The sequence below is a fragment of the Somniosus microcephalus genome, chromosome 3 (genome assembly GCF_052327205.1).
Source record: "Somniosus microcephalus isolate GS21.2 chromosome 3, FLI_Smic_1.0, whole genome shotgun sequence".
Taxonomy (NCBI): Eukaryota; Metazoa; Chordata; class Chondrichthyes; order Squaliformes; family Somniosidae; genus Somniosus; species Somniosus microcephalus.
Window position 1 is genome coordinate 45,628,170 of NC_140989.1, and position 144,179 is coordinate 45,772,348.

At 46.5% G+C, this 144,179-nt stretch overlaps 2 protein-coding genes and 1 non-coding gene across 4 annotated transcripts; all 3 read left to right on the forward strand.

Moving 5' to 3' along the window:
- Positions 1-68,712: 68,712 nt before the first annotated feature.
- LOC147121017 (NLR family CARD domain-containing protein 4-like) lies at positions 68,713-99,405 on the forward strand. 2 transcript variants are annotated; one of them, XM_085980314.1, is made up of 9 exons: positions 68,713-68,816; positions 78,279-78,342; positions 84,370-84,630; positions 87,209-89,221; positions 89,751-89,843; positions 94,500-94,670; positions 95,088-95,180; positions 95,640-95,807; positions 98,952-99,405. In XM_085980314.1, coding segments are annotated over exons 2-9 (3,144 nt in total). In that variant the 5' UTR covers positions 68,713-68,816; positions 78,279-78,341; the 3' UTR covers positions 99,296-99,405. The 2 variants fall into 2 exon arrangements, with proteins under 2 accessions (XP_085836440.1, XP_085836439.1); XM_085980313.1 differs by lacking the exon at positions 68,713-68,816 and adding an exon at positions 68,883-69,069.
- A 3,239-nt stretch (positions 99,406-102,644) lies between these two features.
- Positions 102,645-107,501, forward strand: LOC147121018 (ankyrin repeat domain-containing protein 9). The gene has a single exon (XM_085980316.1). It carries the CDS (start codon positions 103,599-103,601, stop codon positions 104,475-104,477), a length of 879 nt encoding a protein of 292 aa, XP_085836442.1. The 5' UTR covers positions 102,645-103,598; the 3' UTR covers positions 104,478-107,501.
- trnal-cag (transfer RNA leucine (anticodon CAG)) lies at positions 105,400-105,482 on the forward strand. The gene has a single exon. It is a non-coding gene; the product is annotated as a tRNA-Leu (tRNA).
- Positions 107,502-144,179: the final 36,678 nt, after the last annotated feature.

Consider the following 144,179-nt stretch of genomic DNA (forward strand, 5'->3'; position numbering starts at 1 on the left):
AAAGACAACACACGATCAGAACCAATGCTGGTTTAAAAACCAGGGATGTAGAAAATGTGGCAAGCTTGGTCACATAGCTAAAGTATGCCGGTCAGGAAAGAAGACCAGCAACAAAAAGTCACCGCAGGAAAAGTGCAGAAAGGTACATAAGGTGGCTGAGAAGAGTTCGGATGAACAGAATTCGGATTCAGACTCCAACAGCAAGGAACTGGGTAGTCTGAGAATTCACAATGTGAGTAAGGAAGCTGACCGACAAACTATCTGGGTCACACTGCAGATAGCAGGAGTCCAAGTGAAGATGGAATTGGACACCGGATCGGCGTTGACGGTCATGAATAAGCAAGATTACAAAAGGTTATTCACACATATTCCCCTACGGGATACGGAGATAGTATTGCAGACATACACGGGGCAAAAAGTATACCCCATCGGAAAGATAAAAGTCAAGGTGATACACAAGGGCAAAGAACACCAAGGAATGGACTTATATGTACTACCTGAGGGAGGTCCACCACTTCTGGGACGGGAGTGGATCAGGAAAATAAATATGGACTGGCACTCCCTAAAAGCAATGACGGTAGATTCCGGAAATAAAATGTCAAACCTGAACGATTGTCCAGAATATTGGATGAGGCTAAAGAGGTGTTCCAACAGGGACTGGGAACACTAAGAGGAATTAAGGCAAAAATCAAGATTGCAGAACATGCAAACCCAAAATTTTTCAAAGCCAGACCGATACCTTATGCGATACGACCTGCTGTGGAAGCTGAGCTGGAAGGGCTAGAACGTTCAGGAGTACTGTCTAAGGTGGACTGGAGTGAGTGGGCCACGCCCATTGTTCCCGTCATGAAGCGTTCATCGAGTAACAAGCCAGAGGAACCGGGGAAGGTCCGCATCTGTGGAGACTTCAAGATCACAGTTAATCCGGTGCTTCACACGGTGCAATATCCGCTTCCACGGATTGAGGATATCTTTGCTTCATTGTCTGGCGGGAAACACTTCACCAAGATAGACCTGGCGCAAGCGTACTTACAGATGGAAGTTGAGGAAGAGTCGCGCCAGTATCTCACAATCAACACGCACAGAGGCTTGTATCGATATAATAGACTGGTTTTTGGAGTGGCTTCGGCTCCAGAGGGCCATGGAGCAGGTATTACAGGGAATTCCAAACACTCAATGTTACTTGGACGATATCCTGATTACAGGAGATGACGATGAGGAACACCTTGCAAATTTGAAACTGGTGCTCACCAGATTGAAGGAATATGGACTTCGAGTTAATCGCCAGAAATGTGAGTTCTTTCAGAAACAGATCTCGTACTGTGGTCATGTCATTGACCAGGAGGGGCTGCACAAGTCACCTGACAAGATCGAAGCTGTTGTGAAGGCTCCCGCTCCAGAAAATGTATCCCAGTTGAGGTCGTTCCTAGGGTTGATTAACTATTACCATAAGTTTCTGCCAAATCTATCCACGGTGCTGCACCCGCTGAATGCTCTTTTGCAGAAAGAAGTACCATGGAAGTGGAGCGAGGACTGTAAGAAGGCCTTTCACAAAAGCAAGGCATTGATCACCTCAGAGGAAGTGTTGGCTCATTTCAACCCAACGCTACCTATTCGTTTAGCTTGTGATGCTTCTCCTTATGGTATTGGAGCAGTACTCTCACACAGGTTGCCAAATGGCTTGGAAAGGCCAGTCGCATTTGCATCCAGATCATTGACCTCCGCTGAGCGCAACTATGCTCAGATAGATCGGGAGGCTCTCAGCCTGGTGTGGGGAGTAAAGAAGTTTAATCATTACCTGCAGGGCCAGAAGTTTACACTGCTGACAGACCACCAGCCGTTGGTATCCATATTCAACCCTAAAAAGGGCGTTTCCATTATGACAGCGCAAAGGCTACAGAGGTGGTCCCTTTTCCTAGGGGCACACCAATATGACATAGAATACAAAGGATCAAAACAGCATGGGAATGCTGACGGTTTATCGCGCCTACCGTTGCCAACGGTAGAAGAGGCGCCTACAGCGGACCCAGTGGAGATGTTCCACTCAACCATAGTGGAGTGTCTACCAGTAACAAATTCTACCATCGAAAAGGAAACGAGAAATGACCCGACTCTCTCACGAGTCTACGATTTAACGGTGAAGGGATGGCCAGCACATGGCGAACCACTGTTGCCAGCATTCTCGCAAAGAAGAGAGCAGCTGTCAGTGTGCCGAGGAACTTTGATGTGTGGATCCAGAGTGGTGATTCCACCCAAACTCCAGCATAAAGTGCTAAAGGAGCTTCACGAGGGGCATCTGGGTGGAGTGAAAATGAAGAACCTAGCCAGAGCGTTTGTGTGGTGGCCAGGTATCGATGGAGACATCGAAGAAATGACTAAGAGCTGTCTAGGATGCCAGAAGGTCCAAAACGCCCCACCACAACCCCTCTACATCCATGGGAGTGGCCCTCATCTCCATGGCAAAGGGTACATATCGACTTTGCTGGTCCATTTATGGACTCAATGTTCTTAATCGCGGTGGATGCACACTCCAAGTGGCCGGAGGTAATAAAGATGTCCTCCACCACCACGGAAAAAACCATCACAGTATTAAGGACCATATTTGCCAGGAATGGGCTGCCGGAACAGATCTGTTCTGATAATGGACCGCAATTTGTGTCCGAAGAACTCAGGAAGTTCTTAAAAAACAATGGGGTTGAGCACTACACGTCCGCCCCATACCATTCCCGCCACCAATGGATTAGCTGAAAGGTTTGTCCAGACCTTCAAGAAGGCCATAAAGGCCATGGGTAATGAAGACATAAATCTACAACATAAGGTAGATAACTTCTTGTTGGCGTACAGGAATGCAACACATGTGGTTACAAACCAAACTCCCGCCATGATGTTTTTCAATAGAAGACTAAGATGCCGGCTGGATTTGATCAAGCCAAACATCAGAAGGGACGTAGAGAACCAGCAATTCCAAGGCATGAATGAAAGGCCAACTAGAACCTTCCAGATAGGTCAACAAGTTTTGGCCCGGGACTACCGTACCGAGAAATGGCAGCCTGGAACTATTTGCACACGACTAGGACCGCTGATGTATACCGTGGACATTGGTGAAAGCATAATAAGGCGCCATGTTGACCAGATCATAGAGTCATCCGAAAAGGGACAACCTACTCCACGACTCTATACGCCTAATGATGAAGCAGAGATACCCATAGTATCTACCTCCGATCCGGTGATACTGGAATCAGATGAACCCGACACTGGCATTCAAGCCGAATCGACCTTGCCAAAAGAACCTACTACACCACCGAAAACTACTACACTACCGAGGCGTTATCCGGACCGAGTCAGGAAGCCTCCAGAGAGACTGAATCTGTGAACTGTTTTTACATGAAGTTGTGTATATATGTTATTAGGTTATGTTAATGGGGAATATATACTGTTAAGCTAAAAAAGGAGGATTGTGGTGTATGTAACCGTTCCACCTTTAAGAGAACTATTTTAAGAGTTGCACTACTTTATCTTGGCTGCTGTATACTGTAATACCGGTGGTGACCACACTGGTATATAAGTGCTGTGTAATGATTTATTGGGCAGTTCAGCCCGGACCTTCGATTAGTAAAGACCTGTTAAAATTTACTCTTGTGGTCTGTGTAGTAATTCTCACTATAACACACAGACTTAACAGTTGCTGCTGCATCCTGTTATGGGCCAGCTTGCCCTGCAAGAGAAAGGACGGGTTCTGAGTACAGTGTGAAGCCCTGATCTTGGCTGCACTGCCTCCCATGGTGGAATAGCCCTTACAGTGTGAAGCCCTGATCTTGGCTGCACTGCCTCCCATGGCCGATTAGCCCTTACAGTGTGAAGCCCTGATCTTGGCTGCACTGCCTTCCATGGTCGATTAGCCCTTACAGTGTGTAAAGTGCTGAATGTGCATGGGAGTTTTATGAAAGGCCCATAGGTGTTGGATGAGGGCTGGGCATTGGGGCTTTCAGGACCCTTTTGCCATAAAGTGAGGTCGACATGCAGGGATGAAGAGGATACTGAAAAGGGTACTCACCCTGACGACCCGAGTGAGGTCATTGAACTTCTTCCTGCATTGCACAGGAGTCCTAGGCACTATGCTGCTGGAGGTCACTCTGTGAGCCACCTCCCTCCAAGCTTTGCGATAGTCATTGGGCAGCGGCCTCCTGCCACTGTCCAGAAACAGGATAGATCGCCTGCGCTCCACTGCGCGAACCAGAACCTGCAGGGCCCCCTCACTGAACCGCTGCGCTCGCTCCCTGGCCCTCTCCATGGTCCTAGGTGTTAGAATGTGGCAGCAGGTCTGTCCAGGCCGAGAATCAGGGCTCCGATGCGCAGGGTGTGGCTGCAATCCAAGATCGAACCTCCCCTTTAATAGCTGACCGGCGCCAGCATGTCTGCGTGCAATCGCTAACTGGCCGCACCTGCGCTGCGCCCGCCCTCGGTGGTAGCGCCTCGCTTCTCCGGCTTAGCACCTTAAGACAGTCGTACAGCGCCTGTTTTAGCGCTCCAAGCACCTCCTGGGGCGAAGCAGGTCAATTTAGCAGTAGGTGGCTAACTTTCGCACCCGCTCGAGTATAACGCCCCAAATGTGGCGATACTGAATTTCTCCCCCCAATACTCCAACCAACGCTATTGCTGTAAGTTCTGCTATTTAACTGTAAGTAATAATATAAAACCAAAATATATAAAACTAAGGACAGAATGTATGACTTTAAAATGGGGTCTAAATTATATCTGCATTCTCTGGTTCAACTATCCTTCATCCTTCATCCTTTAACCCTGCTTCACCTGAGGACTGGACTTAGTCTTCAATCCCCACGTGCAACTCCTTGGGAGATCAACTAGTTATATATTAAAAGGCTTGCATCATACCATTTCAACAACAACAACAACTTGTATTTATATAGCGCCTTTAACGTAGTAAAACGTCCCAAGGCGCTTCACAGGAGTATTATAAAACAAAAAATTTGACACCGAGCCACATAAGGAGAAATTAGGGAAGGTGACCAAAAGCTTGGTCAAAGAAGTAGGTTTTAAGGAGTGTCTTAAAGGAGCAAAGAGAGGTAGCGAGGCGGAGAGGTTTAGGTAGGGAATTCCAGAGCTCAGGGCCTAGGCAACAGAAGGCACGGCCACCAATGGTTGAGCGATTATTATCAGGGATGCTCAAGACGGCAGAATTAGAGGAGCGCAGATATCTCGGGGGTGGGGTGGGGGGTGCGGTGGGTTGTGGGGCTGAAGAAGATTACAGAGATAGGGAGGGGCGAGGCCACGGAGAGATTTGTAAACAAGGATGAGAAATTGAAATCGAGGCGTTGTTTATCCAGGAGCCATTGTAGGTGAGCGAGCATATCACACTGCTTCTGCCACACCTGTCTGTCATGCTTAAAAAATCCCTATTTATTATACTTATCTCTAACTAAGTCCTCCTAGCTCAGCATCCAGCTTTCCCTGGGGACTTGCACTATTGTAATGATGCATCTACGTTGTAGCGACACTTGAAAGGCACAAAAGAAAGAGGAAATTATGGAGTAAGTGACTTACATTATATGTGTTCAGTGCCATTCGCAACTCCTCAGAACATGAAGCAGTTCATGCCCGCATGCAGCAAGCCCTGGACGACACTCAGACTTGGGCTGATAAGTGGCAGATTTCATTCGCGCCACAAATGTGCCAGGCAATGAGTATCTACAACAAGCGAGGATCTAACCACTGCCCCTTGACATTCAATGGCATTACCATCGCCGAATCCCCCACCATCAATATCCTGGGGGTCACCATTGACCAGAAACTTAATTGGACCAACCATATAAATACTGTGGCTACAAGAGCAGGTCAAAGGCTGGGTATTCTGCAGCGAGTGACTCACCTGTTCACTCCCCAAAATCTTTTCACCATCTACAAGGCACAAGTCAGGAGTGTGATGGAATACTCTCCACTTGCCTGGATGAGTGCAGCTCCAACAACAGTCCAGAAGCTCGACACCATCCAGGACAAAGCAGCCCACTTGATTGGCACCCCATCCACCACCTTAAACATTCACTCCCTCCACCACCGGTGTACCGTGGCTGCAGTGTGTACCATCTACAAAATGCACTGCAGCAACTCGCCAAGGCTTCTTCGGCAACACCTCCCAAACCCGCTGTGATGAAATATGCCATTCATCACTCTGTATTCTCTGTGTGATTGTGCCTGCGACTGTGACAAGCAGGGGAGTCTAGTTTCAGTTTCATTTCCTTACCTGTGTTGTATTGTGTGTAGGGCTCCGCCCATACCTGGCCCCTACTTAAGCAGGCCCCAGCGTGTCTCACAGGCAGTACTGCAGATCTCTGGATGAGAGACACTTCTCCACTGTGTATTACTTTCTGAGTTAATAAAAGCCTTGCTTTGCTCCACTAACGTTGAGTCTCGGATTCATTGAGGCACATCAATTTTATTAACTCAATTTTCAACGCAATGGATCAACTCTTGAAACCCGAACGTTTGGATTTGGACCCGCATGCTTCGGACGCATCGGCACGATTCGGACACTTGTTTAAGTGTATGGAATTCTTCCTGGACAATTCCGCAGCCATCACAGGCGCTACGGACGCCGAAAGTATGAAACTCGGAATCCTGCGTAATTGGGTAAGCCACCGGGTTTACCCCCTCATCCAAGACGCCGACACGTACCCGGCCGCCTGCGACATCCTAAAGGCGCATTACCAGCAGCCTACGAACGAGGTGTACGCTAGGCATCTGCTCGCTACTCGCACACAGCGACCTGGGGAATCGCTGGATGAGTTCCTAGTCACCCTGAAAACGCTTGGCAAAGACTGCAAGTGCCAAGATGTAAAAGCCGCAGTGTACACTGACGAGCTTGTTCGTGATGCCTTTATCACGGGCCTCAGCTCCACTTACATCCGGCAGAGACTACTGGAAAAAACGGGATTGGACCTGAAACAGGCTGTGGACACAGCGCGATCCCTGGATGTGGCACAGAGAAGCTCGGACGCCTACTCTTCAGCCCGCGCCACCCACGCCGCCACGTGTGCACCAAGGGCACCGCCATCTTGGAAGGCATCATCCCCGCCCGGCAGCCCGACACCGTCGGGGCCCCGCTCTCCCCCCAGAAGCCCTACGACAGCCGCGACGTGCCGGGGCCCCAACTGCTACTTCTGCGGGCAGCCGAAGCACACCAGAAACCTGTGCCCGGCGAAAGGCACCACCTGCTTTAAGTGCGGTAAGAAGGGGCACTTCGGGAAGGTGTGCAGAGGGAACCCCGCTGGAAAACCCGCCACCGCCGCGTGTGCGCCGTGGGAGCGGCCATCTTGGACGCCATCTTGCCCGACCTCGTGGGGTCCGCCATCTTGTGAGCAGACAGCGTGGACGCCATCTTGTCTCGATCAGGGCCCTACAGTGGCATCGGTCACAGTGGACCAGACCAGACCACACCCGCTATCCAAATCAATGGTGGACATCGAGGTAAACGGGTGCGAGGTTAAATGTTTAATTGACAGTGGAAGCACGGAGAGTTTTATCCACCCTGGACTAGCACAACAACTCTCTCTAACGGTGGTCCCGGCTCGGGGCACCATCTCTATGGCTGATAAAACCCAGACATCGACCATTATGGGTTACTGCGCGGTACAATTGTCCGTTAACGGAACTGTATACGATAATTTTAAATGACTAATCATGGAGAATCTATGTGCGGGCGTGATCTTGGGCCTGGATTTCCAGTGCCACCGCCAAAGCATCACGCTCAATTACGGTGGGTCCCAGCCGCCCCTCACAGTGTGCGGTCTGGCTACCCTGAAGGTAAAGCCGCCTTCGCTATTCGCGAACCTTACCCCCAACTGCTGGCCAATAGCGACCAAAAGCAGGAGGTACAGCTGGGAGGACAGGCGGTTTATCGCGACCGAGGTAGACAGGCTGCTGAGGGAGCGCGTTATTGAACGCAGCAACAGCCCGTGGCGCGCCGAAGTGGTGGTGGTGAGGGGTAGCGAGAAGAAACGGATGGTGATCGACTACAGCCAAACGATCAACAGGTACACCCAACTAGACGCCTACCCGCTACCCCGCATACCAGAAATGGTGAACCAAATTGCCCAATACCGGGTGTTCTCCACCATCGACCTCAAGTCAGCGTACCACCAGCTCCCTATCAGACCAGAGGACCGCCCGTACACCGCCTTCGAGGCGAACGGACGCCTCTACCAATTCCTCAGAGTCCCCTTTGGGGTGACGAATGGGGTCTCGGTCTTCCAGAGGGAGATGGACTGCATGGTCGATGACCACCACTTGCAGGCAACCTTCCCCTACCTCGACAACGTCACCATCTGCGGTCACAACCAGCAGGATCACGACTCGAACCTCGAGAGGTTCCTGGAAACCGCACAAAAACTCAACCTCACTTACAACGAGGACAAGTGCGTTTACAACACCACGCGCCTCTGCATACTAGGCAGCGTGGTGGAGAATGGGGAAATCGGACCAGACCCCGACCGATTGCGCCCCCTACGGGAGCTGCCCCTGCCCAACACTCCCAAAGCCCTGAAAAGGTGCCTGGGGTTATTTTCTTATTATTCCCAATGGGTCCCCAACTACTCCGACAAAGCCCGCCCCCTCTTGAAAGCATCCTCTTTTCCGCTCTCTGCTGAGGCCCACGCCGCCTTCAAAAGCATTAAGCTGGATATTGAGCGGGCCACGCTACAGGCAGTGGACGAGAACACTCCCTTTCAAGTGGAAAGTGAAGCGTCTGACTTTGCCTTGGCGGCCACCCTCAACCAGGCGGGGCGGCCCGTAGCTTTCTTCTCGAGGACCCTCCAAGGGCCCGAGATCAGACACTCCTCCGTGGAAAAGGAGGCCCAAGCCATCGTGGAGGCAGTGCGCCACTGGCACCACTACCTAGCCGGCAAACGCTTCACCCTACTTACCGACCAGCGGTCGGTAGCGTTTATGTTTAATAATAAACAGAAGGGGAAGATTAAAAATGATAAGATTCTCAGGTGGCGGATCGAGCTCTCCACCTTCGAGTATGACATCATTTATCGGCCAGGGGCCCTTAACGAATCCCCCAACGCCCTCTCACGAGGGATGTGTGCCAGCGCCACCGGGGAGCGGCTACAGACCCTCCACAACGACCTCTGCCACCCAGGGGTCACACGGCTGTTCCACTTCATAAAGTCCCGCAACTTACCCTACTCGATTGAGGAAGTTCGGTCTCTGACCAGGAACTGCCGCACTTGCGCTGAGTGCAAGCCTCGGTTCTACCGCCCAGATAGAGCCCACTTAATCAAAGCTACACGGCCCTTTGAGCGGCTCAGCTTAGATTTCAAGGGCCCCCTCCCGTCAGTCGACCGCAATGTTTACTTCCTGAACATTGTGGACGAATACTCCCGGTTCCCATTCGCCTTCCCCTGCCCAGACATGACCAGCGCCACGGTCATTAAATGCCTCAACAGCCTGTTCTGCCTGTTCGGTATGCCGAGCTACATCCATACGGATAGGGGGGCATCCTTCATGAGTGAAGAGCTACGCCAGTACATGCTGTCCAGGGGGATCGCCACGAGCCATACCACCAGTTACAACCCCCAGGGGAACGGCCAGGTGGAGCGAGAGAACGGGACAGTATGGAAAGCAGTCACTCTAGCTCTAAGGACCAAGGGCCTCCCTATCTCCCGCTGGCAGGAAGTCCTCCCAGATGTGCTCCATTCGATACGGTCGCTATTGTGTACTGCCACTAATGCCACGCCTCATGAACGAATGCTTGTCTTTCCCCGGAAATCCACCTCAGGCATATCCATGCCGTCATGGCTCTCCACCCCAGGTCCGGTATTTGTACGAAGGCATGTGAGGGGCAACAAGACAGACCCTCTCGTGGAGTCAGTGCACCTACTCCACGCCAACCCCCAATACGCGTATGTCCGGCACGCCGACGGAAGGGAGGACACCGTGTCCATAAAAGACGTCGCCCCAGCCGGTAACGACAACAACCATGACAACAACAGCAACAACGATCACAGCAACTTGTACCCACCCACTATCCTTTCACCACCCCCGGAAGAACATCGACCAACGGTGCCCCCACCAACTACCCCTTCAACAACCCCGGCAGCGCCCCCGGCAGAGACCCAGGAGGCCACTGGGGACACCCAGCCGACACCCGCGGCACCACAACAGCTACGTCGGTCACAGAGGACTACCAAACCCCCGAACAGACTAAATCTGTAGAAGGGGTGAATGTGATGAAATATGCCATTCATCACTCTGTATTCTCTGTGTGATTGTGCCTGCTACTGTGACAAGCAGGGGAGTCTAGTTTCAGTTTCATTTCCTTACCTGTGTTGTATTGTGTGTAGGGCTCCGCCCATACCTGGCCCCTACTTAAGCAGGCCCCAGCGTGTCTCACAGGCAGTACTGCAGATCTCTGGATGAGAGACACTTCTCCACTGTGTATTACTTTCTGAGTTAATAAAAGCCTTGCTTTGCTCCACTAACGTTGAGTCTCGGATTCATTGAGGCACATCAATTTTATTAACTCAATTTTCAACGCAATGGATCAACTCTTGAAACCCGAACGTTTGGATTTGGACCCGCATGCTTCGGACGCATCGGCATGATTCGGACACTGGTTTAAGTGTATGGAATTCTTCCTGGACAATTCCGCAGCCATCACAGGCCATCACAGGTGATTGGCCCCGTTGCATCTGGAGATGCCGACCCTGTTCTGGGCACCAATGGTAAGGACAGCACCTTTTGGACCTCTCTCGTCCCACTTGCGCTTCAGATCTACATCCTTTGCCACTGTCCGACCAATGCGCTGAATGCCACCACTCATGCCAACCTCGCTGATGCCCTCTCCTCACTCTAAAGCTACTCTTTTGCCTTCCTGCTTTCAGATGGTGAGGAGGAGGTCCCTGAAGCTGCCAGTGACAGCCCCTCGGAAGAGGAGGAGGAGGAGGAGGAAGAGGAAGAGCAAGGCGGCCCATCAGGGGAACCCTCAGCCGCGCCAGGGGATGCCAATGGAGGGGACACGTCTTCCCTGGAGAACAGCCAGGGGGAAGTGTCGCAGGGGAGTGTAGCTCCTGTGCCCAGTGGCGTGCAGCAACGCGGGAAGGGTCGGCCAGCTCGGCGGCCTTCTTCCCAGAGGGGGGAAGGGTCGCAGGGGAGTGTAGTTGCTGGGCCCAGTGGCATCCAGCAACGCGGGAAGGGTCGGCCAGCTCGGCGGCCTTCTCCCCAGAGGGAGAGTCCGGCCTCCAGTCCGGAGACGGTCCTCGCCAAGGAGGTGCGCCTCCTCGATCAAATGTCCATGGACTCGGATCGCCGGCACACCGAGTTCATGGGGGTTGTGGCACGGATGCCTGAGGCCATCGAGTCCCTGGCTCATAGTGTGGCCGATTTCGGCGCCTCACAGGCCAGGAGGTTTGAGCAATTCGAAGCAGCACAGGCCGCGAGTCGGGCCGAATTCGGGGCAGAACAGTCCGCGAGTCGGGCAGAATTCGGGGCAGAACAGTCCGCGAGTCGGTCCGATTTCGGGGCAGAGCAGTCCGCGAGTCGCCAGGTGATCAGTGGTGCCGTGCAGTCACTGGCTGGTCTGATGCGGGCACAGACCAGGGCAGTACGGGCACTCACTGCTGCCACACTCGCTGTGTCAGCCAGGCATCGCCAGGGCACCCGCCGCGCTGCAGCAGCACAGCGGTCTGTCCTTCAGCAGATTGCTGCGCATGCTGCAGTGCTGGCCCGGGCGAGTGCCAGTGTCTCAGGCGAGCAGCGAGCACCTGCCATCAGCCAGCTTGCCCCCATTCCTGCAGCCGCCACTGCCACTCCCCCAGTGGAGCTGCAACGAGCTGCTGGAGAGACTGCTGCTGCCCAGCCACAGCTGCAGCAGTCACCAGCCGGCCCTTCGAGGGCCAGAGCTCGTCTAGGCCGACCCACAAGGGCATCTCCCGTCACGCCATGTGCCCCTCAGGAGCCTTCCCCCAGCCTTGCAGCAGCCACTGGGCACACTTTGAGGAGGAGCAGCAGGGTGGCCAGGGGCTGCAAAAGGCTGGTCAAGGAATCGCCCTCGCGGGCCACAAAGTAGAGGGTGTGGGCAAATGTGTTTTTATATGGGGATGGTTGTTTTGTTTATGGGGATGGTTGTTTTTGTAAGGCCGAGGATGAAGGCCATTTTTGTGGAAATGTTTTGTTATTCCTCCCCAGGTTGTGGGAGTGAGTCATGTGTCTGACAGTTTTTTGGGTGTGTTGTCTGTTTTTGGGTTTCATGTGGGAAGGGCCCTGAGTTTGGTCAATAAAGCATTTTATTTATTCAGCTTGTCCATGTTTGATGTTTGAAGTGGTTGTTGCCTTAACCGGCTGAGGGCTTGCGGAGCGGCTGCATTCAGGTCCCTTCATTGCCACAAGCCATTCCCTGACAGGGGGCCTAGAAGTGACGTTCAATAAGCCACCGACGGGCGGCCCTTGGACCTTGTGCCTCCCTCCTGGGCTGGTACTCCTCCTCCTCCTCCTCCTCATGCTCCTCCTGCTCCTCCTCCTGAGGTGGTGCTCCAGCGTGAGGTGGCAGTGCCTGAGTCCTGCGGATAGCCAGGTTGTGCAGCATGCAGCAGATGACCACGACCTAGGAGACTCTCTCCGGCGAATACTGCAGAGATCCTCCGGAACGATCCAGGCAGCGGAACCATTGCTTGAGGACGCCAATCGTTTGTTCTATGATGTTCCTAGTGGCTTGATGGCTTTCGTTATATGCCTCCTCAGCAGGGGTCCTGGGCGCGCGGAGCGGGGTCATGAGCCAGGTACACAAAGGTTAGCCTTTGTCCCCGATAAGCCATCCTCTTGGGGGAGGCTGTGCCTGGAACATGTCAGCCACAGTAGTCTGTCGCAGGATAAATGCATCGTGGCTGCTGCCTGGAAAGCGGGCATTGACAGCTAGGATGCGCTGCCTGTGGTCACACACCAGCTGTACATTGAGGGAATGGTAGCCCTTCCGGTTGCGGTAATCCTCGGCATTGTGGATAGGTGCCCGCAAAGCCACATGCGTGCAGTCAATGGCGCCCTGCACCATGGGGAAGCCCGCTGTTCTCGCAAATCCCACTGCACACTGCTGCTGCTTCTCCAGGGTCATGGGGAAGGAGATGAATTGGTGTCTCCTTCTGAAAAGGGCATTGGTCACCTGGCGGATGCAGCAATGCACGGCGAACTGGGATATGTTAGCAATGTCCCCAACAGCGGCTTGGAAGGAGCCGCTTGCATAGAAGTTGAGAGCCACCGTGACCTTCACTTCCACCGACAGAGACGTCCTGCACCTCAGCTGTGGACGCAGATCTCTGTGAAGCAGCTGGCAGATCTCTGCAACCACCTCCCTTCTGAAGCGCAGCCTCCTAACACACTGCGCGACAGGCATGGTGAGATAGGACACCTGCTGGCGGTATTTCCTGAGTGGGTAAGGCCTAGGTTGCCGACGCCTGTTGCCCCCTCTGCGTCTAGCCAGGGCTGCCCCCCTCACACAGCGTCTGCGAGCCCTTCGCACATAATGCTGAAACTGAGGGTTGGCACCCCATGCAGCCCCCATAATATACTGGCAAACAATGACCTCACAATGAAGGCGAATTGCCAAGCTCTGGCCTGAAGCCAAAAATACCTCTCCTATGTTGGGCCAAAGCAGTAAGCGCTCTTCCTTGGTCCCTGTCCAGAAATCCGTTGCACAAGAGTGATTGCTGCAAAATGGCTGGCCTTTATAGTTCAGGGTAAGTGCCCTTTAATTAGCGCTCCCCGAGGCCCGCATGGCCTCTGCTGCGTTCCAGTTCACAGTTCTTAGGAGCGCCGCGCCCACATTGGGCGGGCGCGACTGAAGTTCCGGATTGGGGCGCACAAAGGGCGTTGCACGAGGAAATGACGTCATAATCTGCGCGCGCAGCTGAGCGCGCGCAAACACTTTGCGCCAGCGCTAAATGTCGACTGAAGTTGGGCATAGGCGCAGATCGCCCTGCGCCCGGCCGCTAAGTGCCTAGCGCTCGAGATCTACTCCTCCTAAGGCGCTAACGGCTGGCGCACGCAACTGAATTTCTAGGCCAATATGTTTTAAATAGTGAGAAAATATTAAATGTTGGTGTCTTCATACAGGAAACACAGAAAGTTAGCATACAGGTACAGCAAGCAATTAGGAAGGCAAATGGCATGTTGGAATACAAGAGTAAAGAAGTCTTACTACAATTGTACAGGGCTTTGGTGAGACCACACCTGGAGTACTGTGCACAGTTTTGGTCTCCTTATCTGAGAAAGGACATAGTTGCCTTAGAGGCGGTGCAATAAAGGTTCACTAGATTGATCCCTGGGATGAGGAGAGATTGAGTAGATTGGGCCTATACTCTCTGGAGTTTAGAAGAATGAGAGGTGATCTCATTGAAACGTGTAGGGGGAAAATTTGGTTGTTTTGCGCCTCCGGGCACTAACGGGGCGCAAAGCAGCTAGCGCCCGGGCGCGGCGATGTTAGCGCCGCTCGCGAAATTGACCAGTCGCTTTGCGGCAGCGCTAAACACTACTGCCACAATCTCCTGCGCCCGCAGATCATGACATTAGTCAAGCGTGCAACGCCCCGGTAGCGCCCCAGACCAGATATTGAGTCACGCCACCTGCCGCTTGGAACGACAGGTAGAGGGGAACGTTTTCAAGTCAGGAAGGGGCTGGGGGAGCATTATTTAAAGGCGGCGCTTCTTGCCTTTTCTTGTCGGCAAGATTTCTGGTTTTAATGCTGTCCTAAGTAGTTTTGGCCCTCAGCACCACTTTTGAGGTTCCTAAGTACTGAGCTCTTTCCGTGGGTCTATCCATTAATGCTTCCAACACAATTGCTTTTGAGGTCTCTCCAGGCTGAGATTCAAGGCTGCGGTGAGCAGGGAGTGGCTGGCCAGCAAGATTGCCCCTCCCCTTTAAGAACTGGATGGCGCCAGTCTGTCTGGCTTCCATGGTAATTGGCATCGCCTGAGCTTCGGTAGCGTTCTGAGGTAGCGCCTCGCTCCCTGACGTTTGCGCCTTAAGAGAGGTGTGTAGCGCCTGATTTAATGCTCAAATCACCTCCAAGGGCGATAGAGGCGAATTTTGCAGTCAGAGGCGATAATTAACGCCGGGCGCTAAACTTTGCGCCCGGCCGATATTAGCGCCCCAAAATGGGTGATACCGAATTTTTCCCCCTATAAGATTCTGAGGGGGATTGACAGGGTAAATGCTGAGAGGGTGTTTCTCCTGGCTGTAGAGTCTAGAACTAGGGGTCATAGTCTCAGGATTAGATGTCAGCCATTTAAGACTTCAATGAGGAGGAATTTCTTCACTCAGAGGGTTGTGAATCTTTGGAATTCTCTACCCCAAAGGGCTGTGGCTGCTCAGTCGTTGAATATATTCAAGGCTGAGACAGATAGATTTTTGGAATCAAGGGATATAGGGATCAGGCGGGAAAATGGAGTTGAGGCCAAAGATCAGCCATGATCTTTTTGAATGACGGAGCAGGCTTGAAGGGCCAAATGGCCTACTCCTGCTCCCAATTCTTATGTTCTTATGTTCTCAGATTATGGTTTGTTCGGCTTCAGTGGCAGAAGTGTTTGAAGATGCAATTTAGCTTTCACCTTGCATTACTTTGCAATAAGTAGTCATGGATATTACCTCAAAATAGTGTAGATGTAGTTATCAACTTGTTTAATGTGGACATTTTACTAATTTATTGAAAATCTGTTGAAATTCTTGATTTCATTTCAATTTCACATCTAAGAGATTTATTTTGGTTACATGGCATTCTATTTAATATATCAAATATGGGATAATTTAAAAATGCATAATATAGGCTATAATTTCTGGTTACAGAATTATTTGAAAAAAGGTCAAAAGGTACAAAAATGATTTACTGAGTTTAAATAATTTACTCAATATTTTGCAATGACAATGAACATGGAAACGGTGTAACATAGGTTCACTTGGATGACATCAGGGAAGAGAATATAGTTATGATGAGACTTGGAAAAACTAGGACTGTATTCACTCTAGCATGGAAGGCTAAGGGGAATCTAATAGAAGTGTTGAGGGAGTAACTAAGTTTTAACTTGGCTCGATTCATAATACATTTGCTTCTGAGACAGGAACTTGGACCCACTTAAGACTTAAGCACATCATTTAGGCTGACAGCTCAATGCAGTACTACTGATGTGCTTCATTGTTGGAGATGCTGTGGGCCTTTGGTGACTTGGGAGCACAATTGTTGCAATTTTCCCCTCCCTTCCCAGGCCACAGAAGCTAGAAACACCAAACAAAGCTTACTGACCTGGGGGAGGGGAGGTGCCACGTTCTCGCTACCCTCTAGAAATAGGAAGAGGTTGCAGGTGCCACATGGAATATTTTAAAGAGATATATCCTTCACTGATCTTTGGGGGCTCAGTCCCCGATTCCAGCCTGGATCCTTAGGTGGGCCCTATTTCCACTGGGAGTTAGGGAGGTATGCCTGGTCTGACTTCGCACATTTTGTTAACATCATGCATGGGAACTCCAGATTTAGGGAGTGCCTGCACCCACACCCCACTCCCACCCCCACGTATGTTGATGGTCTTGTAGGGACGGGCAGAGGCTCCATCCTCACAAGGCAAATCAAACAAGAAACTCATCCACTGTATCTGGGTCCCGGTCAAGTTTGTAGCCTTTCCGGCGAACTCCTGCCAAACTTAAAGTGGGAGTCCACAAGAACAGGTCAAAATGCCCAACCCCCAAAATATTAGGGTGTGGGGATATTGCAAGGAAATGGAATTAGAGCAGAGCTAGCAATAGTACAGACATAAATGGCCTCCCACTGCTAAAATTTCTATGATTCTGTAAACTACGCATGGGAATGTGAAGCACTAAGGGCTCGATTTTGCCAAGCCCAAGGAGGCGAGATTGGAGGCATGTGAGTTGTTAAAATCGCAAAAAATGGCGGCGGGCCCAATCCCACCTCCATCCCGCCTCCGAGCAATTTTCCCACATGCGAGTTTTCTGACCCCGTTTCCATCCCGCCTCCAAGAGGCGGGATAGGCCCTTAAGGCCCTTAACAACCACTAAATTGCCTCTTTAATCCCATTTTGAGAGGCCTTTCCGATTTTAAGTCTTTTCCCACGTTCTGCACGTCTCCTCTGGAACACGCCAGTGAATCCTGGCAGCCTCACAAGTGGACTGCTTACTAACAGCTGCAGCTCCACCATTATAAAGGAGTTTTCACCAATCATCATTTGCAGGTGGCAGAATTTTTTGCCTCACTTTTGGGGGAACTTTTAGCAGGCATACTCATTGTTCTGGAAGTTTGGAGCCTGACACCCATCTCCAGTGTGACCTCCTGGGAAACCCCTCTCCCCACCTTGACTGAGCGCTTCCTCAACTGAGGTATTTACCAGAAGAATGGGAAATATTTATTTCCTTTCCTCCTGGACATCAGATTTGGATGAAGACCAGCCACGGGAGCAGCAGAACCCTGACCAACAGCAGCAACAACAGCAGGAGCTCCAAGCTGCTGCTCACCCACCTGAAGCTGCACAGGCCAGAAGGTGCCAGTGCATGGAAGCACATCGGCGCAGGAGATACCCCCAAAACAGGGTCTACTGACAGAGAATCAGCTACCTCAACATGACTGAGCAGCAGTGCCAAAGGAAGCTCAGACTTTCGCGAGAGGTAGTGGGTGACATCTGCGCAATGCTGCAGCAAGACCTGGAGCCCAGAGGAGCAGGTGGACACCCCTTACCAGTGGCCATCAAAGTCACCACCGCTTTTTTGCTCCACGCTCATTCCAGGGATCAGCAGCAAACATCAGCGGCGTCTCCCAGGCAGCCGCACACACTTGCATCACGCAGGTAACCAATGCCCTTTTTGCCATCGCGCACAATCACATCAATTTCTCCAAGGATCAAGCCAGTGTAACTGCGCGTGCGGTTGGGTTTGACAATCTGGTAGGCTTTCCAAGGGTGCAGGGCATCGTTGACTGCACACATGTGGCCCTAAAGGCACCCCATCACAAACCAGGTATTTTTGTCAACCGCAAGGGATTCCACTCCCTCAACGTACAGCTGGTGTGTGACCACAAGAAGGAAATTTTGCATGTTTGTGCCAAGTACCCTGGCAGTTGCCATGACTCCTTCATCCTGCGCCAGTCTAGTGTGCCTCCGCTCTTCAGTCCGCCAGACCAACTTTGCGGATGGCTACTTGGAGACAAGGGCTGTCCCCTGAAGACGTGGCTAATGAGGCCATTGAGGAGCCCTTCCAACGAAGCAGAGGAGCGCTACAACTCCAGCCACATGTCCACCAGATCCATAATAGAGCAAACCATCGGCTTGCTGAAGATGCGCTTCAGATGCCTGGATAGATCAGGTGGAGCCCTGCAGTACTCAGCAGCCAGGGTCTCCAGAATGGTCATGGTTTGCTGTGCATTTCACAACATGGCACAGCATCGTGGCTTGCAGATGCCTGAGGAACCTCATCACATAGCCTCCTCAAATGAGGAGGAGGAGGAGAGCGACAATGAACAGCTTGCAGAGGCGCATCAACCAGCGGCAGCAGCATGCAAGCACATTGCTGCCCGGGATGCAAGGCACGCACTCATCTTGGCCAGATTTGCTTAGCCTGCACAATCAAACACTTTTGCCTCGCACCTTCTTATCAGACTCTCGACAATGGCCAGGAACCTGCGGATTCCTATCACTCTGACCACCATACTGACAAATGCAAGTAATCCTAAGCCCTCAATGTGGAAGTCCCATTAGCGACATGATACACGCCACAACTGCAACAGTTTGCCATCAGAATTTTTAATGGCAATAGCCAACGGATGGCTTTTCAAAATTAAACATAACATTGCACCCAAGTGACTACCCTTGTACCCAAGTACTACTTGTGCATTATCTTCCTCTTACGCGTGCTCCTACGTGGTGTTTCCCCTGTAGCTTCAGCAGATGTGGCGGCCCCTTGCTCACTCTCCTGCTGCTCCTGTCTCAACACCTTTGGCGAGCGTCCTCTGGGGTTGCGAACCTGTGAGGGCTCGGCAGCAGTCTGCTGCTCCTGCGGATGTGCAGGGGTTGAGATGTCGCTCTCAGTTGGGTGGGGCTCTGACTGAGGGCTTTGCAGTGGCATGGTCATGTGAGCGCTTGGAGAGGAGCCCCCACTTCCTTGCTGTCTGCCACCAACATCCCTCTCATGGGTCAGCCCCACTTCAGAGCTAGCAAGTGACTTGACAGCACCTTGCTGCACTTCAGGGGGGCCATGAAGACCCGTTTCTGTACTGGAAGTCCTACTGCCAAGGACTTGCATGAATGTCTGGTTTGTATGCTCAATAGCTGACCATCGCTCCTCAAGAGATGTCAGTCTATTGTGACCATGTTTTCATGATCCTCCATGGCCATAGCCATCCTCTCCTCTACGGTAGCCATCCTTTCCAAGAAGGTTGCCAACCTTTCCGTGGTGATGCGTTCATGCGCCAACACCTCCACAAAGGCTCTGCTCATGTTAGCGATGGACTCCTCCATTCGCTCCACACTCGCAGCGACCCTGGAGACAAAACCTGCCAGAGACTCCTGCACCTGTTCCTGGAGTTCCAGCACCGCTGTCCTTCTGGCTGGACCCGGAGGCACAGGGTCGACATGCAGCGGAGCCAAGCTGGGAGAGTCCTGCGCCCTCCGAAGAGGACTCTCCACTGCTGTCCCTGTCCCCACCATCTGCTGATGCTCACTTGTGAGCTGTGATACACCAGGTGACAACTCTACTCTATGTCCCGAAGGTCCCACCGAGGTGTGAGTGTCTGCGCTGGTGATGTGTGTGCTTAATTCTGCTGACGCAGCGCCCTCAGAGGTTGCAGCTTCCTCTGAGGAGTCTGGAAGCTCAGGCTCTTCCTCCTGGACAGTGAGGTTGGGGGCTGTTGATGGTCCTGTGGAAGAGTAAAGGAAAGAGTTAGAGATGTGAGGTCAAGGTTACATGCACATTGAATAGTGCAGATGATCATAAGTCAATCTGTTAGAGCATCTGATTCATTATCTGTGACTCATGCAATGTCAATGAGAGAGATGCCAAACTATTCTGTCACCAGCTTGCTGTGATGCGCCTGCCTGTCCATCCCCCACTTGAGAATCGTCCTCAATCCCGGCAATTTCCAGGGCCACCTCCTCCGAGGTGGTGAGCTGGGCTACTGAGGGTGGCCCTCCTCCTGTCCTTGCTCTTTCCCTCTTATTGTGGGCTCTCTTTTCCTGCAATGAGGGACACAAGTGGAGTTTGAGTGAGAATGAAGGAGTGAGTGTAGAGATTCCATAGCATAGATGCTTAGAAGGAAACAAAGGGCCCTCCCTGTGTGTTGTAAGTTGTCATTGCATCACAGTGATAGAGAGTGTGAGGGCTGCATGGTCGAATAGTTAAGTGAATGTGAAGCAGAGCCAGGCCTGGTTAATACCTGGAGGGGTGACCATCAGGGAAGACCAAGTGCAGAAGGTCACGGAAGGAGCCCCGAGGAGGGGCGGTTGGTGAGAAGGTTACGGAAGGAGCCCCGGGAGGGGCGGCTGGCGAGCAGGCCCGGGCGTTGGGCTGAAGATTGTCGGACAGGAGGAATGGTGGAAATGGAATGGCGGCGCACACAGACGCAGCGGCTTTGCTTCTCCCAGGACGGTGCTATTTACGTTTAATGTTAATGTTATTTGTACTGGACTCATGGGAGCTTGCAAGATCACATTTCGTTGTTCATGTACTTGTGCATTGTACAATGACAATAAAGTTGAATTATTATTATTATTATTATTATTATGATGTGGAGGAAGAGGTTGGCAAAGCAGAGTGCTGGTGAGGAGAGGCGATGGGGATCAGATTGAGGGTGATGGGAAAGTCATACTCACTTTTCCTGTGCGGAGAAGGTCATGAAACATCTTTCTGCGCGGCAGCCAGGTTCTATGGCACATAGAGATGGAGTTGACCTCCTGGGCCACTTGCAGCCACACAGCTTCAGTCTGCTGGGATGGCTTTTTTCTCCCTGAGGAAGGGAAGAGCACCTCCTTATTAGATCTTGCTCCCTGCACCAGAGCTTGGAGGGAGGGCTCATCAAAGTGAGGTGCACACTTTTGCTTGCTGGTGGACATGGTCGGTAAATGAAGTCTTTCATACAATGTCCAAAGCGTTTCCAGTCTCCAGAAGAAGCAAGGCTGCTTGCTGGCCTTAAATCCAGCAGCACTGATGATGTCATCGGAGGCGACTTTCAGGATGGAAAGACTAATTGGGCCAGAGGTTTCCACACGCTGGAAATCAATTGCTCAATTAGGGGAAAATCGCTCTTTTTCCCCACATCACAATGGAGTCGGGTTCAGGACTCTAAAAACACCTGACACGCCCCAGCCCGCCCACACAGGCAAAATCAAGCCCATAGTGTTCAAAAGCTATCGTTTGTTGAAAAAGCCTATTACAGCCTGGATCTAAGCTAGAAATCGCTTTCTATTTGATTTTTTTTTAAAGTTTGAAGTGGTGTCTTGCAGAAAGAAATACATGTCTACTTTTGATGTCTGACGTGTTCTGATCTAAGTTTTGCTTTTTTAACTGATAATGAAACCCCACTTAAATTGATATCTTGGCTCAGCAAACATAATTTCATTGTAATATAAAAAATAAACAAGTAGTTCTCTTTCCCACCCCTACCCCTTGGTGGTAAATGCACAACTTATATGAGCCAAACAGACCATGAAGCTGCAGGTTTGATCCCAAGACTGTATCTGATCTCAGTCAGTTTGGTGGTAAATGCACAAAAATTAATTTATCTGCATTAAAGTATACCTTCCCCAGTAAATAATTCAGGGGAAAGTTTATTTAAAGTTTTTTTTAAATGTTTTAAATCCTAATGTTGGTGATCAGTCCCCCAATCGAGGTTGCTACCTCTGCACTATTACTGCTACTCTAAACTCAATAAGCAGTGAGCAGATTCTTGGAGCCAACAGCATCTTTCACTGCCCAACCTGAGAGGCATCACAAAGGCAGTGGCCTAATCGGGAGGCTTATTTTCTGAAGCTGTGTTGACATCCAGTGCTCTTTTCTGTAGTTCTGTTCCTATAGTCCTTTTGTTCAATGGCTTAACCGCTTTCACTCATCGTTCAATTTCCAATCATTTGGATATGTTGTGAGCTTAGTAAATAACAGTCAATAAAAGTGCAATGAATGATTCACTTTGTTTGATTCCGAACAGCTCAAATCACAACCAGTGGAAAATTCCATATCGGGCAGTAGAGCAATGGGTGCTGTATTTCGAGCTCTTCCTGTGTACAATGTAAGTTAATACTTATTATGATCTTTACAGAGGAAATAAAGTGCTTGATAAGCTGACAAATGAAATCTAATAAATAGGGCTTTGGCTGCATATATAAACTGTAATACAAAGCATGTTACAACTGAGGTACCACTATGAGTACTGTAGTTTTTTTTAAAAATTGAAGTCCCTTTGTATCTACCAGAATTATTCCTGTTAAAAATATCAAAGCACTGATTTTTCATACATCCCTTATTTTTTGGGGTCTTTTCTCCCAATTTAGGAGCATTTTATTTTAACATTTGCTATTGATTCAGCATTGAATATAACTTTTAATATTTTTCGCACATACAAGGGAATCTAAATGAGGGGATTAGAGGGGCATTTCTTTAGAAATTCCTCTTATCCTGCCACCCCCAGGGAGAAAGAGGATGAGGAAGAGTTCTACAGCTAGGAGCAGAGGCAGATGCACTTGCATTAGAGGAAGGCTCAGCAAACCCAAGACTATACAAGGAGCCGCAGTGTATAGCTCACACCACAGTTACTTGGGCATCTCTGAGGAGTTGTGTCGCACTCACTTACATTTCACCAGGGAGACGGTCATAAAACATTCTCGCAGCCAGATCTCCAAATCTCCTCAATGACTGGGATAGATCTGCCCTAAAAGGCAATGGCCCAGAAATTCAGGTCGGGGGCTTCCCGCGGGTGCAAGCCTCTGACCTGTACTTACCTAGCGCGCCGACCATTGTGCTGTGGGCCCGCGTGGGATTCCGATCCTGGGCCTCCTCCAACTGCCGGCGCGCAGTGCTTGCGTATCCCAGGGGCGCAGTTAGTTCAAAGCATCCCCTGGGATCACGTGGGCCATGGAGAGCCAATGGTAGCAGGGAATGCTTCATTCATAAATTTGACAGGAAGAACTGTCAAACCTATAATTACTATAAGCCCCAAAACATAACTGAAACTTCAAATAATTTTTTTTTTTAATCACATTTTTAAAATAGCTATAAATTACATGAAATAACTATTTTAAACAATAATTTAAATTTTTGAAAAAATTAATTACATTTTCTAACGGGGCTAAAAATAAACTTACCTTTCTTTAAAGTATTTAAAAATAATAAACCTGTGGAAAAAATGTTTTAATTTGAATTAATTCACCACTTACCTTGTTAAAAGCAGGCCTTGCGCCTGCTTTTTAAAAGTGTAACTGCTGGAGACTTACCCTCCCGGAGAAACCTGCAAAAAAAACGTAAGTTCGATGCGCACGCGCTGCCTCTCCGGCGCACGTGTTCCACCTGTCAATCCTGTCATAAATCTCATCATTGAGAAACTACCTATGAAATAATACTGGACGGCCAGCTGGTGGCGCCGTCCAAGGAGTATAAATACTCGGGCGTTGGCCCCAGCTTGCCAGGGACATTTTGTAAAAACAAGGAGCTAGTGGATACAACTAGACTTCCATGTTCTGAAACAAGTTGATTTGCTTTATGCTCAAACCAAGTGCGTAGTGAGTTTTATTACGTCAAACCCCTTCTTTCAAGGAAACGGAAGTGCCAGTTTCCCGCGCATGCGCAGTGCATGCACAAAACCGGCACTTTCGTTGGGCCTATGGGTGAATACCCAGCGCGTACTCACCCGTGGAGACCCAAATTTCTGGGCCATGACGACGTCTCTGAAATTAGCACTTGTTGGGTTGCAATGCACCTCCGTAGTCATCAGCTCAATGATGCATTGCTTTACAGGGCCAAAGATTTAATGGGACTGATTGTCCTGACGGCCCCCGCCTGGGCATGCTGCACCTTGCCAGACTGAGCGGTTCCTACATTTGGTGGACCAGAGAGGCCTACAGCTGCAGGACTGGCCGTCGGCCTCTGGGATTTAGAATTACAGAATCATAGAATGGTTACAGCACAGAAGGAGGCCATTCGGCCCGTCGAGCCCATACCAGCTCTCTGCAAGAGCACTTCAGCTCGTCCCACTCCCCCACCCTTCCCCCGTAGCCCTGCAATTTTTTTCCCTTCAGGTACTTATCCAACTTTTCCTTCAGGTACTTATCCAATTCCCTTTTGAAAGCCATGCTTGAGTCTGCCTGATCCTAACCACTCGCTGCGTAAAAAAGTTTTTCCTCATGCCACCTATGGTTCTTTTGCCAATCAGCTTGAATCTGTGTCCTCTGGTTCTCGATCCTTCCGCCAATGGGAACAGTTTCTCTCTATCTACTCTGTCGAGACCCCTCATGATTTTGAATACCTCTATCAAATCTCATCTCAACCTTCTCTGCTCTAAGGAGAACAACCCCAGCTTCTCTAGTCCACCCACATTCCTTTTGGAGCATAGCAGCCAAAAGGCCTCTGGGCCCAAAATTTGCTAGTTCCCTAAAAGTAAAAGTAGCACAGTTACCCTGCACACTGTCTTGTCTTGGTGACTCGCCCCCTCAGATTCGCCGATTTGAGGGGCTCCAGACGCAAGGACCACCTCCCAACTTCTTGGGGTACCAATGAAAATGGGCAGCCCTTGGACATAACCAGGGGAAACTGAGGTATTGGCTGCAATTTTAATTTAAAGGCAGGTAGGGAGCGAGGGGGGCTGGAAAGCGGTCGGGAAATATAGGAGAACGGGTTTAATGGCAGGGCCACATTAGCATTTCAAAGCACTGATACCGCCCACTGCCAGCCAGATGGAGAGGCTGGATGGTTGTTGGGCGAGTAGGCCTGCGGCACCAGGCTGCAGAGAGGAGGGAGAGAGGGATAGGGGGTGGATTCAGGGGCCAGAGCAGGGAGGTCGGAAGTGGATCAGGGCCGGGGGTGGCAGCAGTTCGGAAGGGGATCAGGAGTCAGAGGGGGGAGGTCAGGAGGGGATCGGGGGCCGGAAGGGGCAGGTTGGAAGGGGATCGGGGACCGGAGGAGGCAGGTTGGAAGGGTACCGGTAGCCAGAGGGGGAGGTCAAAAGGAGATCGGGAGCCACAGGGAGGAGGTCGGAAGAGGATCAGGAGTCGGAGGGGGGAGGTCGGAAGGGGATCGGGAGTCGGAGGGGGGAGGTCGGAAGAGGATCAGGGGCCGGAGGGGGCAGGTTGGAAGAGGATTGGGAGTCGGAGGGGGGAGGTTGGAAGAGGATCGGGAGTCGGAGGGGGGAGGTTGGAAGGGGATTGGGAGTCGGAGGGGGGTGGTCGGAAGAGGATCAGGGGCCGGAGGGGGCAGGTTGGAAGAGGATTGGGAGTCGGAGGGGGGAGGTTGGAAGAGGATCGGGAGTCGGAGGGGGGAGGTTGGAAGGGGATTGGGAGTCGGAGGGGGGAGGTTGGAAGAGGATCGGGAGTCGGAGGGGGGAGGTTGGAAGGGGATCGGGAGTCGGAGGGGGGAGGTTGGAAGGGGATTGGGAGTTGGAGGGGGAAGGTTGGAAGAGGATCGGGAGTCGGAGGGGGGAGGTTGGAAGGGGATTGGGAGTCGGAGGGGGGAGTTTGGAAGAGGATCGGGAGTTGGAGGGGGGAGGTTGGAAGAGGATCGGGAGTCGGAGGGGGCAGGTTGGAAGGGGATTGGGAGTCGGAGGGGGGAGGTTGGAAGGCGATCGGGGGCTGGAGGGGGGAGGTTGGAAGGGGATTGGGAGTCGGAGGGGGGAGGTTGGAAGAGGATCGGGAGTCGGAGGAGGCAGGTTGGAAGGGGATCGGGGGCCGGAGGGGGCAGGTTGGAAGGGGATCGGGAGTCAGAGGGGGGAGGTTGGAAGAGGATCGGGGGCCGGAGGGGGGAGGTTGGAAGGCGATCGGGGGCCGCAGGGAGAAGGTCGGAAGAGGATCGGGGGCCGGAGGAGGCAGGCTGGAAGGGGATCGGGGGCCGGAGGAGGCAGGTTGGAAGAGGATCGGGGGCCGGAGAGGGCAGGTTGGAAGAAGATCGGGGGCCGGAGGAGGCAGGTTGGAAGGGGATCGGGGGCCAGAGGGGGCAGTTTGGAAGAGGATCGGGGGCCGGAGAGGGCAGGTTGGAAGAAGATCGGGGGCCGGAGGAGGCAGGTTGGAAGAGGATCAGGGGCCGGAGAGGGCAGGTTGGAAGAAGATCGGGGGCCGGAGGAGGCAGGTTGGAAGGGGATCGGGGGCCAGAGGCGGCAGGTTGGAAGGGGATTTGTTAAAAAGCATTGGTACTGTGTGCAGTATTGGTTGCCCCATTATAGAAAGATCATTCTAGCCATGGTGTACAGGATCCACCAAAATGATAGCAAGGAAAGGAAATTATAGTTGTAAGGAAGGACTTGAGATACTGGGACCATCTCCACAGGAACAGAAAAGGCTAAGAGCAGATTTAATAAGAATTTTTTTTTAATTATGAAGGGTTTTAATAGAGCAAATCGGGCAAGACCAGGCCTCATCAATTTAAAATTGTCACTGAAAGAGTAAAGAGAGAGGAGAGGAGACATTTCTTTACCCCAAGGCTTGTTGGAGCACAGAATGCTTTGCCACAGGGAGTAGTTGAGGTGGAGACTACTTTATCTTGTAAAGGGAAAATTGGATAAATATTTGAAGCAGCAGAAGATACAGATTGGAAGAGCACGGGCAATGGGATTAGTTTTTGATTTCTCTAGCAAAGAGCCAACTCAAACATAATGGGCCAAATAGCCTCCTACTGTGCTGTAATCTTCTATGTTTACATAATTCTGTGCAACTGCAAGCAGATCCTTTGATGCTGTGGAGGCCTCTTGCTTTCCAGTTCTGCATGGGTTATTTGAGTTGGGCAGCTGGCTGGCATGGACGATAAGTTACCCAAACATAGCCAGTAACATAAGGGGAGGGGTAGCAACTCCAAATTTTGGAGAATTCAAATCTCAAACTGTTAATTTTGTTTCAAGAGGCTTGATAATGTCTTCTTAGGCAGTCCCTCGGAACCGAGGATGACTTGCTTCCACATTAAAAATGAGTTCTCAGGTGACTGATGAGTCCAATGCGGGACCTACAGTCTCTGTCACAGGTGGGGCAGACGGTGGTTGAAGGGACGGGTGGGTGGGGTGCTTGGGTTGACGTGCGCTCCTTGCGCTGCCTGCGCTTGGCTTCCGCTTGCTCCCAGCGAAGAGACTCGAGGTGTTCGCCGCCTTCCCGGATGCTTCTCCTCCACTTTGTGTGGTCTTGGGCCAGGGATTCCCAGGTGTCGGTGGGGATGTTACACTTTTTCAAGGAGGCTTTGAGGGTGTCCTTGAAGCATTTCCTCTGCCCACCTGGGGCTCTCTTGCCGTGCCGGAGCTCCAAGTAGAACGTTTGTTTTGGGAGTCTCGTATCGGGCATGCGGACAATGTGACCCGTCCATCGGAGCTGATTGAGCGTGGTCAAAGCTTCGATGCTGGGGATGTTGGCCTGAGCAAGAACACTGACATTGGTGCGCCTATCCTGCCAATGGATTTGCAGAATCTTGCGGAGGCAGCGTTGGTGGTACCTCTCCAGTGCTTTGAGGTGCCTGCTGTACATGGTCCATGTCTCTGAGGCATACAGCAGGGCGGGTATCACTGCTGCTCTGTAGACCATGAGCTTAGTGTCGGGTTTGAGGTCCTGGTCTTCAAATACTCTCTTCCTCAGGCGACCGAAGGCTGCACTGGCACACTGAAGGCGGTGTTGGACTTCGTCGTTGACATCTGCCCTTGTTGACAGTAGGCTCCCAAGGTATGGAAAGTGGTCCACGTTGTCCAATTGATAATGAATATAAAGCAGACACTACCTTTCATGGTATAACTGACATAGGGTGTCGACGCCCTATCAGATTCCATGGCTTGGTGTTCAGCAGGGCGGAGGGAGATCAACCAGGCAGTGGCCGTCTTAAACTCTTAGTTGGAGTTTACAATTGAGTAAAATACAGTTAGAAACATTTAAACATTGAGTTCACCTGAGTTTAATGCTCTTGGACTGGATTCTTCCCACTTGCATTTGATTTGTTCTCACAAGAGAGACCAAATTCCATATTCCACATGAAGAACCTTGACTCATCATATAGTTTACTTAGTCTAGTCCCTTCAAGAAGCATCCTGCACAAGTGAACTAGATGTAAATGACGGAATAAAGTGTCTGCCTTTTAGAAATATACAAAAAACAACAAATGTAGAAAAGTGAATAATTTCCAGAGGCAATTTATTGTTCTTGGGTGATTAGTTTCCTGATATCCTGGAGAAATGAAGTAAGTACAGTCACAGAGTAGATGGATGGATTCAAAAGCTGAAGGCTGCAATTCAGTCTCCAGGATGGCGGGTTGGGAAGAAAGCACTCTTTATTTTATTTTTTCAATGTATCATCTCCTCCACAGATTGATCCTTTATTCCGGATAAACCCATTTAAGGGCATTTCAGTTACTCCTGGAGAAGGTGGCCGTGATTCCCTCCATAACTTTTTTGCAGGAGAAAGGAAAGGCATCCCTTCAAACGCTAAAAAAGTAAGTAATTCTGAGTAACCAGCAAGAATGAAGTAGACGTTACCCTAAACAGATAAGTTGATTTCTCAATGCTTATGTTTACAAATGCTTGTGCATATTATTAAAATACCGCACCTAATTGTACACTTTAAACCAGTCATCACTCCAAGCCAGTTGAGATTGCTTGTTATTTTTATGTGGATTGTGATTGCCTGTGCTTTAAAATGAAAAAGCATGTAATATAGCACCAGTTTCAGAGTGACACTGGACATTCCCTTGCCTTGCAGACTGTGATGTATGAGAAATCCCCAACAAAAGGAGACTCCGAAAAAATAAAATGTTTAAAAAAAAACACATTTCGTGTTGATGCAAAGCCGCTTAGACTTCACCCCAATTCCAAATGTACAGTATAATTTGTGTGCAAAGTTGCCTAAATTGAATTCAGCCAAGCAATATGAAACTGCCACCTTTCACGACCTCAGGATGTCCTGATGCGCTATACAGCCAATGAAGTGCCTTTGAAGTGTAGTCACTGTTGTAATGTAGGAAACGCGGCAGCCAATTTACGCACAACAAGGTCGCACAAACAACACTGAGATTATGACCAGATAATCTGTTGTATTGTTGTTGGTTGAGGGATAAATATTGGCCACGACTCCGGGAAGAACTCCCCGGCTCTTCTTTGAATAGTGCCAGGGGATCTTTTACGTGCACCTGACAGGTCAGCCAGGGCCTAGGTTTAACGTCTTGTAATGATCAGTAACATGTCATTCTAGAATGGTACACTAGGTGGAGCTGTATGTTTAGTCGTGGGCTACCCACAAGGCAGTAGTCAAGATGGATGCCTGTACACTAGTCCACATGGCTGAATAAATGACTAGCTCAAGCTAGCTGTTCATAATGAAAACATCTATTAATTTATGAACATAACATGGTACCAGGATTGGTAATATCTGCTGGATATTGTGAAATGCGACATGGAGAATTTGAAGCCACCGGAGGGTTTGAAACTCACGGGGAATGTCGACTGCAATTGGGCGGACTTTCAAACAACAATTCGAACTCTACATTGCTGCCATCGGGTTCGGTACAATGCCAGATACAAGGAAAATAGTGTTACTGCTCACGGTTGCAGGCCCGCAGGCGATAGAGGTATTTAATACATTTGTATTTGATCAAGAGGAGGACAGAGAAAAAATGGACGATGTGCTAAAGAAGTTTGATACACATTGTTCTCCCAAAAAGAACGAGACCGATGAGAGGTACGTGTTCCGTTCATGGACAGAGCAGCAAAATGAGACTTTTGATAGCTTTGTGACCGATCTGAAACTGAAAGCACAGACATGTAATTTCTCTGAACTGAAATCATCCATGATTCGTGACCAGATTGTGTTTGGTATTCATGATAAAAAGGTCAGGGAACGTTTGTTGAGAGAAACTGAACTAACATTGGAGAAAGCTGTGAAAATATGCCATGCCAGTGAGCTAGCTCAACAGCACGCAAAGACTTTCAGTGAAACTAATAATAATGCGACTGTAGTAAGTGATAGTGCTGCTGTCGGTGCTGTGTCCTACAAGGGGAAGAAACGTGGGCAGAACAGAAATGCAAAGCAATCGGAGGAAGGAATTTTAAATTGTAAACGCTGTGGTTACCAGCACCAGCCAAGACAATGCCCAGCGTTTGGGAAAATGTGAACAAAATGTAATGGAAAGAATCACTTTGCCAAACAATGCTTTTCAAAAGTAAAAACAAAGAAAGGGCAACAAGTCAATGTGATTGAGGACACTGATTTAAGTGAGACATTTTTTGTAGGAATGGTGTCGTGACAATATAGAAAAGGATACAGAAAATTTGCAGCCCTCAGGAATGGACAATGCTGAACATAAAGTTAATGCAGTAAAAGAGGACAAATGGATGATGCCACTGCAGGTAAATGGAGCATTAGTTACATTGAAACTAGACACTGGGGCAAAAACAAACTTAATCAATATGAATGACATTAAAAATATGAAAGAAAAGCCCGAAATACAGAAAAAGTCAGTACTACTGAAGAACTATAATGGACAGAAAATAGATAGCTTAGGTGTATGCAGACTTAAAGTGACAGTCAAAGACAAAGTGCATCATCTCATGTTTTCTGTTGTGGCTGAAGGACTTGATTCACTACTAGGTGACAAAGCTTGTGAGGACTTAGAACTGGTCAAGAGAGTCTACAATATAAACTGTGCCATAAGCAGACCAGATGACTCGGTGGATTCTGTAGTGAGTAATTTCCAGGATGTGTTCAAAGGATTTGGAGTTCTACCATTCACTTACAAGATCCAGCTAAAGGAGGATGCTCAGCCAGTGGTACATGCTCCATGAAGATTTCCAGCACCCCTGCGTGACCGGCTCAAGAAAGAACTGGACAGAATGACCACACTAGGAGTCATCAGGAAAGTCGAAGAGCCAACAGACTGGGTTAAATCCATGGTATGTGTAAAGAAAAAGAACAATGATCTAAGAATATGCATGGATCCAAAGGACTTAAATGCAAACATAAAACGTGAACACGACCAGATTCCCAAGCGAGAAGAAATCACCAGTGAAATGTCAGGTGCCAGATACTTTACAAAGCTCAATGCCTCACAAGGATTTTGGCAACTAAAACTGGATGAAGAGAGCACCAAATACTGTACCTTCAACACACCATTTGGCAGGTATTGTTTCCTCAGAATGCCTTTCGGGATAATATCTGCATTTGAAATCTTTCATAGAGCGATGGAACACATAATTGAAGGTCTGGAAGGAGTTCGGGTCTATGTTGATGACATCATCATCTGGGGCTCCACACTGAAAGAACACAATGAGAGACTGACTAAAGTGCTACAGAGCATACGCTGGAATGGACTGAAGCTCAGCAAAGCCAAGTGTCAGTTTGGCGTCCAGGAAGTCACTTTCCGAGGAGATAATCTATCTGGTAAAGGAATAGAGCCAGATATGGAAAAAGTAAACGCCATACTCAAAATGCCCCGACCCACTGACAAAAAAGGAGTGCTACGCATCATGGGGATGATAAACTTCATTGGAAAGTTCATTCCTAACTTGTCAGCCAAGACAGCCTGTCTGCGAGACCTGCTACATAAAACAAATGAGTTCGCATGGACAGAAAGACATGAACAAGAGTGGATGAACCTCAAAACAGTGCTGACAACCACACCTGTACTCACCTTCTTTGACCCAACAAAGAGAATCAAAGTGTCAACGGATGCATCAAAAGATGGCCTAGGCACAGTCTTGCTACAAGCAGAGGGTGAAGATTGGAAGGCTGTTGCCTATGCCTCCAGGTCTATGACTGACTCTGAGTGTCGATATGCCCAGATTGAAAAGGAATGTCTGGGCTTGGTAGTTGGACTAGAAAAGTTTCATGGCTACATATATGGACTTCCCACCTTCACAGTTGAGACAGACCACTGCCCACTGGATGAGATGTCTCCAAGGATTCAACGACTCATGATGAAGCTGCAAAGATATGACTTTGAACTGATCTACACACCAGGCAAACACATAGTGTTAGCAGATGCACTATCCCGAGTACCCACAATGAGTCATGTGAGCTCTACTGAGGAAGACGTGGATGTTCATGTGAGTATGGTCACTGCTGCGCTGCCCGTGTCAGACACAAAATCAAAGCAAATAGCAGAAGAAACAGTAAAAGATATAGTGTTACAAACAGTAATAGAGAACATTCATCATGGTTGGCCAAAAGGTTCCTGTCCAAAGTACTATCACATCAGGTCAGAGTTAAGTGTTGCAAGTGGACTATTACTAAAACAGAACAGAATAGTCATTCCACAGGCTCTACGTCAAGACATGCTCAAAAGGATTCATGAGGGACACCTCGGAATTGAAAAATGCAAAAGGAGAGCAAGAGACACTGTTTATTGGCCTGGCATAAATAAGGACATTGAGAACATGATAGGCATATGTGAGACATGTCAGAAACACCAAAACAAACAAGCAAAGGAACCAATGATAGTAGCTGACTTACCAACAGCACCATGGCAAAAGGTTGGTATGGACATCTTTCATTTGAATGGTAAAGACTATCTAATAGTGATTGACTACTATTCTAACTATCCTGCAATGGCACTGCTCTCAAGCACATCAGCAAGCAGTGTCATAATGCATGTTAAATCCATCTTCGCCAGACATGGAATTCCCAGGATTGCCGTTAGCGACAATGGTCCGTGCTTCAACTGTAAGGAGTGGCAACAGTTTGCAGCACATTATGACTTTCAACACATCACATCCAGTGCTCTGTATGCTCAGTCGAATGGTAAGGCAGAGAAAGGTGTTCAAGTTCACAAACAGCTACTGAAGAAAGCAACAGAAAGCAAGTCTGATCCTTATCTCGCCCTGCTGAGCTACCGAGCCTCCCCTTTAGACTGTGGTTCTTCACCTGCTGAACTCCTAATGGGTTGCAAGTTGCGCACCACGCTACCCTGCTGTGCAAAAGAAAAGCAGAGTAAGGAACTGAGACAGAGACTTCAACTGTTAAAGCTGAAACAGAAATCACACTATGACAAGTCATCCAAAACTCTGAAACCATTGACAAGGGATGATGTTGTCAGGATTGAGGATCCAGATGCATGGAACAGGAAAGCTACAGTTCTTGAGGAAGTAGGACCAAGGTCATACACTGTTAGAACTGAGGAAGGACAGATTCTCAGGAGGAACCGCCGTTCCCTCCTGAAAACACAAGAAACTGTCTAAGAGCAAATCAATGACAGTGCTGCAACTGAATCTTGTCACTCACCACCAGAACAATCCAACACAAACACATATACAGGCTCTCATGAAAACACATCAGACCTACCTGTGCTGAGAAGATCCACACATGAAGTAAAAAAGCCTGATAGACTTAATCTTTGAGTATAAAGAAAACTATAATAAAAGAATGAAAAGCTTAGAGTTCATAAAGTAAAGCTTTGAAAATGTGTTGACTGTTGTGAAGATGTTTATGTCATTATGATTGATTGATATTGATTGATATTGATTTTGTTTAACCTCTAAGGAAGGGGGATGTAATGATCAGTAACAGGTCATTCTAGAATGATACACTAGGTGGAGCTGTATGTTTAGTAGTGGGCTACCCACAAGGCAGTAGTCAAGATGGATGCCTGTACACTAGTCCACATGGCTGAATAAATGACTAGCTCAAGCTAGCTGTTCATAATGAAAACGTCTATTTATTTATGAACATAACACGTCTCATCCAAAAGACTGCACCCCCGATCGTGCAGCACTCCCTCAGTACTGCACTGGACTGCCAGCCTGGATTTTGTGCTCAAATCTCTGGCGTGTTACTTGAATACACAATCTTCTGACGTAGGTGCGAGAGTGCTACCACTGAGCCACTGCTGACACTTGAGGAAGTGGTCTCAGTACACATCTGTTATGGTATAATCTAACCAGTGCAAAAATTTAACTTTGTAAGCTTTATTTTTAATCTCTTTAATGTTAGCAGAGAGGTGATTGTCCTGCCATCTATTTGATTACACTAAACCTTAACTGACATTCAAATACCAGCAAAACAGAAAATACAGGAAATACACAGCTGCTCCATCAGCATTTGTAAAAAGAAAAGACAGGTTAATGTTTCATGTGTGGACCTTTCCTCACAAATTAAAATGCAAAGACAAGCTAGCTTTTCTGCAACCTTTCCAAAATGTTTTTCCAGCCCTGCTAAAATGCTTGTTTGTCTTTCAGTTTTCTCTGATGACATGTTAACCTGCCTTTTCTCTTTACAGAAATTTTCCTGGTGTATATTTCTAAGGCTTTCTCTTTTTGCTACTAATATCCTTACCCCATCCCTCCAAAAATAAATCAAGCTCAATAACTTTGAGCAACTATATTAGGATAAATTTTCCACTTTTGTGATTCCGGCACAGAGCAGTGCACACATGAACACATTTCAATATATTCGCAAGGAGGATCACGCACCAAGATGAAACCTATCCAATTTTCTGTCCCTTTGAATTAACAAACCCTCCTTGTCTTCTCTGTAGCCTATGACACGATCGACCACAACAACACCCATCAACACCTCTACTCCATTGTCCAGCTCAGTGGGATTGCCCTGGCTTGGTTCCACTCTTATCTATCCAATCATAGCCAGAGCATCTCCAACCATGTCCTCTCTTCCCGCTCCTCCAAGGATCTATCCTTCACCCCCCCTCCTCTTCCTCATCTGCGTATTGCCCCTGGGTGACATCATCTGTAGACATGGGGTCAGGTTCCCCGTGTACGCTGACAACAGCCAGTTTTACATCTTCACCACCTCTCTCAACCTCATCCACTGCCAATGTGTTGTCAGACTGCTTTTCCACCATCCAGTCCTGGAATAGCTGCCATTTCCTCCAGTTAAAGTTTGGGAATACCAAAGCCATTATCTTCGGCCCTCGCCACCGATTTGATTCTCTTCCCCAGTCACTGTCTCAGGTTCAACCAGACTGTTTGCAGCTTGGCATCCATCCTATTTGACCTCAAGCTGAGTGTCCAACCCGATACGGGTACGGGTACGGGTACAGTAGCCTAGTGGTTCTGTTACTGGACTAGTAATCCAGAGGCCTGGACTAATGATCCAGAGACGTGAGTTCAAATCCCATCACGGCAGCTGGGGAATTTAAATTCAGTTAATTAAGTCAGTAATGGTGAACATGTAACTGCCGGATTGTTGTAAAAACTTATCTGGTTCACTTGGTCATTTTGTTCACCTGGTCTGGCTTATATGTGACTCCAGGCCCACCGGTTGACACTTAACTGCCCTCTGAAATGGCCCAGCAAGCCATTCAGTTGTACCAAACCACCACAAAGAAGTATCATAGACTGCAACAGTTCAAGAAGGCAGCTCACCACCTTCTCAAGGGCAATTAGGGTTGGGCAATAAATGTCGGCCTTGCGAGCAATGCCCACATCCAATTAATAATTTTAAAAATCCTCTTCATCACAAAGACGACCCAATTTTACCTCGGTAACATTACTAGGCTTAAGTTAGCAATATCACTTGTAGAGGTCATAAGAGGTTGCTGTGAGTTATGGAATGTAATATTGATTCAGTAGATGACTCCATTTTGTGTTTTGGAGCAGAAGAGAAGGACCTTTATCATACACCTGGATATATTATACCTAGTTTCAAAGTGCTTGACTACAACTGGATGGCAGCTGTGGGGAAGAATGTTCCAACAGCAGACATTCCTCACCCTGATGAGCATGAACAAAGGATACAAAAAAAAGTTTTGAAATGTTTCTTATAAATGCACTCAAGGCTTCATTCTAAATCTGAGATTTTTGCATTGCAGGATTCTAAAGGTGCTACTCTCAACGCTATTCAGACTTGCCATGTTTTCAATGCTAGTCCTACACCACCTGCTTACGTTATGCTTTGAAAATAGTTGCTGGAGGCACTCTTTGTTCATGACAGGTGGCTCTCGGAGGTTTTAAGAGAACAAACTGAATATGATCTCTGTACGATAAAAGGACTACATAGTTATATTAGTTGGAATCTTTCGGCTCAATTGAAGTAAAGTAACTGTGTAAGGCATTGCTCCTGTTATGTCTGCTGTTTAAAAATATACTTTCCTCGGATGGATTTGAGATAAGTTCTGGTAAGGAAAAGAGGTGATAATTCAACAGGTAGTCATTTTAATGCCTGCCTGCTGCTACGTGAATCATATCAACACAAAGCTTGGTGGGCGAGTGTGCTGTGAGGAGGATGCCGAGATACTCCAGTATGATTTGGACAGGTTGGATGATTGGGCAGAAGCATGGCAGATGCAGTATAATGTGGATAAATGTGAGGTTATCCACTTTGGTGGCAAAAACAGGAAGGCAGATTATTATCTGAATGGCAATAGATTGGGAGAAGGGGAAGTGCAACGAGACCTGGGTGTCCTTGTGCACCAGTCGCTGAAGGTAAGCATGCAGGTGCAGCAGGCGGTTAAGAAGGCAAGTGGTATGTTGGCCTTCGTAGCGAGAGGATTCAAGTACAGGAGCAAGGATGTCTTGCTGCAGTTGTACAAGGCCTTGGAGAGACCACATCTTGAGTATTGTGTGCAGTTTTGGTCGCCTTATCTGAGGAAGGACGTTCTTGCCATGGAGGGAGTGCAGCGAAGATTCACCAGACTGATACCTGGGATGGCAGGAATGACGTATAAGGAGAGATTGGGTCGATTGGGCTTATACTCGCTGGAGTTTAGAAGAATGAGAGGTGATCTCATTGAAACCTATAAAATTCTAACAGGACTGGACAGACTGGATGCAGGAAGGATGTTCCTGATGACCGGGGAGTCCAGAACCAGGGGCCACAGTCTAAGGATAAGGGGTAAGCCACTTAGGACAGAGATGAGGAGGAATTTCTTCACCCAGAGAGTGGTGAACCTGTGGAATTCTCTACCACAGAAGGCAGTGGAGGCCAATTCATTAAATATATTCAAGAAGGAGTTGAATATATTTCTTAAGGCTAAAGGGATCAAGGGATATGGGGAGAAGGCAAGGACAGGGTACTGAATTTGGATGATCAGCCATGATCTCATTGAATGGCGGAGCAGGCTTGAGGGGCCGAATGGCCTACTCCTGCTCCTATCTTCTATGTTTCTATGTTTCATGCAGTTAGATGATAATACCACTGGTTCGTCTTTAAAGGTAGAGGCTTACCAAGGCCAAAAGGAATTAATTCAATTCTTGTGGGTTCGATACAATTAATTTTAGCCAGCAGAGTTTGCTGAATTGTTACACCATAATTACCAGGATCTTTTAGTCACACTCAGACTTAGCTTCAACAGCAAACAGTCCAATGAAAATTATTTTTATTATCATGCACATTATCATATTGAAAGCAAGTGACTGTTACACTGGAGCATGTGAGAGGTATCGGACATCAATGCAGTGTGAAGGAATAAGCTATATTTCAGAAAGTACACCATCATATGAACAGAATTCTGATTTTATTAATATATGATATACTGGGTTTAAAAATCTAAAGTCTAAACAACACAAGCTGTGCAAACAGGCTTCTGAGATGAGATGGTTTGGTTTGATAACACAAAAGTTGTAAACACCACAAGCTTTTGAAATGGGAATTGGTTAAAAATACTAAAACAATGGCCCTATTGAAATAGCAGTTTGGTGCTTCCAGAAGGTCTGGAGTTTAGGAGAAACACAATGGAATGACCCAAGTAAAGTGTTAAAAACTAACATTTCGAACAGGAACACAGAATATTAAAAAACCATGTGCCTTTGTAAAAGTATCATCAAATGAAACAGGAAACACGATTATAATATAACCAATAAGATGGCTAGGAAAACAAACATCCTAGTTGAAGCGTCTTTAATTTACACGTTGTAAATATGATACCAACAGAACACTTTGAAGATATGACTTCAATAGATGACACCAAGCAATCACATGGTTTTTGTATTGAAAATGGAATAGTTAGTAGACATGACGTCTGCTTTCAAACAGTTAAGCCAATATTAAGAATTGAATGGAAGACCTTCGATAAGAATGACATCAAATAAATACTACTGTCATATTGTGTTTTATGATAAGTTTTTGAAACACCTAAACAACAGACAGAAGTCTGCAAGCTAACAGGTGAATTGGCAGTAATTATAGAGAAAAGTCAACAGGAAGATGACTAGAGATAATTAGCTTACATCAGCAGAAAACTTCAAAGGATAAACCACTAAAAAAATGTATAAAAATAGAGCTTTTCAGATAGACAGTCAGAAGTCACTGGAAAGTGGCAAAGCGATTCTCTCAACTTCAGAGGCACGCTCTGTAAGTTTTTAACTCTGAGTCTCAGGGATCAAGGTACTTTTAATTTGATTTTGGTGGATATTCTGGATTAGAATTAAGAATAAGAAATGTAAAAATGTACAAAGTTAAGATTTGAGAATAAGAATCTCTGAGGATAAGAAATGTAAGCTATTTGTATTTTGAACTGTTAAAGTTGCGATTGACTCACAAGCTGTTAACTGTATGTTGGCTCTTAAATAAATCTATATATTTTTAGAATTGTCTCACAGAGTATTTTTGTATCAAACTCGCGAACTCAATTTCTGTACACACTTTTGTAAGGAGTTGCAGAATTCTGGGGGGGTTTCCGGACCCTCATAATATCCGGAAGGTTACAGTCTAGTTAAACTTATTAAAAGTGCTATCCGGAGGACGGTATCATCTTTGCGTCATTCCTTTCCTTTAGGGAGAGATAGTCTGAACCTTTAGACCCAATTAAGCGTCTTATAGAATTCGGCTATCTTTAACTTTAGTTGAAGGTGAACGTCTGGGGAATATGCCTGATCTGGGATAGCCCGAAAAGGGCTAGGACTAGTAATTATCCCTTCAGCAGAATGGTGGCAAGCAGACATTTGAAAACTGTTGTGTTACAGATCTAATGTGTATTATCCTAAATGCACACTCACTGACTGGATAAATGTGGATCATTTACATGGAGAATACAGTCGCACTTTTACAACTGGCTCCAGGAAAGATACCCTCACAAGAATATTGTAACATTATCTGGACTGTCCAGGAAAAAAAGGCACCAAATTGGACTTAACATTTTAGAAGAAGTCACGTTCCAACCAGGATGGTGAGCAGCCACCATGCTGAAGGGTTCAATTCTGAACTTAATTTGAAAGACTGATTAGAGAAGGAAAATAAGCAATGGAAAAGAATAAACAGGTTTGTGACAACTAGAATATAACAGGTAAAAGCCTCGGTTTTCCAACACAAGGCCACTGTCTGTGTGGCAGTGTGGGACCTCACAAAATCTATCTTGTATACGAAAGAAAATTTACCTTACTATATATATATATATATAAAACCAAAATCAACAGTCCTGTGACCCTGTCAGGCACAGTGCTATGTTCCTCTAGGCAAGCAAACAGCCATAAATGCTCCTCAAAAGACTGATAGAATTGTGGTCTGCAACACAGTATTGCCACAGAAACCTTAGCTGGGTGTGAATACTGAAAGTGCCCAAGAAACCCCAAGTTTAAGGTACCCTTCATGCATCCTATGTGGAAACACTGCATAGTCATACTGATGCTATTGACCTGGAAGGAAGCCTGCACTTTGCTGAAGATCTCATTACATCTGTCAGCCCTCTCCCCAATCTGCCATAATAAAGGACTCCCAGATGGGGTGAAAATTAATAGACAGGATGTACTAGAAAGGCTGGGAATGCTTAGAGTGGACAAGTCACCTGGTCCAGATGGCTTGCATCCCAGGTTGCTAAGGGAATTGGGGGAGGAGATAGCGGAAGGGCTTGCCATAATTTTCCAATCTTCCCTAGATGCAGGGGAGGTGCCTGAGGATTGGAAAGTGGCAAATGTGACACCATTGTTCAAGAAAGGGTGTAAGGACAATCCTAGTAACAACAGGCCAGTAAGTTTAACATCTGTGGTGGGTAAAGTTTTGGAAACAGTAATCAAGGAAAAAATTAACGGGCATTTGGAGAGGTTTAAGCTAATTAAGGAGAGCCAACACGGGTTTGTAAAAGGAAGACCGTGTTTGACTAATCTAATTGAATTTTTTGATGAAGTAACAGAGAGGATTGATGAAGGGAATGCAATGGATGTGGTCTACATGGATTTTTGGAAGGCTTTTGATAAAGTACCACATAGAAGGCTGGTTAACAAAATTGAGGCTCATGGAATAGGTGAGTCAGTGGCAGCTTGGATAAAGAATTGGCTTAAGCACAGAAAACAGCGAGTTGTGGTAAATGGCTGTTTTTCCGACTGGAGGATGGTAGACAGTGGTGTTCCCCAAGGGTCAGTGCTGGGGCCACTGCTTTTTTTGATATATATAAATGACCTGGATATTCGAATAAGAGTAGAATTTCTAAATTTGCCAATGACACCAAACTTGGGGGTGTGGCAAACAGTGAGGATGACACCAATCGACTGCAACAGGACATAGAAAGGCTAGCAGAATGGGCAGACAAGTGGCAAATGGAATTTAATACAAAGAAGTGTGAGGTGATGCATTTTGGCAGAAGGAACAGGGAGAGGCAATATACACTTAATGGCACAGTTTTAAAGAGTGTGCAGGGACAGAGGGACCTGGGAGTTAATGTGCATAGGTTCCTGAAGGTGGTAGGATATATTGAGAGTGGTTAACAAAGCATATGGGAAATTGGGCTTCATAAATAGAGGTTTTGAGTACAAAAGTAGAGAAGTTATGCTGAACCTTTATAAAGCACTGGTTAGGCCACAACTGGAGTATTGCGCTCAGTTCTGGTCATCACACTTTAGGAAGCATGTGAAGGCCCTTGAGAGGGTGCAGCAGAGATTTACCAGAATGGTTCTGGGGATGGGGGGGATCTTAGCTACAAGGACGGGTTGGAGAAGCTGGATTGTTTTCATTAGAGCAAAGGAAGTTGAGGGGTGATTTGATAGAGGTGTACAAGATTATGACGGGTTTGGATAGGCTAGGCGGGGAAAGGCTATTTCCACTAGTTGATGGTACAAGGACTAGGGGTCACAGATTTAAGGTTTTGGGCAAGAGATACAGGGGGATGTGAGGAAAAGCTTTTTTAATGACCTGGAATTCGCTGCCGATGGAAGTGGTGGAAGCAGAGACACTCAGGGCTTGAATTTCCAAGCCCTGAGGAGACGGGTTTGGAGGCGGGAGTGGTGGGAAAATTGCAGAATCGGGGGGCAGGAACCCATCCTGCCCCCAACCCGCCTCCGTGCCAATATCCCAGGAGGCGGCTATCCGACCTGTGCTGAGAGCCGCCTCCCCTAGGCGGGAAGGGGATTAGTGCCAATTAACTGCCTGTTAACAGGTAGTTTTTTGCCTAATCCCTATTTTTAGCCCTGAAGTGTGGGCTTCCCGACGGCTCCGAACCACGCCAAGTTAGCGAGGCGGACCGTCGGTCTGAAGGGGTTAGAGGGGTCGAGATGTCCATTGTGCAGGTGAGTGATGGATGCATGTGTGCAGAGGTAAGTGTGTGAGGTAAGTATAAAGTGTTTTAATAAGTTTTACTTACCTTTACTTTCTCCTGCAGGCTTCCTTCCTTCAGTTCTCGGGAGTCCCTCAGCTCACCGGCACAGAAAGCAGAATGGCCGCTGAACTGTCAAAAGCTGCAGCCTCTGCTTTCTGGTCTGGAGAGATCTCTAACTGAGTCTGAGTAGAAGGACTCAAGTTAGAAGACAGATTGTCAGCGTTTGACAGCTTCACAGAGTTGTCAAACGCTGATTTTTCATCTGTCAAAAGCTCTTGACAGATGAAACATCACTCGCTGATGTCACCTATAACTGACTTTCCCTTAATTGGCCTGCTAAGCCCGCTGGGCGGGCTTAACAAGGTCAATCAAGGGAAAATAGCGTGGGTTGGCCACAAGTCGATGGAGGCGGGACTACAACCCAAAAAGTGGGAGTCCCGCCTCCAAAAGCTCCCCATTGACAAACTCCAGCCCTCAATGTTTCAAGGGGAGACTGGATAGACACTTGAGGGAAATAAACTTGCAGGGCTACGGGGATAGAGTGGGGGAATGGGACTGACTGGATTGCTCTACAGAGAGCCAGCATGGACTCGATGGGCCGAATGGCCTCCTTTTGTGCCGTCATGACTCTATGGGCTGGATTTTCATTAAGGAGGCGGGACTACAACTTTCGGGGTTGTAGTCCCGCCTCCATCGAGTTCGAGCCAACCCACGCGATTTTGACTTGATTGACCTTGTTGAGCCCGCCCAGCGGGCTTAGCAGGCCAATTAAGGGCCACCCGGCAACTGGTGACATCACAGATTGATATTTCATCTGTCAAGACCTTTTGACAGATGAAATATCAGCGTTTGACAGCTGTTTGAAGCTGTCAAACATTGACAATCTGTACTCTAAGTTAATTCCTTCCTCTCAGGATGATTTAGAGATCTCTCTGGAACAGAAAGCTGATTGCTGCAACTTTTGACAGATCGCGGCTATTCTGCTTTCTGTGCCGGTGAGATGAGGGACTCCCGAGACCTGAAGGAAGGAAGGCTGTAAAGGTAAGTAAAACTTCTTTAAACACTTTAAACACTTTACACACACCAAACACACTTACCTCTGCACTCATGCACCCATCACTCACCTGAACACCGAACATCTCGACCCCTCCAAGCCCTTCATCCCGACGGTTCGCCTCGCTAACTTGGCGTGGTTTGGAGCCGTCGGGAATCCCACACTTCAAGAATGAAAATAGGGATTAGGCTAAAAACTGCCTGTTAACTACCTGTTAACAGGCAGTTAATTGGCACTAATCCCCTTCCCGGCTCGGGGAGGCGGGTCCCAGTGCGGGGTGGGTACCCGCCTCCTTTGAAACTGGCATGGAGGCGGGTTGGGGCGGGATGGGTTCGTGCCCCCCGATTTTGGGATTTTAACCCCCCACACGCCTCCAATCCCGCCTCCACACCCCAATGAAAATCCTGTCCTATGACTCTGTGCTCAGCCCAACTGGATTCAGAGCCAGGCGTAGGAAGGTTATCATTATTCACAAGAGAGAAGTCCTGTCCTTTCATCGGGTAACAGGCAAATTCCAATTCACTCAGCAGAATGTGTTCAGGTATCTCGGCCATGAATACTGTGCTCTCCTTGGCTTAGACAGGGAGCCTGGGACCGAGGCCTTTACCATCAAATAACTGAGGAGAATGGAACAAAATTTGGGAACATACCATCACAATCACCACTTGTAGTAAATATAGAGAACCAGTTCAAACCAATGCACCAAATATACTACACCCCACGTAAATTGGACAGCTTTCATCTCTCCCTGTTAGATGAATGCTAGAGAGTATGCACCACATTGCTAATGTTTCTGATCCTGCTCCAAATCCAATCTTACTGGACAGCGATCCAGGATGCCACAAATGTTACGACCAGCATTGAGTTCCCATCGGACTCATTCTGCTCCAGTCTAGGCTTATTCCCAAAATGCTGCCTAAAAAGAAAAGACTCCCACAAGGACATAAGAATTAGGAGCAGGAGTAGGCCATACGGCCCCTTGAGCCCGCTCCGACATTCAATAAGATCATGGCTGATCATCCACCTCAATTCCACTTTCCTGCCCGATCCCCGTATCCATTGATTCCCCTTGAGTCCAAAAATCGATCCAGCTCCATTCTCAGTATTAACAACAAAAAGATGCATTGTCCTGTGATGGTGAAAACCTGCACTCTTACCACAAATGTGGATCATGCAACTGTGGAACACAGCCCAGTTGGAACACATGGGCCCGTAATTTCCGATAGGAGGCTTCCTGCGTGCAGATGCCTCCTATCGGAAAAAAATCTACGCACTTACCTGAGGGCTCCCGAGATCCAGACACTTCCCATCCTGGGCCTCTCCACAGTCGAAATGCGCAGGGCCCACGTATCATGTGGGCCAGGTGAGCCAATGAAAGAAGGGAATCTCCCTTTATACTTTTGACAGATAGACCTGTCAAAAGTATGAATGGAGATCACCCCAAAAAGACACTAAAACATTAAATACATTTTTAAAAAACCATCACATTTTAAAAATGAGTTAAAATTACATTAAATTAAATATTTTAAACAAAAATGTAATTTTTTGAAAAAATAACAAGTTTTTTACGGGGCTAAAAATAAACTTCCCTTTTTTTAAAGTATTTAAAAATATAAATGAGTGTTTTTTTTACTTTTTAAAATTCTTATGCTGGTAAAAGCAGGCCTTACTTTTACCAGGCGTAAGATTTCTAAGTGTTTTCAGCAGGAGAAGGTTCTGCAGAAAGCGGAATACTCCACCCACAGAGGCCCTTCTCAAGAGCACTCTTGACAGATTGAAAATGCCAGTTTTCAGCGCATGCACTTGGCATGCCTGAAACCGGCATTTCCGATGTCCCTACAGGTGTGCACACACCCGTAGGCATCGGAAAATACGGGCCATGGTCTTCATCTAGAACTGGGAAAGTACCAAGCATTCCTTTCCTGGAGGACCAAGAAAGTCCTGATTAACTGCAGTCCACCAAATAAAGGGGCAGTATGAGGCAATACAAACTTGGGAGTACGCCACCCCTTTTCCCAGACCCAAAATGACCCAATGCAACAACAACCCCCATAAAAAGTGTACCTTTATGTGACCATCAATCAATCCTGTGGCAATCTGTAGTGTGCACAGTGGCTGTACAAATATGTAATACATCAGTAGTGTATCATTTTGTTCTTTAAAAAAATAGTTCAAGAAGTTTTTATCTTGATTGCTGCTTGTTTAATGTTTAACTGTTTTCCTATTTAGATTGTAATTTGTTTACTTATAAAGATTGGCTTTTGCTCATTTTAAAGTTCTTATAAATATTTTTTTATTCTGTAGAATAGATGCCATTACTTTGTATTTCACTAAGTATTTTGTGCAAAAATGTATGTAAGTGTTAGCTAAAATGTAATATCCCAATGTATTTTGAAGAAAAACCATGTTTAGAAAGGCCAGCAGGCAGAGAGTTAGGAGGACATGTCCATGCAAGGATGCCCCAAAGGCTGGCATGCTGAGGGAGTTATTTCAACTAAAGGTTGAACAGATGATATTTCCAAAACTCCCCTCCCATTCCCTCCACCATAAGAAGACAGCAACACATCTGTGGAGGCAAAAGGGGACAATAAGCCATTCACTGAATAAACTTGCTGACTTCATGATGGGAATCTTTTATTAACTTGTTCGCTATCAATTTCCATACATATCCCTTCCTTCAGCTATTAATAGTGAAGTGCTTAATTCAAAGGAAGCATTTTGATGTTAAGAAAAATTGTTTGAAGAGAATAAATAATACAGGCTGGGAAAGAACATGACTGCCTTTATTTCCACCTTTACTGCCATCTGCACATATCACTTCTATTTGTATTCATTATTCTTTGACATACAGTTTCTATATGAGCAGTTCAGAATAGAACAGGTGCAGTTGTTAGTATCTTAAATGTGAAACTTGTCTGAAATAAAGTTGTGAGAATCTCCAATTTGTTTCAGTCTTTTGGAAAAAGCATGGAAATGTACAAATCCTCACAGGTTAGGATTCACACCCTTCTATTTGAACTACAGACCCTACAGATACATGCTAGGAAATTCTGCAAGCTTCTCAGACTGTATCAATGTACTTGGTAATTATTGTCGTGAAAAAAATGTCCAACTGAAGGCTTGGCTTTTGAGACAAGCTGAGGTTTTAAAATAAAAACATAAATGGGGGTATTAATAGGATCAAAAGACAATTCAATCAGTAAATGTAATCATGCTGTTGTGAAATATATATATTTTTGATGTTTTTAGTTTATTTAAAACCTTTATTAGGCATTAAAGGCCCAATTTGAACTTGCCTGTCCAGCAGGAACAGAGTGGGTAAGTAGTTAAAATGGGGGCCGGGTGCTTCCCGCTGCGTTCCCGACGCATTTGGCGTGCCGCTATTTTAACAGCGCTGATTTTGGTTTCGAGAAAGGTGCCCACCACAGGCAGATGGGGAGCTTCATTAATCTGTAAAAGTCAGGGTCCTATGCCTCAATTAGAATCCGAACACAATTTTAACCCTGGGCTGCACAAGTCATGCACAGTACCAGATGCAGCAGTGCCACCTGGTGGCAATGAGTAGCATGGCCTGAAGAGTTCCAGGTAACTTTGAATTTTTAACTTTTTTTTGGTTTCCTCTGGGCTCCACATGGAAACCATTGGCCTTCCCTACCCCGGCTTCTCTTCCCCCCCTCTCCTAACCATGATCCGCACTGGACATCTCCCTTGTCCACTTACCTTAGTGTCAGGGACCAGTCTGCAGGTCTGCGGCGGACGCCTGCCGCCAATAATCTCGCTCCCCACAACCTACTGTGCTTGTGGGGGGGGCGGGGGGGGAGGGGGGGGAATTTGGCCTCAGGCAAGGGGTGGCTTGATAGGGGGTGGGGAAAAGAGATAGATCGGGCCTCGGCCTGGGGGGAGTGATCAGTGGCCAGAGGGGATGCGAGGAGGGGCCCGTGTGCTTTTAATGAAGAGTCAGGAAGAGCACTCCTGCTCCTCCCGGCTCCACATTCAAGGAAATATGGGGGCCTTCCTGCCGGTTAGTGCCACGGTGTGCTGTGTAAGTTCAGCATGTGGCGAGTGAAGTTCTGGGACATTCAAAGAGCAAGAACGGGTTCCTGCAAGGCGCACAGGACCTAATTTAAATAAATTATTCTGTCTTTCTGTGGGGTTGTTCACTGATGATTGCACAGTGTTCGGTTACATTCGCAACTCCTCAGATAATGAAGCAGTCGATGCCCGCATGCAGCAAGACCTGCTTGGGCTGATAAGCGACACAAATGCCAGGCAATGACTATCTCCAAAAAGCGAGAGTTTAACCACCACCCCTTGACATTCAATGACATTACCATCGCCGAATCCCACACCATCAACAGCCTGGGGGTCACCATTGACCAGAAACTTAACTGGACCAGCCACATAAATACTGTGGCAACAAGAGCAGGTCAGAGGCTAGGTATTCTGCGGCGAGTGTCTCACCTCCTGACTCCCCAAAGCCTTTCCACCATCTACAAGGCACAATTAAGGAGTGTGATGGAATACTCTCCACTTGCTTGGATGAGTGCAGCTCCAACAACACTCAAGAAGTTCGACACCATCCAGGACAAAGCAGCCTGCTTGATTGGCACCCCAACCACCACCTTCAACATTCACTCCCTCCACCACCGGCACAACATGGCTGCAGTGTGTACCATCTACAAGATGCACTGCAGCAACTCGCCAAGGCTTCTTCGACAGCACATCCCAATCCCATGACCTCTACCACCTAGAAGGACAAGGGTAACAGGAGCATAGAAACACCACCAACTCCAAGTTCCCCTGCATGTCACACACCATCCTGACTTAGAAGGATATCGCCGGTCCTTCATTGTTGCTGGGTCAAAATCCTTGAACTCCCTCCCTAACAGCACTGTGGGAGTACCATCACCACACGGACTGCAGCGATTCAAGAAGGTGGCTCACCACCACCATCTCAAGGGCAATTAGGGATGGACAATAAATGCTGGCCTTGCCAGTGACGCTCACATCTCAGGAAAGAATTTAAAAAAGCAAGTCTAATAGCAACTTACTGCCAGTGTTTGGCATAAAAATAAAACAAAAAAGGTGACTCAACCATGGCTAACAAGGGAAATTAGGGATAGCATAAGATCCAAGGAGAGTACATATAAATTAGCCAGAAAAAGCAGCAAACCTGAGGATTGGGAGCAGTTTAGGATTCAGCAAAGGAGGACAAAGGGATTAATTAAGAGGGGGAAAATAGAGTATGAGAGTAAGCTTTCAGGGAACATAAAAACTGACTGTAAAAGCTTTTATAGATATGTGAAGAGAAAAAGATTGGTGAAGTCAAGCATAGGTCCCTTGCAGTCAGAATCAGGGGAATTCATAATGGGGAACAAAGAAATGGTGGACCAATTAAATACATACTTTGGTTCTGTCTTCACAAAGGAGGACACAAATAACCTCCCAGAGACGTCGGGGAACGTAGGGTCTAATGAGAGGGACGAACTGAATGAAATCAGTATTTGTAGGGAAATGGTGCTAGGGAAATTGATGGGATTGAATGCCGATAAATCCCCAGGGCCTGATAATCTACATCCTAGGGTACTTAAGGAAGTGGCCCTAGAAATAGTAGATGCATTGCTGGTCATCTTCCAAAATTCTATAGATTCTGGAACAGTTCCAATGGATTGGAGGGTAGCTAATGTAACCCCACTGTTCAAAAAAGGTGGTAGAGGGAAAATGGGGAATTATAGACTGGTAAGCCTGACATCGGTAGTGGGGAAAATGCTAGAGTCCATTGTAAAAGATGTAATAGCAGAGCACTTGGAAAACAGTGAGAGGATCGGACAAAGTCAACATGGATTTACAAAAGGTAAATCGTGCTTGATGAATCTACTGGAATTTTTTGAGGATGTAACTGGTAGAATAGATAAAGGAGAACCAGTGGATGTGGTGTATTTGGGCTTTCGATAAGATCCCGCATAAGAGATTAGCGTGCATAGTTAAAGCACATGGGATTGGGGGTAAGGTACTGACTTGGATAGAGAACTGGTTGGCAGACAGGAAGCAAAGAGTTGGAATAAACGGGTCTTTTTCCAAGTGGCAGGCAGTGACTAGTGGGGTACCGCAGAGATTGGTGCTAGGACCCCAGTTATTCACTATATATATTAATGATCTAGACGAGGGAACTAGATGTAATATCTCCAAGTTTGCAGATGACACAAAGCTGGGTGGGTGTGTGTGCTGTGAGGAGGATGCAGAGAAACTCCAGTATGATTTGGACAGGTTGGATGATTGGGCAGATGCATAGCAGAGGCAGTATAATGTGGATAAATGCAAGATTATCCACTTTGGTGGCAAAAACAGGAAAGTAGATTATTATCTGAATGGCAATAGATTGGGAAAAGGGGAAGTACAACGACACCTGGGTGTCCTTGTGCACCAGTCGCTGAAGGTAATCATGCAGGTGCAGCAGGCGATTAAGAAGGCAAATGGTATGTTGGCCTTCATAGCGAGAGGATTCAAGTACAGGAGCAAGGATGTCTTGCTGCAGTTGTACAGGGCCCTGGTGAGACTACACCTTGAGTATTGTGTGCAGTTTTAGTCGCCTTATCTGAGGAAGGATGTTCTTGCCATGGAGGGAGTGCAGCGAAGATTTGCCAGACTGATACCTGGGATGGCAGGAAAGACGTATGAAGAGAGATTGAGTCGATTGGGCTTGTATTCACTAGAGTTTAGAAGAATGAGAGGGGATCTCATTGAAACTTAAAGAATTCTAACAGGACTAGACAGACTAGATGCAAGAAGGATGTTCCCGATGGCGGGGGAGTCCAGAACCAGGGGTCACAGTCTAAAGATAAGGGGTAAGCCATTTAGGGCAGAGATGAGGAGGAATTTCTTCACCCAGAGAGTGGTGAACCTGTGGAATTCTCTACCACAGAAGGCCGTTAAGGCCAATTCATTAAATATATTCAAGAAGGGGTTAGATATATTTCTTAAGGCTAAAGGGATCAAGGGATATGGGGAGAAAGCAGGGACAGGGTACTGAATTTGGATGATCAGCCATGATCTCATTAAATGGAACAGGCTCGAGGGGCCGAATGACCTACTCCTGCTCCTATCTTTTATGTTTCTATGGAACACAGCAGTTGACATTTAGGTACATTTACTTGAAGTTTTGCCTATTCAAATTTCTAAAAGGAGCTTCAGTGGAACACCTTTTATGGCAGTGGACTAAAAATATAATTTTAACCAACTGATTCACCTGACTATTGTGCCACTTCTACCACCCTGAAGAAGAACTTTAAAAACCAGCAAAGGATGACTAAAAATTTAAAAAAGAGAGAGAAGATGAATTATGAGAGTAAACTGGCAAGAAACATTAAAGCAGATAGTAAGAGCTTCTACAGGTATATAAAAAGGAAGAGGGTAGCTAAAGTAAACATTGGTCCCTTAGAGGATGAGACTGTGGAATTAATAATGGGGAACGGGGAAATGGCAGAGACGCTGAACAAATATTTTGTATCTGTCTTCACGGTAGAAGACACTAACAACATCCCAATAATGGATAATCAAGGGGCCACAGGGAGGGGGGAACTAAATACAATCACTATCACTAAGGAAATAGTACTTGGTAAAATAATGGGACTAAAAGATGACAAGTCCCCTGGACCAGATGGCCTGCATCCCAGGGTATCAAAATAAGTGGTTGCAGAGATAGTGGATGCATTGGTTGCAATGTACCAAAGTTCCCTGGACTCTGGAGAGGACCCAGTGGATTGGAAAACCGCAAATGTAACACCCCTATTTATGAAAGGAGGGAGACAGAAAGCAGGAAACTATAGACCAGTTAGCCTAACACCTGTCGTTGGTGTAGTGTATGTAACCGTCCACCTTTAAGAGAACTATTTTAGGGGTTGCACTACTTTATCTTGGCTGCTGTATACTGTAATACCGGCGGTGACCACACCGGTATATAAGTGCTGTGTAATGATTTATTGGGCAGTTCCGCCCTGACCTTCGAATAGTAAAGTCCTGTTAAAGTTTACTCTTGTGGTCTGTGTAGTAATTCGCAATATAACACACAGACTTAACAGTTGGGAAATGCTGGAGTCCTTCATTAAGGAAGCAGAAGCAGGGCATTTGGAAAAATCATAATGCAGTCAAGCAGAGTCAGCATGGTTTTATGAAAGGGAATCATATTTAACAAATTTGCTGGAGTTCTTTGAGGATGTAACGAGCAGGGTGGATAAAGGTGAGCTAGTGGATATGGTGTATTTGGATTTCCAGAAGGCATTCGATAAGGTGCCACATAAAAGATTACTGCATAAGATAAGAGCTCACGGAGTTGGGGGTAATATATTAGCATGGATTGAGAATTGGCTAACTAACAGGAAGCAGAGAGTCGGGATAAATGGGTCATTTTCCGGTTGGCCAACGTTAACTAGTGGGGTGCCACAGGGATCAGTGCTGGGGCCTCAACTATTAACAATCTACATTAATGACTTGGATGAAGCGACCGAGTGTAACGTAGCCAAGTTTGCAGATGATACAAAGATGGGTGGGAAAGCAAGTTGTGCAGAGGACTCAAAGAATCTGCAAAGGGATATAGACAGGCTAAGTGAGTGGGCAAACATTTGGCAGATGGAATATAATGTGGGAAAGTGCGAGGTTATCCACTTTGGCAGGAAAAATAAAAAAGCTAATTATTATTTAAATGGAGAGAGATTACAAAATGCTACAGTTCAGAGGGACCTGGGGGTCCTCGTGCATGAAACACAAAAAGTTAGCATGCAGGTACAGCAAGTAATCAAAAAGGCAAATGGAAGGTTGGCCTTAATTTCAAAGGGGTTGGAGTATAAAAGCAGGGAAGTCCTGCTACAACTGTACAGGGTATTGGTGAGACCACACCTTGAGTACTGCGGACAGTTTTGGTCTCCTTATTTAAGGAAGGATATACTTGCATTGGAGACGGTTCAGAGATGATTCACACGGTTGATTCATGAGATGAGGGGGTTGACTTATGAAGAAAGGTTGAGCAGGTTGGTCCTATACTCATTGGAATTTAGAAAAATGAGAGGTAATCTTATTGAAACATATAAGATACTGAGGGGGCTTGACAAACTAGATGCAGAGAGGATGTTTCCCCTCATGGGGAAATCTAGAATGCGGGGGCACAGTTTTACAATAAAGGGTCACCCTTTTAGAACTGAGATGAGGAGGAATTTCTTCTCTCAGAGGGTCATAAATCTGTGGAATTCTCCGCCCCAGAGAGCTGTGGAGGCTGGGTCATTAAATACATTTAAGGTGGAGATCGACAAATTTTTGCAAGATAAGGGAGTGAAGGGTTATGGGGAGCGGGCGGGGAAGTGGCTTTGAGCCCAAGATCAGCCATGATCTTATTGAATGGCGGAACAGGCTCGAGGGGCCAAGTGGCCTATTCCTGCTCCTATTTCTTATGTTCTAACTAAGCATTTGCATTTGAATCCCCAAAACCTTTAAATTGTGTTGTGTGTTTCTGTTCTTTTTCACACTTGGGAGATGCTTTTTAATTTTCTTTAAATTAGGCCAGTATTTTTTTTAACTTTTGAATAGCTGTATTAGGAATCCCACATTATACACATTCCCCAAGACCTCTACCAATGCCATGCTTGAGCCAGCCACTGATTGACGTAATCTACGATGAATCAGCTTTCTTTTTTTCCCATCCTTTTCTACTTATGTCTCCCTCTCCAATTCTTCCTTCACTTCTCTGTCGCGCCCATCACTTACATTTCTCTTTATCGCCTTCACTTCTTTTTCCTTCACACTCTCCTTTACTTGTTTCTCTCCCCCTGCTCCTTCACTTCTTTTCTCCCTTTTCACTTTCCTTTTTTCTCCTGCTCTTTTCTCATTCTTTTGTTTTTACATTTCTCTTCTATTTGTCTCTACGTTGCCCTTTTCTTTGATTTCTTGCAGAATTTGCAATAACGCACGGGGACAAGCAGGGAGGCAGGAGAAGGAGCCCAGAGATTGGGCCAAGTTCCTGATGTACCACAGAGAGTAAGAATGCAGCACAATAGCAGGCAGAGTAGCGGCTGCAGACGCTGATGTTCACTCTGGCGTGCGAGGGAGTGAAGCGGCTGCAAAGTGAAAGGTGAAAATTTCCTATGTTTGTTCTCCCAGGTCATTTGCAGCATTGTCCAGGAGATTAATCTTTAATTCTGGAAGTCTCCAGGAAAACTTTGGAGGTTTCGTAACCCTAGGTGAACTCAGAGCATCAACAGCCTTTTACCTGCCCTGATAATAAAGGATGGGATAAAGACAGTAGAGAGAAAGGGGGAAAAATTCAGTTCCTTTACACCTCCCGTTAGCGCCTTCGGGGGGCCCTAACGGGGCACTAAGAAGTTAGCACCCGAGCGTGACGATTTTAGCGCTGCTCGCGAAATTGACCAGACATTTTGCGGTGGCGCTAAACACTACCGCCATGATCTCCTGCGCCCGCAGATCGTGACATCAGTCAAGCATGCAACGCCCCGGTTGCGCCCCAGACCAGATATTGAGTCGCGCCTCCTGCCTTAGCGCCTGCCTAAGTCGGGAAGGGGCTGAGGGAGCGCTATTTAAAGGCGGGTGCTTCCTGCCTTTTCTTGTCGGCAAAATTTTGGTTTTAACGCTGTCCTAAGGAGTTTTGGTCCTCAGCACCACTTTTGAGGTTTCTAAGTGCCGAGCTCTTTCCATGGGCCTATCCATTAGTGCTTCCAACATAATTGCTTTTGAGGTCTCTCCAGGCCGAGATTCAAGGCTGCCAATGAGCAGGGTGTGGCTGGCCAGCAAGATGACCCCTCCCCTTTAAGAACTGGACGGCACCAGTCTGTCTGGCTTCCATGGTAATTGGCATCGCCTGAGCTTCGGTAGCGTTCAGAGGTAGCACCTCGCTCCCCGATGTTAGCACCTGAAGAGAGGTGTGTAGCGCTTGATTTAACACTCAAATCACCTCCGGGGCGATAGAGGCGAATTTTGCAGTCGGAGGTGATAATTAGCAATGGGTGCTAAACTTTGCGCCCGGCCGATAATAGCGCCCCAAGCGGAGCCATACCGAATTTCTCCCCCAAAGGATCTTAGCTCCGAAAATCAAGAAGTAGAATCAGTTTGGGTTGAGCTAAGAAACATCAAGGAGCAGAAAACATTGGTGGGAGTTGTTTATAGGCCCCCAAACAATAGTTGTAATGCAGGGCAGAATATAAATCAGGAAATTGGAGGCGCATGTAACAAGGCTAATACAGTAATCATGGGAGACCTTAATCTACATAGAGACTGGGCAAACCAAATTTGCAGTAATAGTGTGAAGGATGAATTCATGGAATGCATACAAGATAGTTTTCTAGATCAGTATATTGAGGAACCAAATAGGGAACAGGCTATTTTGGATCTAGTCCTGTGAAACGAGAAAGGGTTAATTAATAACCTTGTAGTAAAGGGGCCTTTAGGGAAGAGTGACCATAATATGATAGAATTTTATATTGAGTTTGAAAGTGACAGTTAAATCCGAAACTAGGGTCTTAAATCTAAACAAAGCAAACTACGTAGGTATGAGGGGCGAGTTGGCTAAGGTAGACTGGGAACCTACATTAAAAGGTGAACGGGCAATGTCTATCATTTAAAGAATTAATACATATTTTACAACAAATATACATTCCTTTAAGGCACAAAAACCCCACAGTGGTGGGGTTTTTCTGGCCCAACCGTGGCTAACAAGAGAAGTTAAAGATAGTATTAGATCAAAGGAAGAGGCTTATAATGCTGCCAAAAGAGTAGTAAGCCTGAGGATTGGGAGGATTTTAGAATTCAGCAAAGAAGGACCGAGGAATTGATAAAGAAAGGGACAATAGAATATGAGAGTAAACTAGCGAGAGACATAAAAACAGACTGTAAAAGCTTCTATAGGTATGTGAAAAGGAAAAGATTAGCGAAAGTAAATGTGGGTCCCTTACTGGCTGAGACAGGAGACATTATAATGGGGAACTTTGTGTCTGTCTTCATGGAAGAAGACGCAAAAACTTCCCAGAAATAGTGGAGAACCAAGTCTCTAGCGAGAATGAGGAACTGAAAGAGATTAGCATCAGTAAAAATGTAATACTGGAGAAATTAATGGGACTGAAAGCCAATAAATCCCCTGGACCTGATAGCCTACATCCTAGGCCTAGAAATTCAGTTCTGACGCTATTGCGGCGCTAAAGTCGGGCGCTCGTCAAATTTAGCGCCCGCCGGAAAGTGCAGGCGAGCTCGCCGAAATTCAGTAGATTTGGCCAACTTTTTGGCCAAGCGCTGCACAAGGCGTTGGAACCCTGTGTTCAGGCGCTAATCCGGCGATGCAGCCTAATAATGCCGATTCCGGGCGCAGCGCAGGTGCGATCATGTGGTGAGTGTCAGCAGACACCCTGACGCCGGCCAGCTCTTAAAGGGGGAAGGGTCAACTTTGACTGCAGCCACGCCCTGCATGCTGTAGCCCTGCAACTAGGCCTCAGGAGTGGTTGTGTGGCATATCAACGCCTGGAGGACATGGAGAGGGCCCGTGAAAGAGCCGAACGCTTCTCTGAGCATGCGCTGGGTGTGCTCCTTCATGGGGTGCGCAAAAGAAGGCGGGTCGTTTGCCTGGCTAGTGGCAGGAAGGCTCCCAGGAGCCAGTTCAGGGAGGCCTGGACCAAAATTGCCCGGAGGGTCTCCTCCAGCTCAGATGTTCCCAGGAGTGCGGACCAGTGCCGCAAGAAATACAACGACCTATGTCGGCTGGTCAAGGTGAGTACCCTTTCCAATGTCCCCCTCATCCTTGCATGTGCACCTCCCATTAGGGCCAAAGGGACATCCAAGGTCTAATGGCCAGCCCTGCTGCCGCTGCAATGGCACTTGCATGTTAATCAAGAGCTCTTTCTGCACTTACCACACTGTGCAAGCTATTCCACCATGGGAGGCCTCACACAGAGCTACAGGGCACCACACTGTGCAAGCTATTCCACCATGGGAGGCCTCACACACAGCTACAGGGCACCACACTGTGCAAGCTATTCCACCATGGCAGGCCTCACACACAGCTACAGGGCACCACACTGTACTTAGACGCCCTCCTTTCTCTTGCAGGCCAAGCTGGCGAGGAACGCCAGGAGCCTCCGTGTCACTGGTGGAGGCCCTCGCGAGTTCCAGGAGCTGACGCCTCTGGAAGAGAGGGTGGCCCGACTGCTGCGGCACCCGGTGATTGGGCCTGTGGCGATCGGCGACGCCGACCCTATACTGGAGCCCACTGGTAAGGACAGGACCGGCTGCACCTCTATCCTTGCCCTCGCGCATCAGATCTACATCCTTCCCCAGTGGCCGATAAATGCGCATAATGCACCAGTGCGGCCTCCCTCGCTGTCGGCCTGTCCTCACTCTAAAGCTACACTTGTGCCTTCCTGCTTTCAGCTGGTGAGGAGGAGGTGCTCCCTGAAGCCCACACAGCCAGGCCCTCGGAGGAGGAGGACGTGGAGGAGCAGCAGGAAGGCGCCACCTCGGGGGAACCCTCCTCCGCTCCAGGACATGCCAATGAAGGGGATACGTCTGGCGTGCCGGAGAGCCAGGGGGAGGCGGGGGAGGGGAGCCCCGAACCTGGTCCCAGTGGCATGGACGCCCGCGGCAAGGCTCCGGCGGCACGCGACCCTTCTGCCCAGAGGGGGGAGGCGGTGGAGGGGAGGGCAGAACCTGGTGTCAGTGGCGTGGCCGCACGCGGCAGCGCTCCGGCGGCACGCCAGCCTTCTGGCCAGAGGGTGGAGGCGCCCTCCAGTCCGGACTCGGACGTCGCCCAGGAGGTGCGCCTCCTGGACGAGATGTCGGCGGCGTCGGAGCGCCGCCACGTGGAAATCATGGAGGTGCTGGCACAGATGCCTCAGGCCATCGAAAGCCTCTCTCAAAGTGTGGTGGCTTTCGGCCAAGCCCAGGCCAGGGGCCTCGAGGTTTTCGCTGCAGCGCACGCCAGGGGGGTGGAGCTCCTTGTGGCAGCGCATGAGAGGGGGGTCGAGCAACTCGAGGCAGCGCAGCACGCCAGTCGCCAGCTGAGAGGTGCTGTCCAGACAATGGGACTGCAGATGCGGGGACATGCCGGCGCAGTTGGGGCACTGACTTCTGCGACCCTCGCACTGGCGGGGAGGCATCGCCAGGCCAGGCGCCGCCCTGCTGCCGCACACCGGTCTGGCCACCCACAGTTTGGCGCGCTTGCTCCCCGGCCAGGCCGCCCGAGTGCACGTGTGTCTGGCGACCAGCGCGCGCCTGGCATCACCCACCTTGTACCCATTGGTGCAGGCGAGCCTGCCACTCCCCCAGCCAGGGTGCAAGGAGCTGCTGCAGCCAGTGAAGAGGGCCACCCACAGCTGCAGCAGCCACCAGCCGGCCCCTCCCGGGCCCGCCCTCGTGTAGGCCGACCCCCAAGGGCATCTGGCGAGACGCCTTGTCGCCCTGAGGATCCTTCCCCCAGCCTCGGCACAGCCTCACGGCCCAGCTTGAGGCGCAGCAGCAGGACGGGCCGGGGCAAAAGACGCCTGTCCACACACTCGCCCTCTCGCCACACCCAATAGAGTGTGTTCACCGAGGGTTTGGGTGATGCGGGGGCTTCTGTTCTGGGGGGCATTATGTGTTTTTGTTTTATGGGGGTCTTTGTGTTGTTGGGGGGGCTTGTTTTTGTTAGGCCAGTGACGAGGCCATTTGGATGCTGATGTTATGTTAGTCCTCCCCAGGTTTTGGGAGTGACAGAAGTTTGTTACTGTTTTTTGGGGGTCTTCTCTGTTTTGCTCTTCCATGTGGGAAGGGCCCTGAGGTTTTCAAATAAAGATGTTTATTTATTCACCATGTGCAGGTGTCATGTTTCAAGTGGTTGTTGGGTTAACCGGCTGAGGGCTTGCGAAGCGGCTGCGTTCAGTGGGCCAGGCCATTCCCTGACAGGGGGCCTAGAAGTGTCGAGCAATAAGCCCCCGGCGGACGGCCCTTGGACCTTGTCGCTCCCTCCTGGCCTGGTGCTGCTCCTCCTCAGGGTCCTCCTGCTCGTCCTCCTGAGGTGGTGGCCCAATGTCAGGTGGCAGTGCCTGAGTCCTGCGGATAGCCAGGTTGTGGAGCATGCAGCAGACCACGACGAACTGGGAGACTCTATCCGGCGAATACTGAAGAGACCCGCCCGAACGATCCAGGCAACGGAACCGTTGCTTGAGGACGCCTATCGTTTGCTCTATTAGGTTCCTTGTGGCTTGATGGCTTTCATTGTATGCCAGCTCCGCTGGGGTCCTGGGCGCGCGGAGCGGGGTCATGAGCCATGTGCACAAAGGGTGCCCTTGTCCCCGAGAAGCCATCCCCTTGGTTGAGGCTGTGCCTGGAACATGTCAGCCACAGTAGTCTGTCGCAGGATAAAGGCATCGTGGATGCTTCCTGGGAAGCGGGCATTGCCAGCTAGGATGCGCTGCCTGTGGTCACACACCAGCTGCACATTTAGGGAATGGTAGCCCTTCCGGTTGCGGTCTTGCTCGGCATTGCGGATAGGTGGCCGCATAGCCACATGCGTGCAGTCAATGGCGCCCTGCACCATGGGGAAGGCCGCGATCCTGGCAAATCCGAATGCACGCTGCTCCTGCTTGTGTTGGGTCATGGGGAAGGAGATGAATTGGTGGCTCCTCGTGAAAAGTGCTTCGGTGACCTGTCGGATGCAGCGATGCGCGGCGAACTGGGAGATGGTCGCGATGTCCCCAGCAGCGGCTTGGAAGGAGCCGCTTGCATAAAAGCTGAGAGCCACCGTGACCTTCACTTCCACCGAGAGAGATGCCCTGGACATGAGCTGTGGCTGCAAATCTGCATGAAGCCGTTGGCAGATCTCTTCAACCACCTCCCTTCTGAAGCGCAGCCTCTTAACACAATGCGCCGCAGTCATGGTGAGATATGAGACCTGCTCCCGGTATTGCCTGACTGGGTAAGGCCTACGTTGACGACGCCTAATGGCCCCTCTGCGTCTAGCCATGCCTGGGCCTGTCTCAAAGCGTATGCCAGCCCTTCGCACAAAATGTCGCAACTGAGGGTTGGCCCCCCATGCAGCCCCCATTACAAAGTTCCAACCAGCAAAATCACAAGGATGCAAATGTCAAAGCACTGGCTAGAAGCCAAAAAGACCTCTCCTATGGTGTCCGAAATCAGTAATCTCTGTGCCTTGCTCTCTGTGCAGAAATCCAAACCAGTCAAGTCATTGCAGCGAAATGGCTAGCTTTTATGGGTGAGTGGATGTGCCCTTTAATTAGCGCTCCCCGAATCCCACAGGGCCTCTGTTGAGTTCCATTTCACAGTTCTTAGTAGCGCCACGCCAACATCGGCCGGGCGCCACTGAATTTCCGGTTTGGGGCGCACAAACGGCGTTGCACGACGGAATGACGTCATAAGATGCGCGCGCAGCTGACCGGGCGCTAACACTTTGCGCCGGCGCTAAAGCCCAGCTGAATTTCGGCGTAGGCGCAGATCCGGCGGTGCCCGGGCGCTAAGTGGATAGCGCCGGAAATCTGGCGCTAACGTCTGGCGCAAACAGTTGAATTTCTAGGCCCTAGAGTTTTGAAAGAGTTGGCTACAGAGAGAGTGGATGCATTGGTTGCCATTTTCCAAAATTCCATAGATTATAGACTGGTTCCCACTATTTAAGAAAGTAGGGAGAGAGAAAATGGGGAAATACAGAAAATGCTAGAATCTATTATTAAATACGTGGTAACAGGGCACTTAGAAAATAATAATAGGATTGGGCAGAGTCAACACCAATCTATGAAAAGAAAATTGTGTTTAACAAATCTGTTACAATTTTTTGAGGTTGTAACTAACAGAATAGATAAGGGGGAACCAGTGGATGTGGTGTATTTGGATTTTCAGAAGGCATTCGATAAGGTGCCACACAAGAGGTTATTAAATAACATTAGGGCTCATGGGATTGGGGGATAATATACTAGCATGGATTGAGGATTGGTTAACGGACAGAAAACAGAGAGTAGGAATAAACGGGTCATTTTTGGGTTGGCAGGCTGTATCTAGTGGGGAACCATAAGGATCAGTGCTTGGGCCTCAGCTATTCACAATCTACATCAATGATTTGGATGAGGGGACCAAATGTGATATATCAAAGTTTTCTGATGATACAAAGCTGGGTGGGAATGTAAGTTGTATGAAGGATGCAAGGAGGCTTCAAGAGGATATAGACAGTCTAAGTGAGTGGGCAAGAACATGGCAAATGGAATATAATGTGGAGAAATGTGAAGTTATCCACTTTGGTAGGAAAAATAGAAAAGCAGAGTATTTTTTAAATGGTGAGAGATTGGGAAATGTTGGTGTTCAGAGGGACCTGGGTGTCCTTGTACATGAATCACTGAAAGTTAACATGCAGGTACAACAAGCAATTAGGAAAACAAATGGTATGTTGGCCTTTATTACAAGAGGATTTGCTTATAAGAGTAAAGACGTCTTATTGCAATTATATAGGGCCTTGGTGAGACCACACCTGGAGTATTGTGTACAGTTTTGGTCTCCTTACCTAAGGAAGGATATACTTGTCATAGAGGGAGTGCAACGAAGGTTCACCAGACTGGTTTCTGGGATGGGGGGATTGTCCTATGATGAGAGATTAAGTAGACTAGGCCTATATTCTCTAGAGTTCAGAAGAATGAGAGGTGATCTCATTGAAACATACAAAATTCTTACAGGGCTTGGCAGGGTAGATGCAGGGAGGATGTCTCCCCTGGCTGGGGAGTCTAGAACCAGGGGTCACAGTCTCAGAATAAGGGGTCGGCCATTTAGGACTGAGATGAGGAGAAATTTCATCACACAGAGGGTGGTGAATCTTTGGAATTCTCGATCCCAGAGGGCTGTTGAGGTCAGTCCTTGAGTATATTCAAGATAGAGATCGATAGATTTTTGTATTAAGGGAATCAAGGGATATGGGGATAGTGCAGGAAAGTGGAGATGAGATAGAAGATCAGCCATGATCTTATTGAACGGCGGAGCAGGCTTGATGGGCCAAATGGCCTACTCCTGCTCCTATTTCTTAATTTCTATGTTCTTACACACTATGGAAGCACCTCCTTGTAGAAGCAACTCCCCAATATAATAAATAAATGGGTTATAAAAAGACTACTGGTATCAAATGATAGCTGGTGATAAGGCAAACTGCCCCAATGTCTTGTGCTGTACAACCCCAGAGTATCTCGGTTAGAGGTTGGCACAACATTTCAAGTATCGTCTTTCATGTCAGGAAAAGGAGGGTATTGAAATACTTTAGATCCTGGTACAACCCAATCCTGGTACAACCCAATCCTGATACAATCCAATCCTGGTACAACCCAATCCTGATACAACCCAATCCTGGTACAACCCAATCCTGGTACAACCCAATCCTGATACAACCCAATCCTGATACAACCCAATCCTGGTACAACCCAATCCTAATACAACACAATCGTGAACCAAAACAACACAAATCCTGATACAACCCAATCCTGATACAACCCAATCCTAATCCAATACAATACAAATCCTGATACAAACCAATCCTGATACAACACAATCCCGATACAACCCAATCCTGATACAACCCAATCCTGGTACAACCCAATCCTGATACAGCCCAATCCTGGTACAACCCAATCCTGATACAACCCAATCCTGGTACAACCCAATCCTGGTACAACCCAATCCTGCTCCAACCCAATCCTGATACAACACCAATCCTGATACAACCCAATCCTGGTACAACCCAATCCTGGTACAACCCAATCCTGGTACAACCCAATCCTGATACAACCCAACACAAATCCTGATACAACCCAATCCTGAGACAACCCAACACAAATCTTGATACAATCCAATCCTGATACAACCCAATCCTGATACAACCCAATCCTGGTACAACCCAATCCTGATACAACCCAATCCTGATACAACCCAATCCTGATACAACCCAATCCTGGTACAACCCAATCCTGATACAACCCAATCCTGAGACAACCCAATCCTGATACAACCCAATCCTGATACAACCCAATCCTGGTGCAAAACAATCCTGGTACAACCCAATCCTGAGACAACCCAATCCTGAGACAACCCAACACAAATCCTGATACAACCCAATCCTGATACAACCCAATCCTGATACAACCCAACACAAATCCTGATACAACCCAACACAAATCCTGATACAACCCAATCCTGATACAACTCAACACAAATCCTGATACAACCCAATCCTGATACAACCCAATCCTGGTACAACCCAATCCTGATACAACCCAATCCTGGTACAACCTAATCCTGGTACAACACTATCCTGATACAACCCAATCCTGGTTCAACCCAATCCTGGTACAACCCAATCCTGGTACAACCCAATCCTGATACAACCCAATCCTGGTACAACCCAACACAAATCCTGATACAACCCACACAAATCCTGATACAACCCAATCCTGAGACAACCCAATCCTGAGACAACCCAACACAAATCCTGATACAACCCAATCCTGATACAACCCAATCCTGATACAACCCAACACAAATCCTGATACAACCCAACACAAATCCTGATACAACCCAATCCTGATACAACTCAACACAAATCCTGATACAACCCAATCTGATACAACCCAATCCTGGTACAACCCAATCCTGATACAACCCAATCCTGGTACAACCTAATCCTGGTACAACACTATCCTGATACAACCCAATCCTGGTTCAACCCAATCCTGGTACAACCCAATCCTGGTACAACCCAATCCTGATACAACCCAATCCTGGTACAACCCAACACAAATCCTGATACAACCCACACAAATCCTGATACAACCCAATCCTGGTACAACCGAATCCTGATACAACCCAATCCTGGTACAACCCAATCCTGGTACAACCCAATCCTGCTCCAACCCAATCCTGATACAACACCAATCCTGGTACAACCCAATCCTGGTACAACCCAATCCTGCTCCAACCCAATCCTGATACAACCCAATCCTGGTACAACCCAATCCTGGTACAATCCAATCCTGATAGAATCCAACACAAATCCTGATACAACCCACACAAATCCTGATACAACCCAATACAAATCCTGATTTAACCTAATCCTGATACAACCCACACAAATCCTGATACAACCCACACAAATCCTGATACAATCCAACACAAATCCTGATACAAGCCAATACTGATTCTGATACAACCCAATCCTGATCAAAAACAAACGAAAGGGAAGAGAGTAGAGTAACAGTCAGAAATTGTGCTTTAGGCACTACATGTAAAGAGAAAACTAAAAGATGTAAAGTGATTAAACCAGGAGAGGGAAATAAGAAACATGTGTGTAAAACATTAGAGCTGAAGGACAGGCTAGGGTGTGTGGACTAAATAAACGTTCCTTATACAAACGCACGGAGTATAATGAATAAATTGAATGAACTGCAGGCACAAATTCAAATTGGAGGGTATGACATGGTACCCATTACTGAGACATGGCTACAAGACGGACAGGACTGGGAACTAAATATACCAGGTTATAAGGCCTACAGGAAAGCTAGGGCAGAGGGGGAGGAGTAGCCTTAGTGATTAAGGATGAAATCACTTCAATGATAAGAGATGATATAACGAAAGGTAAGCAGGCAGTGGAGACTTTATGGGTAGAATTAAGAAATAGGAATGGGTTCAAGACTGTAGTGGGAGTTGTGTATAGACCCCCTGGTAGCAGCTGTGAAGTGCTAGGTAGTATAAATGCAGAGAATAGACAAACGTGTAGTAAAGGCAGTGTGGTTTTAATGGAGGATTTTAACTTTCAGATAGATTGGGATAAGCAGACGAGCACCTGTCAGAAAGGCAGTGAATTTCTTGAGTGTGTCCGGGATAGTTTTCTCCAACAATATGTCCTAGAGGCAACAAAGGGGCAAGCCATATTAGATTTAGTAATGAGTAATGAGCCAGATTTAGTTAACAGCCTAACTGTGCATGAACATTTATCCAATAACGATCATAACATGATTGAAATCAACGTAGCATTTGAAAGGGAGGAACGCGAAACAGCTACTAAGATTCTAGATTTGGATAAAGCTGACTTCAACGGCATCAGACAGAGACTGTCCACAGTAAACTGGGCAAATCTGTTAATGGGTAAAATGACAGATCAGTGGGAGATGTTCAAAAAGGAATTCAAGGTGATACAGAACCAGTTTACACTCCTGAGGGGCAAGAGCTCCACTTGCCAAAAAAAACAGCCGTGGATGACTAAAGAGGTAAGGGACAGCATAAAACTAAAAGAAAAAGCATACAAAAATGCAAAAAGTAGCACAGATCCTGGTGAATGGGAAAGATGCAAAGAACAGCAAAGGGTCACAAAATAGACAGTAAGAGCTACAAAAAGGGAGTATGAAAAGAAACTTGCAAGGGATATCAAAATCAACACAAAGAATTTTTACAATTATATTAGGAAAAAGAGGGTAGTAGTCAGGAGCAAGGTTGGCCCCTTAAAAACTGAAAGTGGTAATATTGCCAATGATAATAAGGAAATAGTGAACATGCTGAATAATTACTTTGCATCAGTATTTACAGTAGAGGAAGTGGATAGCATGCCAGATATCCCAAGGAAACTAATATTGAATCAGGGACAGGGACTCAATAAAACTATCATAAGTAAAATAACAGTAATGAAGAAAATAATGGCACTAAAGAGTGATAAATCCCCAGGACCAGATGATTTCCATCCCAGGGTTTTAAAGGAAGTAGGTGAGCACATTGCAGATGCCCTAACTATAATCTTCCAAAGTTCTCTCGATTCAGGAACTGTCCCTTTAGTTGGAAAATTGCACATGTCACTCCGCTATTTAAGAACGGCGAGGGGGGGAAACCAGGGAATTATAGACCAGTTAGCCGAACATCTATTGTCGGGAAATTGCTAGGGTCTATAATTAAGGATAGGGTGACTGAACACCTCAAATTTTCAGTTGATCAGAGAGAGCCAGCCTGGATTTGTGAAAGGCAGGTCATGCCTGACAAACCTGATTGAATTTTTTGAGAAAGTGACTAAAGTAATGGACAGGGGAATGTCTATGGATGTTATTTATATGGACTTCCAGAAGGCATTTGATAAAGTCCCCCATAAGAGACTGTTAACAAAGGTAGAAGCCCACGGAATTGAGGGCAAATTATTGACCTGGTTAGGAAATTGGCTGAACGGCAGGAGACAGGCTCAATGGGTAGGGATAATGGGCAGGTACTCTAATTGGCAGGATGTGACTAGTGGTGTCCCGCAGGGATCTGTTTTGGGGCCTCAACTATTCACAATATTTATTAACGACTTAGATGATGGCATAGAAAGTCATGTATCCAAATTTGCCGATGACACAAAGATAGGCGGCATCGTAGGCTGTGTAGATTAAAGCATAAAATTACAAAGGGATATTGATAGATTAAGTGAATGGGCACAACTGTGGCAAATGGATTTCAATGTAGGCAAATGTGAGGTCATCCACTTTGGACCTAAAAAGGATCGAACAGGGTACTTTCTAAATGGTGAAAAGCTAAAAACAGTGGAGGTCCAAAGAGACTTGGGGGTCCAGGTATATAGATCATTAAAATGTCATGAACAGGTACAGAAAATAATCAAAAAGGCTAATAGAATGCTGACCTTTATATCTAGAGGACTAGAATACAAGGGGGTAGAAGTTATGCTGCAGCTGTATAAAACCCTGGTTAGACCACGCCTGGAGTACTGTGAGCAGTTCTGGGCACCACACTTTAGGAAGGATATATTGGCCTTGGAGGGAGTGCAGCGTAGTTTTATCAGAATGATACCCGGACTTCAAGGGTTAAGTTACGAGGAGAGATTACACAAATTAGGGTTGTGTTCCCTGGAATTTAGAAGGTTAAGGGGTGATCTGATCAAAGTTTTCAAGATATGAAAAGGGAACAGATAGGGTAGATAGAGAGAGACTATTTCTGCTGGTTGGGGATTCTAGGACTAGGGGGCATCGTCTAAAAATTAGAGACAGACCTTTCAGGAGTGAAATTAGCAAAACACTTCTAAATACAAAGGGTTTCTTGCATTACAACAGTGACGACACTTCAAAAGTACTTCATTGGCTGTAAAGCGCCTTGGGTCGTCTGGTGTTCGTGAAAGGCGCTATACAAATGCAAATCTTTCTTTAGAAGTTTGGAACTCTCTTCTGCAAACGGCAATTGATGCTAGATGAATTGTTAATTTAAAATCGGAGATTGACAGCTATTTCTTAACCAGCGGTATTAAGCAATATTGGCCAGAGGCGGGTATATGGAGTTAGGTCGCAGATCAGCCATGATCTCACTGAATGGGGGAACAGGCTTGAGGGGCTGAATGGCCTACTGCTGTTCCTATGTTCCTATGATCCTGATAAAACCCAACACTGATCCTGGGACAACCCAACACTGATCCTGATAAAACCCATCTCTGATCCTGATAAAACCCAACACTGATCCTGATAAAACCCAAGACTGATCCTGATAAACCCAACACTGATCCTGGTACAACCCAACACTGATCCTGGTACAACCCAACACTGATCCTGATAAAACCCAACACTAATCCTGATAAAACCCAACACTGATCCTGGTACAACCCAACACTGATCCTGGTACAACCCAACACTGATCCTGATAAAACCCAGCGCTGATCCTGATAAAACCCAACACTGATCCTGGTACAACCCAACACTGATCCTGGTACAACCCAACACTGATCCTGATAAAACCCAACACTGATCCTGGTACAACCCAACACTGATCCTGATAAAACCCAACACGGATCCTGATAAACCCAACACTGATCCTGATAAAACCCAACACTGATCCTGATAAACCCAACACTGATCCTGATAAAACCCTACAATGATCCTGGTACAATCCAACACTGGTCCTGATAAAACCCAACACTGATCCTGGAACAACCCAACACTGATCCTGATAAAACCCAGCACTGATCCTGATAAAACCCAACACTGATCCTGATAAAACCCAGCACTGATCCTGATAAAACCCAACACTAATCCTGGTACAACCCAACACTGATCCTGATAAAAACCCAACAATGATCCTGATAAAACCCAACACTGATCCTGGGACAACCCAACACTGATCCTGATAAAGTCAACACTGATCCTGGTACAACCCAACACTGATCCTGATAAACCCAACACTGATCCTGGTACAACCCAACACTGATCCTGATAAAACCCAGCACTGATCCTGATAAAACCCAACACTGATCCTGATAAAACCCAACACTGATCCTGATAAACCCAACACCGATCCTGGTACAACCCAACACTGATCCTGATAAAACCCAGCACTGATCCTGATAAAACCCATCTCTGATCCTGATAAAACCCAACACTGATCCTGATAAAACCCAACACTGATCCTGGTACAACCCAACACTGATCCTGATAAAACCCAACACTAATCCTGATAAAACCCAACACTGATCCTGGTACAACCCAACACTGATCCTGATAAACCCAACACTGATCCCGATAAAACCCAACAATGATCCTGGTACAACCCAACACTGATCCTGATAAAACCCAACACTGATCTTGGTACAACCCAACACTGATCCTGCTAAAACCCAGCACTGATCCTGATAAAACCCAACACTGATCCTGATAAAACCCAACACTAATCCTGGTACAACCCAACACTGATCCTGATAAAAACCCAACACTGATCCTGATAAAACCCAACACTGATCCTGGTACAACCCAACACTGATCCTGATAAACCCAACACTGATCCTGATAAACCCAACACTGATCCTGATAAAATCCAGCACTGATCCTGATAAAACCCAACACTGATCCTGATAAACCCAACACTGATCCTGGTACAACCCAACACTGATCCTGATAAAACCCAGCACTGATCCTGATAAAACCCAACACTGATCCTGATAAAACCCAACACTGATCCTGATAAACCCAACACTGATCCTGGTACAACCCAACACTGATCCTGATAAAACCCAGCACTGATCCTGATAAAAGCCAACACTAATCCTGATAAAACCCAACACTGATCCTGATAAAAGCCAACACTAATCCTGATAAAACCCAACACTGATCCTGGTACAACCCAACACTGATCCTGGTACAACCCAACACTGATCCTGATAAAACCCAGCACTGATCCTGATAAAACCCAACACTGATCCTGGTACAACCCAACACTGATCCTGGTACAACCCAGCACTGATCCTGATAAAAGCCAACACTAATCCTGATAAAACCCAACACTGATCCTGATAAAAGCCAACACTAATCCTGATAAAACCCAACACTGATCCTGGTACAACCCAACACTGATCCTGGTACAACCCAACACTGATCCTGGTACAACCCAACACTGATCCTGATAAAACCCAGCACTGATCCTGATAAAACCCAACACTGATCCTGGTACAACCCAACACTGATCCTGGTACAACCCAACACTGATCCTGATAAAACCCAACACTGATCCTGATAAAACCCAACACTGATCCTGATAAAAGCCAACACTGATCCTGATAAACCCAACAATGATCCTGATAAAACCCAACACTGATCCTGGTACAACCCAACACTGATCCTGATAAACCCAACACTGATCCTGATAAAACCCAGCACTGATCCTGATAAAACCCAACACTTATCCTGATAAAACCCAACACTGATCCTGATAAACCCAACACTGATCCTGGTACAACCCAACACTGATCCTGATAAACCCAACACTGATCCTGGTACAACCCAACACTGATCCTGATAAAACCCAGCACTGATCCTGATAAAACCCAACACTGATCCTGATAAAACCCAACACTGATCCTGATAAACCCAACACTGATCCTGGTAGAACCCAACACTGATCCTGATAAAACCCAACACTGACCCTGGTACAACCTATTACGGGGTACGTTTGAGAAGCACTGGACGCAATGTCGCAATCTCTGAGGATTGCAGCTTGCAGACTTCCCTGTTTGAGGTCAGAGGAAATCCTGCGTGACATGGGGCGGGTGGACACTGACAGGAACCGCAGCCCCAGAGCCAGCGCTCCGCCCGGATCCGCCCCGCTGAAATAACACTGAGCAGCAGATCAGGTGAGAGCAGCTTTTGTATTCACTCCTCCACCCTCCTTCAGTCACTTCCTGATCCCACTTCCTGATCCACCACTACATTTCTCAGAGCGCATGCTGCCTTTGTTGGATCTGAAACTGATCAACAAGTTTAAGTAAAACTCCTTCGACTTTAAGCCCCGCCGTTTTACAGCCGGGAGTGAGTAGCTGGGCACCGCTTAATGTTAAATTCACCGGAATAACCCAACAGAGGCATCGGCATTCGATCTGACAGAAGGTACAGCAGCTCCCCACAGAATCTCGCTTTGCATTCACGCTATGTGGTTAATGGGAGTTTAAAGCACTCTAAACTGGGACTGAGGTTGGGCGTTTACCGAGCTGGAGAAGGGGCGGAAAGTGGCTCGATTCTCGAACGGTGTCCTGCAGATTGGCAAGTAGCAAATGTAACCCCGCTATTCAAGAAAGGAGGGAGAGAGAAAATAGGGAACTACAGGCCAGTTTGCCTGACATCAGTCGTCAGGAAAATGCCAGAATCTATTATTGAGGACGTGGTAACAGGAAAATCACAATGGCCCGCGGGGATTTTGGTGTGAGCGGTGGGGGTTTCGGCGCTCACCTCGCATACCGTTACAGTTTTAGCGGGCACTTCAGCGGAGACTTCCAGTCATCCGGCATCTGTTTGAATGCGGTGCCCTCGACAGGGGATCTGTGCCGTCTGTGAGCTTGTACATCATTGTACAGAAAATACAACTTGGATTTAATAGCGCCTTTAATGTAGTAAAACATCCCAAGGCGCTGCACAGGGGTATTACAAAACAAAAAAAATTTGACACCGAGCCACATTAAGGAGAAACTAGTACAGACTTGGTCAAAGATGTAGGTTTTAAGGAGCGTCTTAAAAGAGGAAAGAGAGGTAGAGGAGCGGAGAGGTTTAGGGAGGGAATTCCAGAGCTTAGGGCCCAGGCAACAGAAGGCATGGCCACCAATGGTTGAGCGATTATAATCAGGGATGCTCAAGAGGGCAGAATTTGAGGATCGCAGATATCTCGGGGGGGTTGGGGTTGTGGGGCTGGAGGAGATTACAGAGATAGGGAGGGGCGAGGCCATGGAGGGATTTGAAAACAAGGATGAGAATTTTTAAATCGAGGCGTTGCTTAACTGGGAGCCAATGGAGGTCAGCGAGCACAGGGGTGATGGGTGAACGGGACTTGGCGTGAGTTAGGACACGGGCAGCCGAGTTTTGGATCACCTCAAGTTTACGTAGGGTAGAACATGGGAGGCCAGCCAGGAGTGTGTTGGAATAGTCAAGTCTAGAGGTAACTAAGGCATGGATGAGGGTTTCAGCAGCAGATGAGCTGAGGTAAGGGCGGAGTCTGGCGATATTATGGCGGTGGAAATAGGCAGTCTTAGTTATGGTGCAGATATATGGTCAGAAACTCATTTCAGAGTCAAACATGACACCAAGGTTGCGAACAGTGTGGATCAGCCTCAGACAGATGCTAGAGAGAGGGATGGAGTCAGAGGCTTGGGAACAGAGTTTTTGGCAGGGTCCGAAAACAATGGCTTCGGTCTTGCCAATACTTAATTGGAGAAAATTTCTGCTCATGTCGGACAAGCAGTCTGATAATTTAGAGTTCGTGAGGGGTCGAGAGACATGGTAGTGAGGTAGAGCTGGGTGTCGTCAGCGTACATGTGGAAACTGACGCTGTGTTTTCGGATGATGTCGCCGAGGGTCAGCATGCAGGTGAGAAATAGGAGGGAACCAAGGGTAGATCCAGAGTTAATGATGCAGGAGTGGGAAGAGAAGCCATTACAGGTGATTCTCTGGCTACGATTAGATAGATAAGAATGGAACCAGGCGAGTGCAGTCCCACCCAGCCGGACGACGGTGGAGAGGCGTTGGAGAAGGATGGAGTGGTCAACCATGTCAAAGACTGCAGACAAGTCAAGAAGGATGAGGAGGGATAGTTTCCCTTTGTCACAGTCACATAGGATGTCATTTGTGATAATTCCTGGATCGATGAAGACTCGTGTTCCGGGACCTCTACTCGTAGGCTTGTGTAGAGGCCCACGTATCCCAGGCGTGTATCCGGCCCAACTAATCAGAAAAGGGATTCCCATTATGCTTATGGGGATACCATTTACATATGGAAACCCCATAAGCTTAATAAGAATCACCCAAAAAACACAACCTTGCAATAAAAGAAATCATTACATATTTAAAAATAATTAAAATACAATTTCATTAAACATTTAAAACAAAAATTTAAATTTTTGAAAAATAAATTTAAATTTTTTTAAGAAGCCAAAAATAACACAAACTAATTTTACAGGTTTTTGAATGTTAAAATGATTTTTAAAAATTAATTTAATATTTATTTTCACTCTTACGCTGGTAAAAGAAGGCCTTATGCCTGTTATTGCCAGGCATAAGAGTTTCATGTACATTCGCTGGGCAAGAGTTGGGCAAATAGCACAACTCTTCGGCAGCAAATGTCCATTTCCCGGGGATGCGGAGGAACTGTCAAGAAGATTCTTGGCAGATCACAAGTTCTGGGTTTTCGCGCATGCGTAGCCCATGTATAAACCCGGAACTTGCGAGGCACTTACAGCCGCGTATGCACCGTGTACACGGTCATAGGCCACAGAAAATCCGGGCTGTAGTTTACATGTCCAGAGAAGTCCAGGAGATCGGAAACCAATTTTGAAGCAAAATAAAGATTGGGACATACACATGGAATTAAGGGAAAGGCACAAAAGAGCAAATCAGAAAAACTATTAAAAAAAACTATTGGCCCTGAACTTCCGATTGGAGGCTTCCTGCGGGCGGAGCCCCCGATCGAGAAAAATCTACGCACTTAGGCTGGTTCTGTAGGTCCCGAGGCTTGCGATCCAGGACCTTCGAAATGCTCAGAGGGCCAGGCATCCCAGGGGAGCATGCGGTTCGCAAGCGCCCCTGGGATCACGTGGGCCATGGGGAACCAATCAAAGAAGGGAATACCCCCTCATACTTTTGACAGGTCTCCACGCACAGATCTGTCAAAAGTATGAATGGGGATCCCATTTAAAAACACAGTTAAACTTCAAATAATTTTTTTTAAATCACGTATTTAAAATGAGTTAAAATTACATTAAATTAAATTTTAAACAAAAATTTAATTTTTTGGAAAAAATAATCCAAGCGTTTTACGGGGCTAAAAATAAACGTACCTTTTTTAGAAGTATTTTTAAATTATAAATGAGTGTAAATATATTTATTTTTTAAACTTTTATGCTGGTAAAAGCAGGCTTTTACCAGGCGTAAGATTTTTAAAGGTTTTCAACGGGCGGAAGTTGTGCAGAAAGCCCAACTCCCTGCCTGCGGAGGCCCTTTTCCCGAGCAGGCGGATGGTCTGTCAAGAGGATTCTTGACAGATCGCAAGTGCCGGGTTTTATTGCATGCGCTTCGCACGCCTGAAACCGTCACTTGTGAGGCCCCTACGGGAAGGATAGTTTCCCTTTGTCACAGTCACATAGGATGTCATTTGTGATAATTCCTGGATCGATGAAGACTCGTGCTCCGGGACCTCTACTCGTAGGCCCGTGTAGAGGCCCACGTATCCCAGGCGTGTATCCGGCCCAACTAATCAGAAAAGGGATTCCCATTATGCTTATGGGGATTCCATTTACATACGGAAACCCCATAAGCTTAATAAGAATCAACCAAAAAACACAACCTTGAAATAAAAGAAATCATTACATATTTAAAAATAATTAAAATACAATTTCATTAAACATTTAAAACAAATATTTAAATTTTTGAAAAATAAGTTTAAATTTTTTTAAGAAGCCAAAAATAACACAAACTAATTTTACAGGTTTTTGAATGTTAAAATGATTTTAAAAAATTAATTTAATATTTATTTTCACTCTTATGCTGGTAAAAGAAGGCCTGTGAGGTCGGAAAATCCAGCCCATTTAAAAAAAAATTTGCAACGTTAATTTTCTTCTGAGGGAATGAGACTCCACACCTGTAAAATTAATTTTTCAGGGCCAGAGAGGTTGTTCAGCGATAATTATCGTTTACTACACCATTAAAAACTCAGTTACTCCTGATTGAACAAACCCTAACTTTTTCAGCTGTTTTTTAGAGTGAGAATAGTGGGTAATTAGCCTAAATTCACACCATGGCAGTAGTTTCTGTGCAGATTCCACTGGCGAAGATTGCAACAGGGCAGCCTGTGGAGGAGCAGGGTACCACTGACAGCAACTTCCGGATTTCTGCATTTAACTGCACATGTGCGGACACCAAAAGTTGCTGTCAGTTTTACCTTATAATAATGGTGTGTGCTGGCCATCTCGCCATTATTAGTACAGCAAAATGCGGGCCATTATGATTAGGCAAAGTCAACATGGTTTTATGAAAGGGAAATTGTGTTTGACAAATCTATTAGAGTTTTTTGAGAGTGTAACTAACATGATAGATAAGGGGGAACCAGTGGGCGTAGTGTATTTGGGATTTTCAGAAGGCATTCAATAAGGTGCCACACAAGAAGTTGTTACACAAGATTAGGGCTCATGGGATTGGCATGGATTGAGGATTGGTTAACGGACAGAAAACAGAGAGTTGGAATAAACGGGTCATTTTCGGGATGGCAGGGTGTAACTAGTGGGGTGCGCAAGGATCAGTGCTTGTGCCTCAGCTATTTACAATCTATCTCAATGATTTGGATGAGGGGACCAAGTGTAATATATCCAATTTTGCTGATGATACAAAGCTGGGTGGGAATGTAAGCTGTGAGGAGGACACAAAGAAGCTGCAACAAGATATAGACTGGGCAAGAAGGTGGCAGATCGATTATAATGTGGGGATATGTGAAATTATCCACTTTGGTAGGAAGAATGGAAAAGCAGAATATTTTTTTAAAGGTGAGACATTAGTAAATGTTGGTCTTCAGAGGGATTTCAGGGTCCTTGTACACGAATCACAGAAAGTTAACATGCAGGTACAGCAAGCAATTAGGAAGGCAAATGGTATGTTAGCCTTTATTGCAAGGGGGTTGGAGTATAAGAGTAAGGAAGTCTTGCTGCAGTTATATAGGGCTTTGATCAGATCACACCTGGAGTACTGAGCAGTTTTGGTCTCCTTACCTAGGGAAGGATATACTTGCCTTGGAGGCGGTGCAACGAAGGTTCACTAGATTGATTCCTGGGATGAAAGGGCTGTCCTATGAGGAGAGATTGAGTAGCATGGGCCTATTCTCTGGAGTTTAGAAGAATGAGCAGTGATCTCATTGAAACATATAAAATTCTTAGAGGGCTTTGATGTAAAAAGACGACTGAGCACTTGGTTTGAGTATAAAACAAGGCTCAATAGTCTTTTTACATCAATTTAATCAACTGTTTCACAACCATGAGATTCTAGTTACATCACCAGTTCCTGGTTACAAAAACGTCCTGAGCAAGCTGGGCCCACGCCCGAGTATTTATACTCCTTGGACGGCACCACCAGCTGGCCGCCCAGTGTTGCTTCATGAGCCATTTCTTCATAAATGATAAGATTCATGACAGGCTTGACTTAGAGATACGGAGAGACTGTTTCCCTGGCTGGAGAGCCTAGAACTGGGGGACATAGTCTCAGGCCATTTAGGACTAAGATGAGGAGAAATTTCTTCACTCAGTGGGTTGTGAATCTTTGGAATTCTGTACCCCAAAGGGCTGTGGATGCTCAGTCGTTGAGTATATTCAAGACTGAGATTGATAGATTTTTGGCCACTACGGGAATCAAGGGATATGAGGATAGGGCGGGAAAGTGGAATTGATGTAGCAGTTCAGCCATATTCTTATTGGTCTACTCCTGTTCTTATGTTCTTAAATCAGGGCAAATCAGTGACCCAGAATACACAACTGAGGTTTTCCTGTCTCCACTCCGTAACTGAGGTCCTGGCATCCTTATAACGTCAGTTGGGGCGACTTCCACCCCTTCCCCTTCTCCCCTTCCCTGCTATTTTAGGTGCTTTAAAACAGGTAGAATTTTGTGGAAAGTTACCTTCAAACTGTGGCATAATAAGGTAGAGGAAATTCGGGCATGGACATTCCTCGAACAAAATGCCAGTTTCCTGCTACATCCACGATCCATTCACTGGCACCCACCGCCGTTCGTAACATAGCTCCGCCTCCCATTTTAAAGAACAGTTAGCCCGAATTTCCTGAACTTAGTGCTTGCTGACCTACATTGGCACCTGGTTAAGCAACGCTTCGATTTAAAATTATCATCCTGGTTATCAAATCCCCCATGACCTCGTCGTTCCCTATCTCTGTAACCTCCTCTAGCCCTATAACCCTCCGAGATCTCTGCGCTCCTCCAATTCTGCCCTCTTGAGCATCCCTGATTATAATCGCTCAACCATTGGCGGCCGTGCTTTCTGTTGCCAAGGCCCTAAGCTCTGGAATTCCATCCCTAAATCTCTCCGCCTCTCTACCTTTCTTTCTCCTTTAAGATGCTCCTTAAAACCTACCTCTCATCTGTCCCTATATCCCCTTAAGTGGCTCGGTGTCAAATTTTGTTTGATAATGGTCCTGTGAAGCACCTTGGGACGTTTTACTATGTTAAAGGAAATGAAAGTTGTTGTTGTTTCCCAGCAGCTGTACAGTTATGAAATCCAGGTGCAGCAGGTCCTGAGGTCAGCTGACAGGAAGGCAATTCATTTCTCTAGGCAGTCAACGATGTCTCCAGACTTTGCAGCTGTTACGATTCTTTTACGATTTTCCAGGCCTCTTTTTTAGGGAGGCATTTTCTCCTTCTAGGATCTTCAGTGTTCCACAGCAGAGTCCAGATTTTTGGGACCAACATCTGCAGAAGGGCAGAGAAGCTGGAGAATGGTATTTCCCATGGGCATCCCCATATTCACCATAATGGAGAAGGAAAGGCAGGAGGCACAGTGAGTCGGGCACCGCGGAAGGAGACTGCACCAAACTAGGTAGTAACCTTCCCAGAGACTGGAGAGAGGTTGAAGGTTATACGTGGACTTCTCAGAGGAACAGTGTGTGTGCAGACTGCGCTTCATGAAGGAAGCAATCGGGCATCTCTGCAGGAAACCTTGAAGCTGTGGTCCACCTCACCCAGATAAAGGTCACCACAGCCCTCAATATCTATGGATGGGGACAGTTCCAAGCAGCAATCAGCGATCTCTACTGTGTGAGCCAGGGAGCTGTCAGGGCCTGCCTTTGACAGGTCACAGATGATCTGTACCGAAGGGCATCTGACTTTGTTCAATATGGGATGTCACCTGCAGAGCAAAGGCCAATCAAATTGTATCCGCCCCCCAGAGTGTACGGGGTCTGTCGACATCACGTATGTGGCGCTCAAGGCCCCGATGTGCGATGCCGTCTCTTTCATAAACAGGGAAGTCTTTCACTCTTTGAATGCTCATATCATCAGCAGTGCCTCACTTTGGACTCTCCACGTTAATGTTGAGTGCCCTGAAAGCTGCCATGATGCCTTCATTCTCCAGCGCTCGGCAGTCACCAACTCCGGCATAAACTGCTGTCGGCGATATTGACAAGGAGACTTTTTATTGGCATAAAATGTAAATTCTGCAAATCCAGGAAATTCTACCCCAGGAGGGCTGCAAGAGACAGGCAGGAATGAAGGAATTTAAACGTGAAGATGAGAATTTTAAAATAGAGGCATTAGGGCCAATGTAGGTCAGCGAGGACAGGAATGAGGGGTAAGCAGGACTTGATGCAGGATACGGTATACAGTACGGGGCAGTAGATTTTGGTTGAGCTGAAGTTTACAGAACATGGAGAGTGGGAGACTGGCCAAGAGAGCATTGGACTAGTTACCATCAATGAACAGATCTGCTGCACAAAGATGTATGTGGATTGTGGCAAATATATTATTCAAAAGTGCATCAACATGCCGTGAACTTGAATTCACAAGGTGGGATGGCTGTTGGCTTTTTACTGATTGGCTGACTTTCCCAGGGTATCATCGATGGAGCCCACGCTTCTATAAGGGGCCCCTTAATTGATGCAGCACCATATATTAATACAAAGGGGCTCCACACAATCAACATTCCATTTGTCCGTGATCGCCAGCGCTGCAACATGCGTCTTTATGGCCATTTCCCTTCCAGCTCCTGCAATGCCTTCATTCTAAGGCAGTCTATTGGGCTAAAGGGGTTAAATTATGTGGACAGATTGTATTCCGTTGGGTATAGAAGATTAATGAGTGATCTATTGAGGTGTTTACGTTGATTAAAGGATGTGACAGGGTAGATAGAGAGAAACTATTTCCTCTGGTGGCAGAGTCCAGAACAAGGGGGCCTAACCTTCAAATTAGAGCTCGGCCATTCAGGGGTGATGTCAGGAAACACTTCTTCACATAAAGGGCAGTGGAAATCTGAAATTCTCTCCCCCAAAAAGCTGTTGAGACTAGGCCGATTGAAAATGTCAAAACTGAGATTGGTAAATTTTTGTTAGGTAAGGGTATTAAGGATTATGGAACCAAGGTGATAGATAGTGTTAAGATACAGATCAGCTCTGTTCTAATTGAATGGCAGAACAGGCTCGAGGCGCTGAATGACCTACTCCTGTTCCTATGTTCCTTCCTATGTTCCCCACCATATTTCAGGATCCTGCCTGTGCATCTGGCTGGTTCTTAGGGGACCAAATATACCCTGTTCAGCAGTTGCTGATGACCTCTGTGCACTTTCCAAAGCACAATGCTGAAGAGAGGTACAGTGAGCCTAACTCCTGTATTAAATGTTGTATTTATTTTGAATATCTCGGTTCACCCTGATTGTGCACACGTAGTGCTCCTCCTCCCTCTTCCCCCAATATTTTGCACAAGTCGTTGACCCCGATTGTAGTACCCATAATGCCACATTTATTGAAATCAGCTAACTGAACAGACTCCAAGAATTAAACATGGCGGCTTCTGGTCTATCTCTGTAGCCTCCTCTGGCCCTACAAGCCTTTGTGATCGCTGCGCTCCTCAATTCTAGTCTCATGCACATCCCTCATTTTAATCACTCAACCCTTGGTGGCCTTGCCTTCAGCTGCCTAGGCCCTAAGCTCTGGAATTCCCTCCCTAACTCTCCCCAACTCTCTGCCTCTCACTCCTCCTTTGAGACGCTCCTTAAAACCTACCTGTTTAACCAAGCTTTTGGTCATCTGTCCTAATATCTCCTTATGTGGTTCGGTGTCCAATTTTGTTTGATAACACTCCTGTGAAGCGCCTTGGGACATTTTACTATGTTAAAGGCGCTATATAAATGTAAGTTGTTGTTGGTGGTGGTGGTCTTCATGGCTTAGCAGTGCAGTTACCAACTGAGCAATCCAGGGAGCCTAGTGAAGCTTGTTATTGAGAATCGTCATGATCCTGAAACTCCAACATTTTAATTCAAAAATGAAACTGATGATCATGTACACTTGATGGTTAGTTGATAACAAGTTACATTGTGCTACTTATAAACATATTTGTTGTCTTATATATTTCAGATATAGCTCTTCTGTCATGGCTTCTTCAAATCATCAATAGTTCTTCAGTGACTATGTGACACCAGTAAGTATCTATAAGCAGGACTGTTGGTATGATGTTTGCTCTTAGCTGGTGGGTAGCTCATGTTTTTAACTTTCCCCACTCCTGCTATGCGCTCATAGCACTTTATGTCCAGGGTGGCCTTCTCAAAGGGTCTCAGGATTAGCAGACCACTTTTTGGTGTTGCCTCCTGTCACTGACTCACTGTGGCCCGAAAGCAGAAACATAAGGTGGGTTGGAGTGCTTCTGAGGAAGCATAAAACAATCAGGTTAGTCAGGCATTCAAAGTAGAGCTACAGGAAATGCCAACCCAGCATTCTTTAAAAAGAGCAGCTCCGCCTACAGTCATCATTTTTTTTTTTAATTTGTCATTCTTGGGATGCAGGCATCACTGACAAGCCCATCCCTAGTTGCCCTGAGAAGGTGGTGGTGGGCCTTCTTCATGAACCGCTGCAGTCCATGTGATTAAGGTGCTCCCTTTGTAGCATGTGGCTACAAATGGTGTTATTCTATGTAGCGATTTGATACAACTGAGTATCTTGCTAGGCCACTTCAGAGGGCAGTTAAAAGTCAACCCTGTTGGTGTGCGACTGGAGTTATATATAGGCCAGACCAGGTAAGAACTGCAGGTTTCCTTCCCTAAAAGAAATTTGTGAACCAGTTGGGTTTTAACGACAATTCAACAGCTTCATGGTCACTTTTGCTGATGCTAGTTTTTTATTTCCAGGTTTTTTAAAACTGAATTAAAGTATCTCAAACTGCCATGTTGGGATTTAGAATCATGGGATTTAGAATCATAGAATGGTTACAGCACAGAAGGAGGCCATTCGGCCTGTCGAGCCCGTGCCGGCTCTCTGCAAGAGCACTTCAGCTCGTCCCACTCCCCCGCCCTTTCCCCTTAGCCCTGCAAATTTCTTTCCTTCAGATACTTATCCAATTCCCTTTTGAAAGCCACGATTGAGTCTGCCTCCACCACCCTTTCAGGCAGTGCATTCCAGATTCTAACCACTCGCTGCATAAAAAAGATTTTCCTCATGTCGCCTTTGGTTCTTTTGCCAATCAGCTTGAATCTGCGTCCTCTGGTTCTCAACCCTTCTGCCAATAGGAACAGTTTCTCTCTATCTACTCTGTCCAGACCCCTCATGATTTCGAACACCTCTATCAAATCTCGTCTCAATCTTCTCTGCTCCAAGGAGAACAAGCCCAGCTTCTCCAGTATATCCACGTAACAGAAGTCCCTCATCCCTGGAATCATTCTCGTAAATCTTTACTGCACCCTCTCTAAAGCCTTCGCATCCTTCCTAAAGTGCGGTGCCCAGAATTGGACACAATACTCCAGTTGAGACCGAACCAGTGTTTTATACAGGTTCATCATAATTTTCTTGCTTTTGTTCTCTATACCTCTATTTATGAAGCCCAGGCTCCTGTATGCTTTTTTAACTGCTTTCTCAACCTGCCCTGGCACCTCAATTCAATTCAATTCAATTTTATTTGTCATATATGCAGCAGACGTGTGTACTGCACAATGAAATGTTGATTTTTACGAGTCCTCCCAACATTGGAATAAGTATGGCATATGATTTGTGTACATATACCCCCAGGTCTCTCTGTTCATGCACCTCCTTTAGGGTTGTACCCTTTAGTTTATATTGCCTCTCCTCATTCTTCCTACCAAAATGTATTACTTCGCACTTTTCTGCATTAAATTTCATTTGGCACGTGTCCACCCATTCTTCTTGAAATATATCACTGTCCTCCTCACTATTCACTATTCTTCCAAGTTTAGTGTCATTTGCAAATTTTGAAATTGTGCCCTGTACTCCCAAGTCCAAGTCATTAAAGAAAAGCAGTGGTCCTAGTACCGACCCCTAGGGAACACCAATGTAAACCTTCCTCCATTCCGAAAAACAACCGTTCACCCTCTGTTTCATAAGAACATAAGTAATAGGAGCAGGAGAAGGCCATTCGGCCCCTCGAGCCTGCCCCACCGTTCAATAAGATCATGGCTGATCTGATCTTGGCTTCAACGCCACTTCCCTGCCCGCTCCCCATAACCCTCGACTCCCCTGTAGCTCAAATATCTGTCAATCTCCGCCTTGAATATATTCAATGACTCCGCCTCAACAGCTCTCTGGGGTAGAGAATTCCAAAGATTCACAACCCTCTGAGAGAAGAAATTCCTCCTCATCTCCGTTTTAAATGGACGACCCCTTATCCTGAATCTATGCCCCCTAGTTCTAGATTCCCCCATGAGGGGAAAGATCCTCTCTGCATCTACCTTGTCAAGTCCCCTCAGAATCATATATGTTTCACTAAGATCACCTCTCATTCTTCTAAACTCCAATAAGTGTAGGCCCAACCTGCTTAACCTTTCTTCATAAGACAACCCCTCCATCTCAGGAATTAACCTCGTGAACCTTCTCTGAACTGCCTCCAATGCAAGTATATCCCTCCTTAAATAAGGAGACCAAAACTGTATGCAGTACTCCAGGTGCGGTCTCACCAGGGTCCTGTACAGTTGTAGCAAGACTTTGCTACTTTTATACTCCATCCCCCTTGCAATAAAGGCCAACATTCCATTTGCCTTCCTAATTACTTGCTGTACCTGCATGCTAACTTGTTGTGTTTCATGTACTAGGATCCCCAGATCCCTCTGTACCGCAGCATTTTGTAGACTCACTCCATTTAAATAATAATTTGCTTTTTCATTCTTCCTTCCAAAGTGGATAACCTCACATTTTCCCACATTGGCCCAGAACTTGGCGTTGGGGGCTTGCCGCGCGTGCAAGCCCCCGATGTGCACTCACCCTGCGCGCCGACATCTGAAACCTGGCCCACAGTGGATTTCCTGTCAGCGGCCAGGTTCTGATGTCGGCGCGCTGTGCTAACCTGACCCAGCGGCGTAGTTAGTGCGATGTGCCGGCTGGGATCAGGTGAGCACTGTTCAGCCAATCAGGGGAGGGGAAACTTCATTCATAAGTTTGAGAGTAAGAACTGTCAAACTCATGAGAAGTACTGCACCCCAAAACACTACTTAAACTTTAAATAAAATTTTAAAAAAACATCCCAATCATTAAATTAAGTATAAATAAGTTAAAACAAATAATTTAAACAATAATTTTTTTTTTTGAAAAAATAAATTTTTAATAAAAAGGGTCTAAAACTAAACTTATCTTATTGTAGATTCTTTAAAATAATAAACCTGTGGAAAAAAATTTCTAAATTGCACTAAAACACCACTTACCTGTAAAAATAAATACTTACGTGTGCTTTTTACAAGCGTAAAGACCGGAGGCCTTTAGACATGTGCAAATCCCCCAAAACAGAGGAAATCCAAGACGCACGCGTTGCCCCCTACAGCGCACGCGCTAGCCTCTTCACCTCTTGGGTTAGAGGAGAGGAAATGCCGGTTTTCAGCGCATGCGCTGTGCATGCTGAAAACCGGCATTTCCTCCGGCCAGACGCGTGAGTACCCCTTCCGTACTCACGCGTTTGGGGAGGAATTACTGCCCCATTATACTCCATCTGCCAAGTTTTTGCCCACTCACTTAACCTATCTATATCCCTTTGCAGACTCATTCGGCTGAATTTTACCAGCCCTGAGGAGGCGAGTTTGGAGGTGGGATAGCTGGGAAAGTCAAAAAGAATGGGAGAGGGTCCCGAACCCGCTCCCAACCTGCCTCCAACCAATCTTCCTGGGAGTCGGGTCCCCAATTTGCACTCCTAGCGGCAGGAAGAGGATTACAGCCACTTAACTGCCTCTTAACAGGTAGTTAACAGGCAGTAAAGAGGCTTTTTCCAATTTTTAGACTTCTGCTGCGGGCTTTCCGACGTCGGGGAACCCTGCCAGGTAAGTGAGGCGTGCTGTGGGCCTGTTCATAGAATCATAGAACCATAGAAAGTTACAACACGGAAGGAGGCCATTTCGGCCCATCGTGTCCGCGCTGGCCAACAAAGAGCTATCCAGCCTAATCCCACTTCCCAGCTCTTGGTCTGTAGCCCTGCAGGTTACAGCATCCCAAGTGCACATCCAAGTACTTTTTAAATGTGGTTAGGGTTTCTGCCTCCACCACCCTTTCAGGCAGTGAGTTCCAGACTGCCACAACCCTCTGGGTAAAGAAATTTCCCCTCAAATCCCCTCTAAACCTTCCACCAATTACTTTAAATCTGTGCCTCCTGGTTTTTGACCCCTCTGCTAAGGGAAATAGGTCCTTTCTATCCACTTTATCTAGGCCCCTCATAATTTTATACACCTCAATAAGGTCTCCCCTCAGCCTCCTCTGTTCCAAGGAAAACAAGGCCCTGTTGTTATGTTGGTGTATAGATGACAGCTGCAGAAGTAGTGTGAAGGATGCAATGGGACACTGGTGAGTATCAGAGGTAAGGAAACGTTAAGAATGTCATTTTTAATGTGTTTAGATTTTTCTGTAGGTGACAAGCTTTGAAGTGTTTGTGTGGCCTCACCTCAATGGGAGAAGTGACAGATCGCTTCTGTACCCTCATCTGCAGCTACCAACTGTTTCATTCTAAGGAGAGAGTCACTGGAGAGCCTGGGAGCAAGGGCTCACCTGTGTACAGTGATTGTCAGTGTTTGACAGCACCTCAATGCTGTCAAATACTTTCAAATCATCTGTCAAAAATTTATGGTTCATGTGCCTTTAAGAAAACCAGCAGTTTTTTAAACTTTGTATTGTGGGATCAGGGCGTCACTGGCAATGCCAGCATTTATTGCCCATCTCTAGTTGCCCTTGAGAAGGTGGTGGTGAGCCACCTTCTTGAACCGCTGCAGTCCATGTGGTGATGGTACCCCCACAGTGCTGTTAGGTAGGGAGTTCCAGGAATTTGACCCAGCGACGATGAAAGATCGGCGATATACTTCTAAGTCAGGATGGTGTGTGACTTGGAGGGGAACTTGCAGGTGGTGGTGTTCCCATGCACCTGCTGCCCTTGTCCTTCTAGGTGGAAGAGGCCGCGGGTTTGGGAGTTGCTGCCAAAGAAGCCTTGGTGAGTTGCTGCAGTGCATCTTGTAGATGGTACACACTGCAGCCACGGTATGCCGGTGGTGGAGGGAGTGAATGTTTAAGGTGGTGGATGGGGTGCCAATCAAGCGGGTTGCTTTGTCCTGGATGGTGTCGAGCTTCTTGAGTGTTGTTGGAGCTGCACTCATCTAAGCAAGTGGAGAGTATTCCTTCACACTCCTTACTTGTGCCTTGTAGATGGTGGAAAGGCTTTAGGGAGTCAGGAGTTAAGACACTCGCCGCAGAATACCTAGCATCTGACCTGCTCTTGTTGCCACAGTATTTATGTGGCTGGTCCAGTTAAGTTTCTGGTTAATGGTGACCCCCAGGATGTTGATAGTGGGGGATTCGGCGATGGTAATGCCATTGAATGTCAAGGGGAGGTGGTTAGACTCTCGCTTGTTGGAGATAGTCATTGCCTGGCACTTCTGTGGCGCAAGTGTTACCTGCCACTTATCAGCCCAAGCCTGAACGTCGTCCAAGTCTTGTTGGATGCGGGCATGTACTGCTTCATTATCTGTGGAGTTGCGAATGGTGCTGAACACTGTGCAGTCATCAGCTAACATCCCCATTTCTGACCTTATGTTGGAGGGAAGGTCATTGATGAAGCAGCTGAAGATGGTTGGGCCTAGGACACTGCCCTGAGGAACTCCTGCAGCGATGTCCTGGGGCTGTGATGATTGGTTCTAAACTTTATACACACTCTCCATTATGCAAGTGGGCTTTCGGCCCATCGTGCCTGTGCCGGCTTTTTGAAAGAGCTATCCAATTAGTCCCCCTTATGCTTTACTGAAATGCTAGCGACAGCAGTGGATACATGTCTACAGTAAATGTTCACGCTGAACATAAGATTGAGCCTGACAAAAGTAGTCAGTAGCAATTTCTAAAAGATCATGATGAATATATCAAGCTTCTTTTTGACTGTAATAGCTATTGTCACCAGTGATACCTCCCACCGCCTATAAATAACTCACCGTCCATTGATCTGGAATCCTTACTAACCTCATGTTTATCCTTGTCAATCATTTTTCAGTGGATTTCATTCGAGAAAGTCGTTCTGAACTAGTCCAACGAATGGGAGGGCAGGTAATCAACCAGGTGGTTGATGAACTTTACAGCAAAAGAGTTCTGAACATCGAAGAGAAAGATTTGATCCTGGGAACAGTGCTGTCTCAGGAGAAAGCTAGGTTGATTCTTGGGTACATTGAGAACAAGGGGACAGTAGCATGCAACCTCTTTTTGGACTACCTCAAGTGCTTTGACCAATATCTCTTTGAAGACCTGAAATGGACAAGTGAGTGAGAGCATGTTCTACACATAAAAATGAGCAGTACTCTTTCCCAAGTTTCAGCTCTAGTATTTTTATATCTACTAGGATTTTAGCTTCCTACCAATTATTTTTTCTGTTAATATATTCTACTTTTCTAACCCCTCAAATCACAATCATTGTGTCAGTTTTTTGGCCATTAATTTTCTTAGCTTATTTGTTTTTCCTGCCAGCGGCTGATTCCCCTACTGACAACAGCCGGCCCCACCCCCACTCCTGCCACTTCAACTCCAAAGAGCTTTGTAGCCTCTGTCTTTCCCGTTACCATAAACGCCTCTGATCGGCAGAAAGCTTTCTCTTCTAATCACAAAAGTTATCATAAACATCCTGTTCAGATAATCTGCTGGATTTTTACTTTGGCTTGCTGCCCATTCTAATTCCCACCATGAGCCAGCATGAGCACTGTCAGAGGTCAAAGGTCATTATGGGGACAAAGGTGGTTGAACACTATTATAATGAGTGCTCAGCTTGAACCATCTTGACCAATGGTATAGATCTCCAGTAATCTCCGCTCACTGACCATTCATTTCCGTTTGCCGACACCAAATCTACCTTTCGAACATAATCCCATCAGCCAGCCTCAGATTACTTTTCCAATTTAGACTTTTCTGACGTCTTCGGTCTTCAACCCCATTGCCATCTTCTTGGATTACCACTCCATTGTTATCCTCTGGATTGTCACCTGACAGAATACCCCCTAGACACTGATCATCTAAATTATATTTCTTTATCTGTCCCGATAGACTTCTTACTTCCTGACAGGAAAAAGTGAAAATAAATTCCCGAGACATTTTCATCTCCACTTAACCACCACACTCCTAACATCCTATTGTACTTAGTTTTCTTCGCTGTTGATATTGTTTTTGCTAAGTTCTTTTCTGCTGTGTCCTAACTTAACTTCTTTTCTCTTGTTCTCCCCACATGCACAAACTGGCTGTCGCCCTACACCTAAGCTATCCCACCTCTGTACTTTCTTCCCCCTTGCCTCACTGTACTCCTCTCCTGTTCAGCCTCTGTTGTTTCTTCATCTCTCTTAGCCCCAAACCTTATTTTCTAACTCATGCTCTCTGTTACCTCAGATGCAGCCACCTTCACCACCACCTGTTTCCCTTCAAAATATCTGCTTCCTAGTTTGAGTCCCTTATCTACAACCTCACTGCGGAGGAGTGTGTCAATATCCTAGGCCTTATGTATCGATGCAAATTCTTCGCCCTCATAGACTCCCTCCCGCCCCCCACCCCCATTTTCTCATTTTGCCACATCCGTCACCCAAATTGTCATGACAGTAGCATGGCTATCATCTTAAAATCCCACCTTGGCCTAATCCCTTATTCGTCGACCTCTTAATCCACATTTGAACATGTCATTCTTTACAGCCCTGCCTACCTCTATTTTAAAATTCTCATGTATCATCAGGCTAAGCCCCGTTATTTTTCTGCCTGAAATATCTTCTCTCATGTCCATACTCAGTCTCTGCAGTGAGCAACTCCTTTGATGCCCACAATCTTATTATCACACAGGATCTCGAGACCTCTGCAATCTCAGACCACCTTCTTATCTTCCTCTTTCTATACATCTAGAAAGACCAGACTTATTCTTCTCTTACTTTTGTCTTATGGAAGAAACTACTCCCTTACTCCTTCTCCATGCTGTCAAGTTCCAATCTTTCCTTTCTTTGATCTTCTCCATAACTGCCTTGCCTCAGCTTTTAATACCCTCAGCCTCTCATAATTTCAGATCATCTCTCATCCCCGTTACTACCCCAGTACAACAACTAGCTGTGTAACATCCAGTGCACTTGCCATACTGTTCGCAACCTCAGTGTCCCATTTGACTCTGAGCTGAACTTCAGACCCCACATCCTCTCCATCACAAAGACCACCTACTTCCACCTCCGTAACAAATCCGTGCCCATCTTTCCCGCAACTCCATGCTTGAACCTCTCCAATCAGGTTTCTGGCCCTAATCAAAGTCACAAATGACATCCATGGTGCATTATTCATCATCGTTCGCGACAGGTCTGCAGCCTTTGACATGGTTGACCACACCATCCTCCTACAATGTCTCTCCTCCATTGTCCAGATGGCTGGGACTGCCCTCACCTGGTTCCACTTTTACTTATCCAGTAGTATCCAGAGAATCTCCTGCAATGGGTTCTCTTCCTGACCCCACACCATTACAGGCATGTGATCCTCCCTGCTTAATCTTCCCTTATGTGGAAAATCTGCACCTCCAAATTCAAGCCGTTTCCTTATCATCTGTAATACTAATGTTCATCTGACAATTTAGAAGGAAGAATTGCTATGTGTACTGATATTATAAATGCATTCATGCAGAATTGCTTGGTCAATGTTTCTAGCGAAACCAGACACACGTTCTTTTTGACTTTGCTGCAACTATTGACAGGAAGCAACCTTCATGAATGTATGTAGTGTCACTACACATAGAAACCAGAGTAATTGTTCCCTTATTGTGGTATAATGTGCTCTAACTACCTGCACAGTAAGTAAAACTTTAATTCAGCTTTTCTATTTTGTTTATGAAGGTAAAATAACCAACATCAAAAAATGCACAGAAAAGGACGTTGAAATGATTGCGGAAGATTTAAGGAACCTTTATCTATCTTCAGCTTTTCAAAAGTTTCATCCCCTTGGTGAGGAAATAGACATCATTTTCGATTTAGAAACCACATTCTCTGAAACTGTGTTTTGGAAAAAAAACACAAACAACCGCACGATAGGCCAACTAACGTTCCAGGACCTTCTGGGTGAACTGAAGAACCTCACAGTGATTGAAGGTGAAGCTGGCAAAGGCAAAACAACGTTTCTGAAGAGGATCGCATCTCTCTGGGCGTCTGGGAAACAACCCTCACTCAATCGTTTTAAATTGGTTTTCTTTATTAGCCTCAGGAGTATGCAGAAGGGACTGTACGAAAGCATCTGTGAACAGCTGCTTAGGGAACCATACAGCCTGGACAGTTTGACGTTCATGAATACCATAGAGAACCTGGAACGAAACGTACTCTTCTGTTTGGATGGTTTTGATGAGTTTAAGCCCCAGGACTACCCTGAGACTGCCAGGCTGTTCACAAAGAATGCCCAGTACAAGCACATGGTGGTTTTAACAACACGGACTGAATCCCTGAGCCAGGTTCGAAGCTACGCCGATCTCTTAGTGAAAATAGGAGACCTGAGTTACAGCAGTGCTCAAATGCTGATTGAAAATGTACTGGAGGAATCCTTGGCCCAAAGTCTGTTGACCCAACTTGAGCAATCGAGCATTATGAAGGAGATGATGAAGACTCCACTCTTTGTAGTGATCGCGTGTGCCATTCGAATGGGAGATGATGACTTCATTCCAAAGACGCAAACAGCGCTGTTCCATACCTTGCACAAGCTAATGATCGATAAAAATCACTACAAAACCAGAGACTTGCCAGAAGAACATATCATTGAGAGCATAAAGCATTGCGGAGACTTGGCTTTGGATGGAATCTTTAAGTCCAAGTTTGATTTTAATATAGACGACTTGTCATCTCAGAAGGAGGAGAGGCTGCTGTTGGCCGCAGGCCTCCTGAATAAGTATGCTGCCCAGAGACTTCGGCCAGTTTACAGATTCTTCCACAAATCGTTTCAGGAGTACACAGCAGGCAGGAGATTGCATGAACTGGTGACGTCTAGCTCAATGACAGAGGTTTCCAAAGGGCAGGTGTACTTACAGAAAGTAAGTACCATCTCAGACATTACCTTCAAATACCAGAACCTACTTCTGTACACATGTGGATCATCCAAAGATGCAGCGGCTGAAGTAATCAAGCACATTGCAGGTGTTCAGGACCATGGAACGCTTTTGCAATTTCTAGATGAGAACCAGGAGAGTATGAATGTAGAAACACAGATGCAAAGTTCAGAGGAATTGGAGAAGCTTAAACTCATAAACATGAAGACTCTTGTTGAATGTGGTCTGAACTTTGTCTATGAAAGTCGTTCTGAATCTGCCATAGCTACGGTGTTCGAGGCCTTTCTTCAGGGCAAAACACTCCACATCAATTCCCATTATATACCAGATTACCTCTTCTACTTTTTTGAACATTTGCCAACCTGTTTAAGAGCTTTAGGTCTCATTCAGCTTGAGTTTTCCGGAAACTCCTCTTCTTCAAATGGAAAAGAAATCAAGAAACCTGAGAGTGAAAATCAGACACAGCCTGTAACCCAGGCCCGAATACCTGAGCCTGCCATTAAACTCTTCTATGAAACACCCTGGAATCAGACCTTTAACACCTTGCAAATCACCTTGAGAGATTTTCCAGACTTGAAGCCAAAGGAGATCAAGTGCATTGGGAAAATCTGTTGCTCTGCTGTGTCTCTGATACTATATATAAGCAAGAGTGCAGGAATCACTGGGAAACTCCATAAAATCCTGAATACTTGTGCACGCAACGTTCAGGATCTGTTTATTGAATCCACACCATTAACTGAGGAAGATGAACAGCAGATAGTGAAGATGTCCCAGTTAAAGACGTTGCACTTGAGTGATCTCCAAACAGAACAGATAGACGGTAAGCCAGCAAACAGATCATTGTTGCTCCAATTTTCTCCCTTCCTCTCCTGAAGATGCTGACGCATGCCTGGGTGTGGTTCCTTGAGTGCTGGCAATGCTCTAGTTCCTACCCAATTGGCCATTCTTCATGTGTGAACGTAGATAGTGATTGTCAGTAGGCCATTTGATTATGGGACATCCTTCACTATCCCAGTATCCACTTATGAGCACTTTCCAGCAGAATTCTGATAGTAATCAGGAACAGCTATTGGATTGTAATCAGCAAAAGAAACTCTGGGTTGTTTTCTAGATATCAGATAAGTACCATTGTAAAACAATTGGCTAAAAAGTGCAGCAGTAATTGATTGAGTATTTATAATGTTGATGTTATTCCTATAATCTTTGATATTAATTGTTAATTGGTGCAGCTTAGATGTGATTTAAGCATAATAAAGGCATCAGATATGAAGTAGCAATAGAACACAGAGTGTCCCCACCATCGGAAATATTTCTGAACTCTCAATTGTTCTTCCCACTTTCTCTTTCAGGAGGATTTATTGACGGGATGCATTGCTTGAAGAACATTGAAAAGCTGGTACTAGAAAACGTGAAAATGAATGACACTGATGTTAAAAAAATAGGTATTGCCACAACTGTTTAATCCGAAATTGTTCCAGGTGCTGATCATTGTGAAAGGTATCATTTCTAGGGAATGGATCATCTTTTAACTTCTTGTACACAGCAGGAGCATCAAAACTCACAGGCCAAGTGCAGTGGAGCCAGCTACAGAGTAGTGCTCCATTTACTCTGCCTAAGCAATGGCCCGTATTTTCCGATCGCAGGCCTCCTGCGGGCGGAGGCCTACGATCTGGAAAAATCTATGCCCTTACCCGAGGGCCCCCAGGACGCACACGCTTCCGCTTCTGGGCCTCTCCAAACTCCAAGTGCGCAGGGCCCACGTATCCCAGGGGCACATGTAGTTCGCAGCGTCCCTGGGATCACGTGGGCCATGGGGAGCCAATCACAGAAGGGAATCTCCCTTCATACACTTGACAGGAAGACCTGTCAAATATATGAATGGAGATTACATCAAAAACACAGTAAAACTTTAAATAAAGTAAAAAATAAAAAAAAATCACATTTTTAAAATGACTTGAAATTACAATAAATTAAGTATTTTAAACAAAAATTTTATCTTTTGAAAAAATAATTATAGTTTTTTACGGGGCTAAAAATAAACGTACCTTTTTTTAAGTAGTTTTAAATGATAAATCCGTGAGAGAGAGAATTTTTTTTTTACTTTTCAACTCTTAAGAATTGTAAGGGTTTTCTGCGGGCGGAGGGTCTCCAAAAAGCGGAACTATCCACCCGCAGAGGCCCTTCTCCAGGGCAGCCGGAGGATCTGTCAAGACCATTCTTGACAGATCGAAATGCCGGTTTTCAGCGCATGCGCTGTGCATGCCTGAAACCGGCATTTCTGATGTCCCTACGGGTGGGTACACAGCGTGTACCCACCCGTAGGGATCGGAATATCTGGGCCAATGTATCTTAGCCTCAGCCTCAGCTTCTGAGGAGCGTGCCTTACTGCAATAACATTTCCTCATCAGCCTTCCATATCTGCACTACATCTGGATACTTGGACTTTCTTACTTTGAATTTGCATCCATACTGATGTAAATTTACTGTGAAACTCTCAGAATACAGCTGTCAACTCATACTGCAGTTCAACAGCTCTGCCTCCACTGAGACCTGTGTCAGGTTAATAAGGCCATAGAGAAAGCAAACCAAGCACTAGGGTTTATGTCTAGAGGGATAGAATTGAAAAGTAGAGAAGTTATGCTAAACTTGTATCGAACCTTGGTTAGACCACACTTGGAGTACTGTGTACAATTCTGGTCGCCATATTATAAAAAGGACATAGAGACACTGGAGAGGGTGCAAAAAGGATTTACAAGGATGATACTAGAATTGCAAGAGTATGCCTATCAGGAAAGGATGAACAGGCTTTTTTCTCTTGAAAAATTAAGTGAATGGGCAAAACTGGATTTCAGTGTAGGCAAATATGAGGTCATCCACTTTGCACCTAAAAAGGATAAAACAGGGTACTTTTTAAGTGGTGAAAAGCTAAGAACAGTGGAGGTCCAAAGAGACTTGGGGGTTCAGGTACAGAGATCATTAAATGTCATGAACAGGTACAGAAAATAATCAAAAAGGCCAATGGAATGCTGGCCTTTATATCTAGCGGTCTAGACAAGGGAGGACAAGGGGGTAGAAGTTATGCTGCAGCTATTCAAAGCCCTGGTTAAACCACACCTGGAGTACTGTGAGCAGTTCTGGGCACCACACCTTAGGAATGATATATTGGCCTTTGGAGGGAGTGCAGCATAAGTTTACCAGAATGATACCCAGACTCCAGGGGTTAAATTACGAGGAGAAATTACACAAACTAGGATTGTATTCCCTGGAATTTAGAAGGTTAAGGTGTGATTTGATCTAAGTTTTCAAGATATTAAGGGGAACAGATAGGGTAGATAGAGAGAAACTATTTCTGTTGGTTGGGAGTCTAGGACTAGGAGGCATAGTCTAAAAATTAGAGCCAGACCTTACAGGAGTGAAATTAGGAAAACTTCTACACACAAATGGCAATTGATCTTTAAATCAGAGATTGATAGATCTTTGTTAATCAAAGGTATAAAGGGACATGGGGCAAAGGCGGGTATATGGAGTTAGGTCGCAGATCAGCCATGATCTCATTGAATGGCGGAACAGGCTTGAGGGGCTAAATGGCCTACTCCTGTTCCTATGTTCCTATGAAAGAGAAGGCTGAGGGGTGACCTGATAGAGGTCTTTTAAAATTATGAAAGTTTTGATAGAGTAGAGAGAGTGTTTCCACTTGTGGGGAACAGCAAAACTAGAGGCCATCGATATAAGATAGTCACCAAAAAATCAAATGGGGAATTCAGAAGAAACTTCTTTACCCAGAGAGTGGTAAGAATGTGGAACTCACTACCACAGGGAGTGAGTGGTTGAAGCAAATAGTATAGATGCATTTAAGGGGAGGCTAGTTAAGCATATGAGGGAGAAGGGAATAGAGAGTTAGATGTGGAAAGACGGGAGGAGGCTCGAGTGGAGCATAAACACCGGCATGGACTGGTTGGGCCGAATGGCCTATTTCTGTGCTTTATAATCTATGTAATCCTATGTCGATGCTCAGTGCTAGAGCAGAGCTGTGTCAGCTCCAGGATAACATTACACCTCAGAAGCCAAGGTACAAACTTGCCTCCTGCCCTTGAACCAGAGGTAAAATCAGAAAGTATGTGGCTGTATGAAGTACATATTGGGTGTTCTAGTTTTCTCTGAACTTTGAAGTGCTGCTTTGTATGCACATAGCAAAATGTAATGGAGTTTTGCTCGAAGTCAGAGTACCACTATTTAGGTTAAATGCAATATTAGAATGTAAGAAAGCATGGGGCTGGATTTTATCAATGGGGGCGCGTTGGGGGCGGGACTGCTGGTTGTCGGGTTTCAGTTCCGCCCACAACGATGTCCAGCCAACCCACACTATTTTCCCTTGATTGACCTTGTTAAGCCTGCCCGGCGGGCTTAGCCGGCCAATTAAGGAAAAGCCGGTGACAGAGGACGTCAGCGTATGACGTTTTATCTGTCAAAAATTTCTTGACAGATGAATTATCAGCGTTTGACAGCTTAGCCCTGTCAAACACTGACAATCTCTGTTTTATGGTGAGCCCTTACTGAAGGCTCACCAAAACCTATTTCCGCCGCAGAAATCAGATGGCTGCTGCATCAGAGAATATTTCTGTTGGTTGGGAGTCTAGGACTAGGGGGCATAGTCTAAAAATTAAAGCTAGACCTTACAGGAGTGAAATTTTTGCTGTTCCCCACAAGTGGAAATACTCTCGCTACTCTATCAAAACTTTCATAATTTTAAAAGACCTCTATCAGGTCACCCCTCAGCCTTCTCTTTTATAGGAACATAGGAACAGGAGTAGGCCATTTAGCCCCTCAAGCCTGTTCCGCCATTCAATGAGATCATGACTGATCTGCGACCTAACTCCATATACCCGCCTTTGCCCCATATCCCTTTCACACTTACCTCTCCACACTTGCACCCACCACTCACCTCCACAGCAGACTTTTCGACCCCTCTCACCCCCACAGACCCACTGCTCGCCTCGCTGACCCTGGCGGGGTTTCCCGACGTCGGGAAGCCCGCACTTGAAGGGGTAAAATGGGGATAGCTCTTAACTGCCTGTTAACTACCTGTTAACAGGCTGTAATCCCCTTACTGCCTCGAGGAGACAGGCCCCTGCGCGAGTCAGGGACCCGCCTCCCGGGAAGATGGCACGGAGGCAGGTTGGGAGCGGGTTCGGTACCCGCTCCCAGTTTCTGTAATTTTCCCGGCTTCCCGCCTCCATACCCGCCTCCATACCTGCCTCCCCAGGGCTGGCAAAATTCCCCCCATGGATCCTGAGAAAGGCATTCAGCCCATCCAGCATACTCACTCCACAAACTACACTATCATGGACTATACCCCATCCATTTAATCGCTTAAGATAAGATGTTCACTGTTCCCAAACATCAAGTAAAAGTCTAGAATATCTCCACATTTCCACTGTTCAGCCTTTGGCTGGAGATCCACAGACAACACCTCCTCCCTGTCCCAGCAGCACAGGCACCATGGTGGAATTTTAACGTTCTCTGATAGGGTAAAACGGGTGATAGAGGATCGGCCACGCGTTGTACACACCGCCTGATTTTCCTTTCCGTTGATTGCGGGTTGCAAAGCGAGCAGTCGATCTGATGTCGCCCAGTTGACACTACTGCTAAAAGTTAAAATTCCCCACCGATCTGTGACCCATGGAGCATTTGATCATTTCAATCTATTCTCTATCTTCCCCCATCATAATTGCCTAGCTTTCATAAGGACGATGTAACCCTTCCCACCCGACGGAAACCGGGTGAGCGAGCGGTTAAAATCGCCCGTGGCTCTTACCCGCTGTCTTTCCGCAGGTTCCTATCTTAACCTGCTCTTCCATCTTGGCCCCCCGCCTGCACTACTCCCATCCTATGTTAAAATAGGAGCTTATAGGTTAGGCAGAGGCCCTGAAGGTGTCTTATTCTCATTGGCCCTTGAAGAAAAGCAACTGTGTGAGTAAATTTGAAAAAATTGTGTCAGTGCAGAATTACAGACAGTTTTTATGGTCGTCTATGTCTGCTGGAACTAAAAAGTTGATCCTGCTTAACTTATTTCCCATTTTCTTTTTTAAAAAAACAAGCTGAAAGCCTAAAGAACTTCAGCAGTCTCTCAGTGTTCCATCTAGCCCAGCTGACAGGTCTTGGCAGTGGAATTGAGCAACTTGTCGAGGAATTAAGCAGTGGCGTCGGCAGCCTTGAAGAAATTAAACTGGCCAGCTGCTGCCTGACAGGAAGAGCCATCACAACGCTGGGTATATAATCCCTTTTATTGTGTTTCTTATCCTATTTCTGTTAATATTTGAATATTCACATTCAAGCCGTTAGTCCTAATAACATGTTCAAGGAAGACTGGCTTGGAGGAGTTGCTGTGGCTTTCACTGCAATTTTGTCCTTTCATTCCTTCCTCCCTTCCTTAAGTTGGCAACTCTTGCTGGGCAGCAGCAGCATTCTTACTGCCAGGTCTACGCTCGTTCTTCACATGTTAACTTGGATAGTGAAGGGGACTTTCCTCTGGAGTTACGCTGGCTCCCTGGCATAATTCCAGTAGGCAGTGCAGTAAAATTGGGCAAAGACCCATTTAGCCACCTCCCCACAATATAAACTGTTCTCCTTGTCAATAAGTTATCCCCACCTGTCTCAATTATTGCATTGTTTCTTTCAATTTACAGCTCAAAATCTCCACAATTTGCAAAAATTGAAAGTACTTGATTTATCAGGAAATAACCTAGCAGCGGAAGCAAGCCATGCAGTCAGTGAACTAGGTAAGGAAGACAACTAATTCATCACATTTCTAATTAGATGGTTGCTCTCCTGTGGCATTGCTCACAGGTAGTCTGAGATTAGAGCATGGTTGCTTAATTCAGACGGAGCTATGACTAACATGGCCTGTTTCTTTAAAACCTATGCTCAGCTTCTCCATTTGGGGAAGTGGTCAAAATAGATTCTTCCTGAGGTCAATTGGAGGCTAACTGCTGTGAGAAATTTCTGTAGATTGGCAGCTCCTTGTAAATTTCTGGCTCCTGTCCTTGGAGAGACGCCATGTCAGGAAAGCAAGCAGGAAATAACTAGGTTTTTTTGCTTTCTTTCTCTCCTCTGTTATACTTTTGAGATTCCGTAGTTTGATGATTTGAAGTGTGACGTTTGAAATATGGTGGACACATGCATAGCTTTTATAGATAGAATATTTGTAACAAAATCAAACTATTTTTTTCTTCCTGCAGTTGACCAGCTAACAGTTGTCTCAAGTTTAAAGGTACTGATGTTGCCTTTTGGACACAATGTCAACACTTGCCTTGGAAAACTGGTAATCCAGCTGAAGAGCTTAACAAATGTGACAAAGCTCGGGCTGCAGAAATGGAGTCTGACTGATCTTGACCTTGACTTACTGGGTAAGTTAAATATGCAGGACACAAACTTCCATGAAAGACTTTCATGGTCTAAAGTGCTGTGTATCGGAGAATCAGGAAGGGGGAAAGAACTAGTATAGCCATCGTTAACTAAGTGCAATGAAGTTAAGTAATACACATGTGAAAATATACTCCAATTCACCAATAATTGGAACATGTTTAGAAGTTGATGTATTTAATATTTTTGAAGTTTTAAATTTATATCTGTTAACATTGTGAGATTCCTCACGAACAGGATGACAAATTGAGTGTACGATGGGTAGGAAGCAAGGGATGCTTGTTAAAGGAGTTATATTGAGTTGGAGCAATTGGTGAGTGGGATTCCCCAGGAATCAATGCTAGGAACTTCACTGTTTCTAACTTACATAAAAAATTTGGATCCTGAAGCAGTTGGGCAATTTGGTTAATTTTTCAGATGATACCAAACTAGGAGAAGCAGCTAAATCTGAGGAGACAGATTGGAAACTTCAAAATGAGTTAGTCAATTTTTAACTGCTCCTGTTAAGCAGATTGGAAAAACTTCCTTACAACAACAACAACAGTTTGCATTTATATAGAATCATAGAATGGTTACAGCACGGAAGAAGGTCATTTGGCCCGTTGAGCCCATGCCAGCTCTCTGCAAAAGCACTTCAGCTCGTCCCACTCCCCCGCCCTTTCCCCGTAGCCCTGCAAATTTCTTTCCTTCAGATATTTATCCAACTCCCTTTTGAAAGTGGTGATTGAATCTGCCCCCACCATCCTTTCAGGAAGTACATTCCAGATCTTAACCACTCGCTGCGTAAAACAGATTTTTCTTATGTCGCCTTTGGTTCTTCTGCCAATCATCTTAAATCTGTGTCCTCAGGTTCTCGACCCTTCTGCCAATGGGAATAGTTTCCCACTATCTACTCTGTCCAGACCCCTCATGATTTCGAACACCTCCATCAAATCTCCTGTTAATCGTCTCTGCTCTAAGGAGAACAACCCCAGGTTTTCCAGTCTATCCACGTAACTGAAGTCCCTCATCCCAGGAATCGTTCTCATAAATCTTTTCTGCACCCTCACTAAGGCGTTCACATCCTTCCTAAAGTGCGGTGCCCAGAATTGAACACAATACTCCAGTTGAGGCCAAACCAGTGTTTTATACAGGTTCACCATAATTTCCATGCTTTTGTGCTCTATTCCTCTATTCATGAAGCCCAGGATTCCATAAGCTTTTTTAACTGCTTTCTCAACCTGCCCTGCCACCTTCAATGATTTGTGCACATATACCCCTAGGTCTCTCTGTTCATGCACCCCCTTTAGGATTGTACCCTTTAGTTTATATTTCCTCTCCTCATTCTTTCTACCAAAATGTATCACTCCACACTTTTCTGCGTTAAATTTCATCTGCCATATGTTTGCCCATTCCACCAGCCTGTCTATGTCCTCTTGAAGTCTATCACTCTCCTCCTTGCTGTTCACTATACGTCCAAGTTTTGTGTCATCTGCAAATTTTGAAATTGTGCCCTGTACACCCACATCCACGTCATTAATATATATCAAGAAAAGCAATGGTTCTAGAACCGACCCCTGGGGAACACCACTGTATAACTTCCTCCAGTCCGAGAAACACCTGTTCACCACTACTCTCTGTTTCCTATCACTTAGCCAATTCCGTATCCATGCTGCCACTGTCCCCTTTATTCCATGGGTTTGAACTTTGCTGGCAAGCCTATTATGTGGCATTTTGTCAAACACCTTTTATAAATCCATGTACACCATGTCAACCATATTGCCCTCATGAACCCTCTCTGTTACCTCATCAAAAACGCGATCAAGTTAGTTAAAGACGATGTGCTTTTAACAAATCTGTGCTGGATTTCATTAATTAAGCCACACTTGTCCAAGTGACTTGTTAATTTTGTCCCTGATTACTGTTTCTAAAAGCTTCCCCACTACCGAGGTCAAACTGACTGGCCTGTAGTTGTGTGGTTTATCTTTACACCCTTATTGAACAATGGTGTAACATTTTAAATTCTCCAATCCTCTGGCATCACCCCCGTATCTAAGGAGGATTGGAATATTATGGCTAGTACCTCCGCGATCTCCTCCATCAATTCCCTCAGCATCCTAGGATGCATCCATCTGCTCCTGGTGATTTATCTACTTTAAGTACAGCCAGCCTTTCTAGTACCTCCTCTTTATCAATTTTTATCCTATCAAGTATCTCCACTACCACCTCCTTTACTATGTCTATGGCAGCATCCTCTTCCTTGGTGAAGACAGATGCAAAGTACTCATTTAGTACCTCAGCCATACCCTCTGCCTCCATGCATAAGTTTCCTTTTTGGTCCCTAATCGTCCCCCCCCCCCTCCTCTACTACCCTTTTACTATTTATAAGCTTATAGAAGTCTTTTGAATTCCCTTTTATGTTCTATTTGACCCTGAAATGAGCTTCCAACCACATAGCCACGCCATCACTAATGATTACCTTTTATGTTGGCTGCCATTCTATTCTCACACCCTCTCTTTGCCCCTCTTATTTTCTTTTTCTCTTCTCCTCTGACCATTCTATATATAGCCTGATTCTCAGATGTATTTGCAACCTGACATCTGTCAAAAGCACTCTTTTTCTGCTTCATCATATTCTCTATCTCTTTCGTCATCCAGGGAGCCCTTTAACATAGTGAAACATCCCAAGGCGCTTCACAGGAGAGTTATTAAACAAAATTTGACACTGAGCCACATAAGGAGATATTAGGGCAAATTACCAAAATCTTGGTCAAAGAGGTCGGTTTTAAGGAGTGTCTTAAAGGAGAAGCGAGAGGTAGAGAGACGGAAGGGTTTAGAGAGGAAATTCCAGAGCTTAGGGCCTAGGCAGCTGCAGGCATGGCTGCCAATGGTGGAATGATTAAAAACAGATTGCGCAAGAGGACAGAATTGGAGGAACGCAGAGATCTCAAAAGTTTGTAGGGCTGGAGGAGGCTACAGAAATAGGGAAGGAGCTATGTTATGGAGGGATTTGAAAACAAGGATGAGAATTTTAAAATTGAGGCGTTGCTGAACTGGGGGCCAATGTAGGTCAGCATTTCTTATTTTGATTTCAGATTCCTAACAGACTTTTCATTTTACCTACCATTTGTTGAATTTCTTTTCCTCAGCTTCCCTGATAGTCAGTGGACATCTGGAAAGCCTTCAGTGTTTGGACCTGGCAGAGAATTCTGTGACCACCAAAGGCTGGATAGCATTTTTTGGAGCCCTAAAGTCCAGCGAAACAGGCGGGCTTTTCAAGCTGACATCCTTAGATTTTAGCAGCCAGATGGAATTGTATCCCGAAGCACTCATGGTGAAAGAGTTTGTTCAGTGGATCGTCAAGCTCCATTTCATCCAGGAAGTCGTACTAATGAAATGGATGTTTGATGAAAATGACATGAATATGATTAAGAATGCAAAAACAACCCAAAAAAGAGAATTTCAGTTAAGGCTTACAGAAACGTGCAAGTGACAGAACAACTCATGATCAGGAAGTGGATTTGAAGCGCTTGTCAATTTTATTATGTTTTAAAAGTATTTTTTTTAAAACAATTTTTTCACTGATTATAATGTTTGTTTTTATTATAGTTTAAATAAATTATGGGGTCTTAATGGGCCTTAGGAACTTAGGAAGGAGCATAGGAGTAGGCCATTCAGCCCCTCAAGCCTGTTCCGACATTCAATTAGATCATGGCTGATCTGTATTTAACTCCATCTACCCGCTTTGGTTCCTTAACCTTTAATACTCATGCCTAACAAAAATCTATCAATCTCAATTTTGTAACTTTCAATTGACCACCAGCCTCAACAGCTTTTTGGGGGAGAGTGTTCCAGATTTCCACTACCCTTTATGTGAAGTTGTGCTTCCTGACATCACCCCTGAATGGCCGAGCTCTAATTTTAAGGTTATGCCCCCTTGTTCTGGACTCACCCACCAGAGAAAATAGTTTAGCTCTATCTACCCTATCAAATCCTTTAATCATCTTTAACACCTCAATTAGATCACCCCTTAAGCTTCTAAACTCAAGGGGGTACAAACCAAGTTTATGCAACCTGTTCTCATAATTTAACCTTGCGCCGTGCACACAGGCTGTGAATGTTAGCAGTGTTTCAGTCCCACATTGGTTACATGATAGGCCTTAGGTGGCTATGGCCTGGAGTATATATCAATACACTGGACACTCACCTATGCAGTATCAACCCCATATTAATTAGAGGAAATCCTCCCATTTAGAGAGATCTCCAAATGGCAAAGCAAAACTTGAAACCCATTCTTGCAGAGATCCTGTTCCCTACCATAAGGAATTTTCCAAAAACTTTTAGTGTAGAAATAAGAATTTGGTGTATATTTTTTTGACAAATCAGATCTACAGCACTCTGTTCTGAAGAAGAGTGGCTGGAGTCAGGGATTGACTGTAGGAGAAGAGATGGGACCAATTGTAGAAGAATGGGGAGAACTGCGTGAATACGCATGTAGGCGAGAAAAATGTCCACAGTTGTTGAGCCACCCGCGCAGGCTTGTGGTTCCTCACTGCCAGGTCAAGAAAATGATGAAATGTGAAATGGAGAGGCAGCACCAAAGTAGGACTGCAGAGAACTGAGGGCCAGTGACTGTGCGCTCAAGGCAGGGGGGTCTCACCGATCGGGGATGTGCACTTGTAAGTCGACTCTCAGACACAAAAGTGCAAGAGAGTGCGGAGAGGTACAGTAGAATTGGGAGAGTGCAGGGAGAGTTGTGACCAGCAATAGAAGAGCCAATGGGGCACTCCTGCGCCAGCCCCTGCAGATAAAACTGTACACCATGACTTACGTACTGTGGGGTGGAGTTTCCACTTTGGGCGCAATCGGCAATCTGGGCGTAAATTGCGCTTGAAATTGCACTGGCTTTCCGAAGTGAAGTTATAGTTCAAGTTTCTGCCCAAACTTATTTGCTTAATCACAAACGTAAAATCTTCCATGAGCCAACGCAATCAGGCAGCATAAGAAAACGTAATTGGGTTTTTTCCCCCTTGCGGTAAATAATATTCCTTGATATACTTAAGAATGATAACCTGGAAGCAGTTTTATTAATACAGCTGAAAATGGGTTCATCACAAAAAATAAACATTTTTCATAAATGTCCAGTCCACCACCTGTAAGTAACCTGATTTTAACTCACTCAAAATTACTTTACAAACTATACTGAACTATTTATTAGTTTCATTGATGTACACTGGTCGGTTTCTCAGTAAATTAAATGGCCTGTATTTTCCGATCGCAGGCCTCCCGCGGGCGGAGGCCTGCGATCTGAAAAAATCTACGCCCTTACCCGAGGGCTCCCGGGACGCACACGCTTCCACTCCTGAGCCTCACCAAACGTGAAGTGCGCAGGGCCCACGTATCCCAGGGGCGAATGTAGTTCGCAGCGTCCCTGGGATCATGTTGGCCATGGGGAGCCAATCACAGAAGGGAATCTCCCTTCACACATTTGACAGGAAGACCTGTCAAATATATGAATCGAGATCAATGAAAAAACATAGTAAAACTTTAAATACATTTTTTTAATCAAATTTTTTTAATGACTTGAAATGACAATAAATTAAGTATTTTAAACAAAAATTTAATTTTTTGAAAAAGATATAGCTTTTTACGGGGCTAAAAATAAACTTCCCTTTTTAAAAGTATTTTTAAATGATAAATCAGTGAATTTTTTTTTAACTTTTTTCAACTCTTATCCTGGTAAAAGCAGGCCTTGTAAGAATTGTAAGCGTTTTCTGCGGGCGGAGGGTCTCCAAAAAGCGGAACTATCCGCCCGCAGAGGCCCTTCTCCAGGGCAGCCGGAGGATCTGTCAAGACCATTCTTGACAGATCAGAAATGCCGGTTTTCAGCGCATGCGCTGTGCATGCCTGAAACCAGCATTTCCGATGTCCCTACGGGTGGGTACACAGCGCGTGTACACCCGTAGGGATCGGAATATCTGGGCCACTATAATATTTTTAAATATTTAACAACTTTTAAAATGTGCCGACTAATGCCTTTGTGTTTAAAAAAAGCTTAATTTGAAGAGCCTCCTCCAATGGGTGTAATCGGCAGAAACCCGCCATGCTGATTATTTTGATCTTACCGTGGCCAGTTTTGGGGGCTGGCTTCCAACGCGACGTTTTAAACCAGTGTTAAAGTTCACGGAAACTTGATTTACGGAACCTGTGGAATTCTCTACCACAGAAGGCAGTTGAGGCCAATTCATTAAATATATTCAAGAAGGAGTTAGATATATTTCTTAAGGCTAAAGGGATCAAGGGATATGGGGAGAAGGCAGGGACAGGGTACTGAATTTGGATCATCAGCCATGATCTCATTGAATGGCGGAGCAGGCTCCAGGGGCCAAATGGCCGACTCCTGCTCCTATCTTCTATGTTTCTATGTTTCCGCTTGACGTAACTTGCAGTTAAAATTCCGCGATCTTTTACGCTGGGTTGGCCGATGACAGGCGAATTAACCAGCGAAAACTCGAGGCCGGTATGTCCTGTTTACGCTCCTCCTAGCCACCACTCACTGATTTACCTCATTCTCTTGTCCAACCTTGTTTTGGGTCCTGTCCTTGAGACTTCACCCAGGTTTCTGTTAAAATAAATACGGATAACTTCACAGGGAGAACGATGACATATTCGCCTTATAATTCTTGCACTGTGCGTTCAATAGAAATAACGAATATTTTTGTCCCTTTTTATAAATTACTTTTATTGTGAAAATCCCGGTAAAGCACCAAGTGGGAGTGAGTGTACCATTGTGAGAGGTCAGCGGGAGGAGGATTTTCAGTTGCAGTGCTGTGTATCTCTGTGCACCCAGCACTACAAACAGCACCGGTCAAGCAGCAACTCACGATTTACTTGAAACTGGCAGCTGGCCAGCGGTGTCATGTCCTTTTGTTGCATCACTTTGCCCATGTTTAATTTCACGGACCATTTCCCTTTAATAATTTCTCGTCCCCCCCTCCTGTATATATCTATCTGTGCGACCTGTCTCTGCATTTCAACATTCACATTAATTTCCTTTTTTTTGGTGTCTTCTTACCCTCGTCCTTTCTGTGTTCTTGTTTTGTTACTCCTCGCTGCTCCCCCCCCCCCCTTCCCTTTTTTTCAGTTTCAGTTTTCTGCATTATGCTGTCTCATTCTGTGCCGGCTATACGGTGCCACCTTCGCCTCCCTTTGTCTTGTTGTTTCTCCACTTGCAGCCTGCTCGGCCGAGGCTCTGTGAGCCGCACTCTCAGCCTCGCCGCCCGGGGCTGTCCCGGTGAAACTGACAGGTCCGAAAGGCGGAAGACTGACCGGCAGCGGCACAGCGGATGATCAACCAGCTCTCGGCCGCTGCTGACAAGCGCAGTGTGTGTGTGTGTCCCCCCAGCACTCACTCCCTCCCTTGGCCAGGCTCGGGGAGGGGGTTGCCTACCACGATTGTCAGTTCCAATGCGTCTCTCTGAATCAGCGCTGGAGATAGCAGGGGTGAAGGGCTGCTGGCGGAGGTTTGCTTTGCTTTGCTTTTCCCGATTTAAGGAAGAAAAGGGAGGCCGTGCCAATGAGAAAAGAGAGGAAAGCCTGATCCAGTGGAGGAGGAGGGGGACACTGTTGAAGAGGTTGGACTGAGGAGGCCGTTGATTGCGTTCACAAATACTGCAGTGAAAATGCATGGGACAGGTTTGACCTTCGGGTGCGTGTAGGGTTTGAATTAAAGGGAGGAAAGGGGACAATCTGGAATTCCCCTGGTGTGGACAATTTTAGCTGGTCTTTTTCCTTGTATGATGTGCAGCAACTCACCTTCCAGCCAGGGCGATCCAAGACAATGTAAATTTCTATCGTATATGTTCTACCAGGCAGTGAGAGACCGCAAACCTGTGTGGATGCTTGAGGACATGAGGACTATGGAATCGTTTTACTGGGAAGAGAACACCAGCCTACGCACTTACTCACCTTCAGAAGCCCTCCTGTATGCAGTGGTACACAATCATCTCCCCTATGCCCAATACTTGTTGTCTCATTACCCGGACGAGGCGCTGGAGGTACCTGGAGATCGCTTCTGCTGTTGCCCATCATCTGCTCCGCATCTGGCCATGGCAGTCAGGTACGACCGCAAGGACATACTGGACTTGATCCTGAAGATTGCCAATCAGCTCCCTGGCTTTAAGTCCTACATTAACAGGAAGGGCTGTTTCCACATAGAAGATGGGAAGACGCCTTTACATTTAGCATGTGAGCTCCTGAGAGCGGAGACTGTTCTCATGTTGCTCGGCAGCGGTGCTTCACCCAGGATTGTAGACAGCAAAGGGTTAACTCCTCTGGATGTCATCTTAGAGCAATTCCGGGTGTCGAAGATCAACGTGGAGTCCAAAAAGCTATGCATCAATCACCTGCTGCTCTTCATGTCAAATCTCCAGTTTAAGATGAAAAGGGCTTTGGAAGACAATCCGACGGAATGGAATGGGCTTTTGGGAGAAGAGAAATACAACTATCTCTGTGGGAAAGCACCCGCCACTTTATTCCTCATATCTATGCAAGGCATTTTAAAATGCCTTCCACCATCAAGATTTCCAGCGAGCATCAAAGAATTGCCCATCCCGCAGTCCTTAAAGCCCCTGCCTTTGGAAAAGTCGACATTGCGATCTGTGGACGTCCTGTAGCATTTCTCAAGACTTCTAATTTTCCCTCAAAGGGATTTTTTGAACGTGAATGAATTGTTGCTGCTGGAGCATGCTGTTGCATCAAATACAAAATAGTCCTCTAAAGATACTGCATGGCGTGTAATACTTTCTGATACCTGTTATAGCTTGGTCATCCAATAACATGTTTTAAAGTACTGAAGTTGAAATAGATGAAAAGCATTACAAAGTTTAACACACTGTAGGGGGTGGTGTGTGGAGTCAGCTTTGCCCCTGGCTGTTTTTGAGCGGTTCGAATCGCTCCCACACCCCTGTGGTTCTAGACTCCGGACTTAGGTACAGGCTGCGATACAAAATTGGAGTAGACAACTGGTTTAGTACAAGAAAACTGTGTTTATTAGAGTCACAAGAAAGTTACACACTTAGATTGCTGGAGTAATTACAGACATTCAAGAGTACACTTAATTAAGAATGGGGAACACACGGCACAATGAGGGAAAATTCACATTAACAATCCCCCTACCCTTGTCCCACCCCCAATACCTAACTAAATTGTGCTAAAAGGGGTCAGGGATTATGCTCACCAATAGGGGTTTCTTGACAGTTCGAATCCTGTCAGTTAAGCCGGTTGCATTTTTGGGGTTCGCTCTTTGTGTCCTTTGGGGCCTGCCGTCGCCACATGGTCCCAGTCTTAGAATCTGCGAAGGTTCTTCAGTTGGGTGGAGTCCGCTGATGCGGTAAAGGCGCGGTTGTGGATTTGTCTGGGTAAGGACCTTCTTTCCTTAGTTAGAAATAGAGAATAAAGTCTTTGTTGGGTACTTTAGCTTGTAGAGTGGAAAACTTCGGGTTTTGTTCTGGTCATCGAGTTTTGTTGCGGCTGGGGTTCGGTTGGCGGCCTTCGGTGTCGGCTCGGTCGTGGTGACCTAGATCATTAACACAACAAGTCAGGATGGCCGAGCGGTCTAAGGCGCTGCGTTCAGGTCGCAGTCTCCTCTGGAGGCGTGGGTTCGAATCCCACTTCTGACAGTCTTTACTTTGGTGGGCAGCACGGTGGCATAGTGGTTAGCACTCTTGCCTCACAGCGCCAGGGACCCGGGTTCGAATCCGGCCTCGGGTGACTGTCTGTGTGGAGTTTGCACATTCTCCCCGTGTTTGCGTGGGTTTTCTCCGGGTGCTCCGGTTTCCTCCCACAGTCCAAAGATGTGCGGGGTTAGGTTGATTGGCTATGATAAAAATTGACCCTTAGTGTTAGGGGGATTAAATACGTGGGGTTACGGGGATAGGGTGGGATTTGTGTTGGTGTAGGGGTTATGGGGATCGGGTGGGATATGTGTCGGTGCAGGCTCGATGGGCCGAAATGGCCTCTATCTGTACTGTGAGGTTTCTGTGATTCTGTGATTACCTGTGCAGTGGTAATGATCTGAAGGTATGGTTTACCTGGCCCTTTGTTACCGCGGTGCTCGTGGTTGGTAAGGCTGCGGTTGCGGCCTAGTCATCTTTGGTTGAGCCTGCCCACCGTGCCCTCTCGCCGTGATGTTGCGTGAGCCTTCCTGTTGGCTTCACTTGGCCCCCTCTGGTGTTGTGTTGATCTCGAATGCCACAATGCTTTGGTTACCGGTGGGCCTACAATTATACTCTTTCTGAGTTTGTTATCTGCGCGACAAATCAGGGTTATTTCTTTGTCTAATTTTTGGCGGGCTCGTTAAGGTGATTATAGCCGTTCACCTTAACTGATTTTTGGGCAGTTGTCTGTTTGCTAAATGGTTTTTAATGTCTCGGTGTTTGTTATGCATAATGTAAATCGGTATCTTCCTGGCTTGGTAGCCAGCTCGAACTGTAAGTGATTATATATGCATAGTCTTGATGGCTTTAAGTTTGTGCAAGATTAAGTCATTTCCTGAGTTGATTTGGTTTTAAAGGGAAGAATGCGTGTTCTGTCTCCTTTAGCTGTCTGGTTTGAAATCACAAATCAAAGCTGTCTCCCACAGGCCCGGGCATGTCAAGTTTTGAGTTTTGAACTTGACATGCTGTTTGCAGGGTCCTGCTTTAACCTTGCAGGTTTTGCCATAAAGTCCAAATGCCATTCCCTTTAGGGTACCCTTGTTAATAACTTGGGAGATGTGGGAATTTTAAGAATCCTACAACACTAAACATGTTTCTTATATATATATATATATATATAGTGTGCAGAGAATGCAGAACAAAATTGCAAGCCTTGCTATATTCGGCTGCTTAAATGACAAATTGCCATTAACTTAGTCTGGGAAGAAAATTACAATTCAATTCTAACTACTTGCATGAAAAGCGAATAGATGCAGTTGAATGCAAGCTATACATTTCTGCATATATAGCAATTGGATTCTGGTTCTAGATACCTTCTTGTATTTCTGCAATCGTGAGTTGAGACAACGTTGACTGAGGTTTCAGTGCATAGGGAATGAAAAAAAATTAATTTCGGCAGAGCATAGTGCGTAACATAGTAATGTATTAACAAAAGTGGGGAAAGAAACACATTGACGGGCAACTATCTCAGTATGTTTTTAAAGTTTCATTATTGGATATGTAGATGTCACCCTCAGTCCCCGAACACATCCTGTTGTAACACAGCATGAGTGTGTGTATGTGTGAAAAGTATGGGGTTGAGCCAGAGAGCAGCTTCTCCATAGCGAAAATTCCTAAAGATGGACTCATGGGCCAATAAGCTAAGTACAGTAGAGAAACACCAGTAAAATATGAGGACGATCATTATTTTTAGCTGAGAAAACAATGTAAGATTAATAAACTTGCATGTTTAATATATATATAAAAATAAATTATATTAAAATTATTGAGCTATATTTCCTATATATATTTAAGGTATAATTGGTGCCAAAGTTTACCTATTTATATGTGAATAAACTTTACACAAATGTATAGTACCCATTATCCAGGATCTTAATACTTCTTACAACATGGTGCATTTAACAGAGATTTTTTTATTTTATAAGACTTTTAATCCTGTATATTTGTTTATTAAATGAAAAATAAAGTGTATTTAAATATTTATTGCAAGAGTACAGCCGTGTTATCCAATACATTAGTCACTAGTCAAACATGGCGAATCATGAATCCAGATGTGGATAATTGCATTTCTGATTAGTAAATAAACAAATGAGTATTGCGCCCCGTCATTGGACATGTGATCTTAATACTTATTCGTATGACGTATGCATATGTACTCTAACCTTTCTGTGCATTTGTTGAGAAGATGGTGAGATGAAAAGCAGAATACGCGAGTGTTTATTGATCCTTGTGAGTGCTTTACTTCCTTGGTTACTGAATGGCGGTCGATGTTTGTGAAGTAAGTATACACATGCGAAGTATATTTATCTGTATTGTGTGAATGTATGAAAGGCGATTTCTACTAAAATTAGTACATGTGTTTAAAACAATGTCGCTGTCTGTGCCTAATCAGTGATTTCTATTGGACTTCTGTGGTAAAGCATTTATAGTTGAATTATAAGTGCATGTGTAAGTATGATGGGCCATTTTTATATTACTGTATTAATATGCATGAGTGTGGAATGGGTTTATTTAAAAAAGTAATAAATATTACAAAATCCTGATAAATGTCTGGGTTAGTAATTTAAAGTTCAAACGGGAACAGGAAACTCATTCAGCAATGTGAGGTTTTGTATATTTGTGTGTTGGGGATGGGATTGCAGCTGCACCCATCACTGGAACTATTTTGCATAACTGTGGATTATTATACTAAATGACAATTCTGCTGGTCCAGGCATTTTTGAAAGTCTAGATCCTGCACAGTGTGACACTGAAACAAATACTAATAGTACAGCAAGAAAGCTACTTAGAAAAGTACAGGACCAAAAAGGACAGTAGCCAGGTTAGTCCCAAAATCTAATACCCTCCTAGGGCCCACTCCGTCAACTATCTAACCAATTCTCCTTTAAAGTTCCCCACATTATCTGCTTCCATTTCCCTCCTGGGTAGTAAAATCCACACACCCTCTGCATAAAATAGTTAAACCTGAACTTTTTGCACACCTCTCGTCTAAGCTTGAACCCATGTCCACTGGTTCTAAAGTTTGTGGCAATCTTCAAAGTTTGCATTATCCATTCCCTTAAAAATCTTGAATATTTGAATAATACATCACCTGGGCCTTTTTTTCTCTCTCAATTCCAGGCTCTTCGCCCTCTCCTCATACTCATCTCAGATGCCTTAAGCTGTTAGTTTCTGTACTGCTTCCAGTGCCTGGATATCCCTACTGTGGTACAGTGACTAGAATTGTACATAATACTCTAAGTGTGGTCGTACCAATGACTTGTGCAGCCGAAACATCACTTCCTGAAATTTCATAGAATCATAGAATCATAGAAATTTACAGCACGGAAAGAGGTCATTTTGGCCCATCGTGTCCGTGCCGGCCGACAAAGAGCTATCCGACCTAATCCCACTTTTCAGTTCTTGGTCCATAGCCCTGTAGGTTACGGCACTTCAAGTGCACACCCAAGCACTTTTTTAATTTGGTGAGGGTTTCTGCCTCTACCACCCTTTCAGGCAGTGAGTTCCAGACCCCAACCACCCTCTGGGTGAAGACATTTCCCCTCAAATCCCCTCTAAACCTCCTAACCAATTACTTTAAATCTATTTGTTCTCTATTCTTCTGGCTGTACATCCAAAGACCCAGTTAGCGTTCTTTATTGCTGTCGGACACCATGCTGTTGATTTCAGTGAGTTATCTACCAATACCCAGTGATCTCTCCCTTTGGACGCCAGGAGTAGCTTCGGTACAGTAACATTAACTCTGCAGATTTAAAGCACAATTTTAAACAAACATTTGAATCATTTTTGGCCCTGAAATCTTGTGGGGGTTCTACCAGATCTCCTGCCATAAATCTACCAGGAGACCAGAAGAACCCCCATGGAATTTTCAGGGTCTTTGTTTCTAGTTACTCTATTATTCCCCTTTTTTCCCATTAATTTCTCTTTATTCTCTCCTCCTGTTATTTTAATTCATTTACTTTTTCTGTCTAATCTAACCTTGACTGATTACAATCCTATTTTCTCAAAGGAACCGACAACCCTTACTTGACTGGTGTTTTTCTTCTTCATGTCTCTCATGCTTTGGAGGTGGGAGAACTTTCAAAATCATGGGATTTGCGTGACTGAAAATAACGGCAGAAGCATTTTTATCACCCATTTAAAAACCTACAGAGAGAACATTGACTTGGTCTTCTATATATAACCAGGCCAAACTCTGCTAGATGGATAAACTCATTGGCAGCTCTCAGATCTTGATGGCTCCAGTCAGGTAATCTCATCCAACTTCAAACCTTGCTTCGATCTGCCATAGAAATGACTACCGGCTATATTAGGGGACAAGCCCTTAATACATCCATATGGCATTTCTTTATCCACTATATCCACTATTTCAACAGAGGCATTAATCTTGTTAAAATAAATGGGTTAAAGCGTGCATTAAAATATTAGTTTCAGGAATGTTAAGCACTTGATCATGAGTATCACTAACAGTAATTTCTACACTTAAATAACCGGTTTACTGGCCAATTTGTTTCACACATAGGATTTCAGATGTTAAAACCTGATAAAACTGGTCATTTGAAAGGCCTGACAGAATATAAAATCGGGCATCTTAACTGACACAAATGAATAAATAATGCAATTAACATTGGTATCTTCAAGCTGCAGTATAAATTGTATTGCCAAAGTTGTCTTGTGTTCGTGTTGCCTCTTCCAATAGATGATACTATATGGATTAGGACCACAACTGAGACCCACCCACGACATCATCAGTGGGGCAGTGCACTCAGAGCAGGAAGCTAACCATACATTTTACAATAAACTCATAGCATATATCGAAAGACCAATACACTGTGTCACAAGGAGGGGAAGGACACAATGCCATGCCATGGTGAGATCCTGATCACAGATTCACATTGGGGAGTAAATTCCTCAGAGAGAGTAATGGAAAATCTCCAGGAAGATTTTATTAATGGAGATCTGGGGGACATGTCTCCATAAGAATATAAGAAATAGGAGCAGGAGTAGGCCATTTGGCCCTTCGAGCCTGCACCGCCATTCAATGAGATCATGGCTGATCTTCTGCCTCAACTCCATTCACCGGCCCTATCGCCATATCCCTTGATGCCCTTACTAGTCAGAAATCTATCGACTTCTGTTTTGAATATACCCAATGACTGAGCCTCCACAGCCCTCTGGGGTAGAGAATTCCAAAGATTCACCACCCTCTGTGTGAAGAAATTTCTTCTCATCTCAGTCCTGAATGGCCTACCCTTTATCCTGAGGCTCTGGCCCCTGGTTCTAGACTCCCCAGCCAAGGGAAACACTCTCCCAGCATCTACCCTAACAAGCCCTGTAATAATTTTGTATGCTTCAATGAGATCCCCTCTCATTCTTCTGAATTCAAGAGAATACAGGCTTAGTTTATTCAATCTCTTCTCATACGACAGTCCCACCATCCCAGGAAATCAATCTTGTGAACCTTTGTTGCACTCCCTCTATGGTAAGTATATCCTTCCTTAGGTAAGAAGACCAAAATTGTACACAGTACTCCAGGTGTGGTCTCACCAAGGCCCTATATAATTGGAGTAAGACTTGTAAATCCTCTTGTAATTAAGGCCAGCATACCATTTGCCTTCCTAATGGCTTGCTGCACCTGCACATTCATGTTCAGTGACTCATGCACAAGGACACCCAGGTCCCTTTGAGCATCTGCATTCCCCAATCTTTCACCATTTAGGAAATACTCTGCCTTTCTGTTCTTTCTACCAAAGTGGATAACTTCACATTTATCCACATTATATTCTATCTGCCATGTTCTCGCCCACTCACTGAGCCTGTCGAGATACCCTTGAAGCCTCTTCACATCCTCTTCACAACTGACTTTGTGTCATCAGCAAATTTGGAAATGTTACATTTAGTCCCCTCATCCAAAGCATTGATATAGATTGTGAATAGCTGGGGCCCAAGTACCGATCCTTGCGGTACCCCACTAGTCACAGCCTGCCATCCTGAAGAAAACCCGTTTATCCCTACTCTTTGTTTTCTGTCTGTTAACCAATTCTCAATCCATGCTAGTATATTACCCCCAATTCCATGTGCCCTAATTTTGTTCACCAACCTCTTGTGCGGGACCTTATCGAAGGCCTTCTGAAAATCCAAAAAGATCACATCTACCGGTTCCCCTTTGTCTACTCCACTAGTTACATCCTCAAAGAACTCTAATAGGTTTGTTAAACAGGATTTCCCTTTCATAAATCCATGTTGACTCTGCCCAATCTTGCTATTAGTTTCTAAGTTCCCAGTTATTGCATCCTTTATAATAGATTCCAGCATTTTCCCAACTACTGATGTGAGGCTAACAGGTCTGTAGTTCCCCATTTTCTCTCTCCCTCCTTTCAAATTCAGTACCCTGTCCCTGTCTTCTCCCCATATCCCTTGATCCCTTTAGCCTTAAGAAATATATCTAACTCCTTCTTGAATATATTTAATGAATTGGCCTCAACTGCCTTCTGTGGTAGAGAATTCCACAGGTTCACCACTCTCTGGGTGAAGAAATTCCTCCTCATCTCAGTCCTAAATGGCGTACCCCTTATCCTTAGACTGTGACTGTCGAAACCTTGATGCTGAGTAAGACTCTAACACACAAGCAGTACCGTCAGATTGTTAGTTTATTTTACTTATGCACAAGGGGAGTGTGCCTAGTCAAGGGCTAGGCTAGCAACTCCGAAAATCATCAGTAATCGCAGCATATTTATACACTTAAGTAAACAAGTTCTCAGCAATGTTATTCTTAGCTAATTAACCACTTTAACAGTGTTATCCAATCAACACTCGTCCTTGCCTAGTAACAGTTACCATCTCCTTATAGGGACTAGCCTTTTCTCAACCCTTACCCATTGTTGTGTCTGGTTTCGGTTATCACATCCTCATTGTTGTTACACCTGCTGACAGCTTGTCTGGTATTTACTGCTGAAGTAAGCTCTAATTTTAAGTTGACCGAATATAATATCCCAGCAGGCCTTGCAATCTATAGTTGCCCCTTTTTCTACATTTCCACATTCCCCCCTTTTGTCCTTACAAGGACAATAACTTTAGTCTAACTGAATTTTACAGAGTCTTTCCATGGTGTTTACATGCAATCCAGGCATTACGGGTATTATAAGTGTCACAAGGAAACATAGTCCTAATGTCCATTTCCATTTACTGATGGGGTTGGTGATTCCTTTTCCTCGTGTTCTGGAGCTCTTTTGCAGTGCAAGGCGTGGATCCATGTTGGTCTCTCTTTCACCTTTACAGCAGTATTGGTGGTTAACAGGATCTGGAACGGACCCTCAAATCTTGGGTGAAGGCTACTCTTTCTCTTGAACACCTTTACGTAAACAAACTCGCCAGGCTCCAAGCTATGGCATCTTCCTTCGGCAGGGTCAACTTGGGCTTCTTTTACCTGCGAATGGAAACTAGAAATACATTTTGTTAGAGCAATGCAATAGTTTAGCATATTTTCTTCCATTTTGTGAATGTCCATTTGTTTAACAGTAAACGGTGCAGAAAAAGGCAAATGTTGGGGACGTCCCATGACGATTTCATGTGGTGATAACCCTGTTGTTCTATTTGTTGCTGACCGCATTACCATCAATGCCAGGGGTAACAGTTTGACCCATTTGAGTCCAGTCTCATCACATAATTTAACTAACTTATTTTTCAACATTCCATTATATCGCTCCACCAGCCCGGCTGACTGTGGGTGATAGCTGCAGTGAAAATGCTGATTGATTTGCAAAGCCTTACACATCTCTCGCATAATTGTCCCAGTGAAATGTGACCCATTGTCACTCGAGAGTTGTACAGGTACACCAAATCGTGGTACAATTTCCTTTAACAAATATTTAGCGACAGTAACAGCGTCATTCTTTTTACATGGAAAAGCTTCAACCCATTTAGAAAACACATCTATAATAACCAATACATACTTAAAACCCATACATGCGGGTAATTCAATAAAATCCATTTGCAAATTTACAAAAGGTCCTGTTGGATTTGGGTGGGAGGCAGACTGTACTTTCTCCGTTTTTCCCGGATTCATCGTCTGACAGGTAGTACACTTTTCACTAATTTGTTTTGCAATTGTTGAAATACCCGGTGCGTACCATGTCTGTGCGATATAGTCTGCCATCCCCCCTTTGCCCGCATGTGTGAAAGTACGAACACAGCGGGCAATCCATGGGAGCAAAGATCTGGGCGCCACCATGCGGCCATCATGGTGAACCCACACTCCCTCAGGTGTTTTAATGCATTGATCTTGTGCCCAGGTTAACACCTCCTCAGTACTGGCCTGTGACCGAAAGGCCAATACATCATCAATTGTGGGTGGCAAATCAACGGGTTTTGTGCGTCTAAGCACATAGGCGGACACCTGTATGCCTGTGTCTGACAGGGCAGCATTTCATGCAGCCCTGTCAGCCCTATCATTGCCCAGTGCAACCCCATCCTGATGGCCCATGTGTGCTTGACACTTAATAATTGCAACTCTACGTGGGCACTGTACAGCACGTAAAAGGTTGTCAACTTGCTCTGCATTTTTAATTGTTGAGCCTGCGGAGGTCAGATAGTCTCTAAATCTCCAAATTTGTCCATAGTCATGGGCGACCCCAAACGCATATCGTGAGTCCGTATAAATGTTGACAGTCGTTTCCTTTGCCAATATACATGCGCGTGTGAGGGCAAATAACTCCGCTTGTTGTGCTGAAAACGTATTTGGTAAGGCTGCCGCTTCCACAGTGGAATGATACGATGTAATGACATAACCAGCGCAACACTGGGAGAAAATTGTTGGACTTTCGGTATATCCCTGCGGGAGTCTCGTCCATGTATATTGAGTCCCTCGATACGTGAAAGCAAAAAGGAACTGTGAGTCCACATGTATCAGGATAGAGAAAAATGCTGAACATAGGTCGATGACTGTGTAGTAAAGTGATCCCACGGGAATGCTTGTAAGAATGGTTGCCGGGTTTGGCACGACTGGGTAGATGGGAAAGACGGACTCATTTACTGCCCGAAGATCCTGCACGAATCGCCATTTGTCGCTATTGGCTTTTTGGACGGGGAGGATAGGCGTGTAGCAAGGACTTCTTGTTGGTATTATAACGCCCTGGTCTAGTAATGATTTGATTACCAGCGCGATTCCCTGGCCTGCTGCTTGGGAGAGGGGACACTGTGCCTTCCTTGGGAGTGGCATTGCAGGATTGAGGGTGACTTTATAGGGTTGTGCTGTTAACATCTTCCCAACCTCATTGGGGTGACTAGACCATAATTGTGTGGGGACTTGACTCAGGAGTTTCTCCACTTCTTGTGGAAGTGGAAAGTCACCTGTCTTCGTTATTTGCCTTTCGAACACTCCATCAAAGTGCACCGCTGTTTGCAATATCACTCCATATCCTTGCTCTTCCACATATTGTACCAAAGTGCCCTCAGGCATTTGCCATTCCCTCTCTATTCCCAATTGTTCCATTCTTTTAACCATTGGTCCTAAGTCTTGCGGTGTATATTCCTGTGAAACTGCTAGAGTACAGTGGGGTTGACTATTTACCTCCTTGAACAACCCCTGCGCTTATGTAGGTAAAAGGACGGCGGCTGCTAGACCCTCAGGGCCAATAAGTATTTTTCGGATTTTCAACAAGTACTTGTGTTGCAAAAATGGCTTGTAATACGTTCGTTTTTCCCAGTCTGCTCCCGTCCTGTCATAAAAGGCCGTACAATGTATCTTCGTGTGCCAGCGGCCTAAATGTAGACCCTTCTGATATTCTGAAACTGCTCTTAGGACAAATTGTAAGGAGCCTATAATGCCCGCCAGTATTTTGCTAAGACCGCATTCATAGTTCTGCCATGCATACAGGATTGGGGATAGTTCAATTTGTAATGGATACATGCCGCATCTGCCCGTTGGTACTTGAACTTCAATCCCTTTTTTGGAACAGATAATAGTGGCATTCATTTTGCACAATAAGTCCCTCCCACATAGATTTACTGGAACTTCTTGGGACAATAGAAATGTGTGTTGATTGCCAAAGTCATCCACTTGGACGTCAAGGGGTTCTGAAAATGCCATTGTCCGGGGAGTTCCTGACAAGCCTTGTACAGTGATGCGGGCAGTTGAGTTAGGAAGTCCTTCCGCATATTTCTTTGTTAATAATGAATAGGTAGCTCCTGTGTCTACCAAAAAAGGAATTTCTTTTCCATCCACTTTTATTATGACCGTAGGCTTACCTATCGTATTGGTTGACACAACGGGTAATTGTTTTGGGGTGTCTTGTGGGCTAGGATCCAGGTGTCATGAGGTATAGGGATAATTTGATTGTTGGCCATATTGATTCTGGGTCGCATTTTGTGCTTCCCATGGATTGTGAACTGAAAAATTCGCTTGAGGGCGGGTGTGAACCTGTGCTTGTGTAAGATCATTCCCATGGCCCCCATGTTGTTGTGGTTGCCAGTTTTGGGGTTGTTGATGGCGTGGCGGACAAGGACAATTTTTAGCCCAATGTCCCATCTGTCCACAATTGTAGCAGCCTCCTTTATTTCCTTGTCCACCTCGCCCCATATTTCCTCTATTTCTGCCTCCGAAACCTCTCCTGTTTCCGCGTCCCCTTCCCCTATTTTGTTGGGGATACTGTGGATTTTGGAAATACGCCACTGGCTGTTGGACTGCTATTAAAGATTCTGTGGGTTGTTCTACGAGGACGGTGACCTTATTTTTTGATTCTCTATTTCTATCCTGTAAGTCCTTTAATATGGAGATTAACTGGGGAAGGGTCTCCTGTCTCCACCCAAGGCAGACTAATTTTAGGGGTTCTTTTAACCATGGGCGCTTGATAATCATCCTATCCATTCCCGAATATTGAGCCATAATTTCCTCCATTCTCTCCACATAATCTTCTACATCCTCATCCTTTTTCTGGGTTGTTTCCATAATCTTTGCCCAATTTGTCTTTTTCGGGAATGCGTTATGCAATCCAGTCCAACACCTGTTCCAGAAATCACCTTCTGGTCTTGTGGTAGGACCTGCAGCTTGATCCTGGCAAAGGACAATTGTTTTTAACTGTTCCAGAGCCTTTTCTAATTCTAATCTTGGGTCTGGAAGCCCATCCACCATAGTTCTTAATTCACTTGGGGTCCAAGGTCGGTGGACCGCCACTGGTGGCCCTCCCGCTTGTTGGGTATTCGGAAAATATCTGAGCGGGAACATTCCAGGTGGGCCAGGATCCGATGTCAGTACGGCCACTATTGGAGTTACTGACCCAGTTGCCTGGCCGTCATGTCCCGCCGCTCCCTGTCCTTCCAATTCCTGTCTATGTTGTCCTAGTGACTGTGCTTGTTTTTCTTGTTGCTGTTGTTGCCTCAGACGTTCCTGAGCCCTAGTATTATTTGCGGGTGCGCCTGACCCACCTACTTGTGCTGCGGCGCCGTGACCATCCCCATTAGGGTTGTTGCCTGGTTGTTGAACCGGGGCAGGAGGATTGTTTACTGGACCCTGATTTTGCCCACCTGGATTTTGGACTGGTTGGGGTAGGTATGGTGGCGGTGGATAGGGATTATATATTTCTTCCTCTACTTCTTCCTCCTCCTCGTCAGTCCAACGAGGGGCAGTTGGTCTATTTCTTCGTGTCCCCCTTAATATCATTTGTTTATGAATTCCTACATCCCCTTTACCTTCCTCGACTTGCTTTTTCTTTCTACAGCCTGCATGACTAGCCTCGATACTTCGCTCACGTCTTTTTTCAGCTTCTCGTTTCCAGTCCCCAAACGCCGACCAGTTCACCTTCTTCTTACCACTCCTTCCTGGGTCCCTATTTAAGAGGCACTCCTCGAGACACGTTTCCTGTCGAGGTTAAATGTACCATCTGGTGGAAAAGGCCTATTTCCCTTTTGTTGTGTCTCAAGGGGTTTTATACCCTTACCTATATAACAATTAAGAAGGACTCCGGGGTGGAGAGTTTAGTTAGCGGCCATTTTATTTATAATGTGCTTCTTCACTCAATACACTACATTTCCCATAGTGCATTGCAAATCACTGTGATGAAATATATTCCATTCATCACTGCCTGTTTTCTGTGTCTTCTAACTGCCTGCTTTCTGTGTCTTTTCCCTTCCCCCAGTCCTCATGTATTATGCATGGAATGTGCTGGAACTGGTTGTGTGCAGGGCTCCGCCCATACCTGGCTCCTTTGTAATCTAACTTCAGTCCGGCATCAGCCTCCTGAAGGTAGACATCTCTCTATTTTACGTGTTATGTTCTGAGTTAATAAAAGCCTTACTTTTGTTCTGCTAACTTCGAGTCTCGGAATAATTGAGGCACATCAATTTTATTAACTCAATTTTCAACACTATGGATCAACTCCTGAAACCCGAACGTTTGGATTTGGATCAACATGCTCCGGACGCATCAGCACGCTTCGGACACTGGTTTGACTGTATGGAATTCTTCCTGGACAATTCCGCAGCCGTCAAAGACGCTACGGACACTGCGAAGATGAGACTCGGAATGCTACGGAATTGGGTAAGCCCTCGGGTTTACCCCCTCATCCAAGACGCCGATACGTACCTGGCCGCCTGCAACACCTTAAAGGCGCATTACCAGCAGCCTACGAATGAGGTGTATGCTAGGCATCTACTCGCTACTCGCGCACAGCGACCTGGGGAATCGGTGGAGGAGTTCCTAAGCATCCTGAAAAAGCTTGGCAAGGACTGTAAGTGCCGAGATGTAAAAGCCGCAGTGTACACCGACGAGCTTGTTCGCGATGCCTTTATCACAGGCCTCAGCTCCACTCACATCCGGCAAAGACTGCTGGAAAAAACGGGGTTGGACCTGAAACAGGCTGCGGACACCGCGCGGTCCCTGGAGATGGCCCAGAGAAACTCGGACGCCTACTCTTCAGCCCGCGCCGCCCACGCCACCACGTGTGCGCCGAGGGCGCCGCCATCTTGGAAGGCATCTTCCCCGCCCGGCAGCCCGACACCGGCGGGGCCCAGCTCTCCCCCCAGAAGCCCTACGACAGCCGCGACGCGTCAAGGACCCAACTGCTACTTCTGCGGGCAGCCAAAGCACACCAGAAACCTGTGCCCGGCGAAAGGCACCACCTGCTTTAAGTGCGGTAAGAAGGGGCACTTCGGGAAGGTGTGCAGAGGGAACCCCGCCGGAAAACCAACCGCCGGAAAACCCGCCACCGCCGCGTGTGCGCCGTGGGAGCGGCCATCTTGGACGCCATCTTGCCCGACCTCGTGGGGTCCGCCATCTTATGAGCAGACAGCGTGGACGCCATCTTGTCTCGATCAGGGCCCTACAGTGGCATCGGTCACAGTGGACCAGACCAGGCCGCATCCGCTATCCAAATCAATGGTGGACATCGAGGTAAACGGGTGCCGGGTTAAATGCTTAATTGACAGTGGAAGCACGGAGAGTTTTATCCACCCTGAACTGGCACAACAACTCTCCCTAAAGGTGGTCCCTGCTCAGGGTACCATCTCTATGGCCGATAAAACCCAGACATCGACCATTCTGGGTTACTGCACGGTACAATTGTGCGTTAACGGAACTGTGTATGATAATTTTAAAGTATTAATCATGAAGAATCTATGTGCGAGCGTGATCTTGGGTTTGGATTTCCAGTGCAACCACCAAAGCATCACGCTCAAGTACGGTGGGTCCCAGCCGCCCCTCACAGTGTGCGGTCTGGCTACCCTGAAGGTAAAGCCGCCTTCGCTATTCGCGAACCTTACCCCTAACTGCCGGCCAATAGCGACCAAAAGCAGGAGGTACAGCTGGGAGGACAGGCGGTTTATCGCGACCGAGGTAGACAGGCTCCTGAAAGAGCGCATTATTGAACACAGCAACAGCCCGTGGCGCGCCCAAGTGGTAGTGGTAAGGGGTAGCGAGAAGAAACGGATGGTGATCGACTTTAGTCAAACGATCAACAGGTACACCCTACTAGACGCCTACCCGCTACCCCGCATATCAGAAATGGTGAACCAAATCGCCCAATACCGGGTGTTCTCCACCATCGACCTCAAGTCAGCGTACCACCAGCTCCCTATCAGACCAGAGGACCGCCCGTACACCGCCTTCGAGGCGAACGGACGCCTCTACCAATTCCTCAGAGTCCCCTTTGGGGTGACGAACGGGGTCTCGGTCTTTCAGAGGGAGATGGATCGCATGGTCGATGACCACCACTTGCAGGCAACCTTCCCCTACCTCGACAACGTCACCATCTGCGGTCACAACCAGCAGGATCACGACTCGAACCTCGAGAGGTTCCTGAAAACCGCACAAAAACTCAACCTCACCTATAACGAGGACAAGTGCGTTTTCAACACCACGCGCCTCTGCATACTGGGCAGCGTGGTGGAGAATGGGGAAATCGGACCAGACCCCGACCGATTGCGCCCCCTACGGGAGCTGCCCCTGCCCAACACTCCCAAAGCCCTGAAAAGGTGCCTGGGGTTATTTTCTTACTATTCCCAATGGGTCCCCAACTACTCCGACAAAGCCCGCCCCCTCTTGAAAGCATCCTCTTTTCCGCTCTCTGCTGAGGCCCACGCCGCCTTCAAAAGCATTAAGCAGGATATTGAGCGGGCCACGCTACAGGCAGTGGACGAGAACACTCCATTTCAAGTGGAAAGTGATGCGTCCGACTTCGCCTTGGCGGCCACCCTCAACCAGGCGGGGCGGCCCGTAGCTTTCTTCTCGAGGACCCTCCAAGGCCCCGAGATCAGACACTCCTCCGTGGAAAAGGAGGCCCAAGCCATCGTGGAGGCAGTGCGCCACTGGCGCCACTACCTAGCCGGCAAACGCTTCACCCTACTTACCGACCAGCGATCGGTAGCGTTTATGTTCAACAATAAACAGAGGGGGAAGATTAAAAATGATAAGATTCTTAGGTGGCGGATCGAGCTCTCCACTTTCGAGTACGACATCATTTACCGGCCAGGGGCCCTTAACGAATCCCCTGACGCCCTCTCACGAGGGATGTGTGCCAGCGCCACCGAGGATCGGCTACAGACCCTCCACAACGACCTCTGCCACCCAGGGGTCACGCGGCTGTTCCACTTCATAAAGTCCCGTAACTTACCCTACTCGATTGAGGAAGTTCGGTCTCTGACCAGGAACTGCCGCACTTGCGCTGAGTGCAAGCCTCGGTTCTACCGCCCAGATAGAGCCCACTTAATCAAAGCTACACGGCCCTTCGAGCGGCTCAGCTTAGATTTCAAGGGCCCCCTCCCGTCCGTCGACCGCAATGTTTACTTCCTGAACATTGTGGACGAATACTCCCGTTTCCCATTCGCCTTCCCCTGCCCAGACATGACCAGCGCCACGGTCATTAAATGCCTCAACAGCCTGTTCTGCCTGTTCGGTATGCCGAGCTATATCCACACGGATAGGGGGGCGTCCTTCATGAGTGAAGAGCTACGCCAGTACATGCTGTCCAAGGGGATCGCCACGAGCCGTACCACCAGCTACAACCCCCGGGGTAACGGCCAGGTGGAGCGAGAGAACGGGACAGTGTGGAAAGCAGTCACTCTAGCTCTAAGGACCAAGGGCCTCCCTATCTCCCGCTGGCAGGAAGTCCTCTCGGATGTGCTCCATTCGATACGGTCGCTATTGTGTACGGCCACTAATACCACGCCTCATGAACGAATGTTTGTCTTTCCCCGGAAATCCACCTCGGGCGTATCCATGCCGTCATGGCTCTCCACCCCAGGTCCGGTACTCGTGCGAAGGCATGTGAGGGGCCACAAGACGGACCCTCTCGTGGAGCCAGTACACCTACTCCACGCCAACCCCCAATACGCATATGTCCGGCACGCCGACGGAAGGGAGGACACCGTGTCCATAAAAGACGTCGCCCCAGCCGGCATCAACAACAACCACGGCAATAGCAGCGACGACGATCACAGCAACCCTTACCCACCCACTATTCTTTCATCACCCCCGGAAGAACATTGACCAACGGCACCCCCACCAACTACCCCTTCAACAACCCCGGCGGCACCCCCGGCAGAGACCCAGGAGGCTACCGGGGACACCCAGCCGACACCCGCGGCACCACAACAGCCACGTCGGTCGCAGAGGACTATCAAACCCCCGAACAGACTAAATCTATAGAAGGGGTGAATGTGATGAAATATATTCCATTCATCACTGCCTGTTTTCTGTGTCTTCTAACTGCCTGCTTTCTGTGTCTTTTCCCTTCCCCCAGTCCTCATGTATTATGCATGGAATGTGCTGGAACTGGTTGTGTGCAGGGCTCCGCCCATACCTGGCTCCTTTGTAATCTAACTTCAGTCCGGCATCAGCCTCCTGAAGGTAGACATCTCTCTATTTTACGTGTTATGTTCTGAGTTAATAAAAGCCTTACTTTTGTTCTGCTAACTTCGAGTCTCGGAATAATTGAGGCACATCAATCACCACTACGGTATCCCATGTGGGACAATTCTAATACACATTCAAAATACACAACATACTTCCTCCCCCTTAAAATAGAATGTCCACAAAACAGAATAACTGAAAATGACTATAACTTTGGAAGAGAGGGTAGACTGCCTCTACATTCCGCTAACCCTGGGGATTATTCTGCCCCATGCACACAGGTTAGCACTAACTGTAACTAAGGCGCTCTGGAGGCTGCCTTTCTCTTTGGGGGTAACGCCTAGTCTCAGGAGCAGGCTCTGGCTGGCTCTCCCATGACCCTGCAGGCGTGGCTTCCTTCCTTGATGGCACAAGAGTGGATGGTGCCACCGTCTCAGGGTCGGACAACCAGTCCCTGCTGGAGCCCCCAGCAGGTCCTTGATCCTCTGTTTCTTGGGTTACCTGTGGCGACTGTCTTGGCAGTAACTGGTCTACATGCCATCTCCATGTTCGGTCGTCTCTGGTGCGGACTCGGTATGAAACGGGGCCCGTCTTTTGAATGACTGTAGCCGGGACCCACCGCTCCGGGGTGATGTAGTTACGCATGAGGACTTTGCCCCCCACCACAAAGTGTCGTTCTTTGGACCTCTGAGCTCGTCTGCTGACTTGATCCTGCTGATTGGCGTGCACCACTGCTTCTGTGGATGTTGGCCTCAGCAGGTCAAGGCGTGTCCGTAGCTGCCTTCCCATGAGTAGGTAAGCAGGAGATGCTCCAGTCGTAGCATGAGGCATGTTTCGGTATTTCAGCAAGAAAGCATTCAGGCGCTGCTTTAGAGGAGCATCACTTCTTGCCGCTTTCAATGCGCGTTTCAGCGTTCTGACAAATCTCTCTGCCAATCCATTCCTGGATGGATGATAAGGCGCGGAGAACGTGTGCTGGATTCCATTGCTCTTGCGGAACTCCTCCATCTCCTGGGATGTGAACTGTGTTCCATTGTCAGTTACGATCTGCTCCGGCAGACCAAATCGCCCGAACATCTCAGAGTCTCGATGGTTTTCTCCGTAGTGGTAGTGGACATTACTGCAACCTCCGGCCATTTGGAATGGGAGTCCACCGCGACCAGGAACATCGCTCTTTCCACTAGTCCCGCGAAGTCCAGATGGATCCGTTGCCACGGTGTCACCGGCCATTCCCATGGATGCAGTGGCGCTGCTCTTGGCGTATCCCTGGTTGTCTCGCATGATGGGCATGATTTTGCTTCAACTTCAATTTCATGATCCAGACCGGGCCACCAGAAGTAGCTTTGTGCCAGCTCCTTCATCCGGACAATACCACAATGTCCTGAGTGCAGCACGTTGAGGACATGTTTCCGCAGCTTTGGTGGTATGATCACTCGCATGCCCCAAAAGAGGCATCCTGACATGACAGACAACTCCTTCCCTCTTGACAGGTAAGGTAGGAGCTCAGGTGATGCGTCTGACACCCGTGATCCGTCTCCTCGCATCACCCGATCCAGCACCTTGGATAGCGTAGGGTCCACTCTGGTCTCTTTCTTGACCTGCCGGGCCATGACAGGGGCATTGCTCACCATGTCAAAGTAGAAAATCTTCTGCTCACAGCCTTCAGAGGGCACAGGCAGCGGAAGTCTTGGCAATCCGTCCGCATTGCCATATGCTGCTGACCTCCGGTATTTGATGTTGTAATTGTGAGCGCTTAACATTAGCGCCCAGCGCTGCATCCTGCACGCTGCCAGGGAGGGTATTCCTGTGTGTGGACCAAAGATCGATGTCAGAAGACGATGATCCGTCAGCAAGGTGAATTTCCTTCCGAACAAGTAGTGATGGAACTTTTTGATTCCAAAGATGATGCCCAAAGCCTCTTTTTCGATCTGCGGGTATTTCACCTCCGCCTTGCTCAGGGACCTTGATGCGAATGCAATCGGCTTCTCTTCGCCTGAGGGAAAGATGTGGGACACTGTGGTGTCCATGTGTTGATAAAGACACTGAAGACAGGAGTTGGTTCATAGGTATTTACTAAGCAAAGTCTGGGGGGGGGTTCTAACGGATATACACAATATACAGGCTTATATAGCCCGAGTGGCAATTACCGGCATTACAGCACACCTGGGGCTCTTAAAGGCACATACACCACAATTCCTCCCCTTTTAGCTAACCAGTACATCATATTTTAAGTAATTATTAATTACATGTTATAAGCAAAATAATATACATTGCTGTAGTTAATTAATTATAAGTTAGTCCCTCAGGAGGCTTCCTGACTCGGTCCGGATAACGCCTCGGGGGTGTAGTAGTTTCTGGTGGTGTAGTAGGTTCTTCTGGCAAGGCTGATTCGGCTTGAATGCCAGTGTCGGGTTCATCGGGTTCCAGTATCACCGGATCGGAGGTAGATATGGGTATCTCTACTTCATCGTTAGATGTATAGAGTTGTGGTGTAGGTTGTCCCTTTTCGGATGACTTTATGATTTGGTCAGCATGGCGCCTTATTATGCTTTCTCCGATGTCCACGGTATACATCAGTGGTCCTAGTCGTGTGCAGATAGTTCCAGGCTGCCATTTCTCGGTACGGTAGTCCCGGGCCAAAACTTGTTGACCTATCTGGAAGGTTCTAGTTGGCCTTTCATTCATGCCTTGAAACTGCCGGTTCTCCACGTCCCTTCTGATGTTGGGCTTGACCAAATCCAGCCGGCATCTTAGGTTTCTATTGAAGAACATCATGGCGGGAGTTTGGTTGGTAACCATATGTGTTGCATTCCTGTATGCGAATAAGAAGTTATCCACCTTGTGCTGAAGTTCTATGTCTTCATTACCCATGGCCTTTATGGCCTTCTTGAAGGTCTGGACAAACCTTTCAGCCAATCCATTGGTGGCGGGATGGTATGGGGCGGACGTGTAGTGCTTAACCCCATTGTTTTTAAAGAACTTTCTGAATTCTTCAGACACAAATTGCGGTCCATTATCAGAACATATCTGTTCCGGCAGCCCATTCCTGGCAAATATGGTCCTTAAAACTGTGATGGTTTTTTCCGTGGTGGTGGAGGACATCTTTATTACCTCCGGCCACTTGGAGTGTGCATCAACCGCGATTAAGAACATTGAGTCCATAAATGGACCAGCAAAGTCTATGTGCACCCTTTGCCAGGGAGATGAGGGCCACTCCCATGGATGTAGAGGGGCTTGTGGTGGAGCGTTTTGGACCTTCTGGCATCCTAGGCAGCTCTTGGTCATTTCTTCGACGTCTCCATCGATACCTGGCCACCATACAAACGCCCTAGCTAGGTTCTTCATTTTCACTCCACCCAGATGCCCCTCGTGAAGCTCCTTTAGCACTTTATCCTGGAGTTTGGGTGGAATCACCACTCTGGATCCACACATCAAGGTTCCTCGGCACACTGACAGCTGTTCTCTTCTTTGCGAGAATGCTGGCAACAGTGGTTCGCCATGTGCTGGCCATCCCTTCACTGTTAAATCGTAGACCCGTGAGAGAGTCGGGTCATTTCTCGTCTCCCTTTCAATGGCAGAATTTGTCACTGGTAGACATTCCACTATGGTAGAGTGGAACATCTCTACTGGGTCTACTGTAGGTGCCTCTTCTACCGTTGGCAACGGTAGGCGCGATAAACCGTCAGCATTCCCATGCTGTTTTGACCCTTTGTATTCTATGTTGTATTGGTGTGCCCCTAGAAAAAGGGACCACCTCTGTAAGCCTTTGCGCTGTCATAATGGGTGTTGTGTATGTACCTTTAAGAGAATAACTGGCAACACGGTGGCATAGTGGTTAGCACTGTTGCCTCACAGCACCAGAGTCCCGGGTTCGAATCCGGCCTCGGGCGACTGTCTGTGTGGAGTTTGCACATTCTCCCCGTGTTTGCGTGGGTTTTCTCCGGGTGCTCCGGTTTCCTCCCACAGTCCAAAGATGTGCAGGTTAGGTTGATTGGCTATGATAAATTGACCCTTAGTGTTAGGGGGATTAAATACATGGGGTTACAGGGATAGGGTGGGACATGTGTAGGGGTTACGGGGATCGGGTGGGATATGTGTCGGTGCAGGCTCGATGGGCCGAAATGGCCTCTATCTGCACTGTGGGGTTTCTGTAAAAGAAAAAAAAAGAAACTGGTCTCAGACTGCAGTACCGGCAGTGACCACCCCTGTATAAAAGGCGCTAGAGAGCCTCTGTTGTTTAGTTTCATTATGGACTTCCACCAGTAAAGATCTATCTGTTTTCACTCCAGCTAGTCCGTGTCTCAATCATTCACGGACTTAACACTGGCGACGAGTAAGAAATCTATTTACCTGCAACTTGGCAGCACCTCCGACGACGTGTTGAAGGTCGGAGCCAGAAAAAAAAAAAATAGAGTCCATTGAAACTCGAGAAACGGGCATCGACCGTCAACCATCGGGTTCAAGGCTTTGCAGGAGCGACTTTCCAGAGCCAGGCTGGGTTCCTCGGTCTGTGGTTTCCCAGCTAATCGGGCTGGTGGCAGGTAATGCTCTGATCCTTCCTGGGCTGAAGCTTGATCGGGTGGCCTTTCAACGGGGCCGGGCAGCGAGTTGAGAGAGAGGGTGGAGCACACAGGGCACGGCCGGTGTTTCGAAGCCGGGCAGCGTTCGGACCTAAGAAGAGGGAGGGAAGTGTCCCAGAGGGTCCGCTCCACGACGGGAAAATAATAAAAGAAAAAGAGTACGCGCAAGAAACCGTGGAAAGCAGCGCTAACAACAGCGGGGAAGAAGACAAAGCGCGGGAGGCGCCATTTTGTTAAATCGGGGAAGAAGGCAAAGCGCGGGAGGCGCCATTTTAGATTTGCAAGATGCTGAAGACTGGCTGTATCACTGCTTTTGATAATACATTAGAGGACTGGACCACGTATGTGGAAAGAGTCGAGGTATATTTCGAGGCAAATGAAATAGCGGAGGGGAAAAAGGCATCAATATTGCTAAACTTAATGGGCGCTAGAACGTACGGCCTATTGCGGGATCTGATTACTCCAGCCAAACCGAAGGCGAAGAGTTTTAACGAAATTGTTGCTGTTCTACAGGAGCACTTAAACCCTGCACCGCTGTTGATAGCAGAAATATTTAAATTCCACAGGAGAACTCAGCACAAAGATGAGAGCAATGCTGAGTATCTTACGGAACTACGCAAGCTATCAAAGCACTGCCAGTTCGGAGCAGGACTGGCAGATACCCTACGGGACAAATTTGTCTGTGGACTCCTGAGTGAAGGAACACAGAAGAAGTTACTCTCAGAGAAAGAGCTGACGCTAGATAAGGCTTTCAGCGTGGCAGTATCGTATGAAGCAGCAGCCAGGGGAGCTGCAGAAATTCAACAAAAACCACAGGAATACGGCACCCACGAAATGACACGGGGATTTGCAAAATGTTATCGCTGCGGCAGAACTAACCATGACCAGAAGGACTGCTGGTCCAAAGACAAAATATGCAGACAATGCGGGAAGATTGGACACATTGCACGAGTTTGTAGGTCTGGGAAGAAGACCAGCAACAACAAAAAGGCTACTAAGGAGCCGTACAAGAAAGTACAAAAGATGACGGACAGTAGTTCCAAAGACCAGATGAGCGATAGTGAATCCGGAAACAGGAGACTAAGCTGTCTCAAACTTCACAATGTAATTGCAAAAGAGGATCACCGAACCATTTGGGTCACTCTCACGATAGCAGGGTCCCAAGTTAAAATGGAATTGGATACAGGATCAGCGCTAACCGCCATGAATCGACGAGACTACGAGCGGCTATTTTCACACATACCCTTGAGAGAGACATCCATCGTCTTGACGACGTATACGGGGCAAAAAGTATACCCCAGAGGAAAAATAAGGGTGCCTGTCGAATACAATGGCAAGAAAATACGGAAATTGTATAACTACATACTGCCAAATGGTGGACCACCGTTATTGGGATGGGAATGGATCAGGAAGATAAACGTAGATTGGCATTCCATTCAAGCAATGACGGTGGATGGTAAAAAAGATGAAGACGTCACTCCTGGACGATTGTCAACAATCCTAGCTAACGCCAAAGAGGTATTTCAACAAGAACTGGGCACTCTTAAAGGCGTAACCGCCTCGTTAAAAATAGAAGAGAATGCAGTTCCCAAGTTTTTCAAAGCGAGACCGGTACCATATGCAATTCGTCCAGCCGTCGAGGCAGAGCTGGAGAATCTGGAGAAGGCGGGCGTGTTGTCTAAGGTCGACTGGAGCGAGTGGGCGACACCCATCGTTCCTGTCATGAAGAAAACGTTAAGCAATAAGTCCAGAGAGCCAAGGAAGATTCGCATCTGTGGGGATTTCAAGGTGATGGTGAACCCTGTCCTTCACACAGTACAATATCCTCTTCCAAGGATAGAAGACATCTTCGCCTCACTGTCTGGAGGGAAGCGTTTTACAAAAATTGACCTAGCACAAGCATATTTGCAGATGGAGGTTGAAGAGTCCTCTAGGAAGTATCTCACGATAAACACTCAGAAAGGTCTTTACCAGTATCATCGATTGGTATTCGGAGTAGCATCGGCTCCGGCGATATGGCAAAGAGCGATGGAACAAGTCCTGCAAGGGATTCCGGGGACTCAGTGTTACTTGGATGACATCCTTGTAACAGGTGAAGATGACAGTGAACACCTTAACAACCTAGAACAGGTGCTCACTAGACTACGGGAACATGGGCTGCGAGCTAACCGCCCCAAGTGCGAATTTTTTAAGAAACAGATATCGTATTGTCGCCACGTGATTGATGAAGAGGGGTTACATAAGTCCCCTGACAAAATTGAAGTGGTTGTTAAGGCCCCAGCGCCTGAAAATGTGTCGCAACTGAGGTCATTCCTCGGGTTAGCGAATTACTATCATAAGTTTTGGCCGAATTTGTCGACAATTCTGCACCCACTGAACGCCCTGCTACGAACGGGGGTAGCATGGAAATGGAGCAATGATTGTAAACGTGCTTTTCAGAAGAGTAAGGACTTAATCACTTCGAAGGAAGTATTGGCTCACTACAACCCAGCACTGCCAATCAGGCTGGCGTGTGATGCATCTCCCTACGGCATTGGGGCGGTGCTGTCACGTAAATTCCTTGATGGTTTGGAGAGGCCGATAGCTTTTGCGTCACGCTCGTTAACTTCTGCTGAGCGTAACTACGCCCAGATTGACAGAGAGGCCCTCAGCCTAGTGTGGGGGTGAAGAAGTTCAATCACTATCTGCACGGTCAAATATTTACTCTACTAACCGATCATCAACCTCTTGTCTCCATTTTCAACCCTCAGAAGGGCGTACCGATAATGACAGCACAACGGCTGCAGAGATGGTCCCTTTTCCTAGGGGCACACCAATATGACATCGAGTACAAAGGAACTAAACAGCATGGAAATGCTGATGGATTGTCACGTCTACCGTTGCCGACGGTGAAGGAAGAAGACCTTGCAGTGGATCCAATGGAGTTATTCCACTCGACCATAGTCAAATGTCTCCCTGTGACGAATGCAAACATAGAAAAGGAAACACGGAATGACCCGACACTATCACGGGTCTATGATTTAACGGTGAAGGGATCGCCAGCACATGGCGAACCACTGCTGCCAGCATTCTCGCCGAGAAGAGAACAGCTGTCAGTGTGCAGAGGAACCTTGATGTGTGGATCCAGAGTAGTAATTCCACCTAAGTTGACGGAGAGAGTGCTCAATGAGCTTCATGAGGGTCATCTGGGTGGGGTAAAAATGAAGAGCTTAGCCAGAGCGTTTGTGTGGTGGCCGGGAATCGATAGAGAAATCGAAGAGATGACCAAGAGCTGTGCAGGATGCCAGAAGGTCCAAAACGCCCCACCACAAGCTCCTCTGCATCCATGGGAGTGGCCCTCATCTCCATGGCAAAGGGTGCACATTGATTTTGCTGGTCCCTTCATGGACTCGATGTTTTTAATTGCGGTGGATGCACATTCAAAGTGGCCAGAGGTAATAAAAATGTCCTCAACCACCACGGAAAAAACTATCACAGTTTTACGAACCATATTTGCCAGGAATGGGCTGCCTGAACAGATTTGCTCTGACAATGGACCACATAGATACATAGATACATAGAGATAGGAACAGGAGTAGGCCATTCGGCCCTTCGAGCCTGCTCCGCCATTCAATGAGATCATGGCTGATCTTCGTCTGAGATCATAGCTGATCTTACCAGTTCAGTACCCCGTCCCCGCCTTTTCTCCGTAACCCTTAATCCCCTTAGCCTTCAGAAATATATCCAATTCTCTCTTGAAAATATTTATTGAATTAGCCTTCACAGCCCTCTGTGGCAGGGAATTCCACAGGCTCACCACTCTTTGAGTGAAGAAATTCTTCCTCATCTCTGTTTTAAATGATTTGCCCGCTATTTTTAGACTGTGGCCCCTGGTTCTGTGCTCCATGGCCATTGGAAACATTCTCTCTGAATTCAGCCTGTCCAGGCCTGCCATAATTTTATATGTTTCGATGAGATCCCCTCTCAATCTTCTAAACTCCAGTGAGTACAAGCCCAAACTATTTAATCTCTCTTCGTAGGTCATTCCCGCCATTCCAGGTATCAGCCTGGTGAATCGCCGTTGCACTCTTTCCATGGCAAGAACATCCTTCCGCAGATGGGGCGACCAAAACTGTACACAATACTCCAGATGCGGTCTCACCAGCACCTTGTACAGCTGTAGTAAGGTATCCCTATTCCTATACTCGAACCCCCTTGATATGAAGGCCAACATACCATTTGCCTTCTTAATCGCCTGTTGCACCTGCATGCTCTCCTTCAGTGACTGGTGCACAAGAACACCCAGGTCCCTCTGCACTTCCCCATCTCCCAATCTATTGCCATTTAGATAATAATCTACCCTCCTGTTTTTACCCCCAAAGTGGATAACCTCGCATTTATCCACATTATAGTGCATCTGCCACGTATCCGCCCATTCCCCCAACCTGTCCAAATCGCACTGTAGCCTCCTGACATCCTCATCAGAGCCCACCCCTCCTCCTAGTTTAGTGTCGTCAGCGAATTTGGAAATATTGCATCCAATTCCCTGATCCAGATCATTTATATATATTGTGAACAGCTGGGGTCCCAGGACAGATCCTTGCGGCACCCCGCTGGTCACTGCCTGCCACTCCGAAAACGAGCCGTTTATTCCAACTCTCTGTTTTCTATCCGCCAGCCAGTTCTCTATCCACGTTAATACTTTGCCCCCAATCCCATGAGCCTTAATTTTGCATGATAATCTTTTGTGTGGGACCTTATCGAAGGCTTTCTGGAAGTCAAGGTACACCACATCCACTGGCTCTCCCCCATCTATTTTACCAGTTACTTCCTCAAAAAATTCCAGCAGATTAGTCAAACACGATTTACCCTTTGTAAATCCATGTTGACTCTGTCCGATCCTTTCCCCATTTGTCAAGTGCTCCGCTATTTTATCCTTAATAATGGACTCTAGCATTTTGCCCACAACCGATGTAAGGCTTACTGGTCTATAATTCCCTGCTTTCTCTCTACCCCCCTTTTTAAATATTGGGGTAACATTAGCTACCCTCCAATCCACGGGTACTGTTCCCGAGTCAATGGAGTTCCGGAAGATGATCCTTAGAGCATCTGCTATCTCCAGGGCCACCTCCTTAAGTACCCTAGGATGTAGTTTATCAGGCCCCGGGGATTTGTCGGCCTTCAGTCCCCTCAACTTACCCAACACCATATCCCTAGAGATACTAATTTCTGTCAGCTCCTCCCTCTCATTAGTCCCTATGTTTGCCGATATTCCTGGGAGGTTATTTGTGTCCTCCTTTGTGAATACAGAACCAAAGTATGAGTTTAATTGGTCTGCCATTTCCTTATTCTCCATTATATATTCTCCCGAATCGGACTGCAAGGGACCGACTTGGGATTTTACCAGTCTTTTCCTCCTGATATACCGATAAAAGCTTTTGCAGTCTGTCTTTATGTTTGCTGCAAGTTTACTTTCGTATTCTATTTTCCCCTTCCTGATTAATCCCTTTGTCCTCTTTTGCTGTATCCTGTACTGCCCCCAATCTTCCGGTCTGGTGCTTTTTTTTGCCAGTTGATATGCCCTTTTTTTTTATTTTATGCTGTCCCTAATTTCCCTCGTTATCCACGGTTGAGTCACCTTTTTAGGTTTATTTTTATGCCAAACCGGTATAAACATGTTCTGGAATTCTTCCATTCTATCTTTGAATGCTTGCCATTGTCTGTCCACTGTCAATCCCCCCAGAAACACCACCCAATCAATCTTACCCAATTCCCGTCTCATACCCTCGTAATTCCCTTTATTTAAGTTCTGGACCTTAGTCTCTGATTCAATTTCCTCACTCTCCATCTCGACTGAGAGCTCGATCATATTATGATCGCTCTGACCCAAGGGGCCTCGTACAAGAAGATTGCTGATAAGTCCCTTCTCATTGCACAATACCCAGTCTAAAATGGCCTGATCTCGAGTCGGCTCCTCGACATATTGGTCCAGATAACCGTCCCGAAAACATTCCAGGAATTCCTCCTCCTCAGAATTTTTACTAATTTGGGTAGTCCAATCAATATGTAAATTAAAGTCACCCATGATGACAGCTGTGCTCTTATCGCACGCTTCTCTAATTTCCCTTTTTATGCCTTCCCTCACCTCCATTTTACTATTTGGAGGCCTATATATCACACCCACTAACGTTTTCCTCCCCTTGCTATTTCTCATTTCTACCCATACAGATTCCGTTTCATCCGAGTTAATATCCTTCCTTTCCATTGCATTAATCCCCTCCTTTACCAGCAATGCTACCCCACCTCCCCTACCTTTTTGCCGATCCTTCCTAAATATTGTATATCCCTGGATGTTAAGTTCCCAGCCTTGCCCACCCTGCAGCCACGTTTCTGTAATCCCAATCAAATCATACTTGTTTACCTCTATTTCCACAACTAATTCATCCACCTTGTTCCTAATGCTTCTAGCATTAAGATACAAAGCCTTCAGGCTTGCTTTTTTCACACTCTCATTTTGAATTAGTTTGGCCCTTTGTGTTTCTCTCCTTTGCTTGTTGCTTCTCACCTTTCTACCATCTATTTCTGACTTCATATGATTTCCCTCTTTTCCACTACCTAGGTTCCCATCCCCCTGCCAAATTAGTTTAAATCCTCCCGAACCGCCCTAGAAAATATTACCCCGAGGACATCGGCTCCCTCACAGTTCAGGTGTAGACCGTCCCCTTGGTACAGGTCACTCCTCCCCAAGAACTGGTTCCAATGCCTCAGGAATTTAAATCCCTCTCCCTTGCACCACTGCTCAAGCCACGTATTTAGCTTATCTATCTTACTCTCTCTAAACTTATTAGCTCGTGGCACTGGTAGCAATCCAGAGATTACTACCTTTGAGGTCCTACTTTTCAATTTAGCTCCTAACTCCCTAAATTCAGCTTGTAGGACCTCCTCCCTCTTTTTACCACAGTTTGTGTCTGAAGAGTTCCAGAGGTTCTTAAAGAACAATGGTGTTAAGCATTACACATCTGCCCCATATCATCCAGCCACTAATGGATTGGCCGAGAGGTTTGTCCAAACATTCAAGAAGGCTATCAAGGCAATGTGTAATGAAGATATACCCCTACAACACAAGGTGGACAACTTCTTGTTTGCCTACCGGAATGCGACACATGCGGTTACCAACCAAACTCCAGCCATGATGTTCTTCAATCGAAGACTACGATGCCGCTTGGATTTGGTTAAGCCAAACGTCCGAAGAGATGTGGAGAACAGGCAGTTTCAGAATATGAATGAAAGGCCGACCAGGAGTTTTAAGATAGGTCAACCAGTTTTGGCCCAGGACTACCGCACTGAGAAATGGCAGCCAGGAACGATTTGTACATGACAAGGACCTTTCATGTATACCGTGGACGTTGGGGAGAGCATTGTAAGATGCCATGCTGACCAGATTCTAGAGTCACTGGAAAACGTCAACTCCACACCACGATCTGGTACACTTGGTAATGAAATCGACGTTCCAATTGCAGCTACCGCAGAACCGGTAATATTGGAAGCAGATGAACCAAACAACGACATTGATTCCGACTCAACATTGCCAGAAGAACCTGATACCCCAAAGAGGCGTTATCCAGACAGAATCAGGAAGCCTCCTCAAAGACTGAACTTATAATTGCTTAAACTTAACCACTGTATCTAGTAACAGTAATTGTGATTGTAATTCGTTATCATTTAGTTGTTAAATGAATGTTATGTACTGTTTATCTAAAAGGGGAGGAATTGTTGTGTATGTACCTTTAAGAGAATAACTGGTCTCAGACTGCAGTACCGGCAGTGACCACCCCTGTATAAAAGGCGCTAGAGAGCCTCTGTTGTTTAGTTTCGTTATGGACTTCCACCAGTAAAGATCTATCTGTTTTCACTCCTGCTAGTCCATGTCTCAATCATTCACGGACTTAACAATGGGAACACCTTTTTTAGGGTTGAATATGGAGATGAGGGGTTGATGGTCAGTCAACAAGGTAAATTTTTGTCCGTGTAGGTAATGGTTGAATTTCTTCACTCCCCATACCAGGCTGAGTGCTTCCCTGTCGATTTGGGCATAGTTACTCTCAGCTGAGTTTAATGAGCGTGACACAAAAGCTATCGGCCGTTCTGAGCCATCAGGGAATTTATGGGATAATACTGCTCCTATGCCGTAAGGGGATGCATCGCACGCCAGTCTGATTGGCAGTGATGTGTTGTAATGAGCCAAAACTTCTTCGGATGTGATTAAGTCTTTGCATTTATGGAAGGCACGTTTACAGTCTTCGTTCCATTTCCAAATCACTCCTGTTTGTAGAAGTTCATTAAGAGGGTGTAGAAGAGTTGATAAGTACGGTAAAAATTTATGATAGTAATTTATTAATCCCAGGAACGACCTTAATTGTGAAACATTTTCAGGTGCTGGGGCTTTTATAACCACTTCATTATTAATTATGTGGCCACAATATGATATCTGATTTTAGAAAAATTTGCACTTGGGGTGATTCAGCCTAGTGAGCACCTGCTCCAAATTGGCAAGGTGCTCGTTGTCGTTTTCTCCTGTTACAAGGATGTCGTCTAGGTAGCATTGAGTCCCCGGAATCCCTTGCAGGGCTTGCTCCATAGCTCTTTGCCAGATAGCTGGAGCTGATGCTACTCCAAAAACCAGTCGACTGTACTGGTACAGGCCTTTGTGTGTGTTTATCGTGAGATACTTTTTAGAGGCCTCCTCAACCTCCATCTGTAGATATGCCTGTGCCAAGTCAATTTTGGTGAAACGTTTCCCTCCGGATAGTGAGGCGAAAATATCTTCTATCCTCGGAAGAGGATACTGTACTGTGTGAAGGACCGGGTTTACAGTCACCTTGAAGTCACCACAGATGCAAATTTTTCTCTGTTCTTCAGATTTATCTTTATTCAATGCTTTTTTCATGACTGGAACAATGGGTGTTGCCCATTCGCTCCAATCTATTTTGGATAATACGCCTGCTTTTTCCAAATTCTCCAGCTCTGCCTTGACTGCTGGACGTATTGCGTATGGCACCGGTCTTCCCTTAAAAAATTTTGGAATTGCTGCATCTTCCACTTTTATTGAGGCGGTGATGCCTTTCAAGGTTCCTAGTTTCTCTTGAAACACTTCTTTGGCATTGGCCAAGATGTCTTTTAATCGTTCAGGTATGATGTCATCATTGTTTTTTTCCTTACTGGTCACCGTCAGTGCCTGAATGGAGTGCCAGTCTAAACGTATCTTCCTGATCCATTCACGTCCCAACAACGGTGGACCACCATCTTGTAGAATGTATAAATACAACTTTTGTATTTCTTTGCCGTTGTATACAACAGGCACCCTTATTTTTCCTTTGGGGTATACTTTCTGCCCCGTATATGTTTTTAAGATAATGGATGTGTCTTTTAGAGGTATATGCGAAAATAGCCTCTCGTAATCCCGTCGATTTATTACGGTTAGAGCTGATCCTGTATCTAGCTCCATTTTAACTGGGGACCCTGCTATTGTGAGGGTAACCCAAATGGTTTGGTAATCATCTTTGGCAAGTACATTATGTAATTTGAGACAGCTTAGTCTCTTGTTTTCGAAGTCGCTATCGCTCTTCTGGTCTTCGGAGCTACTGTCCGTCATCATTTGTACCTTCCTGTACTTTTCTTTATTGATTTTTTTTTTCTGTCAGTGGATTTATTTTGTCCAGATCGGCATACCCGTGCAATGTGTCCAATCTTTCCGCATTGCCTGCATGCTTTGTCCTTGAACCAGCAGTCCCTCTGGTTATGGGTGGATCTGCCGCAGCGATAACATCTTTTGAAACCCTGTGTCATTTCATGGGTGCCGAAGTCCTGTGTCTTTTGTTGTATCTCTGCAGCTCCTTTTGCTGCTGCTTCGTATGATACAGCCATACTGAAAGCTTTGTCCAATGTTAAATCTTTTTCAGAAAGCAGTCTTTTTTGTGTTCCTTCACTTAAGAGACCGCAAACGAATTTGTCTCGAAGATAATCTGATAGTCCTGCTCCGAATTGGCAGTGCTTTGATAGCTTTCTTAATTCGGTTAGGTAATCAGCGTTACTTTCATTCTTGTGTTGATTTCTCTTGAAGAACTTGAATCGTTCCGCCATCAGCAGCAGTGTTGGGTTTAAGTGCTCCTGCAGGGTATCAACAATTTCTTTAAAATTCTTGTCCTTTGGTTTGGCTGGAGTGATTAATTTTCGTAACAGCCTGTATGTCTTTGCGCCCATTAAGTTCAGAAGTACTGAAGCTTTTTTTTCATCTTCTATTCCATTTGCAGTGCAATATACCTCTACTCTTTCCACGTATGTGGTCCAATCCTCTATTTCACTATCAAAAGCATCAATATTACCAGATTTAGGCATTTCAGAAAAGATATGGCACTTCCCGCGCTTTTTTTTCTTTTCTGTAGCAAAGGTATGGCGCTTCCCGCGCTTTCCCGCCGCTGCTGCCGATAACAACGCTGTTTACTGCGGTTTCCGTTCTCTTTTTTTTAAATTTACTGTTGGAGACTCGTTCCCGCCGGAGGTCTGAACACTGACCTGCTTGCCGCGCCGGCCGTCTCCCGAGTGCTCCCTCCCAGTCCGTTATTGCTTGCCTCCGATTTTGCTGCCTGTCTCAGCTGTAGAGCCAGCCGCTGGAGCCCCAGCCTGACGCCCAGGAAGGATTAGCGCAGTACCTGCCACCAGCTTGGCCAGCTGGTGAAACCACAGCTTCTCTCACTTCCTTGAGTCTTCTGGATGCCCAAGGAATCGATGTCCTTGAGGTGCTGCCGAATTGCAGGTAAGTCCGTTTCCACTTCGTCACCACTGTAGTGTCCGTGTGTTGATAAAGACACTGAAGACAGGAGTTGGTTCATAGGTATTTACTAAGCAAAGTCTGGGGGGGGGTTCTAACGGATATACACAATATACAGGCTTATATAGCCCGAGTGGCAATTACCGGCATTACAGCACACCTGGGGCTCTTAAAGGCACATACACCACAGACACGACCGCGCCGACGCCATAAGGCGATGCGTCACAGGCCAGCTGAATCTGCAATGACGGGTCAAAGTGCGTTAACACTCTGGGGTCAGTCAAAGCTGCTTTGGCTTTCTTGAATGCAGCTTCGCACTTCTTCGTCCACGCCCAGGCCTTGCCCTGACACAGCAACTCATGTAATGGCTTCAACAGTGATGCCAGCTGTGGAATAAACTTTCCGTAATAGTTCAGGAGACCTAAGAATGACCGCAGCTGGCCGACATTTGTAGGTGCAGGAGCGTCGGCAATGGCTTTCACTTTCGACGGTGCTGTGTGTAGGCCGTCCGCGTCGATGACATGGCCTAGGTACTCCACTGATGGCTTGAAAAATTCGTATTTGTCCTTGCGAATGCGTAAGCCATATTCTTCAAGTCTTCCCAGTGTCTTCGTCAGGTTCTGCAGATGCTCGTTGTCGTCCTTTCCTGTGACAAGGATATCGTCGAGATAACATTGTACCCCTGGAATGCCGCTTAAGATCTGGTCCATAGCCTGCTGAAACAATGCTGGTGCTGACGTTATACCAAAGGGTAGGCGGCAGTACCTGTGGAGGACCTTGTGGGTGGTGATGGTGAGGTACTTCTGTGAGTCCTCTTCTACATGCATCTGCAAGTAGGCTTGGCATCGATCAATCTTGCTAAACTTCTGACCGCCTGCTAGACCCGCGAAAAGATCTTCAATGATGGGGAGGGGGTACTGTTCAGCTGAGAGCACAGGCTTCACTGTTACTTTGAAATCTCCACATAAGCGAACCGCGCCGTCACTCTTCATTACTGGTACCACGGGCGTGGCCCACTCACTGTGCGAAACCGGCACCAAGACCCCTATCTTGACCAGACGCTCCAGGTCAGCCTCCACCTTTGGTCTGAGGGCGTAGGGAACGTTCCTGGCCTTCAGGAATCGTGGCTGGCTGTTAGGCTTCACCTTGAGTTTGACCGTAATCCCCTTCATACTCCCCAATTCTCCGTCAAAGACAGCCGCATGCTTTGTCAACACTGCTGCTAGCCCCACCTCTTCGACTGACATCGCATTCACTTTTTTCCAATCCAGATGAATTTTCTCCAACCATGGCCTGCGCATCAGGGATGGATAGTCACCCTTGACCACATAAACTGGCAGCATCATGGTTTGTCCATTAAGCTCCACCTTGACCTCCGTCTTACCCAGCATTGGGACTGTTTCCCCAGTGTAGGTCTTTAAGATGAGCTTGGCCAGCGTCAGTGATAGGTGGTTCAGTTTTTCTTTGAATAGCTTCTCTGAAATCAAGGAGACAGCGGCCCTCGTATCCAGCTCCATTTTGACCAGTATTCCCTCTAGTAGTGGAGTGACTCCATAGCCTGATGAGCCTCCATTCACCGTTAACACATGGAGATTCAGCTCCCCATCAGAGTCTGTGTCACTGTCTTCCTGTTCTTGTTTCACCATGTGTAGGTTTTTCTTTTTAGAACGCCAGTTGGATGTGTTTCCTTGATTGTTTTTGTGTGTCTCTGTGTAGGTCAGGTCTTTAGCTGCTAACTCCATAGGCACAGTGAGCTCCACTGCTGATTTAAGCGTCAGTTTGTCAGTCGTGAGCAAGCGCTTCTGTGTTGCTTCACATCTTAATCGACACACAAACCTATCACGGACAGTGTCATTTAGAGTTTCACCAAACTCACAATGCTCAGTTAGCTTCTTTAGCACTGCAACATATTCGGCTATGGACTCACCCTCCCCTTGGTTTCGTTTGTGAAACCTGAACCTCTCGGCAATCAGCAGCGGCTTGGGTGCGAAATGTGTTTCCAAAACTTCCACAATCTGATCATATGTCTTAGCGCCGGGCTTATCCGGGTGCATCAAACTCCATAACAAGCCAAATGTTTTTGCTCCGATCACACTGAGGAACGTCGCCACTTTCACGTCATCTTTAATGCCATTTGCAGTCACGAAAAATCCGAAATGCTCTATATAAGCACTCCATTGCTCCGCCGTTTCATCAAATGGTCCAAACGCTCCGGTTAGCATAGCCATTTTGTTATCTTTTTTTTTCCTTTACAGTCCTTTTCCTCCACTTTTTTATTTATTTTTACAGTCCTTTTCCTCCACTTCGTTTCACTGTATCGTTACTCTCCCCCTTCTTATTTGTGTAAGACACGAACTGCCACCTTTACAAGGTGATTGCATCAGCACTAAACTGCGGGCGCGCCATTAAGAAAAGACAGGAACTCCTTACTTTAAACATCGCCGATTCCAGTGCAAAGTGATGCGCAAGTCCGTCATCCTCGTTGCCAGTTTTGTTGTGTCTCAAGGGGTTTTATACCCTTACCTATATAACAATTAAGAAGGACTCCGGGGTGGAGAGTTTAGTTAGCGGCCATTTTATTTACAATGTGCTTCTTCACTCAATGCACTACATTTCCCATAGTGCATTGCAAATCACCACTACGGTAACCCATGTGGGACAATTCTAATACACATTCAAAATACACAACACCTTTTTGGTCCATTTTACCCATTTTGGTAAGTCATTTATTGATGTCTGACCACAATCCTGGAGCATATAACAGGCTGGTGTGCCTTTTTCTGGTATTTTACTTGCTCCGGCACCCATTCTTAATGGTTGAGGTTATCAAAGGTATTCGGTATCACAATCCTTCCGTTCCAACCGAGTTCTCTACGCCCACTTCACCTGGCCGTCACGTGACCCATTTGGGCTCTTAATTCGGGCTCAGTCCGGGTGTGTGAGATACTGTTGGACACGGACCACGGGTGTGTCAATCAACCGATCACTGTTTACTCTCCACCAATTTAAGTGTTTCTGAGACACAACCTCCTATTATGTCCGTGAATGATTGAGACACGGACAGCAGGAGTTGAACAAAACAAGTCTTTACTGATTGAAGTCGATCGGGAACTGAAAACAACAGAGGCTCACTAGCGCCTTTTATACAGGGGTGGTCACTGCCGGTACTGCAGTCTGAGACCAGTTATTCTCTTAAAGGTACATACACAACAATTCCTCCCCTTTTAGATAAACAGTACATAACATTCATTTAACAACTAAATGACAACTAATTACAATCACAGTTACGGTTGCTAGATACATTGGTTAAGTTTAAGCAATTATAAGTTCAGTCTTTGAGGAGGCTTCCTGATTCTGTCTGGATAACACCTCTTTGGGGTATCAGGTTCTTCTGGCAATGTTGAGTCGAGATCAATGTCGTTCTTTGGTTCATCTGCTTCCAATATCACCGATTCTGCGGTAGCTGCAATTGGTACGTCGATTTCATTGCCAGGTGTATCAGATCGTGGTGTGGAGTTGACGTTTTCCAGTGACTCTAGAATCTGGTCAGCATGGCGTCTTACAATGCTCTCTCCAACGTCCACGGTATACATGAGAGGTCCTTGCCGTGTACAAATCGTTCCTGGCTGCCATTTCTTAGTCCCGGGCCAAAACTGGTTGACCTATCTTAAAACTCCTGGTCAGCCTTTCATTCATATTTTGAAACTGTCTGTTCTCCACACCTCTTCGGGCGTTTGGCTTAACCAAATCCAAGCAGCATCGTAGTCTTCGATTGAAGAACATCATGGCTGGAGTTTGGTTGGTAACCGCATGTGTCGCATTCCGGTAGGCAAACAAGAAGTTGTCCACCTTGTGTTGTAGGGGTATATCTTCATTACACATTGCCTTGATAGCCTTCTTGAATGTTTGGACAAACCTCTTGGCCAATCCATTAGTGGCTGGATGATATGGGGCAGATGTGTAATGCTTAACACCATTGTTCTTTAAGAACCTCCGGAACTCTTCAGACACAAACTGTGGTCCATTGTCAGAGCAAATCTGTTCAGGCAGCCCATTCCTGGCGAATATGGTTTGTAAAACTGTGATAGTTTTTTCCGTGGTGGTTGAGGACATTTTTATTACCTCTGGCCACTTTGAATGTGCATCCACCGCAATTAAAAACATCGAGTCCATGAAGGGACCAGCAAAATCAATGTGCACCCTTTGCCATGGAGATGAGGGCCACTCCCATGGGTGTAGAGGAGCTTGTGGTGGGGCATTTTGGACCTTCTGGCATCCTGCACAGCTCTTGGTCATCTCTTCGATTTCTCTATCGATTTCCGGCCACCACACAAATGCTCTGGCTAAGTTCTTCATTTTTACCCCACCCAGATGACCCTCATGAAGCTCATTGAGCACTCTATCCGTCAACTTAGGTGGAATTACTACTCTGGATCCACACATCAAGGTTCCTCTGCACACTGACAGCTGTTCTCTTCTCGGCGAGAATGCTGGCAGCAGTGGTTCGCCATGTGCTGGCCATCCCTTCACCGTTAAATCATAGACCCACGATAGTGTCGGGTCATTCCATGTTTCCTTTTCTATGTTTGCATTCGTCACAGGGAGACATTCGACTATGGTCGAGTGGAATAACTCCATTGGATCCACTGCAAGGTCTTCTTCTTCCACCGTCGGCAACGGTAGGCGTGACAATCCATCAGCATTCCCATGCTGTTTAGTTCCTTTGTACTCGATGTCATATTGGTGTGCCCCTAGGAAAAGGGACCACCTCTGCAGCCGTTGCGCTGTCATTATCGGTACGCCCTTCTGAGGGTTGAAAATGGAGACAAGAGGTTGATGATCAGTTAGTAGAGTAAATTTCTGACCGTGCAGGTAGTGATTGAACTTCTTCACCCCCCACACTAGGCTGAGGGCCTCTCTGTCAATCTGGGCGTAGTTACGCTCGGCTGTGACGCAAAAGCTATCGGCCTCTCTAAACCATCAAGGAATTTATGTGACAGTACCGCCCCAATGCCGTAGCGAGACGCATCACACGCCAGTCTGATCGGCAGTGCTGGGTTGTAGTGAGCCAATACTTCTCTTGAAGTGATTAAGTCCTTACTCTTCTGAAAGGCCCGCTTACAGTCATTACTCCATTTCCATGCTACTCCCGTTCATAGCAGGGCGTTCAGTGGGTGCAGAATTGTCGACAAATTCGGCAAAAACTTATGGTAGTAATTCACCAACCCGAGGAATGACCTCAGTTGCGACACATTTTCAGGCGCCGGGGCCTTAACAACCGCTTCAATTTTGTCAGGGGACTTATGTAACCCCTCTTCATCAATCACGTGGCCACAATATGATATCTGTTTCTTAAAAAACTCGCACTTGGGGCGGTTGGCTCGTAGCCCATGTTCCCGTAGTCTAGTGAGCACCTATTCTAGGTTGCTAAGGTGTTCACTGTCATCTTCACCTGTCACAAGGATGTCGTCCAAGTAACACTGAGTCCCCGGAATCCCTTGCAGGACTTGTTCCATCGCTCTTTGCCATATCGCCGGAGCCGACGCTACTCCGAATACCAATCGATGATACTGGTAAAGACCTTTGTGAGTGTTAATCGTGAGATACTTCCTAGAGGATTCTTCAACCTCCATCTGCAAATATGCTTGTGCTAGGTCAATTTTTGTAAAACGCTTCCCTCCAGACAGTGAGGCGAAGATGTCTTCTATCCTTGGAAGAGGATATTGTACTGTGTGAAGGACTGGGTTCACCGTCACCTTGAAATCCCCACAGATGCGAACCTTCCTTGGCTCCTCAGACTTATTGCTCAACGTTTTCTTCATGACAGGAATGATGGGTGTCGCCCACTCGCTCCAGTCGACCTTAGACAACACGCCTGCCTTCTCCAGATTCTCCAGCTCTGCCTCGACGGCTGGGCGAATTGCATATGGTACCGGTCTTGCTTTGAAAAACTTGGGAATTGCATTCTCTGCTATTTTTATCGAGGCAGTTACACCTTTAAGAGTGCCCAGTTCTTGTTGAAATACCTCTTTGGCGTTAGCTAAGATTGTTGACAATCGTCCAGGAGCGACGTCTTCATCTTTTTTACCGTCCGCCGTCATTGCATGAATGGAGTGCCAATCTAAGCTTATCTTCCTGATCCATTCACGTCCCAATAACGGTGGTCCACCATTTTGCAGTATTCGACAGGCACCCTTATTTTTCCTCTGGGGTATACTTTTTGCCCCGTATACGTCGTCAAGACGATGGATGTCTCTCTCAAGGGTATGTGTGAGAATAGCCGCTCATAGTCTCGTCGATTCATGACGGTTAGCGCTGATCCTGTATCCAATTCCATTTTAACTTGGGACCCTGCTATTGTGAGGGTGACCCAAATGGTTCGGTGATCCTCTTTTGCGATTACATTGTGAAGTTTGAGACAGCTTAGTCTCCTGTTCCCGGATTCACTATCGCTCATCTGGTCTTCGGAACTACTGTCCGTCATCTTTTGTACTTTCTTGTACGGTTCCTTAGTAGCCTTTTTGTTGTCGCTGGTCTTCCTCCCAGACCTGCAAACTCGTGCAATGTGTCCCATCTTTCCGCATTGCCTGCATATTTTATCTTTGGACCAGCAGTCCTTCTGGTCATGGTTAGTTCTGCCGCAGCGATAACATTTTGCAAATCCCCGTGTCATTTCGTGGGTGCCATATTCCTGTGGCTTTTGTTGAATTTCTGCAGCTTCCCTGGCTGCTGCTTCGTACGATACTGCCACGCTGAAAGCCTTATCTAGCGTCAGCTCTTTCTTTGAGAGTAACTTCTTCTGTGTTCCTTCACTCAGGAGTCCACAGACAAATTTGTCCCGTAGGGTATCTGCCAGTCCTGCTCCGAACTGGCAGTGCTTTGATAGCTTGCGTAGTTCCGTAAGGTACTCAGCATTGCTCTCATCTTTATGCTGA

Coding starts and splice junctions, on each gene's coding strand:
- LOC147121017 (XM_085980314.1), top strand. Junction 89,844..94,499: donor CACTGATGTTAAAAAAATAG/GTATTGCCACAA, acceptor TAAAAAAACAAG/CTGAAAGCCTAAAGAACTTC. Junction 94,671..95,087: donor AAGAGCCATCACAACGCTGG/GTATATAATCCC, acceptor TTCAATTTACAG/CTCAAAATCTCCACAATTTG.
- LOC147121018 (XM_085980316.1), top strand. CDS start 103,599: ATGATGTGCAGCAACTCACCTTCCAGCCAGGGCGATCCAAGACAATGT.